Source organism: Oncorhynchus mykiss, chromosome 8 (genome assembly GCF_057628025.1).
Source record: "Oncorhynchus mykiss isolate SJ-2025 chromosome 8, ASM5762802v1, whole genome shotgun sequence".
NCBI classification, from domain to species: domain Eukaryota; kingdom Metazoa; phylum Chordata; class Actinopteri; order Salmoniformes; family Salmonidae; genus Oncorhynchus; species Oncorhynchus mykiss.
Window position 1 is genome coordinate 28,842,193 of NC_143029.1, and position 144,179 is coordinate 28,986,371.

General features: G+C 41.0%; 3 protein-coding genes and 1 long non-coding RNA gene across 12 annotated transcripts in view; 3 read left to right on the plus strand and 1 right to left on the minus strand.

Annotated features, from left to right (window-relative positions):
* Positions 1–1,248: 1,248 nt before the first annotated feature.
* On the plus strand, positions 1,249–33,547 carry LOC110529736 (ankyrin repeat and SOCS box protein 2). 9 transcript variants are annotated; one of them, XM_021612208.3, is made up of 10 exons: positions 1,498–1,843; positions 6,685–6,987; positions 16,816–16,985; positions 17,770–17,925; positions 18,372–18,617; positions 18,777–18,948; positions 23,617–23,664; positions 28,513–29,086; positions 29,333–29,486; positions 30,752–33,547. In XM_021612208.3, the coding sequence occupies exons 2-10, from the start codon at positions 6,692–6,694 to the stop codon at positions 30,907–30,909; spliced, it is 1,974 nt and encodes a 657-aa protein (XP_021467883.2). In that variant the 5' UTR covers positions 1,498–1,843; positions 6,685–6,691; the 3' UTR covers positions 30,910–33,547. The 9 variants fall into 9 exon arrangements, with proteins under 9 accessions (XP_090099223.1, XP_021467883.2, XP_090099226.1 ...); XM_021612207.3 differs by lacking the exon at positions 1,498–1,843 and adding an exon at positions 2,253–2,442; XM_090243097.1 differs by lacking the exon at positions 23,617–23,664 and having other exon boundaries at positions 1,249–1,843.
* Positions 33,548–47,297: 13,750 nt separating this feature from the next.
* On the plus strand, positions 47,298–48,105 carry LOC110529737 (uncharacterized). Its single transcript, XR_002474434.3, has 2 exons — positions 47,298–47,513; positions 47,793–48,105. It is a non-coding gene; the product is annotated as an uncharacterized LOC110529737 (long non-coding RNA).
* Positions 48,106–67,287: 19,182 nt separating this feature from the next.
* LOC110529738 (ankyrin repeat and SOCS box protein 2) lies at positions 67,288–79,706 on the plus strand. Its single transcript, XM_021612211.3, has 8 exons — positions 67,288–67,506; positions 69,249–69,415; positions 69,842–69,997; positions 70,256–70,501; positions 70,780–70,951; positions 76,033–76,588; positions 77,517–77,670; positions 78,016–79,706. Exons 1-8 carry the CDS (start codon positions 67,370–67,372, stop codon positions 78,144–78,146), a joined length of 1,719 nt encoding a protein of 572 aa, XP_021467886.2. The 5' UTR covers positions 67,288–67,369; the 3' UTR covers positions 78,147–79,706.
* A 12,309-nt stretch (positions 79,707–92,015) lies between these two features.
* The window catches only part of prima1 (proline rich membrane anchor 1), a 65,403-nt gene continuing 13,239 nt past the window's right edge, over positions 92,016–144,179 (minus strand). The window contains exons 3-4 of the mRNA XM_021612212.3: positions 128,455–128,581; positions 92,016–96,857 (exon numbers count right to left, since the gene is read on the minus strand). Coding sequence (XP_021467887.1) covers positions 96,758–96,857; positions 128,455–128,581 — 227 coding nt within the window. The 3' untranslated portion in view covers positions 92,016–96,757. The remainder of the gene's footprint in view (positions 96,858–128,454; positions 128,582–144,179) is intronic.

Consider the following 144,179-nt stretch of genomic DNA (forward strand, 5'->3'; position numbering starts at 1 on the left):
ATCTCCCTCACTAGCTTTAAGCACCAGCTGTCAGAGCAGCTCACAGATTACTGCACCTGTACATAGCTCATCTATAATTTAGCCCAAACAACTACCTCTTTACCTACTGTATTTATGTATTTAGCTCCTTTGCATCCCATTATTTCTATCTCTACTTTGCACATTCTTCCACTGCAAATCAACCATTCCAGTGTTTTACTTGCTATGTTGTATTTACTTCGCCACCATGGCCTTTTTTTTGCCTTTACCTCCCTTATCTCACCTCACTTGCTCACATTGTATATAGACTTATTTTTCTACTGTATTATTGACTGTATGTTCGTTTTACTCCATGTGTAACTCTGTATTGTTGTATGTGTCGAACTACTTTGCTTTATCTTGGCCAGGTCGCAGTTGTAAATGAGAACTTGTTCTCAACTTGCCTACCTGGTTAAATAGAGGTGAAATTAAATAAAAATAAAATCAATAAAAATCTTGCTCAGCTAGCGTTTCACGTGGATTTCTGTCATACCTTGTCCCAGAGACTCCTTACAGGATAAGGAAACCAATGTAATTTTCACACTTATATTTCCACTTTGATACTGTAGGCAAAACCGGGTAACAGGTAGCCTACTGGTTAAGGGTGTTGGGCTAGTAATTGAAAGGACACTGGTTCAAATCCCAGAGTTGACTAGATCTGTCAATGTGCCCTTGAGAAGGGCACCTAACTCTAATTGCTCCTATAAATCGCTCTGGATTAAAGCGTCTGCTAAATGTAAATAAATTGTGTTTTCTGTTAACGCCAGGCTTTCTGCAATGGTATTTAACTTCTTGTTCTGCACCACAACAAACAATTAAGCAAGTACTTTACAAACCCATAACCATAGTACTGAGGTTAGTGCTAAACTAACCCCCAAGCTCTACACTCAACAGGGTATTAAAAGACTTACTGATGATACAACTGTAACTCTAGTGGCTGGTATTCTGGAATCCAGCCTGTGGGGTATCTGTGACCTTTCCCTCATACGAGAATACATGTAAAGTGTACAAGGTTCAGAATTAAACTAACAGATGATGCAGATTGGCCTGCCAACACAATGGGAAGGTTACCTTGTCAATAAACGTGACCCTTTTTTGTTGTCGTCTAAAAATAAGGAACAGGCATCCGCAATGAATTTTAACACCTCTTTGCAGTGATTGTAACACAAGACAATACCCGACTACTCAACATAAGGAACAAGTCGCAACAACAAAACCTGACCCAGATTCAGCAGATGATTGACCTAGCACATGAGGACTACAATCCAAAACACTGTACTTGGGACTACTCACACCAGTTGGTTTACATTGAACACAGACAATATCACTCAATTGTAATATGTACGAATTTGGATGAGTCACATTACCTGATGAAGATACTCACCACATTATTATTAGACAAGATGGGATGGTGGCCGTTTTGCTAGCTCCTCCTCTACCTTCCTATTTTTTGTGTGTAAGGATTTCACTGTACCATTTACACTCACTGTGTCCTGTGCACGTGACAAGTAAACGTGTTTAATTTATTACGCCAAGACTTCCAGCTATTTGTTTTGTTGTTCAGTACTATCCGTCCCTCTTCAAAAAAACTGGGCCAGCTCCCCCTCAGGAGCATTCTGAGCTATGAAGGAGGTGGATGAAAATTTGACCCTCCCCCCCGCCCTATCATATGCCTCAAGAAATATCCCAGACTGCTCGATCAGAATCCCAATTTCAGAAACCTCCACTGACAGAGAAGTGGAGAAGTCTTCGTAGGGGAGACTAACCAAAGAAGAAAACTTGGACACTTTTTTTTTTAGGAAAACAGTAAAAGTTTGGGAGAAAGGTAAGACATAGTTTTATATTAAATTGTTATTTGACAACGTTGGTGCACTCTCATTTTTTTGTTAGCTATTGACATTTTTTCTACATGGACCCAATAGTAATGAGCATTTTTGAAATATTATTAGAAGTAGTACACTCCATTAGTTATTTCAGAAATCCTTTAATTATTAGAAGGGGAGCGTATCCTCATTTCATTGTCCAATCCTAACATAATTCCAGCATTAGCCAACCTAAATACAACTTCAATTTTGTTCTTCTTCAAATCTATCGATTTGAATGACATGCTTGTGTTCAAAGGGAGTTCGCCTTAATTGACAAGCCCACCTGTACATATGTTCCTTTACTTTGCTCTTGCAGTTTCTGCCTGTCAGCCAATGTTCAGCAGTGAGTACATTAATACATATGTACTTGAGAGCCTAAAAACAGTCCTGTGCAATGGACCCATGGGATTTTGGTTTGCAGGTCTATTTATAAACTGTATCTACATTGCATGCAGGGCGATATTTGCGAATGGGCTAATGGGATACTGTAGCTGTCTTATGACTTGCAAAACACATCTTATATGGAGCAAATGATACGCTGCCCTTCAACGGGGCACTTGTAAGTATGTAGGGCAACTTATTTGGCAATAAGATGTGTTGAAGACTATGCCTGATTGTTTGAATGAATTAATGAATGAACAGTATGTGACAAAACAATTTATAGAACAGAGTATTTATTTTCAATTTTTCAAAGTATTTTTCACTTCAAATGCTGAGTGTGCTTGTTCTAAGTCCTTACTTGAGAAATAGTGGTGTCTAAAATGACTGACATCCTTGATAAAGATGAGCAATAATGACTGTATAAATGCTTCAAATACTGAGCTACAGTATATTGTACGCTCCAAAACATTGGGAACTTATATTATTTTATTCACTTGCTCAGAGAAAGAGATTGTTAAACAAGTCATATTTCTTCCCTAAAATGTAGCGTTCCAAATTATTCACACCCCTAAAGAGTCTTGTGAATAAGGTAGTAAAAGTTTGGTATCTGGTCCCATATTCCTAGCACGCATCAAGACTCTCCATATCAAGCTTGTGACTCTACTAACTTCTTGGATGCATTTGCAGTTCGTTTTAGTTGTTTCAGATTATTTTGTGCCCAATAGATATGAATGATAAATATTGTATTATATTATTCTGGAGTCACTTTTATTATAAATAAGAATATAATATGTTTCTAAACACTTTTACATTAATCTGAATGCTACCATGATTACGGACAATCCCAACTGAATCGTGAATAATGATGAGTGAGAAAGTTAGAGGGTCAAAGAGGCGGCAGGGTAGCCTAGTGGTTAGAGCGTTGGACTAGTAACCGGAAGGTTGCAAGTTCAAGCTGACAAGGTACAAATCTGTTGTTCTGCCCCTGAACAGGCAGTTAACCCACTGTTCTTAGGCCATCATTGAAAATAAGAATTTGTTCTTAACTGACTTGCCTAGTGAAATAAAGGTAAAATAAAAAAAATCATATCCCCAAGACATGCTAACCTCCCCTGTTATTGGTAAGGATGAGAGTTTAGCATGTCCTTGACCCTTTGTAACTTTCTTACTCATTATTATTCACGATTCATTCAGGATTACAATAATGGAGAAGTGTTTATATACATATTATTTATAATGAAAGTGACTCCAGAATGATACAATAGATTATTTATCATTAATTTCTATTGGGCACAAAATAATCTGTAACAACTAAAACGAACTGGAAATGCATCCAACAAGTTAGTAGAGTCACAAGCTTAATGTACAGTAGTCATTGCGTGCTAGGAATATGGGACCAAATACTAAGCTTTTGAATCTTTAGAGGTGTCAATTTTTACCCCTACATTTTGAGAAACAATGTTTAACAAGTAATCTGAGCAATAGTAAAAGAGTTAAAACATATTTCCCATTTTATTGGGGAGCATACAATATTTGCAAAGGACTGTAAAGGTTTGAAAATGATGATTCTATAGTATATTCGGAAAGTACTCAGACCCTTTGCTATGAGACTCAAAATTGAGCCCAGGTGCATCTTGTTTCCATTGATCATCCTTGAGATGTTTCTACAACATGATTGGAGTCAACCTGTGATAAAATAAATTGATTGGACATGATTTGGAAAGGCATACACCTTTTCTTTATAAAGTCCCACAGTTAACAGTGCATGTCAGAGCAAAAACCAAGCCATGAGGTCGAAGGAATTGTCCGTAGAGCTCCGAGACACGATCATGTCGAGGCACAGATCTGGGGAAGGGTACCAAAAATGTTTTGCAGCATTGAAGGTCCCCAAGAACACAGTGGCCTCCATCATTCTTAAATGGGAGAAGTTTGGTACTACCAAGACTCTTCCTAAAGCTGGCCACCCGGTCAGTCTCAGCAATCGGGGGAGAAGGGCCTTGGTTAGGGAGGTGACCAAGATACCGATGGTCACTCTGACAGAGCTCTAGAGTTACTCTGTGGAGATGGGAGAACCTTCCAGAAGGACAACCATCTCTGTAGCACTCCACCAATCAGGTATTTATGGTAGAGTGGCCAGATGGAAGCAACTCCTCAGTAAAAGGCACATGACCGCCCGCTTGGAGTTTTCCAAAAGGCACCTAAAATACTCTCAGACCATAAGAAACAAGATTATCTGGTCTGACGAAACCAAGATTGAACTCTTTGGCCTGAATGCCAAGACAGTGCAGGAGTGGCTTCGGGAAAAGTCTCTGAACGCCTTTGAGTGACCCAGCCAGAGCCTTGAACCCGATCGAACATCTCTGGAGAGACCCTAAAATAGCTGTGCAGCGACACTCCCCAACCAACCGGACAGAGCTTGAGAGGATCTACAGAGAAGAATGGGAGAAACTCCCCAAATACAGGGCTGCCAAGCTTGTAGCGCCATACCCACAAAGAATTGAGGCTTTAATCACTGCCAAAGGTGCTTCAACAAAGTACTGAGGAATGGGTCTGAATACTTATGTACATGTGATATCAGTTGTTTTTTTTTTTATATACATTTGCTAAAATTTCTTAACGGTTTTTGCATTGTCATTATATGGTATTGTGCCTCTTTTGCATGTTATTTTGGCATTAATACTTGTCACATATCAGTTTGCAAACAATGTAAAAATAAAAAAATATATAATTGAGTTAATAAAGCCGCATACAAACAGACAGCTCCAAAATGCAGGTGTTTTAGCCTAGCTAGGTGCTTTCTGTGGTGGTGGGGCAGGCCAACAGAAAACAGGAGCATTGCACCGTGATTGGCTCAGCATTGCACCTTGATTGGCTCAGTGTTCTGTCACTCATGGGGACACCGTCACCTGCCTTTAGTAAGGGTAGACATCAATAATGTGAGCCCTTTGGGTGCTGCCATAGAGTTACATTAGTAGTGCCCTTCCAAGAAGGCTCAAGGTCATTGGCCACAGAAATGACGTCAATTCACGTTATATGCACAGTAGCTTTGATTGATCATGCCAACATCTTACTTTCACAATCTTAGCTAGCAGTCATCATCATGAATCAAGTCTACTGGCATATCCTTTTTAATCCTTGTCATATGAAGATAAATAATGAAGAGAAAATATAGTTAAAACGTATCAGTGCTCATCGGCCATTGGACATAAACATTACACAACAGTTTGGAGATTTCAAATTCAACAATGAGTGGTTTGTAAGAAATCAGTGACAGTGGCTAACTGCAAGCGTTGCAACTGGGAAGTAGGGAATAATACGCTTTGAACAGTCATTCAACTCGGAATTGTAAATCCGGCATCTTTCTCTTTGATGACAAAATTTACCCATGAAGGACAGCCGTGACACTTTCCTGTTCAAGCACATCACAACATGAGTCCAAAAATGTCTTATGTTGCTTCATAAATTATGTAGGATGCAAGTGAGATATGTATACTGTAGCTAAGAAAGTAATACTAAGTGTATGTTGTGTAGTAAGCTGTTAGTAGCCCATGTGCCTCACCCTAATAATTTGGTCCATTTTCACCAACACAGTATTGTAAACACATTGTTCGTGGCCGGTGTGTGCTTGTTTGCAAACGTTTTGTGTATAGCTTTGACAGTGCTAGTGATAGTAGTACACTGTAAGAACGGTCCATGTTCTGAATTCTGTCGCTGTACATTTCAAAAGTGCTGAACAAATAGTTATTGACTACGTCTCTTGTCGCTCGCTCATTAATGTCTTAATCGAAATTACGGATTGCCTCTTTTCTGCTTGTCGTCCCCATATGCAATAGTTTGTACATCTCAATTGTCAGTAGAAACCATATTTGTTCAAGCAAGTCAGCCATACCAGCTATGTTTCTTTAAAAGGCTGAGGCTGAATTAACTGTTTCGCTGCCAGACAAGACTCCTCTGAAGCCAGGTGTAGCAGTGGTAAGGTGTTGGGACTGCTTTTTGTAGGCCTTAACAGTTTATGGGCAATTTGTCACCGTTATAGTGCAATTAATGTATTGTTTAGTGTTTTTATTGTTTGCCCCACAAAGATTTACATGCTAAAATTGCCACTGAACCCAGGACAAAATTATATATTGATATCCCTACCCTGTAAGAGGTATGGACAGGTTAGACAGCAATCCATGCTTTAGTTTTATTTACCTGGCCAAGTTTTTTTGCAATATCCCTGATATTAGCATTTTCACACTTCATGTCCAAGTCATATTAAATTAACATAATTAAACTACGCAATCAAAACCAATATATAATTTTGTAATTTGGGTAAAATAATATTTTAGCTTGGTCTGCTTAGGAATGGGTCTCGCAAGATCCAACTTGGTGGACATAATGCATAATCCGTAACTGCATGCTCTCTTTTTCTCTCGAGATCCAACATGGCAGTTGCCAGCATGGCCATGCCTGGCTCCACAGCGGGCCCCACGCTGGGTTTTGATGACTACAGTCTCTACAGCAACCTGTCAGATGATGAGCTTATGCAGCTGGCTATCGAACGCAGCCTCAGTGAGACCCACGATGCCACTGCACCGGGTGAAGCCAGCAACACCACCACAGCTCTAGGAAGAAGAACAGGCCAGTATAGGGCAAATCCACCCCCAACCAGGCTGAACCCACCAAATCCACTAAGGCAGGAATCAAGCCATAGGCCGCCTACTGCCAAACCAACTGACGCGTATGTACTAGCTGAAAAGTTTTTCATTAACCACATTATCCACTGGGTCATTGGGACAGATTTTACATTAAGTTGTAGGCTACAGCTACATGCAATACAAATTTCTTGACACAATTACATGTTATTTGCAGATGTATGCACGACTGACTGTTTTCTTAAATGAATGACTTAGTTAACGTGGCTAAACTACCTACCTACTAATACTGCTAGCTGGCAAACCAAGAGGCCCCGAGTATGGGTTGTTGACATACGACACCTCGATAACATGCTGTCCTCATTGCTTCCCGTTGGGCCACGTGCGAAACACCTGTCCTATCATATCTCATGGCACTGTGTTTTTACTCAACGGGCATTTTAGGAATAGATCCAAGTAGCAGTCTGAAGTTCATATGCCACCATGGAGGGAAATAGCAACTAATGAAAACAAGTCTTGGTGTAGAGTTGGACGTACTGTTGCAGGCTCTAATAAGGTAGATATGTCACGTTACAGTATTGGCAGGACAATTTCTGGATGGTGTGTGTAAATTGGCGTTCTAGCATCTAGGGAAATTGTTAAAAAATGTATAATAATTGTGCCCTCCAACTGTACATGTTGGATATTAACATACTATGCATATGTTTAAAGTCTACCCCTTAGAAAAGCATTCAGAGAAACACTTGAAGGGAGATATGAACTAAAATTGTGATAGTGGACAGGTATTTTAGATGTAATAAGAGCAATGAGAATTGATTAAGGAATCAAACAATTCACTTTTCAAGAAAAACACATTATCTATTGAGTTTAGGATCCCTCCATATTAGTTTAGTTAATTTTAAAGTACACGTTTGCAGCAGTCAGCTGTATTACTGAGTATGCACCTCTCTTGGATTTTCTCACATTTTTGCACATTTTGTTACAAAGTAGGTTGAAATGGATTTAATTGTGCTTTCTTTGTGGGTCATTGATCTACCCAATACTCTAATATCAAATCATTTTTATATATACTGAACAAAAACATGAACACAACATGTATTAACATGAAATAAAAAATCCCAGAAATGTTTAATAAGCACAAAAAGCTTAATTATTTCAATTTTTTTGCACAAATTTGTTTAAATCCTTGTTATATCCCTGCTAGTGAGCATTTCTTATTTGCCAAAATAATCTATCCACCTAACAGGTGAGGCATATCAAGAAGTTGATTAAACAGCATGATCATTACACAGGTGTAGCTTGTGCTGGTGACAATAAAAGGCTACTCTAAAATGTGCAGTTTTGTCACACAACACAATGCCACAGATGTCTCAAGTTGGGGAAGCATGCAATTGGCATGCTGATTGCAGGAATGTCCACCAGGGCCTGGCTGGGTGGGCATGGCTGCCAAGTGGGTGGGCCTATGCCCTCCCCCATGGCTGCACCCCTGATCAGTTGTGATTAGGACCTAATAACATTTTCAATAGACTGATATACTTATATGAACTGTAGCTCAGGAAAATATTTTTTATTCAGTATAGTTGTATAAGTATTCACCGCTTTGTTATTGGCAAGCCTAAATTCATTTAGGAGTCAAATTTGATAAGTTAGAAATGTCCTTGTTTGTGAAAGAAAATTTAACATTTTGGTCCATTAAAATAACATAAATTGAGCAGAAATACAGAAATTACTATTGTAGCTGGAAACTGGTGATTTTTTAATGGAATATCCACATAGGCGTACAGAGGCTGATTGTCAGTAACCATCACTCCTGTGTTCCAATGGCACATTGTGTTAGCAAATCCAAGTTTATAATTTTAAAAAGCTAATTGATCATTAGAAAACCCTTTTGCAATTATGTTAGTATGTTCTCATCACCACAGAGGAACTCAAGAGATCTGTCAGACTGACTTGGTGGTTCCAATCTTCTTCCATTTAAGAATGATGGAGGCCACTGTGTTCTTGGGGACCTTCAATGCTGCAGAATTGCTTTGGTATCCTTCCCAAGATCTGTGCCTCAACACAATCCTGTCTCGGAGTCCTACGGACAATTCCTTCGACCTAATGGTTTGGTTTTTTGCTCTGACATGCACTGTCAACGGTAGGACCTTATGTAGACAGGTGTGTGCCTTTCCAATCATGTCCAATCAATTTAATTTACCGCAGGTGGACTCTAATCAAGTTGTAGAAACTTCTCAAGGATGATCAATGGAAACAGGATGCACCTGAGGTCAATTTTGAGTCTCATAGCAAAGGGTTAAAGTTAAATAGTTAAATAAAGGTTCAATAAAAAAGAAATAATAATAACTAAAGTTACCAGCACAGCACAACTGTTCCAAGGCTGTCATTGTAAATAAGAATTTACATGAGAATTAGCTAACTATCATTACTGAAATTAAGGTTCTCATTACCGAAATGGACCCAAAAAACCTGTAGGTAATAAGGGGTCTTTAGCTCAATCTGCAAGTAATAGGAGACAGCCATTATGAGTCAGCAAACAATTGACTAGATCACTAAAGCCCATTTGTGCCTCCATGGTGGTAAAGTTCTCAACGTTTTTACCAATTCAAGCCTTTTGTCCTTTAAGTAATGAGAAGGCCAAGTGTCGTAAAGGGGGTGTTTGAGAATAAAATCCTCATTCTGAGTTAGAGTTGCACATTTTGGGGAATATTCAGACGTGGAAACTTTCCGTGGGAATGTACTTATTAAAAAAAAAAATGATTTCACCTTTATTTAACCAGGAAGGCCAGTTGAGAACAAGTTCTCATTTACAACTGCGACCTAGCCAAACTAAAGCAAAGCAGTGCGACAAAAACAACACAGAATTACACATAAACAAATGTACAGTCAATAACACAATAAAAAAATATATGTACAGTGTGTGCAAATGTAGAAGAGTAGGGAGGTAAAGGCAATAAATAGGCAATAGAGGCAAAATAATTAGAATTTAGCATTAACACTGGAGTGATAGATGTGCAGATGATGATGTGCAAGTAGAGATACTGCGGTGCAAAAGAGTAAGAGGATAAGTAACAATATGGGGATGAGGTAGTTGGGTGTGCTATTGACAGATTGTGTAAGTGTTTTCGTCTTCCTCTGACGAGGAGGAGTAGGAGAGATCGGACCAATGTGCAGCGTGGTAAGTGTCCATTTTAGTTTTAATACAAAATAAGTATTAATACAAAATAACGAAGTGAATGATACAAATGAAAACCGAAACAGTCCTGAAATGTGAAACAAACATTACAACAGGAAACAATCACCTACATCTCAAAAGTGAAACCAGGCTACCTAAGTATGGTTCTCAATCAGGGACAACGATTGACAGCTGCCAGGCCAAACATAGAAATCCCAAAACATAGAAAAAGGAACATAGACAACCCACCCCCTGACCATACTAAAACAAAGACATAACAACAGAACTAAGGTCAGAACGTGACAGATTGGCCGTGTACAGGTACAGTGATCGGTAAGCTGCTCTGACAGCTGATGCTTAAAGTTACAGAGGGAGATATGACTCCAGCTTCAGTGATTTTTGCAATTCATTCCAGTCATTGGCAGAAGAGAACTGGAAGGAAAGGCGGAGAAGGATGGGTATGACCAGTGAAATATACCTGCTGGAGCGGATGCTATGGGTGGGTGTTGCTATGGTGACCACTGAGCTGAGACAAGGTCGGGCTTTACCTAGCAAAGACTTATAGATGACCTGGAGCCAATGGATTTGAAGACGAATATGTAGTGAGGGCCAGCCATTGAACGCATACAGGTCGCAGTGTTGGGTAGTATATGGGACTTTGGTGACAAAACGGATGGCGCTGTGATAGACTACATCCAGTTTGCTGTGTGTTGGAGGCTGGAGGCTATTTTGTAAATGACATCGCCGAAGTCAGGGATCGGTAGGATAGTCAGTTTTACAAGTGTATGTTTGGCAGAATGAGTGAAGGAGGCTTTGTTGTGAAATAGGAAGCCGATTCTAGATTTAATTTTGGATTGGAGTTGCTTAATGTGAGTCTGGAAGGAGAGTTTGCAGTCTAACCAGACACCTAGGTATTTGTAGTTGTCCACCTTTTCTAAGTCAGAACCGTCCAGAGTAGTGATGCTAGTCGGGCGGGAGGGTGCAGACAGCAATCGGTTGAAGAGCATGGACTTAGTTGTACTTGGAGTCCACGGAAGGAGTGTTGTATGGCATTGAAGCTCGTTTGGAGGTTTGTTAGCACAGTGTCCAAAGAAGGGCCAGATATATACAGAATGGTGTCGTCTGCGTAGAGGTGGATCAGAGAATCACCAGCAGCAAGAGCGACATCATTGATATATACAGAGAAAAGAGTCGGCCCGAGAATTGAACCCTGTGGCACCCCCCATAGAGACTACCAGAGGTCCGGACAACAGGCCCTCCGATTTGACACACTGAACTCTATCTGAGAAGTAGTTGGTGAACCAGGCGAGGCAGTCAATTGAGAAGCCAAGGCTATTGAGTCATAAGAATGCGGTAATTGACAGTCCAAAGCCTTGGCCAGGTCGATGAATACAGCTGCACAGTACTGTCTCTTATCGATGTCGGTTATGATATCGTTTAGGAACTTGAGCGTGGCTGAGGTGCACCCATGACCAGCTCGGAAACCAGATTGCATAGTGGAGAATGTATGGTGGGATACAAAATGGGAATGTATGGGAATTAATGGGAATATATGGGAATTAATATTAGCACCATTTAAATGTAGATGTTTTTTGCATTGGATATATTTACCATATCATATGGAGACAGAAACATAAACCTTTTACCTTGTCATAAGTAGACATAATTGCAAATGATTAAATCTTTCCAATAGAAATAAAAAAAACTATTTCGTTACGAATTTAACTTTAATTTAATGAGTTGACTCTTCACATGGGAGTATTTCACTGAACAAGAAAAGATACATAATATTATATCAGGCTCAAAAAGCCTAAAATTTCCCCGGGTGGCCACCAATTCTTTAACCCTTGTATTGGTCAGCCTGTTGTGTGCGTGTTCTCAAACAAGGACCAGTTGCGCTCTGACGAGACTGATGTTGGTGGGATTTGGAGAATGATGGAGGCAACAAGGGAAAGAGCCTCAGATCCACAAAGCCCCTTCCACCAGGTAGCTGATGAGATATGCTAGCATGACTGCCATATTGCATCTCCATCCGAAAGCTCTTGCTTGGAAGTGTACTTCGCCAGACTGCCAAGAACCTTGCCCTCATCCAGGCCAAGGTGGCGAGACATGGTAGGGATGAAACCATAGGCCTTGCTGATCTCTGCAAAAGACAGGATGCTCCTGCCAGCATACTTGGGGTCCAACATGTATGCTGCGGCATGTATGGGCCTCAGGCAGAAGTCTTCACGCTTTTTTATGTATTTCAGAACTGCAATTTCCTTGCTTGGAGCAACAGTTCAGCAGAGTCTGAACATCAGACAGGATAGCATTGTCTCCCTCAATCCGTGCAATGGCTACTGCTATAGGTTTCAGGAAATTCAGGCTGCTTACCAATCTCTCCCAAAAATACATGATCCAGGAGGATCCTCTTGATGGGGCTGTCCATATCGGCAGACTGTGATATGGCCATTTCTTGGAGAGACTCCTTCCCCTCCAGGAGAATGTCAAACATGATGAAAACACCACCCCAACGAGTGTTGCTGGGCAGCTTCAATGTGGTGCTCTTATTCTTCTCACTTTGCTTAGTGAGTAAGATTACTGCTATAACTTGATGACCCTTCAGATACCTAACCATTTCCTTGGCTCTCTTGTAGAGTGTATCCATTGTTTTCAGTGCCATGATGTCCTTGAGGAGCAGATTAAATTAATGAGCAGCACAGCCAATGGGTGCGAAGTGAGGGTAGGACGCCTAAACCGTAGACCAAGCAGCCTTCATGTTCACAGCATTATCTGTCACCAGTGCAAATACCTTCTGTGGTCCAAGGTCATTGATGATTGCCTTCAGCTCATCTGCAATATAGAGATTGGTGTGTCTGTTTTCCCTTGTGTCTGGGCTCTTGTAGAATACTGGTTGAGGGGTGGAGATGATGTAGTTAATTATTCCTTGCCCACGAACATTCGACCACCCATCAGAGATGATTGCAATACAGTCTGCTTTCTCTATGATTTGCTTGACCTTCACTTGAACTCTGTTGAACTCTGCATCCAGCAAATTAGTAGATAAAGGATGTCTGGTTTGAGGGGTGTATGCTGGGCGACGAACATTCACAAATCTCTTCCAATACACATTGCCTGTGAGCATCAGAGGTGAAACAGTTGCAAACACAGCTCAAGCAAGACATTTATCAGCATTTCTCTGACTACATTCCTCCATTGAGTCAAAAAACATATGATTCCAGGAGGACTATGAGCTGTTGCTATCGATAAGGTGTCTGATTCATCATTTTCACCTAGAATAGAAGTAGAGGGACATTTGTCAGAGGTTGCTTGTTGTGAGCGCTGAGGGAACTTTATGCACTTGGCCAGATGATTCTGCAACTTTGTTGCATTCTTCACATATGATTTGGCACAGTATTTGCAAATGTACACAGCTTTTCCTTCTACATTAGCTGCAGTGAAATGTCTCCACACATCAGATAGTGCCCGTGGCATTTTCCTGTAAAGATTAGAAAAGAATGAGTAAAAAAAGTTACCAGTTTAAATGATTTCTAACTTGGCTCCTCTAAAGGCAACAAATGTCCAACTTTAGGGGGTCTCTAAATATACCGAATTTGACAGAGACCCGTGCCGACAGCAAGATGCATCAATCTCACATCATACTCTTTTTGGCCAAATGGCATCAGATACATGGGCTGCATATACTGAGAGATGGGCGCTGTTTCACTCGCTCAGATGCTTTCAGCCACTTTGCAAATTGAAGGAAAATTATGAAACATTATATGATAGGTTTTTATTTATTTTTATTGTTCACCTTTTGGGGGAGCATGGCTTGCCTTGGCATCCATGAATACACGTCTCTGTAGTAGGCCATATGACAGTCGCTGAAGGTCATTACACTTATGGTGTTTGGAAAGAGACATCTGTTTACATTCATCAAATGGAGCATGCACAGTTGGATGCTGGGATTATTTTGATGTCGCAGGTATCCTACTTTTTTAAGTGATTTGTTTAACAATCAGATGAAAACATCATGACTGGTTGTGTTCATGCCACAAATGTAATACATTTTTACCCTTACATTATGTCTTTACGATAAGGCCCCTTATAGAGGCTCCCTCGGATTTCATGGTATCATTCACACTCTGGACGCATTTCTACATTCTGTAGTTAAAAGGCTAAGGCTGTGTTATCAAACCACCAGTTCCTCCCCTGGAGGCCTACTTTACGAACACATATTTTTTCCTTAGCTGCTGCTTACCCTCCCTCTCCCTTTAGTACTTCTCAATCGTGAATGATAATTCTTCACGCTCTTCACATGCCTGCTAACCATTTGATCTCAATCAGTTTCATGGGAATATGAATTAATATTTTCTTGAATTATGTAGTGTTGCATCGTGAGTGAATTTTAGAGCAGGCCTGGTGGCGTGCGCCGAGAGAGAAATGAGAACATTCCAACTATCATCCTAAATGTGATAAGACATTTGGTGGTGCGTTTGTGTAATGTAATGTTAGTAATGTTATACTATGCTATTATATTCGGTTAAGTTATGCAGAACACAAATGAATCATTATGTGATCATGACATTGATTTAGCTTTGATGTAACTTCATTAAAAGAGCACCCTGCAGGCTCTGATATGTTAGTGATGGGAAGGAAGACAAGGAAAGAAATACCCCAAAAAATGTAGTAAAAAAACATCTCCTTGCAAAAAATAAATGTATACTTTAAATATTTGGAATAATAAAGAATCAATATATATATATATATATATATATATATATATAGTTTAGTCCCCATATTTGGGAAGTGGGTTCAAAATAATAACGATGATGATGATAATAATAATTAATAACAAATGGCACTATTTTTTATCTTATTATTTAAACAACAACACTATTTTCACATATTTTATATAGACACTATGGTGCTGGAGATAATGAACATGAGGTTGAAAAGTAGTGGAATTCCCCTTTAAAATAATTTAATACATTGTACATTTATTGGTTGACATTTTGTGTAACTGGCCTACACACAATACCCCATTATGTCAATGTGGGATTATGATTTTAGAAATGTTTACTAATTAATAAAACATGAAAAGCTGAAATGTTTTGAATCAATAAGTATTCAACCATTTTGTTTTGGCAAGTAAAAATAAGTTATACAAAAAATTTGATTAACAAGACACATACTAAGTCGCATGGACTCGGTGCTTAACAAGTAATACATTGCATGGACTCACTCTGTGTGCAATAATAGTGTTTAACATTGTTTTGTTATGACAACCTCATCTCTGTACCCAACATATACAATTACAGTATCTGTAAGGTCCCTCAGTCGAGCACTGAATTTCAAACACAGATTCAACCACTAAGACCAATGGGGCTTTTCCAATGCCTCACAAAGGGAACCTATTGGTAGACGGGTTTTAAAAAAAAGACATTGAATATCTCTTTGAGCATGGTGAAGTTATTCATTACAATTTGCATGGTGTATCAATACACTCAGTTACTGCAAAGATACAAGCGTCCTTCCTAACTCAGTTGCCAGAAAGGATGTAAACTAGGGATTGGCGACTTTAAAACATTTACAGAGTTTAAATGGCTGTGATAGGAGAAAACTACAATGTTGTTGATCCATCCTCAGTTAATACACAATGCTAACCTAAATGATAGAGTGAAAAGAAGGAAGCTTCTACAGAATAACAAATATTCCAAAACATGCATCCTGTTTGCAATAAGGCCCTAAAGTTAAACTGCAAAAAATGTGGCAAAGAAAGGAATTTTATGCCCTGAATACAAACCGCTTTTTTTGGCAAATCCAAAACAACACATCACTGAGTACCACTCTTCAAATTTTAAAGCATTGTGGTGGCCGCATCATGTACCATGGGTATGCTTGTCATCAGCAAGGACTAGGGAGTTTTTTCAGATAAAAATAAACTTAATAGAGCTAAGCTCAGGCAAAATCCTAGAGGGAAAACCTGCTTGTGTCTGCTTTCCAACAGACACTGGGAGACAAATTCACCTTTCAGCAGGACAATAACCTAAACCACAAGGCCAAATATACACTGGAGTTGCTTACCCAGACAACATTGAATGTTCCTGAGTTGCCTAGTTACAGTTTCGACTTAAATTGGTTTGACAATCTATCGGAAGACTTGAAAATGGATGTCTAGCACAGGAGGTTGGTGGCACCTTAATTGGGAATGGGCTCGTGGTAATGACTGGAGCGGAATCAGTAGAATGATATCAAATACATCAAACACATGGTTTCCAAGTGTTTGATGCCATTGCATTTACTCCATTCCAAACATTATTATGAGCTGTTCTCCCCTCAGCATCCTCCACTGTTATCTAGCAATGATCAACAACCAACTTGACAGAGCTTGAGTTTTTAAAATAATAACGTGAAAATATTTTACAATCCAGGTGTGCAAAGCTCTTAGAGACTTACCAAGAAAAATGCACAGCTTTAATCGCTGCCAAAGGTGATTCTAGCATGTTTTGACTCAGGGGTGTGAATACTTATGTAAATTAGATTTCGGTATTTCATTTTTTATAAATAAAACATATTTTCACTTTGTCATTATGGGGGTATTGTGTAGATGGGTGAAAAAGTGAATCTATTTTGAATTCAGACTGTAACACAACAAAATGTGGCATAAGTCAAGGGGTATGAATACTTTCTGAAGGCACTGTATGTGGACTAGGTGAAAAAGGGTAAGTGGATGATGGTGGGTATGTTTGCCTATTAGAGAAGAGGACACTATTGTGAAAGCCATCCTGAATGGTGATGTGACTACGTTACGAGCTATGGCTAAAGACACCGGGAATAACATACTGCGGCCTGACAAGTATGGATGGATCCCGCTGCACGAGGCTGCATATTATGGCCAAGACCAGTGTGTCAGGGTTCTTCTTGGGGGTAAGTGCAATTCAAAACTCCATAGATGTACATAGTGATGCAAAGTCATTAATTTGATTATTGTTGTCCTTTATGGTTTAACAATGGATATTTTCTGGGCTCATGCCAATTTTTTATTTATTTTTTACATTTGAATGCAATAGTAGTCCATACCAAATAGAACACCCATTTTAACCCTAAAAACGCCAACATATTTTTTTGCTCAAAAGCACTAATGTGGTCCATTTTATTTGACCCCAAATTGGTATTCATTGCAAAAAAACACTGTCTGTCAAGCATTAACACTTTTCATTCATTTCAGGGTACATACATTTACAACTGTGCCAAATGTTGTGCATTTACCACAAAGTTCACTATTGAGCCCATATTTTCAGCTTAGCCATGCACCATTAATAATACTGAACTAGCAACCTTTCTGTTATTGGCCCAATGCTCTAACCACTATGCAACGTGCCACCCCTCACAAGTATACAAAATAAATATCATTTTTCATTCCTCCATATTAACACAGAACTCATGATACGTATATTATATTTTTTTGTCTGTAAGTAGTTGGTTGACAAAGTAAAAAAAAACATTCAGAAGCATTAAAAAAAGCGTTTCGAAATGTTATTCTAAATTTACCCCTGTGGGCGCTTTTATGGTTAACATTTAATTACAAAGTATTTCACAGTTTTCCATGTAAATGCCAGCTAAATAGCTGACTTTAAAAAAAACTGTATAAAATAAAGAAAAAAACCTAGTCTCATGTTTGTCTCCTGTGTTCTTCTTTCCACTTTTCAAGCTCAACCTGGAATGATTAACAAATGCGACCTGAAAGGCCAGACTGCTCTTATCTTGGCGGTGGGCAGGGAAAGGGTGGCCTGTGTAGAGGCGCTTCTGGAGAAAGGGGCAGACCCAGAACTCGCCACCAAGGAGAGAGAGACCCCCCTCTACAAAGGTAACACATTTGCCTTAGAGACCTACTAAGACCTATATCTTCCAACCTCTTTGTCATTATCTTTTTGTTCAAAGCGTAGTAAGTCATAGACTACTTGACTGATAGTAAAATAACCTGGGCTGCAGATTTGAAAGAAAATCACTGGTATAAGAAACATGGTGGTGGAAAATCCCTCCAGACCATGCCTACACCGATTGAATGCTTTTACATTTGTGGGGAGTACTAGTGAACACGTGCACACTTCCGGAGAAAGGAGAGGTGATTGGAAGACCAATACAACTACACCCAAAATCTGCCATTACAGATTCGCTCTCCCAGTACCTGCAAGCTGTACCCTGGGAATAACCTCAAACCCTTGTTTAGGAAACACTGCCTACCATGACTAACAAAGGCTGGGAAATCTTCCATTTCTCCCCTGTCTGTCAATCTTTGACCGTATTCCACAGCTTGTGAAAGGGAGAATGCTGAGATTGTGGCCATGCTTCTGAATCACGGTGCTGTGGTGAACAAACACTGCATCCAGGGCTGGACGGCTCTCCAGGAGGCTGTGAGCCGCAACAGTGTGGAGATATGTGAGATGTTGCTCAAGGCCGGGGCTAAGCTCAGCCCAACCAACATGTACGGTATCACGCCCCTGTTTACTGCAGCCCAGAGTGGATGCGTGGAAACACTTCGATTTCTCATTAAACACGGTACGATTTTCTCCTCGAAAAGCGGGTGAATTCTGTAGGCCAAATGACATTACACCGAATTGAGACAGTCCACACACCACATAGAGCTGTTATGAAGCTCTAACCATGGATCTTTGGTTGACGTTTCTTACTGTATGTTACACTGAATATATGTTGTAGGTGCTGATATCAACAGCGAGGCCAGTGATGGGGCCACAGCTCTGTATGAGGCGGCTAAGAATGGCCATGAAGACATTGTGAAGCTTCTTCTTTCTCAGAATGCTGATGCCAACAAAGCAGGCAAGAAAGGACTTCTGCCACTACATATCGCTGCCCAACGAGGAACTGATGGGTAGGCGCAATTAGCTTCAATAACCTTGAAATATGGGAAGACATCCCCGCACAGTACACTTAAAGGGATAGTTTGCCCGAATTACAAAATTACATATTGGTTTACCCTTTACCCTGTGAGCAGTCTGTGGACAAGGTATGACAGTAATCCATGTTTTGTTTACCTGGCCACTGTTTCCAAGTGCTGTAGCACATATCCAAGGCAATGCTACCGATATTGAGCATTTTTCGCACTTCAAGTCCAAATCAGCTGAATGAAGTTACTTACAGATGATTTTTGATGCTGTACGTCTCATTATATGAGAGGCACAGTGCCTTCAGAAAGTATTCATACCCTTTGTCTTATTCCACATTTTGTGTGTTAAAGCCTGAATTCAAAACGGATGAAATAGTTTTTTTCTCTCTCACCCATCTACACGCAAAACCCCATGACAACAAAGTGAAACCATTTTTTAAGAATTTGTCAAATTTCTTGAAAATTAAACACAGAAATATCTCATTTACATAACTATTCACACCTCTGAGTCAATACTATGTAGAAAAACCTTTGGCAGAGATTACAGCTTTGAGTCATCTTGGGTACGTGTGTATCAATTTTGTACATCTGGATTTGGGGATTTCCCCCCTTGCAGATTTTCTCAAACTCTGTTAAATTACATGGGGAGAGGAGGTGAACAGTGTAATGTAGTGAACATTATGCCATAATCCAGTCTGTGTATTCGTACTGTGGAATTCCAGTTCTATGTTTTACAGTAGCCAGACAGTGGGCGTGACATGCCATGTGAGCCATGTGTTGTCAGCATACTTGTGAGCAAAGTTAAACTAAAGTATACAATGCCCAGACCTCAGTTCTTACAAACATAAGCAATCTAAACAGCGGGACGTTACCATTGGCGACGAGTGAAATGCGCAAGAGAAGAATGCAATATACAAGACAAACTACATACCTATGTGAGTAAACACAGACAGCAACAACAGCCTAGCTAGCATCATATTCAGCTAACATCGTACATTACGGTACAATACCACAATAGCTGGAGCACAACTCAATCGGCTCGAGGTGGAAAAAATGGATCAACAGATTCAATAATTTTCTAGTTGCATTAGACATTGCGGATAACACACAGAAAATTGCATTACTGTTACACTATGCAGGGTCGGATGTGTACGGTATACTTGACAGACTGCAAGATACCGGAGCAGATGATGACTATGTTACAGCTGTAGCCAAGCTGAATGCAAATTTCACAGAAAATGGAGCAAGACAAAATTAAAACAAAATCTTGGATGCTTACCACACATGATTGAAGCAATTAGCATCCACCGGATGGGGCTAAACGATGGTTCAATGGCTCTCCAACAACTACTTGATACAGGCAGCACACAAGAGATGTCAGATAAACAAGCTGCAGGCATGGAGAATGCTCATTCAAAATCACAAAAATAACTTTCAGTGTGCACTGTACAAAGTAAAAAATATAACAAAAGCCAGGGCTACAAAAATGAAAGCGCCAAAAGTCAAAACAGAATACGCAATAACTGTGGAGAAAAATTCCCACAACGAAGGAGGACAAACAAATTGCCCTGCAAGTGGGAAAAAAAGGAAATGATGTGGAAAGTTGAATCATTTAAAAAAATGCTGTAGATCACAAACCACCAAGTCCACTCCTCCAGTTGCTGAAAAACGAACCCAACAGCGTCCGAAACACAAAGTGCATAAAGTGCAGTCACAAGACGACACAAAAACAAGACACCTCACCAAGCTCTGATGATGATTATGTGTATGCTGTGTGTACACTACAGAAACCATCCCAACCACACATCCAAGTTACCATTTTGAACACAACTGTGGATGTTATTTTTGATTCAGGTGCAAGCGTTAACATTGATGTCACATGTGACAAGTTAAAGCCCAGCTGTGAATTAAAACAGGCTAAAACAAAACATCTTTGCTTATGGCTCCGAACCACTTCCACTGAGAGGAAAATTCACAGTACCAGTCTGCTCCAAGACTAAGATGGTGGATACCACTTTCTATGCAGTCAAAGGTGACTCTGGCTCACTACTTTGCTGTCAGACAGCAACAGACCTTGGACTTCTGAAAATAATAAACTCTCGGTCCACTCCAAGTGAACCAGCTGATGGTTCATTCATAAGCCAGTTTACAAATGAATACCAGGACCTCTTCCAAGGCATTGGAAAACTGAAAGACTTTCAAGTGAAGCTGCACATTGATGATACAGTTCAAACAGCAGTACAACCACACAGGAGGATTCCTTTACACATGAAAGAAAAAGTTCAACAGGAGCTTGACACACTACAAAGCCAAGACACCATTGAAGAAAATCAGCGGGCCAACGCCATGGGTATCCCAGACCAAAACCCAAGACCCCTGGTAAAGCCTGATCCTCAAAATGTCCCGGAAGTATCATACAAAGTAGACTGCAAACAATACTGCTCACGGTTCATCCCAGACTTCACAACAACCACACAGCCTCTTTGTGAGCTCACAAGAAAAGATCACACCTGGTGCAGCACACGACGACATCCTACTTTGACCCAGCCAAGAGGTCGACACTGTTAGTTGACGCCGGCCAAGATGATTTAGGTGCCATACTAAGTCAGCACAACCCTACAAGTGACAAAGATGTCCAGATCATCGCATATGCCAGCGGAGCGCTTTCAGAGATTGAATAGCGCTACTCACAAACCGAGAGAGAAGCTCTGGCGATCATCTGGGCATGTGAACACTTTCACTTGTATCTCTACGGAGCTCACTTCACGGTCATCACAGACCATAAACGAGTAGAGCTTATCTTCAACAACCCAAAAGCCACACCCCCAGCATGACTTGAGCGATGGAGACTGAGACTACAACCCTACAGCTACACTGTGAAGTACAAAGCCAGTAAAAATAACCACGCCGAATACATGTCAAGACATCCCATCGCAGGGGAAACACCACAAAGAACCTCTTGCATGGCAGACAAATATGTGAACTTTATCATTGACAACACAGTTCCCAAAGCTGATTCTAAAAGAGGTGCAATAAGAAACAAAGACTCAGCTCTACAGAAGGTGATGTGCCTATTGTCCACAGGAACTTGGCAAGATTCACTACATGACACACAAGATGTTGATTTCCAAACATTAAAAGCACTTTTTCGCATGAGACATGAACTAACAATCAATGCACAAGAAAACATCCTTTCTGAGAGGAACACGGCTCGTTCTTCCAGCCTTTCTCCATAACAAAGCAATCAACCTAGCTCCCACAGGACATCTAGGTATTGTGAAAACAAAAGAGCTACTGAGAGAGAATGTTTGGTTTCCAGGCATGGATGACATGGTAGAAAAAGCAATTCAGCACTGCATTCCATGTCAAGCTGCCACTGCAGGAAATCATATGGAACCACTGTCTATGTCGAAACATTGACAAAGTTTACTCCTCCTTTGGAGTACCTGAGATTGTAAAAATGGACAATGGACCTACCTTCAATGGACAGTCCTTCACAGATTTCAGCCACTACCTTGGATTTAAACACATAAAGATAACACCTTACTGACTGAGAGCTAATGCTGAAGCAGAACGCCTGATGAGAACACTCAAGAAGTCTGTCACAGTCACAAACTCTGAAGGAAAGCCTTGGAAACAAAATCACAACAGTTTTCTGAGAAACTACAGCGCAACCTCTCACAGAACTAATCAACAAGAAAGAAAACTTTGCACTACACTTCCCACAATGCCTCACTTCGCACCAAACATCAAGCTACGTGACATGCAAAGCAACGTATGAAAGAGACTGCTGACTACAAGAACCGAGCACAAACCTCGACACTCAAACCAGGAGACACGGTACTCTGCTGTCAGCATGTCAAAGGAAAACTCACGACTCCCTACAATCCTAAAACCTACAACGTCATGAGAATCAAAGGATCGATGATAACGGTGGCACGCTCTGGATGTCTGGAAACCAGAAACTCATCCTGCTTCAAAAAGCTCCCACCGTCTCAATGATGAAGACCACTGTGCTCTTGGAAACTTTCAACACTAGAAATTGTTTTATAATCTTCCCCAGATATATGCCTCATCACAATAAAATCTCGGAGATCTACGGACAGTTCCTTGGACTGTCAACTGTGGGATCTTATATAGACGTGTGTTTCTTTCTAAATCATATACAAACAATTGAATTGACCACAGGTGGACTCCTATCAAGTTGTGAAATCTCAAGCATGATCAAAGGAAATTGGATGACCCTGAGCTCAATTTGGAGTGTCATAGCAACGTGTGTGAATATTTAAGTAAATTAGATATTTCTGTACTTTATTTTCAATACATTTGCAACATTTCTAAAAACATGTTTTCACTTTGTCATTATGGGGTATTGTGTGTAGCTGGGTGAGAGAAAAAAAACGATTTAATCCATTTTGAATTCAGGATGTAACGGAATAAGTCAAGAATAAGTCAATAAGTCAATACTTTCTGAAGGCACTGTATGTTTATTCTCAATTTCCATTTTACAAATAGCCTACCCCAGGGATAGCCTAATTATTATAATTATGTTGCGTACCTCTGGCCTACATGTTATTATTATTATTATTATTATTATTATTATTATTATTATTATTATTATTATCATACATTGTTGTATTGTATTGTTTCCAGAAAAACCCTTCTGACCTATGACTTCTACAATTATGACAAGTCAGTTAAGTAAGTGCCTATGTCTGACTGGAGTTGCCAATGAAGTTGTGGTAGATAAGCGCTCCTTTAACATGTGACTTTAACGCAAGCTTTGCTCAGTAGAATATTTATTTATGAGTTATTAAAATGTTTTTTGGTCCTCTGTAATATTGGTGTATATTAATATTTTCATGTTTTCTGTAACCAAAGTAAACCTTTGTTTATGGAGGTTTACTTTGTGTTAGCTTTTTAATGTGTTTTTTTTGTTGTCATTAATGTCAGTAAATGTAATCATTCACACTCAATCCATTGAGTGGCATGATATCCATGATGTTCATCCCCATGTGGTCAATGTGTGTGGTATGACAACAGAATTATCTAAGCTTTTAGCGTTATAGCAAGCTGTCCGTTTACAGTATCAGAGGAGACCTGCTCACACAAAGTGAGTTGGATGTTGGAAAACAGCTCCAAAGCTGATAAATCGATTCACCATCTGGTCCCAAAAATGTTTTGGGCCATGAATGGCTACCTCAACATGCAATCTTTCATAGGGGTCAAAGGTCATGTATGCATTTTGGGGTATATCGAGCCAAATTGGACAGCATTGGGATGTGCTCTATTATCACAGGGTAACCCGATGATAACTACACCGAACAAGATCAGTCCCAGCAGCCTATTTTCAAGATGGCCACCACCATAACTGAATAAATAATTGGTGTAATAAGATCATAATGAGTGCACCAAACTTTACATGAAGCTAGGAAAAGCCTAAAAATTGATGGCTTGCTATTGTACACATTTTCCAATATGGCCACCAAACGGCTCCATTGATTTTAATTGGATTGGTCTAACATTGACACAACTCTTTCAATAATACTGTAGGTAGAATGTGCCCAATAATAATTATTCCTTTATTAATTATTCCTTTAACATTCCTTTATCAGCCTGTGAACATTCTATTGCATAGACTCACTACAACAAGATATATAAAGGTTTTGGAAAACATAGAAAGCACATTTCTTGGAGAGGATATCAGATATAAATTTGATCAGGGGCTTGTAGGGAACAATTTACCATCAAACATTTGCCTCACTAAAGTGGACAAATTGTTCCACTGACACATGGATTATAACTTCCAAACCAGCAAGATGGAAAGACGTTACATTCCATATATTTAGCAAAAGATAATGTTTTAAAAGTGCAAACAACTTCAGTTTGTTGCTATGCAAGATGCCATCTTGTCTATAGAAATATAATGAATCATTCTACATTATGTGAGCTTGCCACAGATAACCATTCTGATTGGTTAATGATGACGCAATTCAAGTTCGGGAGGATACGTTCAGGTAACCTCGGTCCAATGCTGTGATTTCAAAAATGCAAAAATGCATGAAAATGCAAAATGTTTGTTGAATGCATTAAATTAATATTAATATATAAATGAACAAAAATATAAACTCAACATACAACAATTTCAAAGATTTTACTGAGTTACAGTTCATATGAGGAAATCAGGCAATTGAAATAAATAAATTAGGCCCTAATCTGTAGATTTTACATAACTGGAAATACAGATGTGCATATGTTGGTCACAGATACCTTAAAGAATGGGCCTCACAATCTCGTCACGGTATTTCTGTGTATTCAAATTGTCATTAATAAAATGCAATCATGTTCGTTATCCGTAGCTTATGCTTGCCCATACCATAAGGCCGGTTGGACGCACTGCAAAATTCTCTAAAATGAGATTGGAGGCTGGTTATGGAAGAGAAATTAACATTAAATGATCTGGCAACAGCTCTGGTGGACAGTCCCGCAGTCAGCATGCTAGCTGTACACTGCCTCAAAACTTGAGACATCTGTGGCATTGTGTTGTGTGACAAAACTGCACATTTTAGAGTGGCCTTTTATTGTCCTTTTATTGTATACAAATGTCATCTGTATAATGATCATGATGTTTAATCAGCTTCTTGATATGCCACACCTGTCAGTTGGATGGATTATCTTGGCAAAGGAGAAATGCTCACTAACAGGGATGGAAACAAATTTGTGCACAACATTTTATAGAAATAAGCTTTTGTGCGTATGGAACATTTATGGGATCTTTTATTTCAGCTCGTGAAACATATGACCAACACTTTACATGTTGCGTTTATATTTTTGTTCAGTGTAATTAGGTGTGCTTGCTGAAGGCAAAGCACAACTCTAGATTTCTCTGTCGTCTTCTTCTTATTGTATTTCTTCCACCCGCTCTAGAGTTTCAACAATGTAAGCTATTAAATAGTCCAGACTGCCCCAACTTAGATTGCTTGAGAAAATATTTTTGACAGCATTTATACTTTTTGAACTACAACCATAAGCTCCCAATGCATTTCGATGTCAAAGGTCGCTAAACTCTTTCACCATTTATCAACTCCAACTCAACGTTAAAGGGATACTTCGGGAATTTCGCAATGAGGCCCTTTATCTACTTCCCTAGAGTCAGAAGAACTCGTGGACACCATTTTAATGTCTCTGATTGCAGTTTGAAGGAAGTTGCTAACTAGCGCTAGCGTAATTGCAAACTAGAGTTGGCACAAAGACTATGGGTATCTGTGTTAGAGTCTATGTGATGTGGGTAAGTCGGAGTCAGGCGCAGGACACAGAGATGAGTAATAATAGTGACTTTACTCAAATATAATCTTCCAACAAGGAGAACAAAAATCCAGAAACATATAATGGGAACCAGGTGTGTACAATACGGACAAAACAAATGGAAAAATAAATGTAGATTGGCGGAGGCTAGAAAGCTGGTGACGTCGAATGCCGCCCGAACAAAGAGAGGCACCAGCTTCGGCGGAAGTCGTGACAATCTGCTAGCATGCTAGAACTATAACCATTTTAAATGTACTTAACTATTTCAGTATGTTTTCAGCCTGTTTTGGTAGGATGGAGTTTTGGCATGCCTGGTGACATCTCCAGGTGCTAAATTAGTTAATAAAATAGTTTCAAATCTCTATGCCAATTACAGCTACTTTTCAGTTTCCCCATCCCCACACAGACCACTCCCAAGACAGAACAATCGAAATTCTTGATTGAGAAATTGCTATTTGCAAAGAAGCTATTTTTGTTTCTTTTTTTACCATTTTAAGGTACTTAAAGTGATAGCTCACCCAAATCATCTATAAGTGACTTTGTTAAGCATTGTAATACATTTTTTTATACTTTCAGATGATTTGTACATGATGCACTAAAATATTGTAATATTGGTCCCATGATTTCAATTTGGGTTTTTGCCACAAATGTGAATACATTTCATACCTTGTCCATGGACTGCTTACAAGATAAGGAAACTAATATGTAATTTTGTAAACTTGAACTATCCCTTTAAAGAAGCAATGTGTAACTTTTTGGGCGACCTGACAAAATCCACATAGAAATGTGAGTTATAGATCTGTCATTCTCATTGAAAGCAAGTCTATGAAGCAGTAGATCTGTTCTGTGTGTGCTATTGCTATGCCTCCCCTTATTAAGTACATTTTTTGTACACCAGTTTCACAGCTGAAAATACAATATTTTTGGTTACGGAAAGATTAACTATACTTGCTTTTTTGTCACATGAACTGAAATTACGCAACTTATTCAAATTTTAGCAAAAAGGAAATGTGTGCGTGATTTCTGCCAAGTGCATCATTAATTGTTGCCTATATAACGCTAGTGCTTAAATAATCATTAAAAATCTTCTTGTGGACTAAAAGTCAGATTCACTCCAAATGTGGTCTTTGGACTCATCACAATAGTCCCTAAAGAGTTTCAGAACATAAAATTGATATGCTACAATACGCTAAAAACACTCTTATTGTCATGAACACTAGGACCAAATGAACCATTTAGAATGTATGCCCATGGTACATTTATTAACTTAGTTTGAGAAAATCTAAGGGATTGGTAAAAAGATGACTGAGTTATTGACAAATCAAAAATCAGATTTTAGGTGTACCTTTAAAACCCTGTAAAATGGCTCCACAGTGGCTTTTCAACTTGAAACGTGTCATCGCTATCATGGACATCCCTAAGAGTTTTTGATGTCTCAAAAAACAAAAAATTATTAACAACTCATTTGCATATGTAACACTAATGCTGAAAATCATCTGCAATCATCTTTCCTCATGAGCCATACTTCAGATTCACTCCAGATTTTGTATTTAGACTCATTACATCAGTCTTTAATGGTTTTGAGAAAAAATAGTTGCTCCATTCTAATATGGGAGTATTGTACCTATAGATTCAGTGAAGTAGCCTCTAATGAATTTGAGAAATATAACCAACCTACAGCACTAGACTAAACTTAACTTGCGTCATCCTTGTGGCATTGCGAGATAAACATGGTAATGCTTTCACTGATTCCACATAAAGGAAGATAGTTTCTACATGATAGAGTGCTTGCTTTGTTATTCAACTGATCTTTTGACCTTTCTGTGATCCAGTGAACCCTGTTCATTGCTGCTTGCAACCACATGTTATATATTTTTTAAATAATGATTGTGCTCTCCCCCTTGCCTCTATCCTTTACACTACCCTACCCCATAGTTTATGTTTCCGACTCTACCGACTTGCCTCTCACTTGCACATTCCTCCAGGAGTCCGCACATCAACTGGAAGAAACAGAAGTTAGAAAGGGATTCTCAACTAATGATAATGCTACAGTAATCATTCAGTTCATAGAGCACACAATTCCGGTTGGAGGATACCCACAATCAGGAGGGTAAAAACAAGGGATGGAATTCTCCAACTGGGATTTCTGAAAAACGTGGACGTTTTGGGGGAATTTTGCAACCCTACCCTTGATCCTCAACTCTGGGCACCCTCTAATTTTCCCTGTGTGGTTTTCTATTTCAGTATCGTGGCATTGCTGATCAAAGCCACCAGCAAGTCCAGAGTGAATCGCAGTGGCATCAGTCCCCTCCATCTTGCTGCAGAGTGCAACAGGGATGAAGTCCTGGAGGTCCTAATCGAGGCCGGCTACGATGTCAATGCCATGCTGTCAGAGGACCGCTCCAAGATGTACGAGGATCATCGCAGCACAATTCTATACTTTGCCGTCGCCAACGGCAATGTGGAAGCGACCACCATGCTTCTAGAAGCCGGTGCCAACCCCAACCTAGACACCTTCAACACGCTTCTGGTGGCCGTTAGGCAGGGTAGTATCGAATTGGTCACTTTGCTGGTGGAGCATGGGGCCAACGTTAACGCCTACGTCCTGACTCACCCCACCTCATTCCCGGCCACTGTCATGTTCAGTATGAAGTACCTGTCCATGCTGAAGTATTTGATGGACAATGGCTGTGATGCCCACTCCTGTTTTAGCTGCACTTACGGCAGTGGTCCACATCCACCCATTCAAGAGACATCTGAGAGGGATGACTTGCGCTACAATAACCATACACGCAGGAATACTGAGAAAGCTGTTCAGGTAAACAAAATGTACATGGGAGTTAAATAGGTTGGTATAGTTATTATACTACATAGTATTACTAATTATACCACAGCCAGGTATAACAGCTATAAGTACTATGTAACAATGTTTACCTACACTGTAATCTCCTATGTAACTGTCATGCTGTCATGTTAGCACAGGTATTTGGGAACACTTTCTTGTGGGGACTTAAAAATACAATATACCATAGCCTACCATCGCTTTTTGTCTTTCCATCACTAGTTCTGTGAGATAATCTCAACTCAGGCAATAAACCGCTGGGCAGGACCCATCATAGACGTACTCCTGGATTATGTTGGCCATGTGAAACTCTGCTCCAGACTTACTGAACACCTAGATAGCTTTGGGGACTGGGAAGCCATCAAGGAGAAAGCAAGTGAGTGTCCCCAGACTTGCAAACAAGCACAGACACACATACCCATACTGTACACAAACACACACACACACACACACACACACACACACACACACACATACAGACACAGACACTCTTAGAAAAGTGCTGTCTAGAACCTTTAAGGATTCTTCGGCTGTAGGAGAACCCTTAGAATAACAATTTTTGGTTCCAGGTAGAATCCTTTTGGGTTCCATGTAGAACCCTTTCTTTAGCGGGTTTTACATGGAATTTAAAAGGGTTATACAGTTGAAGTCGGAAGATTACATACACTTAGGTTGGAGTCATTAAAACTAATTTTTCAATCACTCCACAAATTTCTTGTTAACAAATTATAGTTTTGGCAAGTCTACTTTGTGCATGACACAAGTAATTTTTCCAACAATTGTTTACAGACAGATTATTTCACTTATTCACTGTATCACAATTCCAGTAGGTCAGAAGTTTACATGTGCTAATTTGACTGTGCCTTTAAACAGCTTGGAAAATTACAGAAAATTATGTCATGGCTTTAGAAGCTACCGATAGGCTAATTGACATCATTTGAGTGAATTGGGGGTGTACAATCTTAAAGGCAAGGCTACCAAATACTAATTGAGTGAATGTAAACTTCTGACCCACTGGGAATGTGATGAAAGAAATAAAAGCTGAAATAAATAATAATAAATAAAACTTTCTACTATTATTCTGACATTTCACATTCTGAAAATAAGTGGTGATCCTAACTGACCTAAGACAGGGAATTTTTACTAGGATTAAATGTCAGGAATTGTGAGAAACTGAGTTTAAATGTGTTTGGCTAAGGTGTATGTAAACTTCCAACTTCAAATGTATCTGGAACCAAAAATGTTTCTACATGGAAGCAAAAAGGGTTATTCTAAGGGTTCTCCTACAGCCAAAGAACCCTTAAGGGTTCCCCTACAGCCAAATAACCCTTTTTTCTTAGAGTCTATTACACAACAGAAGGTAGAATTTTGGTGTAGCGGTATGCGTGGTTGATAACCAGGGTTCAATACCAGCCTGTTACAGTGGTGCCGTGACCTGGATCCCAGAGCTCATGTCTAGCAGCTGCTGGGGGTTACTTCTCTGATGAGGGGGGATGTCATGCACGCGTGCACACCCAGCCACACACACCAATGCCCAAACAGGCACTTATTTTGAGTGACTTGTGCACATCTTATATGTATACTGTTTATATAAATGTACAAGCGTTACATATTACCTTATCTGTTGCCTTTGTCTTACAGCGCCCCCGCGTCCACTGATGCAGCTGTGTAGGCTGAAGATCCGGCAGCAGGTTGGACTCCACAGACTGAGGTGCATCAACAAACTGCCCCTCCCACCACGAGTAATCAAGTACCTTAACCACGAAGAGCGCAACCAAGAAGAGTTTTGTTCATTCTAGAGAGTGACATCATAGTCAAAACAAGAGATGACACAGGGAATGCCGCACAAAATTGATTGACATAATCAGTGTTTATGGTGTGAATATTTTTACTGATATTTGAGCAGTAATATAGAGTACAGTTACATTTCACAATTCAACTTTAAGATCAGACTTATATAGTAATTTAATAAGCTCACCCGACAGGTAGACTTACCAAAGTTGGTAGCATTTTATTTGACTGTCGTAGACATTTCTAGGTACTTTCTAGTAATTACTTTCTAGTAGTTAATTTATTTAAATTACTAGGTATTCACAGGTACATGATAAAATGGTAATTATAGTAATAACATATTAATTACTTGTTTGTTTCAGTGAGACCAACTTAAGCAACATTTTTAAACAAAAATTGAAATGGGTTTGTGTCAAGTTTAGAAAATGTACATGTTTAAGTGTACAGTAATTTTGGGGCGTTATAGGACCCTGTAAGGCAAGCTTTTATGAATTTGTGATATTTATTTGCATAAGTTCAACCTTAGTTGAGACTTCATAATATTGTTATTGAGAATAGTCTATTCAATCTCTCAATGAAAGATTAATATGAAATAAATACACAAATTGATTTTTGTCTAGGTTTGGAAAGCTGCCTATTTGATTGCACAGTATTTTGAGGGAAACATGTTACTCTTTTAGGCTACCTTATATGTACAGTTGAAGTCAGAAGTATACATACACCTTAGCCAAATACATTTAAACTCAGTTTTTCACAATTACTGAAATGTAATCCTAATTAACATTCCCAGTCTCAGGTCAGTTAGGATCACCACTTTATTTTAAGAATGTGAAATGTCAGAATAATAGTAGAGAGAATGATTTATTTCTGCTTTTATTTCTTTCATCACATTCCCAGTGGGTCAGAAGTTTACATACACTCAAGTAGTATATGGTAATGTTGCCTTTAAATTGTTTAACTTGGGTCAAACCTTTCGGGTAGCCTTCCACAAGCTTCCCACAATAAGTTGGGTGAATTTTGGCCCATTCCTCCAGACAGAGCTGGTGTAACTGGGTCAGGTTTGTAGGCCTCCTTGCTCGCACACGCTTTTTCAGTTCTGCCCACACATTTTCTATGGGATTGAGGTCAGGGCTTTGTGATTGCCACTCCAATACCTTGACTTTGTTGTCCTTAAGCCATTTTGCCACAACTTTGGAAGTATGCTTGGGGTCAATGTCTTTTTGGAAGACATATTTGTGACCAAGCTTTAACTTCCTGACTGATGTCTTGAGATGTTGCTTCAATATACCCACATCATTTTCTCTCCTCGTGATTAAATCTATATTGTGAAGTGCACCAGTCCCTCCTGCAGCAAAGCACCCCCACAACATGATCCTGCCACCCCCGTGCTTCATGGTTGGGATGGTGTTTTTTGGCTCGCAAACCTCCCCCTTTTTCCTCCAAACATAACGATGGTCATTATGGCCATGTCCAAACAGTTCTATTTTGTTTCATCAGACCAGAGGACATTTCTCCAAAAAGTACGATCTTTGTCCCCACGTGCAGTTGCAAACCGTAGTCTGGCTTTTTTATGGAGGTTTTTGAGCAATGGCTTCTTCCTTGCTGAGCGGCCTTTCAGGTTATGTCTATATAGGACTCGTTTTACTGTGGATAGAGATACTTTTGTACCCGTTTCCTCCAGCATCTTCACAAGGTCCTTTGCTGTTGTTCTGGGATTGATTTGCACTTTTCGCACCAAAGTCTATCTCTAGGAGACAGAACTCGTCTCCTATCTGAGCGGTATGACGGCTGCATGGTCCCATGGTGTTTATACTTGCGTACTATTGTTTGTACAGATGAACGTGGTACCTTCAGGCGTTTGGAAATTGCTCCCAAGGATGAACCAGACTTGTGGAGGTCTACAATTTTTTTTCTGAGATCTTGGCTGATTTATTTAGATTTTCCCATGATGTCAAGTAAAAAGGCACTGAGTTTGAAGGAAGGCCTTGAAGTACATCCACAGGTACACCTCCAATTGACTCAAATGATGTCAATTAGCCAATCAGAAGCTTCTAAAGCCATGACATCCTTTTATGGAATTTTCCAAGCTGTTTTAAGACACAGTCAACTTAGTGTATGTAAACTTCTGACCAAACTGGAATTGTGATACAGTGAATTATAAGTGAATTACTTGTGTCATGCACAAAATATATGTTATAACTGACTTGCTAAACTAAAGTTTGTTAACAAGAAATATGTGGAGTGGTTGAAAAACAAGACTTTATGACTCCAACCTAAGTGTATGTAAAATTCCGACTTCAACGATTTCAGTATATACGTTGTGTTTTTGTAAATATTACATTTTTACAGTTTAACTTATGCCAAATATAGGAGTTGAACATTAAGGTTTACAGCATTTTCTGAGAGTAAATTTCACAGGAGAGATTGAGAATATGAGAACAAAGCACTATATTTAATTTGATATGTGTAAATAGATTCCAATTTGTGTATTTGCAGTATTCTGTATGACATCTGAGGTACGGGTCACCTTTTTCTAATATTTGGGTATATTTCTCTAGAAGGTGACCTCCATGTACTTGTATTTCCGATCATGTAAACAATTCAATCTTGTGTCTGTGGAAAAAATAAACATAATTTGAATATCAATTTTCAATGGGTTGATCATTAGTCATCAAATAATCCATTAGTCCAGTAATTAGCCATTTAAAAAAAACATGTTTGCGTTTCCAGTTTTAATGTCTATCATTCCTGAATAAATAATAATTGTTGATTAGAATGTGTGTGCATGCTTGCACTTCACTTCAGACAAACTCCTCATGACGGAGCCAAATTACTTCACAGCCGATTGCTCTATGGATAAAGTTGTGTTTATACCTTGATCCCTCTTGCCCTCTAGCGTTGGACAGAACTACTTCTGTAGATCACAGGAGGTTGGTGGCACCTTAATTAGGGAGGACGGGCTCGTGGTAATGGCTGGAGAGGAAATGGTGGAATGGTATCAAATACACTACAAGAACAAAAGTATATGGACACCTGGTCGTTGAATATCTCATTCCAAAATCATGGGCAATAAAATGGAGGTGGTCCCCCCTTTGCTGCTATAACAACCTCCACTCTTCTGGGAGGCTTTCCACCAGATGTTAGGACATTGTTGCAGGGACAGCTACAAGCATTAGTGAGGTCAGGCACTGATGATGTGTAATTAGGCCTGACTCGCAGTCAGCGTTCCAATTCATCCCAAAGGTGTTCAATAGGGTTGAGGTCAGGGCTCTGCAGCCAGTCAAGTTCTTCCACACTGATCTCGACAAGCCATTTCTGTATGGACCTCGCTTTGTGCATGGGGTAATTTTCATGCTGAAACCGAAAGGGCCTTCCCCAAACTTTTGCCACAAAGTTGCAAGCACAGAATGGTCTAGAATGTTATTGTATGCTGTGGCGTTAAGATTCCCCTTCAATGAAACTAAGAGGCCTAGCCTTAACCATGAAAAACAGCCCCAGACCATTAATCCTCCTCCACCAAACTTTACAGTTAGCACTATGCATTGGGGGAGGTAGCGTTCTCCTGACATCCGCCAAACCCAGAATCATCCGTCAGACTGCCAGATGGAGAATCATGATTCATCACTTTAGAGAACACGTTTCTTCTGCTCCAGAGTCCAATGGCGACGAGCTTTACACCACTCCAGCTGACGCTTGGCATTGCACATGGTGATCTTAGGTTTGTGTGCGGCTGCTTGGTCATGGAAACCCACTTCATTATGCTCCCAAATAACAGTTATTGTGCTGACCTTGCTCCCAGAGTCAGTTTGGAACTCGGTAGCGAGTGTTGCAACCAAGGACAGACGATTTTTACGCGCTTCAGTACTCGGTGGTCATGTTCTGTCAGCTTGTGTGGCCTACCACTTGCGGCTGAGCCGTTATTGCTCCTAGACGTTTCCACTTCACAATAACAGTTGTGAATAAGAGTTCAAAGTTCATACCAAGTTGCCATACTTCAAGCTCATGCTATACTCTGGCTGGTATGGTCGAAATTCATCCTTTTGGCGTGTCGATCGTCATCTTCACGTTGAAATTCTATGCTAATTTCGTTAGGTTCTTATCTTAGCCCTTTCAACATAGGGACCGTCGTCCTCTCGTCCTTGGAACACAAAGTTGGATTTTTGTCAACGGGCTTATATCGTGGTAAATAGAAGGGCGTGTTTCATAGTTTACAACCAATGTCTGTTCACTCAGAGGCCCCCTCTGAGTGAGCAGAGTTTACTTTATGACAAACCATTCTCTCATGAAGAAGCTTAAATTACATTTAATCTTTTCACAAATAGTTTCCTATTTAAACATTTTAATTTTTTTATTTCACCTTTATTTAACCAGGTAGGCTAGTTGAGAACAAGTTCTCATTTGCAACTGCGACCTGGCCAAGATAAAGCATAGCAGTGTGAACAGACAACACAGAGTTACACATGGAGTTAACAATTAACAAGTCAATAACACAGTAGAAAAAAAGGAGAGTCTATATACATTGTGTGCAAAAGGCATGAGGAGGTAGGCGAATAATTAAAATTTTGCAGATTAACACTGGAGTGATAAATGATCAGATGGTCATGTACAGGTAGAGATATTGGTGTGCAAAAGAGCAGAAAAGTAAATAAATAAAAACAGTATGGGGATGAGGTAGGTAAAAATGGGTGGGCTATTTACCGATAGACTATGTACAGCTGCAGCGATCGGTTAGCTGCTCAGATAGCTGATGTTTGAAGTTGGTGAGGGAGATAAGTCTCCAACTTCATCGATTTTTGCAATTCGTTCCAGTCACAGGCAGCAGAGAACTGGAACGAAAGGCAGTCAAATGAGGTGTTGGCTTTAGGGATGATCAGTGAGATACACCTGCTGGAGCGCGTGCTACGGGTGGGTGTTGCCATCGTGACCAGTGAACTGAGATAAGGCGGAGCTTTACCTAGCATGGACTTGTAGATGACCTGGAGCCAATGGGTCTGGCGACGAATATGTAGCGAGGGCCAGCCGACTAGAGCATACAGGTCGCAGTGGTGGGTGGTATAAGGTGCTTTAGTGACAGTACTGTGATAAACTGCATCCAGTTTGCTGAGTAGAGTGTTGGAAGCAATTTTGTAGATGACATCGCCGAAGTCGAGGATCGGTAGGATAGTCAGTTTTACTAGGGTAAGTTTGGCGGCGTGAGTGAAGGAGGCTTTGTTGCGGAATAGAAAGCCGACTCTAGATTTGATTTTCGATTGGAGATGTTTGATATGAGTCTGGAAGGAGAGTTTACAGTCTAGCTAGACACCTAGGTACTTATAGATGTCCACATATTCAAGGTCGGAACCATCCAGGATGGTGATGCTAGTCAGCCGTGCGGGTGCAGTCAGCGAACGGTTGAAAAGCATGCATTTGGTTTTACTAGCGTTTAAGAGCAGTTGGAGGCCACGGAAGGAGTGTTGTATGGCATTGAAGCTCGTTTGGAGGTTAGATAGCACAGTGTCCAAGGACGGGCCGGAAGTATATAGAATGGTGTCGTTGGCGTAGAGGTGGATCAGGGAATCGCCCGCAGCAAGAGCAACATCATTGATATATACGGAGAAAAGAGTCGGCCCGAGAATTGAACCCTGTGGCACCCCCATAGAGACTGCCAGAGGACCGGACAGCATGCCCTCCGATTTGACACACTGAACTCACTGTCTGCAAAGTAGTTGGTGAACCAGGCAAGGCAGTCATCAGAAAAACCGAGGCTACTGAGTCTGCCGATAAGAATATGATGATTGACAGAGTCGAGAGCCTTGGCAAGGTCGATGAAGGCGGCTGCACAGTACTGTCTTTTATCGATGGCGGTTATGATATCGTTTAGTACCTTGAGCGTGGCTGAGGTGCACCCGTGACCGGCTCAGAAACCAGATTGCACAGCGGAGAAGGTACGGTGGGATTCGAGATGGTCAGTGACCTGTTTGTTGACTTGGCTTTCGAAGACCTTAGATAGGCAGGGCAGGATGGATATAGGTCTGTAACAGTTTGGGTCCAGGGTGTCTCCCCTTTGAAAAGGGGGATGACTGCGGCAGCTTTCCAATCCTTGGGGATCTCAGACGATATGAAAGAGAGGTTGAACAGGCTGGTAATAGGGGTTGCGACAATGGCGGTGGATAGTTTCAGAAATAGAGGGTCCAGATTGTCAAGCCCAGCTGATTTGTACGGGTCCAGGTTTTGCAGCTCTTTCAGAACATCTGCTATCTGGATTTGGGTAAAGGAGAACCTGGAGAGACTTGGGCGAGTAGCTGTGGGGGGGGGGGGGGGGGGGCAGAGCTGTTGGCCGAGGTTGGAGTAGCCAGGCGGAAGGCATGGCCAGCCGTTGAGAAATGCTTGTTGAAGTTTTCGATAATCATGGATTTATCGGTGGTGACTGTGTTACCTAGCCTCAGTGCAGTGGGCAGCTGGGAGAAGGTGATCTTGTTCTCCATGGACTTCACAGTGTCCCAGAACTTTTTGGAGTTGGAGCTACAGGATGCAAATTTCTGCCTGAAGAAGCTGGCCTTAGCTTTCCTGACTGACTGCGTGTATTGGTTCCTGACTTCCCTGAACAGTTGCATATCGCGGGGACTATTTGATGCTATTGCAGTCCGCCACAGGATGTTTTTGTGCTGGTCGAGGGCAGTCAGGTCTGGAGTGAACCAAGGGCTATATCTGTTCTTAGTTCTGCATTTTTTGAACGGAGCATGCTTATCTAAAATGCATATCCCAGTTTAGGTCACCCAACAGAACAAACTCTGAAGCTAGATGGGGGGCGATCAATTCACAAATGGTGTCCAGGGCACAGCTGGGAGCTGAGGGGGGTCGGTAGCAGGCGGCAACAGTGAGAGACTTATTTCTGGAGAGAGTAATTTTTAAAATTAGTAGTTCGAACTGTTTGGGTATGGACCTGGAAAGTATGACATTACTTTGCAGGCTATCTCTGCAGTAGACTGCAACTCCTCCCCCTTTGGTAGTTCTATCTTGACGGAAAATGTTATAGTTGGGTATGGAAATCTCAGAATTTTTGGTGGCCTCCCTGAGCCCGGATTCAGGGCCTGGGTTTACCTCCACATCACCCGCGGAACAGAGGAGGAGTAGTATGAGGGTGCGGCTAAAGGCTATCAAAACTGGTCGCCTAGAGCGTTGGGGACAGAGAATAAAAGGAGCAGATTTCTGGGCATGGTAGAATATATTCAGGGCATAATGCGCAGACAGGGGTATGGTGGGGTGTGGGTACAGCGGAGGTAAGCCCAGGCACTGGGTGATGATGAGAGAGGTTGTATCTCTGGACATGCTGGTTGTAATGGGTGAGGTCACCGCATGTGTGGGAGGTGGGACAAAGGAGGTATCAGGGGTATGAAGAGTGGAACTAGGGGCTCCATTGTAAACTAAAACAATGATAACTAACCTGAACAACAGTATACAAGGCATATTGACTTTTGAGAGAGACATACAGCGAGGCATACAGTAATCACAGGTGTTGAATTGGGAGAGCTAGCTAAACAGTAGGTGAGACAACAACAGCAGGTAAAATGGCGTTGACTAGGCAGGGAGGGTCGGATTAACTACACACAGAGCCTGAGTGCGGCTGGGGCCGACAGATAAAACATAAACAAGCAGAATGGAGTACCGTGATTAATGGACAGTCCAGCATGCATCAGCTATGTAGCCAAGTGATCAGGGGGCAGCGTGTGCAACTGGGTCCTGGACTTCCTGATGGGTCGCCATACTACAACAGAAGTAGGCCTGATTACCAACAATGACGAGACAGTCTACAGGGAGGAGGTGAGGACCCTGAAAGTGTGGTGCCAGGAAAATAACCTCTCACTCAACATCAACAAAAAAAGGAGCTGATCGTGGACTTCAGGAAACAGCAGAGGGATCACCCCCCTATCCACATCGACAGGACTGCAGAGGAGAAGGTGGAAATCTTCAAGTTCATTCGGTGTACACATCACTGACAAACTGAAATGGTACACCCACACAGACAGGGTGGTGAAGAAGGCGCCTCATCTTCAGGATGTTGAGAAAATGTGGCTTGGCACCTAAAAGCCACAAACTTTTCCAGATGCACAATTGAGTGCATCCTGTTGGGCTGTGTCACCACCTGGTATGACGATGGCACCGCCCACAACCGCAGGGCTCTCCAGAGGGTGGTGCGGTCTGCCCTACGCATCACCAGGGGCAAACTACCTGCCCTCCAGGACACCTACAGCACCCGATGTCACAGGATGGCCAAAAAGATAATCAAGGACAACAACCACCTGAGCCACTGCCTGTTCATCCCGCTATCATCCAGAAGACGAGGTCAGTACAGCTGCATAAAAACTGGGACGGAGAGATTGAAAAACAGATTCTGCATAGGGCTGCTGCCCTATACAGTGGCTTGCGAAAGTATTCACCCCCCTTGGCATTTTCCCTATTTTGTTGCCTTACAATCTGGAATTAAAATGTCGTTTTGGGGGGTTTGTATCATTTGATTAACACAACATGCCTACCACTTTGAAGATGCTAAATATTTTTTTATTGTGAAACAAGCAAGAAATACAACAAAAAAACTGAAAACTTGAGCATGCATAACTATTCACCCCCTAAGGTCAATACTTTGTAGAGCCAGCTTTTGCAGCAATTACAGCTGCAAGTCTCTTGGGGTATGTCTCTATAAGCTTGGCACATCTAGCCACTGGAATTTTTGCCCATTCTTCAAGGCAAAACTGCTCCAGCTCCTTCAAGTTGGATGGGTTCCGCTGGTGTACAGCAATCTTACCACAGATTCTCAGTTGGATTTAGTTCTAGGCTGTGATTAGGCAATTCCAAGACATTTAAATGTTTCCCCTTAAACCACTCAAGTGTTACTTTAGCAGTATGCTTAGAGTCATTGTCCTGCTGGAAGGTGAACATCTGGAAGACTGAAACAGGTTTCCCTCCAGAATTTCTCTGTATTTAGCATCAAATCAAATGTATTTATATAGCCCTTCTTACATCAGCTGATATCTCAAAGTGCTGTACAGAAACCCAGCCTAAAACCCCAAACAGCAAGCAATGCAGGTGTAGAAGCTAAAACTACCTAGAAAGGCCAAAACCTAGGAAGAAACCTAGAGAGGAACTAGGCTATGAGGGGTGGCCAGTCCTCTTCTGGTTGTGCTGGATGGAGATAACAGAACATGGCCAAGATGTTCAAATGTTCATAAATGACCAGCATGATCAAATAATAATAATCACAGTAGTTGTCAAGGGTGCAGCAAGTCAGCACCTCAGGAGTAAATGTCAGTTTGCTTTTCATAGCCGATCATTAAGAGTATCTCTACCGCTCCTGCTGTCTCTAGAGAGTTAAAAACAGCAGGTCTGGGACAGGTAGCATGTCCGGTGAACAGGTCAGGGTTCTATAGCCGCAGGCAGAACAGTTGAAACTGGAGCAGCAGCACGGCCAGGTGGGCTGGGGACAGCAAGGAGTCATCATGCCAGGTAGTCCTGAGGCATGGTCCTAGGGCTCAGGTCCTCCGAGAGAGAGAAAGAAAGAGAGAAAGAGAGAATTAGAGAGAGCATACTGAAATTCACACAGGACACTGCATAAGACAGGAGAAGTACTCCAGATATAACAAACTGACCCTAGCCCCCCGACACGTAAACTACTGCAGCATAAATACTGGAGGCTGAGACAGGAGGGGTCAAGAGACACTGTGGCCCCATCCGATGATACCCCCGGACAGGGCAAAACAGGAAGGATATAACCCAACCCACTTTGCCAAAGCACAGCCCCCACACCACTAGAGGGATATCTTCAACCACCAACTTACCATCCTGAGACAAGGCCGAGTATAGCCCACAAAGATCTCCGCCACGGCACAACCCAAGGGGGGGCGCCAACCCAGACAGGAAGACCACGTCAGTGACTCAACCCACTCAAGTGACGCACCATCCATCATTCCTTCAATTCTGACCAGTTTCCCAGTCCCTGACGATGAAAAACATCCCCACAGCATGATGCTGTCTCAACCATGCTTCACTGTGGGGATGGTATTCTCGGGGTGATGAGAGTGTTGGGTTTTTTCCAGACATAGTGTTTTCCTTGATGGCCAAAAAGCTAAATGTTTGTTTCATCTGACCAGAGTATCTTCTTCCATGTGCTTGGGGAGACTCCCACATGCCTATTGGTGAACACCAAATATTTTTGCTTATTTTTTTCTTTAATTAAATTCTTATGGCTGTAGGGGCAGTATTGAGTAGCTTGGATGAAAGATGCCCAGAGTAAATGGCCCGGCTCCTCAGTCCCAGTTGCTAATATATGCATATTATTAGTAGTATTGGATAGAAAACACTGAAGTTTCTAAAACTGTTTGAATGATGTCTGTGAGTATAACAGAACTCATATGATGGGCAAAACATGAGAAGAAACACAAACAGGAAGTGGGAAATCTGAGGTTGGTCGATTTTCAACCCAGCCCCTATTGAATACACAGTGGGATATTGGTTATGTTGCACTTCCTAAGGCTTCCACTAGATGTCAACCGTCTTTAGAAACTTGTTTGAGGATTCTACTGTAAAGTGGGACCGAATGAGAGAGGAATGAGTCAGAGGTCTGCCAGCAGTCACGTGTTGGTCACGCGCATTTCACTTTTCTGAAGACAAAGGAATTCTCCGCTTGGAATATTATTTAAGTTTATGTTAAAAACATCCTAAAGATTGATTCCATACACCGTTTGACATGTTTCAACGGACAGAAATTGAACTTTTTGACATTTCATCTGCAACTTGGGAACGCGCTTCATGACTTTGGATTTGTTTACCAAACGTGCTAACAAAAGCAGCTCTTTGGACAAAAATGATGGACATTATCGAACAAATCAAACATTTAATGTGGAACTGGGATTCCTGGGAGTGCATTCTGATGAAGATCATCAAAGGTAAGTGAATATTTATAACGCTATTTATGACTAATGTTGATACCCAATATGGCGGATATCTTTTTGGCTGCTTTGTTGTCTGAAAGCTGTACTCAGATTATTGCATGTTTTGCTTTTTCCGTAAAGCTTTTTAAAAATCTGACACAGCGGTTGCATTAAGGAGAAGTGTATCTATATTTCCATGTCCAACAATTGTATTTTCATCGACATTTATAATGAGTATTTCTGGAAAATGATGTGGCTCTCTGCAATATCACCGGATGTTTTTGGAACTAGTGAACATAACGCGCCAATGTATACTGAGATTTTTTGATATAAATATGCACTTTATCGAACAAAACATACATGTATTGTGTAACATGAAGTCCTATGAGTGACATCTGATGAAGATCATCAAAGGTGAGTGATTAATTTGATCTCTATTTGTGTTTTTTGTGACTCTCTTTGGCTGTAAAAATGGCTTTATTTTTCTGTGGCTTGGCTCTGACCAAACATAATCGTTTGTGGTGCTTTCGCTGTAAAGCCTATTTGAAATCAGACACTTTGGTGGGATTAACAACATGATTACCTTTAAAATGGTATAAGATACATGTATGTTTGAGGAATTTTAATTATGAGATTTCTGTTGTTTGAATTTGACGCTCTGCACTTTCACTGGCTGTTGTCATATCAATCCCGTTAACGGGATTGCAGCCCTAAGAAGTTTTTAAGCAATCGCTTTTTTCTGGCCACTCTTCCGTAAAGCCTTGCTCTGTGGAGTGTATGGCTTTAAAGTGGTCCTATTGACAAATACTCCAAGCTCCACTGTGGAGCTTTGCAGCTCCATCAGGGTTATATTTGGTCTCTTTGTTGCCTCTCTGATTAATGCCCTCCTTGCCTGGACTGACTGGGAGTTTTGGTGGGCGGCCCTCACTTGGTAGTTTTTTTGTGGTGCCATATTCTTTCCATTTTTTAATAATGGATTTAATGGTGCTCCATGGGATGTTCAAAGTTTTGGATATTTTTTTATAACCCAACCTTGATCTGTACTTCTCCACAACTTTATCCCTGACCTGTTTGAAGAGCTCCTTGGTCTTCATGGTGCCTCTTGCTTGGTGGTGCCCCTTGCTTAGTGGTGTTGCAGACTCTGGGGTCTTTCAGAACAGGTGTATATACACTGAGATCATGTGACAGATCATGTGACACTTAGATTGCACACAGGTGGACTTTATTTAACTCATTATTTGACTTCTGAAGGTAAATGGTTGCACCAGATCTTATTTAGAGGCTTCATAGCAAAGGGGGTGAATATTTATGCACGCACCACTATTCCATTTTTTATTTTTTAGAATTTATTGAAACAAGTAATTTTTTAAATTTCACTTCACAAATTTGGACTATTTTGTGTATGTCCATTACATGAAAAATCCATTCAAATTACAGGTTGTTATGCAAGAAAATGGGGGATGAAAACTTTTGCAATACATAGACTTGAAATCACTGATCACTTTATTAATGGAACACTAGTCACTTTAATAATGTTTACATATTTTGCATTACTCATCTCATATGTATATACTGTATTCTATTCTACTCTACTCTCTATTCTACTCTCTATTCTACTCTCTACTCTCTACTCTATTCTACTCTACTGTATTTTAGTCAATGCAGCTCCGACATTGCTCGTCCAATATTTATATATTCTTAATTCCATTCCTTTACTTTAGATTTGTGTGTATTGTTTTGTTGTGAAATTGTTAGATATTACTTATTAGATATTACTGCACTACAGTTGAAGTCGTAAGTTTACATACACCTTAGCCAAATACATTTAAACTCAGGTTTTTCACAATTCCTGACATTTCATCCTAGTAAACATTCCCTGTCTTAGGTCAGTTAGGATCACCACTTTATTTTAAGAATGTGAAATGTCAGAATAATAGTTGCGAGAATTAATTATTTCAGCTTTTATTACTTTCATCACATTCCCTGTGGGTCAGAAGTTAAAATGCTTATTTTGGAGTGTCCATAAGGCTAGGGAAAGCTAAACATTCCCTAAAGTAAATTGAATTAAATAGCCAAAATGATATAGCCTAATTAACCTAATTAGCCTATACAGAAATAGATCAAATCATTCAAAATAGGTACTACACCAGAAAGAGTGATTTGGCCACAGGGGATCATTAGCTTCTTTAAAAAAAATGTGTGTGAGCATTTGGGTGTCCCGTACCCGTAAGAAATCAAATCTACTTTCACCCCTGCCTTCACCTATCTGGCACATCGATCTGCAGGTTGAACATGGTGAGATTGTAGACTCCTAAATTGATTTTACTGTTAACTAGCTACTTCACATGCTGATAATGACTTTGGTATTATTGTGTGTAGCTATGCTTGCTAGCTAGCTAGAAAGGGTCAGTTTCCTCAAGAAAAATTGTGTGACTTGTTTCAGCTGGTCAAAAGTATTTTTTATTGTGGTCGAAGAAGAAATTCTGAGACCGTCTTTCTAAATAGTACTTTAGCAAATGTTGGTTACAGACAGAACAATGTTGAAATAACGTTTATGTAAGATTGATTTTGTTACTTCACATGAAGTTAACTTTTAATCCAAGATCTACTTGGAGAAGTGGTAAACAGCAATGGACAAGTTGTTTCCTATTTTGAAGTTACGAACAGGCATACACATTTTCACACTTATATTTCCACTTTTTGGAAATACAACTATACATTGTGTTTTCTGTCAACGGCAGGCTTTCTGCAAAAGCCTTTCATTTCTTGTTCTGTACCAAAACAAACAATTAAACAAGTACTTTACTTACCCCTGACCTTAGTACTGAGGTTATTACTGAGTTAACCCTTAAGCTCTACAAAAGACTCATTGATGACGCGACTGTAACTATATTGGCTGATATTCTGTAATCCAGCCTATTGGGGTATCTGTATCCTTGCCCTCATACGAAAATAAATGTAAAGTATGCTGGGTTCAGAATTAAACTAACACAAGATGCAGTGTGGCCTGCCAACACAACAGGGAGAAGGTTACCTTGTCAATAAACTTGACCCCTTTCCCATGCATTTGTTTGTCTAAAAATACGGAACAGGCATCCGCAATAAACACTTTTTTGCATTGCTGTGATTGAAACCCAACACAATACCAGACCACTCAACATAAGGAACAAGACAAGTCAACTCGCCACAACAAACCCTGATCCAGACACAGAAAGAGTCTGACCAAGCACAGGAGAACTACACGCCTGAACACTGTACTTGGGATGACTCACAGTTTCCATTGAACAGTCAGTAAATAAAGTAACATGTACAAATGGACCCATTTTGGCCCATTTCCTGATTAATAAGATACTGTACTCCAGTGGAGGCTGGTGACTTGAAGAATTGAGGAGGATGGAAGAACCACTGTATAGATGCGGAATGCACGAGAGACCACAAAGTGTGTTTCAAAAATCATCAAAGACTAATTATTTTAACCTAAAGCATTTTAATAAAGACATGTATAGTACAATATTATGGGGAAGGGGAATGAGAGGGCTACTTACACAGTGTTGGAAAAGGATCACAGCAGTGATTGAATGAGGTTACGTGGCATGAGTTGAGGTGTTCAGAGGCTTGACCAGTGCAGGACAACATTTTACTGGGAAGACAAAAAACAATAACACAAGACACTACACACTACTACAAAAGTAAAATCTTTGATGTGTAATAATGTGATTGAGTCTACATACAGTAATGAGAGAAAATTGATAGGGGTACTCACAGTGCTTGGAAGGGAAACATTCAATGTGCAGTGGATGAGCGGGCACATGAAACGTTGTGGCTTCAGTTCATGTCAGGAGAAAGTTGACAATGGTAGTGGAGTGGAGTAGTCATCACCTCTTAATCATGGAACATCAGGGGACTTAGCAGTAAATACAAATAGCAGATACATTCCATTACAGCTGCACCATCGTAGGTCTCTATAATGTTAAACTCAGACATCTCAAAATTCATCAAGTCAAACACAGACTGCACATCTCGCCCACTTGACACATCAAAGTGGCCCAAGAAACATTCCTGAATAAAGCCCTGATCATCCACGTACCTGACGAGAACTGACAACTGCAAGCGACTGGTGGCACCATAGGCCCCAGAGCGGTGGGGCAATTTTTACCCCCTGTGGCCTGGAGTTTTTCCTTATATGTTAACCTAACTAGGAAAACTCTGGACCCTATAAGGTATGACAGTGATTAATCAGTTCTAAAAAGGTGTTATATGGGCTATGATGGGACCAGTTTTTCCTAATCATATTTTTAAAAACTCTTGAAAAAAACTCCTGGCCTTGGGGGGGATGAAAACCCTGTCAAACTGCAGCTACCTTATATTTGTTCATATAAATGATATTTAGACTAGATTAGGAGGGGGATTTCCTCTACCCAGATACATAGACAACAACTGATAGACAATAGAACTCACAGGGTTGAGCTTGCTTTATGCATGTTTGCATCATGCAAGCATATGCAACTGTAGGTCTTATTAAAAAAAATACTCATTATGTCGAATGATTAATTCCAGATAATGAAACTGATCTCAGGCAGAGGTCAACCCTCGCTTTTAATTTGCACCGTGTACCCCAGAGAATGAAAGGGGTTCTTCAACAAAAACTCCACCACATTTTCGGCAGCTTTGGGCATTCTACCATTCTGGAGGAGAAAACTGCACACTGGTGCTGGTAGCTAGCTAGCTATTGAAGTTAGCAAGCCACATTTTAATAAATTGCACTAACTGAACACAAAAATAAAGTTCTAAACCCATAAAACTATTTATAATATACATCTCCTGTAATTTGAAAAAACTAATTTGAATTGAATAATGTCCCAAAATCCTCAACTATCACTCTTCACTCTTAATCTCTATCCAACAATGTCACCAACCTTCTCAACATAGAACCCCCATAATGCTCTGTGGCACAATCCCAATACAGCACACTAGGATGATCCTACATCTATGATTGGATGGACAACATGTCAGTTCATACTGCAAAAGCTTTGATTGGTTGGAGGATGTCCTCCGGAAGTGGTCAGAATTACCATGTCAATGGAAGGGGGTGAGGCCTGCTAGCCTCCTAGGTTTTGTATTGAAGTCAATGTAGCCAGAGGAGGACGGAAGCTAGCTGTCCTCCGGCTACACCTTGGTGCTAGCCCAGACAGTGCTGTTGAAGTTACAGTAGACCTTCATTGTAAAACAGTGTATTTTAACCAATTATTTGGTGACATATGAATATATTTAGTATAGTTTTAAAAAGGATAACTTTTTTAAATGTTCACTATAAAAACAAATATGAAATTTCACTGAGGACGATAGTCCTCCCCTTCCTCCTCTGAGGAGCCTCCACTGCTGTACTCACACGTTTTGGGATACCTCGCTATTACTCCCAAGAGCTCCAGCTATTTATTTTGTTGTTCAGTGCCCTCTGTCCCTCTTAAAAAAACTAGGCCAGCTCCCCCTCAGGAGCAATCTGAGCCACGAGGGGGGAAGAGAAAAAGTTGGCCCACCACCCTGGGAATATCATGTGAAGCATCCAGAAATATCCTAGATGGCTAGAGCAGAATCCCAGGCTCAGAAACCTCCACTGACAGAGGAGGGGAGAAGACTTAGTGGAGGAGAGCGCGACTAACCAGAGAGGAAAACTTTTGCCTTTGGATAACTAAGAATTACGGGGAAAGGTAAGACATATTTTCATTTACATTGTTATTTGGAAATAGCATGAGGAAAAATGAGGGAATGTGTCCTTTTAAAGTAATCAAAAAAAGGACTTTTTGTAATTAGGGTGAAATACCGCTTTAATCATGGTCTCTAGACAAAAGATAATGTGTCCCCCACCAGGACCAGGCTTAGCCACCCCTGGTGTACTGTAGGTGCTTAGGAATGGTCCAACATGGTGGACATAATGCATAAAACATACTGCGTAACTGATACACTGTATGCTCTCTTTTTCTCTCCAGATCCAATATGGCAGTTGCCAGCATGTCCATGCCTGGCTCCACAACCAACCTAGACTCAGATGTTACATAGTAAATGTAAATCTGTCTCTCTCCATTTAGTCATTACAACGTAGCTATAGCCAATATGACATATGGGCAACAATTGCCAGTCACGGTATGTTCAAGAAAATATTATTATAGGGCTTGAGGAAGAACATGTGCCACTATACAGACATCTCCATCAATTTAAATATACAGTTGCGTTCAAAATGATTGGCACCCTCGATAAAGATGAGCAGAAAAGACTGTATAAAATAAATAATAAGAATACTGAGCTATATTGTATGCTACATTTTTTGGAGGAAATTATCTTATTTTTTACTCATATAATTGCTTAGAGATAGAGATTTTGTTTAACAAGTAATACTTTTTTCAGAAAATTATTGGCACCCCTGTTTTCAGTACATTACGTTGTGACAATAACAGCAGTGTCTTTTTCGAAAATGTTGTATAAGATTGGAGAACACATTGGGAAGGATCTTAGACCTTTCCTCCATACAGAATCTTTCCAGGTCCTTCATATCATTTGTCTGCGCTTATGGACTGCCCTCTTCATTTCAAACCGCAGGTTTTCAGTGGGGTTAAAGTCCACTGATCCTGGGTCGAGGGCATCTTGAACTTTACCCTGTACCAGGACATTGTAGCCCAAAACCTGGTTGCCTCTGTGAAGAGGCTGAAACTTGGGCGCAAGTGGATATTCCAGAAAGACAATAACCCAAAGCACGTATAAAAATCCAAATAAATTGTTAATTGACCACAAACTCTACATTTTCCACTGTCCAGCTCAGTCTCTGGACTTGAACCCCATTGAAAACCTGTGGTTTGAATTATTACCTATTACCTTTATTCTGCATTGTTGGGAAAGAGCTCACAAGTTAAGCATTTCATTGTACTGTTTTAAACCTGATGTATCCAGTGCACATAACAATACTACTTTGAAACGTGAATGACTCATGTCTCATGTGCAAACTAATGACTTTACTTGTGCAGAGTTTACACCTGCTTAGCTAACGTGACTAATCAATGTACTCACTAATACTGCTAGCTGGCAAACCAAGACGCCCAGATTATTGGTTTTGATATACAACACTTGGTTAACAGGCTGGCCACGTGCGAAACACCTGTCCCATAGCATCTCACAGCACTGGCCTCTTACCCAACGGGCATTTTGGGAATAGATCCAAGTAACACGGTCTGAAGTTCACATGTCACCAAGGGGGAAAACAACACCACTGACGAAAACAAATCTCCGTGCTGAGTTGGTTGTACGGTTGGAGGCTCAAAAAAGTTAGCTAGGTCAGGTTGCAGTATTGGCAGAACAATTGCTACAAGTGTACAACACGGCGCTCTAGCATCTCCTAGCGATAGTTTGTGTCATGGTCCCCTGGAGGTTTTTTGTCTTGTTCCCGGTTTGTTAGGGGGACGTCTCCAAGGGCATTTAAAGGACGTTCTTTCAGCGTTCTGTGCTGGTCTCCTCTGAGTTTTTGTCTAATTCCCGGCATTGAGGACAGGGACAGGAGATTATTAGGCAGGACATTCAGTGTATAAGTCGTCAGGACGTCGTCTTGTGGTCAAAGAGAAACGATCTCCTCCACCCCCAAAATATTTGACCCGCCTACCCGGGCATGCTCACCTATTTTAAATATATAATTGCATTGTGTATGTTAATTTACAGTAATTATTATTCAACGTGTTCTCACCTGGAATTTAAACTCACAACCTCGTAGTTCACAGATTTCCAATCTTCCTGTTACGCCACCGTGTCTGTGTCAACGCCAGCTTTCACCTGTATTGTTACACTTTGCACTTCAAAGTAAATCTCAAATATTTTTAAAATACACGGAAGAAAAACAAGTTTATTTTTTACAGTGATTCAGGAGAAACATTAAAAAATATTAGATAGCTAACTATACAGTACATTGCAAAGCCTCAAATGGCTGAAATAAGTCAATCAAATCACTGATGAGAGATTAGTCTGATTAAAACTTCTCCGGGATCAGTGTCCCTTCCACGGGACGGTTGAGCTAGCGTGGGCTAATGCAATTAGCATGAGTTTGTAAGTAACAAGAACATTTCCCAGGACATAGACATATCTGATATTGGCAGAAAGCTTACATTCTTGTTCATCTAACTGCACTGTCCAATTTACAATAGCTATTACAGTTAAATAATAGTATGCTATTGTTTGAGGAGAGTGCACAATTTTGTACATGAAAAGTTATTAATAAACAAATTAGGCACATTTGGGCAGTCTTGATACAACATTTTGAACAGAAATGCAATGGTCATTGGATCAGTCGAAAATGTTGCACATACATTGCTGCCATCTAGTGGCTAAAATCGAAATTGCACCTGGGCTGGAATAATACATTATGTCCTTTCTCTTGCAAAACAAAGATGATAATACAAAAAAAATACAAAAGAGCAGTTTGTTTTATCTTTCACCAGAACTGTTGTGTTATGCTCTCCTACATTCCTTTCACATTTCCACAAATTTCAAAGTGTTTCCTTTCAAATGGTACCAAGAATATGTGTATCCTTGCTTCAGTGCCCGAGCTACAGGCAGTTAGATATGTGAATTTAGGTGAATATTTAAAAAAGGGGGTGTATCCTTAAGAGATTTTGACTGATAACTGAAATAGCAGTGCACTCTTTTGCTAAGTGCAGAGATGTGTTATAGTTAATTAATGTGTAGGGGACTTATGAAGAATGCTATACACTTACAATGTAGAAAGATCAGTATACTCCAAATCCAGAGGTTGTGAATTCAAAGTCTAGCTGGAGTCATATCAAAGTCTGTACTATAAAAGTGAATATGTCAAATGTAATCATATTGTCATTGATTAAAGTTTTGCACTATTTTAGCTGAGCAGCATCCTACTTACCTTGAAATCACCCATCCCATTTGATGACTTTACTTATAAAACAAATGTCCTGAGAACGTCTTGAAGATGTCCTCACATGGTCCTCAACGACGCCCTAGTAACTTTCAGGGAACTAGACAAAGTTTCCCTGTCCTCAGTGACGTCCTGGTAACTTACTGGGACCTACAAAAAGGTCCCCCAGAGTACATTCCCTTGGGACCATCACGCAACGTCCTAATGACTAGTAAAATAAAAAAGTCCTGAACATCCTAAAAAAAGTATTGACATGGTCCTCAGTGATATCTTGGTAACTTACAGGGAACTACAAGAAGGTCCCTCTTGGGACGTTTCCTTGGGACCGTCATGAAACGTCCCCTTGTGGTCATTGAATGTCACATGGATAACTTCCTATCAGAACCAATTAGGAACATATTCCTAATGTTCCCTAATGGACATCAAAATACCTTATTATAACATTATACTGCAACTTAACCGGGACCTGTACTGAACGTCCAAGAGGTCAACTTGTGAATGGCAAGCCCAGATTCAACCACAAGGATCAGAGAGGTTTTCCAATGCTTCGCAATGAGGGACACCGATTGGTAGATGTGTGTATAAAAAAAAAAAGAAGACATTGAATATCCCTTTGTGAATGGTGACGTTATTAGGCTTTGGATGGTCCCAGTCACTACAAAAAGGCACCCTTCCTTACTGTTGGAAGGAAAACACTCAGGGATATCACCATGAGGCTAAAGGTGACGTAATTTAATGGCTGTGATGGGAGAAAACTGAGGATGGATCAACAGCAATACTAACTTCAGTGAACCTAACTGAAAAGAAGGAACTCTGTACAGAATAAAAATATTCCAAAACATGCATCCAGTTTGCAATAAAGTAATACTGAATTTTTTGGGGCAGCAAATTATATTTTTATCATGAACACAAAGTTAAACGTTTGGGGCAAATCCAATATTGAGTACCACTCTTCGTATTTTCAGGCATGGTGGCTGCATCAGTTTTGACTTAAATCGGCTTGAAAATCTATGGCAAGACTAGAAACAATGGCTGTCTAACTATGATCAACGACCAACTTGAAAGAGCTTGAAGAATAATGCGCAAATATTGTACAATGCAGGTGTGCAAAGCATTTAGAGGCTCACAGCAAAAGACTAACAGCTGTAATCCCTGCCAAAGGGGTCTCTAACATGTATTGACTCAGGGAGGTGAATACTAATCCAATCAAGATATATTAGTGTTTATTTTTCCTACGTTTTTAACAAATGTTAGAATTTGTCTTCAACTTTGATATTAGAGTATTTTGTGTAGTTCGTTGACAAAATGACAAATCCGTTTTAATCCCACATTGAAACACAAAGAATGTGAAGAAAGTAAAGGGGTGTAAATACTTTCTGAAGGCACTGTATGTACAAAAGAGCATGACTGTAGCTCAAACGGGGCAGGAGAAAAACTTCTTCAAAGTTTGGTTGGGGACAAAGTCCAATTTTCAGAAAGTATAATGGGCAGAGCTTATAGGTCCTTATGGGAAACTTGTTTCTCATTAGGAGATGTGTTTATAAAATGTTTTAATTAACTGCAGCTAAAAAAAGGAAAAGGAGATACACTTGTTCAAAGTGTGGAATTTCAGATTATTACTATAACGCCCTCCTTGGGCCAATCATTGTAATATTGTAAATGCCGGATCTCTATGGCAAGACGCATCATTCAGCCAAGTTTTGTCAAAATTGGGCCAGTGGTAACGTTTGTACTCACGTACAGCGCATTCGGAAAGTATTCTGACCCCTTGACTTTGTTGATGCACCTTTGGCAGTGATTACAGCCTCGAGTCTTCTTGGGTATGACGCTACAAGCTTGGCACACCTGTATTTGTGAAGTTTCTCCCATTCTTCTCTGCAGATCCTCTCAAGCTCTGTCAGGTTGGGTGGGGTGTGGCTGGGCCACTCAGGGACATTCAGAGACTTGTACCGAAGTCACACCTGCGTTGTCTTGGCTGTATGCTTAGGGTCGTTGTCCTTTTGGAAGGTGAACCTTCTCCCCAGTCTAAGGTCCTGAGCGCTCTGGAGCAGGTTTTCATCAAGGATCTCTCTGTACTTTGCTCCGTTCATCTTTCCCTCGATCCTGACTTGTCTCCCAGTCCCTGCCTCCGAAAAACATCCCCACAGTATGATGCTGCCACAATCATGCTTCACAGTAGGGATGGTGCCAGGTTTCCTCCAGACATGACCCTTGGCATTCAGGCTAAATATTTCAATCTTGTTTTCATCAGACCAGAGAATCTTGTTTGTCATGGTCTGAGAGTCTTTAGGTGCCTTTTGGCAAACACCAAGCGTGCTGTCATGTGCTTTTTACTTACAATGCCTTGCGAAAGTATTCGGCCCCCTTGAACTTTGCGACCTTTTGCCACATTTCAGGCTTCAAACAAAGATATAAAACTGTATTTTTTTGTGAAGAATCAACAACAAGTGGGACACAATCATGAAGTGGAACGACATTTATTGGATATTTCAAACTTTTTTAACAAATCAAAAACTGAAAAATTGGGCGTGCAAAATTATTCAGCCCCTTTACTTTCAGTGCAGCAAACTCTCTCCAGAAGTTCAGTGAGGATCTCTGAATGATCCAATGTTGACCTAAATGACTAATGATGATAAATACAATCCACCTGTGTGTAATCAAGTCTCCGTATAAATGCACCTGCACTGTGATAGTCTCAGAGGTCCGTCAAAAGAGCAGAGAGCATCATGAAGAACAAGGAACACACCAGGCAGGTCCGAGATACTGTCGTGAAGAAGTTTAAAGCCGGATTTGGATACAAAAAGATTTCCCAAGCTTTAAACATCCCAAGGAGCACTGTGCAAGCGATAATATTGAAATGGAAGGAGTATCAGACCACTGCAAATCTACCAAGACCTGGCCGTCCCTCTAAACTTTCAGCTCATACAAGGAGAAGACTGATCAGAGATGCAGCCAAGAGGCCCATGATCACTCTGGATGAACTGCAGAGATCTACAGCTGAGGTGGGAGACTCTGTCCATAGGACAACAATCAGTCGTATATTGCACAAATCTGGCCTTTTTCCAAGAGTGGCAAGAAGAAAGCCATTTCTTAAAGATATCCATAAAAAGTGTTGTTTAAAGTTTGCCACAAGCCACCTGGGAGACACACCAAACATGTGGAAGAAGGTGCTCTGGTCAGATGAAACCAAAATGGAACTTTTTGGCAACAATGCAAAACGTTATGTTTGGCGTAAAAGCAACACAGCTCATCACCCTGAACACATTATCCCCACTGTCAAACATGGTGGTGGCAGCATCATGGTTTGGGCCTGCTTTTCTTCAGCAGGGACAGGGAAGATGGTTCAAATTGATGGGAAGATGGATGGAGCCAAATACAGGACCATTCTGGAAGAAGAACCTGATGGAGTCTGCAAAAGACCTGAGACTGGGACGGAGATTTGTCTTCCAACAAGACAATGATCCAAAACATAAAGCAAAATCTACAATGGAATGGTTCAAAAATAAACATATCCAGGTGTTAGAATGGCCAAGTCAAAGTCCAGACCTGAATCCAATCGAGAATCTGTGGAAAGAACTGAAAACTGCTGTTCACAAATGCTCTCCATCCAACCTCACTGAGCTCGAGCTGTTTTGCAAGGAGGAATGGGAAAAAATGTCAGTCTCTCGATGTGCAAAACTGATAGAGACATACCCCAAGCGACTTACAGCTGTAATCGCAGCAAAAGGTGGCGCTACAAAGTATTAACTTAAGGGGGCTGAATAATTTTGCACGCCCAATATTTCAGTTTTTGATTTGTTAAAAAAGTTTGAAATATCCAATAAATGTTGTTCCACTTCATGATTGTGTCCCACTTGTTGTTGATTCTTCACAAAAAAAATACAGTTTTATATCTTTATGTTTGAAGCCTGAAATGTGGCAAAAGGTCGCAAAGTTCAAGGGGGCCGAATACTTTCGCAAGGCACTGTAGAAGTGGCTTCCGTCTGACCGCTCTACCATAAAGGCCTGTTTGGTGGAGTGCTGCAAAGATGGTTGTCCGTCTGAAAGGTGCTCACAGAGGAACTCTGGAGATCTGTCAGAGTGACCACCAGGTTCTTGTTCACCTCCCTGACCAAGGCCCTTCTCCCCTGATTGCTCAGTTTGGCCGTGCGGCCAGCTCTAGGAAGAGTCTTGGTGATTCCAAACTTCTTCCATTCAAGAATGATATGAAATATGTGACTCGTTTCAGGAAACTAGGCATATGCCGAGCATCACTACTTCACAGGAGAGCCATTTGAACATAAACTTTTTTTTAAATCAAAATGCGTTTTCTGGCAGAAATGCCTTCTGGAACATGTGAACTTTCATGTGCCTTAATAACAAATTTGCATGACATCTATAAATACGAATAAAATTGTTAAGTTACGAGCCTAGTTGGTTTAGCCACAGAAAAAATAAGCAACCTTCCCGCTAGCCATGATTGGCTGAGATAATGAGTGGGCTAGACATGCTGAGAGATGAGTTCGGATTGGTTGGCCATGTAGGATTCTTCTGTCAATGACATGAGCTGGTCAGTATTTGTAGGTAATCCTTTCTAACGGGTCTTTTTTTGAAAGATATCACGTAGTTGTTCTCCACTTTCTGGAGGACCGAGTTTTGAAATCAGTGGCATTATGGCAGAATTATGTGGGATACAGCGATGGGGTAGTTATTCAATCTAGCTAGTTACATTTTTAGATATTACACGTTTCTAATTTTGTCAGAAAGTCGTTTTCATTTCCAGTTACTGTACTGTTAGCTAGCTGGCTAACGTTAGCTGGCTGGCTTGCTAGCTAACGTTACGTGCATGATCTGTGTAGTTATTTTATTCGTATCTCAGAACCATTTGCATTGCTAGTTATAGCCTGGTTTTGTTAGCTACCTGCAGATTCATGCAGGGTAGAAACGTTATGAGTTGGGATTATGGTTCATTGTTTAGCTAGCTAGCTACATGTCTATACAAAAGACTCCCTTATGCAAGTAACCATTTCAATAGAATGTTCATTATGTTACTGCGACAACTGTCGATAGACAGCCAGAGCGAATTTACCAGCTACTGTACATCTGCTCCAATTTCAGAGCACTCTAACTGATGAATTTACGAATGCTCAAAACCCATTGAACATGGCCGGTATCAGTAAACATTGACAAAAAATTGTAATTACACTGTTGCCAGCAGCACAGTTGCAGTCACCAACACTCTGGGTAACATAAAAACAGCCTAACCAGCTCTGTTAGGGCAAGTAAAAAGGTCAGATTAAGCTGTTCTCTGTAAGCTAGCAAATGTTAGCCAGTTAGCTTGGGTGCTTGACTGCTGTTGTTAGGTCAGAACTCTCGGATCAACCCTACTCCTCGGCCAGAGAGTCCAGTGTGCGCTCTGAACACTCCGAGAGCAAAACACTCTGAATTTATGAACAGACAATCTGAAAATGCTCTTAGTTTATGGATGTCCAGAGTGCACTCTGAGCACACTGGCACTCCAGATTAAATTTGCGTACCCTCCCGTAGCATAAACCAGCCTTTAGTCTTGAAATCTTTGGTTGTTTAGTACATGACCTCACACGTGAATCCTTAAAGAGATGAGTGGGGCTAAGGCTTTAGAGGGTGTGAACGATGCTGAAAGGGTGTAGACAAAGAAGAGCTCTCCATTAGGTGTACCAGAACATTCTAGGGACATTTTCTCAGAAGTGAGTTTGTCAACTTTCAAAGCAGAATTACTTTCCCATATACTATTTTCTATCTCTGAGTCTCTACTTTACTCCAACGTAAAAAAAAAAAAGGACAACGTAAGACTACTACGGTCTTGCTACATAAAACCGAATCGAGCCGGTCAGTGACATATGGTACTCAGTGATGTGTTGTGTTGGATTTGCACCAAACACAATGCTTTATATTCAGGACAAAAAGTTAATTTCTTTGCCACATTTTTTTGCAGTATTACTAAGTACCTGGTTGCAAACAAGATGCATGTTTTAGAATATTTGTATTCTGTATAGCCTTCCTTCTTTTAACTCTGTCTTTTAGGTTAGTATTCTGGAGTAACTACAATATTGTTAATCCATCGTCAGTTCTCATGTAACCACCATTAAACTTTGTAACTATTTTAAAATCACCATGGGCCTCATGGTGAAATTCCTGAGCAGTTTCCTTCCTCTCTGGCAACTGAATTAGGAAGGACGCCTTTGTCCTTGTAGTGGCTGGGTGTATTGATAATTAATCATTAGTAACTTCAACATGCTCAAAAAGATATTTAGCGACTGTTCTTTTTGTTTTTACACATCGGTGCCATTCTTTGCGAGGCATTGAAAAACTTCCCTGGTATTTGTGGTTGAATCCATGCTTGAAACTCACTACTCAATGGAGGGAATTTACAGATAAAATTATCTGTGGGATACAGCGATGGGGTAGTTATTCAAAAATCATGTTAACCACTATTATTGAACATGGAATACGAACATGCAACTTATTATGTGATTTGTTAATTAAGCAAAAAAAAAAACGTTTTACTGCTGAACTTACATGTTTAATTAATTTAAAACCTCTCTGGGATATGTGGGACGCGTCCCACCTGGCCAAAAGCCAGTGAAAATGCAGAGCACCAAATTCAAATAAATTACTATAAAAATAAAACTTTCATGAAATCACACACGCAATATAGCAAATTAAAGCTACACGTGTTGTGAATCCAGCCAACATGTCAGATTTCAAAAAGGCTTTTCGGCAAAAGAAAACAATGCTATTATCTGAGAGTAGCACCTCTGTAAACAAAGAGAGAAATTGGGAGAGGGTGTGGTGATTGCCATCTAAGAGCTAACATCATTTTTGCGGCATTGCTGATTGATTGAGAGATTCAAGGAGTAACATCATTAAAACTTGTTAGGGATAGGGGGCAGTATTTTCACTTTGGATGAATTGCGTGCCCATAGTGAACTGCATCCTACTCTGTCCTAGATTGCTAATATATGCATATTATTATTACTATTGGATAGAAAACACTCTGACATTTCTAAAACTGTTTGAATTATGTCTGTGAGTATAACAGAACTCATAGGGCAGGCAATCTTCCAAACAGGAAGTGAAATTCTGAATACATGTCTATTTTCAAGTCATCGCCTATCCACTTCCAAATAAGATATGGATCTGGTAGCACTTCCTACGCCTTCCACTAGATGTCCTCATTCAGTAGAACGTGGAATGGAGCTTCTGGTGTGAACTTTTGTCTGTGGGTGTCACCATTGTTCCATTTGGCTGCAGATGAAAACGTATGCTCCGGTTGGAACGTTATTGGATATATATGAAAATAACATCCTGAAGATTGATTCTCTACTTAGTTTGACCAGTTTATTCGACCTGGAATATATATTTTTGAAGTTTTCGTCCGAGTTCTCCTGGACCAGCGTCAGCTTTTGGGCACGTGAGCTGAAAGTGCTAGCAAATGCAGCTAATTGGACACTAGTATTGGACATTATGGAACAAAACAACGATTTATTGTGGAACTAGGACTCCTTGCACTGCATTCTGATGAAAGAGCATCAAAGGTAAGGGAATATTTATGATGTAATTTCGTATTTCTGTTGACTCCAACATGGCGGAGAAATATATTTACGTCTGAGCGCTGTCTCAGATTATTGCATGATAGGCTTTTTTCATAACGTTTAAAAAAGATCTGACACAGCGGTTGCATTAAGAACCAGTGTATATTTAATTATATGTAGAACATGTATCTTTAGTCAAAGTTTATGATGAGTATTTCTGTTATCTGGCGTAGCTTTCTATAATTCCTCTGGATATTTTGGAGGCATTTCTGAACATGGCGTCAATGTAAACCGAGATTTGTGGATATAAATATGCATCTTATTGAACAAAACATAAATGTATTGTGTAACTTGTCATATGAGTGTCATCTGATGAAGATTTTCAAAAGGTCTTTGGCTGGGAATTTTTTCTTTTTTTTTTTCCTTTTGGTGGTGGTCTAACATAAATATATGTTGTGTTTTCGCTGTAAAACATTTTAAAAATCGGACATGATGGGTAGATGAACAAGATGTTTACCTTTCATTTTCTGTATTGGACTTGTTAATGTGTGAAAGTTAAATATTTCTAAAGAATATTTTTGAATTCCCTGCGCCACCTTTTCAGCTGAATGGGAGGGGGGGGGGGGGGGGGGGGGAGTTCCCCTAGGGGATCACCTTGCTATAACAGGTTTTAAGTAACATAATAGATGCAAAGCATTGCATATTTACATTCATGTACTTCGAAATTACTTTTTTGCTTTGCCCCTGAAGCATTTAAATGCATGGCACTCCCACATCATATGAATGAATGTGCCTAGCCTACCTGATTTAGGGCACACAGTGAACAGTTGAGAGTTGCGATCAATTTAATTGGAAAACATTTTCTTGGTGTTAAATACAGTCTGTGAACAAACTTAAAATGTATACATTTATGGTTCGGATTATGGGATGCCAAGGTCTTATTTTAGAAATAGAAATTGTGTGAGCAATAATAGGACCAAAGAGTAGTTTACATTATTTAAGGGGTATATGACTGTGTCACGGACCCCTCTGGAACATTCATCACGCACACCTGTCCCCTATTCTCAATGATTAGTATATATGTTACCTTTGTTTTCCATGGTCTTGTCGGTTATTGTTACAATGTCCGTTTGTGCGTGTGAATGCCTGTGCTGTGTGTTTTGGGCTTTCGTGCCCTTGTGGATTGCGCAGATGATTACGGATCTCGTCCCGTGCGTTAATCATTGTGCGCATGTCTATTTATTCGAGGAACTCCTCGCTCTTTAGTTTGCGTTTCAACCCTGTGTTTTGTGTACGTGTTTGTTTAGTCTTTGTCCCCGTGTCTTTACACGGTACGCCGTAATTTGGGCTGAATAAAAACCCTATTTCGCATTCCTTTGTCTGTCTCCCAAATCTCTGCATGCCAACATGACAGACTGAAGACCACCTCTAGGAGGTACCATTCTCTCTTTACTCAGCCAGGGGCAGAAGAATCATGTCTAAACCAATTTTGGATGGGGAGAAATGCTAGTGAAATGCTGGAAATGTCTGGAAATACAATTCAAAGTTTGGTGCAGATAGTCCTTCTACGTCTTTCTCTATGTGAGTTTGTACATTTTATCAGGAAACGTTTACTTTGCCCTATACATTTTAAAACCACACTATGAATTTTAGCCCAATAGCCAGATTTGGGAGCCATGGAAAGCATTGAGCTACAAAAATTCAGCTGTGGCAATATATTAGTATTGACAATAGATATTCTGCTGGTTAAAGCAACTGGTATATTATTTCATCTATCTTTCATCTACCAGGTGGCGTAGCGGGCAGCGGTTGTGAGTTGATGGGAGTAAATAGGTGGATCCAATGGGGTAGCGGAATCCTCCGACGACCAGGCGGGAATGGGGTAAATGATCCGGGTGAGTAACTGAAGACAGAACAAACGGAGGTAAGTTTAAGGCAAGCAATACGTAAAAAACAACAAAACAAATTCTATCCAACTTGAGGCTGATACTATGGCACAACATACTGTTCATGGCTAACGATCCGGCAGGGAATGGATGTCAGGTCAGAGCTTTTGAAGGGGAGAGGTGATGATCAGGACAGGTGTGCAGATTACTGATGGGATACAGGTGCGGGTGAACATCGATCTCCCAACAAGCTAATTCGCCCGGCAACCAGACAGGGTGCGTTCCAGGACACCGGAGACACACTCCAGGACAGAAACACAGGCAAACACAGACTCAGGAAGCGGGATTCGTGACAGGTACGACAGTTGAACTAAGCTCATGTGTCGTTTATAAGTTTATAAGTTATATTCATTAATGGGCGCATATCATTAATGTATAAGTCCAAAAATATATTTAGCAACACATTTAAATAGACCACACAGGCTGATATAGGAAATATGGCAACTAGACACAAACTGGCACCCAAGTCCTATTTTCCAGTCCACAAAAAAATCAAAAAATCATTACAAATATTCTCAAATTCAAATAGGTTCAAACTCCACAGAAAACAGTATATATCAGCCTTTGGTATAGAGTTTACAGTAAAACTCGGAAATGCTTAACATTAAATTATCATGCAATAAATAGAAGCTCTTCAATTGTCATGCAGTCAATAAAAGCTTCAATAATTATGCAATAAATAATCAAGTTATATGTGCTCTATGGAGTGGGCAAAGAAACAGTAACAGCGAGAAACCGGACTGTACTGTATGCCCTGGGCCAGTTTTCTACGAGCAGCACCACTCGCTAGTCTACAAGCAACACCAAAGAAGAAAACAAAAACAAAGTAAAGCTAAAGCATTTACAAAATAGCTTTGATGCATATATCCTAGTGTCCTCCTGCAGGCTGGACCGAAGTTTCCAATATTCCACGGCCTTAGCAGTCCATTGTTCTCAGATGCGCATGACCCCGTCTCTCTCCTGAGAGAGGACGAAGTGAGGGAGAGACCACACTGCTGCAACTAGACCCTAGGAGAAGCGGAAAAGACCACAGGATGAGTGCCATTGTCTGGATGAATACTAGTAACTCACTCACTCCAAAATTGTAGGTAATCTGAAGATCGTCCCTTAATAGTACGGCTATAGAGGGTTGTCTGGAAGGCTGTAGTCACGGGTAGTATTGGCATCGAAGATTCGAGGTGAAGATGCTCTACTTGGAGCTTCCGGTGTCTGGGCTGGGAGAAGCGGTCAGGTTTCTCCTCCCCGGAGTTGCTTGGCTCTGTTTTGAATCGCTACTTTTTTATGCAGGTAACCAGCCAATGTAGAAACGCCAGGTGGAGGTCAGCTAACAATACTTCTGTGTCGAAACCTGCAGAGGGGAAAAGTTCTCCAAACAATAGCACAAGCACTATACCTCAATCATTCATAGGAGTCTATGCTCAGTTCATAGTAGGTGATTGTTTGTTAATCAGTTCATGTCAGATCAATCAGGCCTGGGTACGGTTAGAGTGTTGGGCCAGTAACTGAAAGGTCGCTCGTTCAAATCCCCGAGCCGACATGATATAACAATCTGTCAATCTGCTCTTGGGCAAGGCACTTAAGTCTAATTGCTCCAGGGTCACTGTTGATAATGGTTGACATTGGCTGTGACCCCACTCTCCAAGGGTGTATAAGGGGGAGTTGGGATATGCAATAAACACACACCAAATGATTATCAGTTCCATTCATTCTCAGTCTATGCATTACCCACTGAGCAAAAACTGTTTGAATCAACATTGTTTCCACATCATTTCAACACAAAAATGTAATGCGATAACGTAGGGGGATTTCGTCTTTTTTTTACCCAACCTTTAAACCTACATTAATGACATGGTAAAATGTTTTGTTGATTTCACGTTGAATTCACGTTGGTTGACAACTCAACCAAATGTAAATTAAAACTAAACGTTGAACTGAAGTCTGTGCCAATGTAACAGGGTTGGTTATGTTTCCACTTGCCTCTAAAGAAATGTTTATTTAATGTTCAAGCATTCAACTCTGATGACAATAAGGTGTGTTGTGATTGGCCCCGCTTGCAGATAGGGGGAGATCGTGAACGTCAGGTCTTCCCAGTATGAAAATGTGATGCAAGGGGTAGGTCACGTTCTGAATACTGTTTTCTATTTTCTATTTTACAATGTGTACAAGTTTGCTGTACGTTACTGATTTATACATGTGTGGGCATATGGTACCTGTTAGGGATTGAGGGGCTTTCTGGGATGTGCTTTGGCATATGATTGCTGTAAATAAGTGTGTTAGCTAGCGTACACTGATGTAATGGTCACATAAGCCACTGCTAACACAGTTGTCTTCATGCTACAGATTTGGCCATCGACAGCCATCAATACCGTTAAGCCCTGCACAACTAATGTGCTGTTTCCCATTTAACAACAGGTATTTACACACGTTATATTTTGTATTGTATTTTTGTATTTTGTTCGCCCAGTATGAAAATGTGATGCAAGGGATTTTGCCATCGACAGCCATCAATACCGTTAAGCCCTGCACAACTAACGTGCTGTTTCCCATTTAACAACAGCAGAAATAAATTATGCTCAACTGGGACCACTGGTCGAAGTGATTTATTTTGAGAAAACACAACGCATGGAGAGTACATATACATCTGTTACACCCAGTGGGTAGTTGATCACATTAGTTGATCTTTCATGTCTAAAGCGTAACGGCGCATACCAAAGTAGCACCAGAGCTTGGACCTCCTGATCCTCTTCAAACTCTGGGGTGTGACTCAACTCAGACCCTGACCCTTCTGACACAGACCCCACCTGTGGAACTCAACCTCCCAGGCCTATGTGGCTTAGCTACGGGATGTGTGCAGGCTGGCTCAGGAGAGGCAGAGGTTACAGAGGGCCCTACTGGAGGCACTATAAAGGAACCTCCAGGGGGCGCTATAGTCAGTGCTACAGGTGAGATTGCTACAGATGGCCCTACACAGGGTGCTAAAGGGGGCCTTACAGGGGGCTCTACAGTTGATGGTACAGGTGGCCCTACACAGGGTGCTAAAGGGGGCCTTACAGGGGGCTCTACAGTTGATGGTACAGGTGGCCCTACAGGGGATGCAAGAGCAGGAAGTGTGGCAAGTGGCAGCTCCCTAACAGCAGGTCCTGGTGGAGGCAGTACTAGGAAAGGAAGTGCAGTGGTACAGGTAACTGGCAAAATAATGGGAACAATCGAGTAACTGAGATATCCAAAGTATATTGAAAGCAGGTTTTTCCACATAGGTGTGGTTCCTGAGTGAATTAAGCAATTAACATCCCATCATGCTTATGTATAGAAATGCTGGGCAAGCCATTATTTTGGCTACGCCCCATAGGAAGGCAATGCCCCTATCCACAAAGCACGAGTGGTCACTGAATGGTTTGATGAGCAGGAAAATGATGTAAACTATATGCCATGGCCATCTGAGTCACCGGAGGTCAACCAAATTGAACATTTATGGGATATTCTTGAGCGGCGCCTGAGACATTGCATTTTCCATCACCATCAACAAAACACCAAATTATGGAATTTCTCGTGGAAGAAAGGTGTCCATCCCTCCAATAGAGCTCCAGACACTTGTAGATATGCCAAGGTGCATTGAAGCTGTTCTGGATTGTGGTGGCTCAACGCCTTATTAGGACACTTTATGCTGGCGTTTCCTTTATTTTGGCAGTTACCTGTACCTGTTCCTGAAGGACAGTGATGCTGTCTCATTGCAACCTGATGGGGCTCCACTGGTTCAGCTGGCAGATGTTCTACTTCAGCATAACATGGGCGGAGATTGTTGCGATGGATGGTACCGGTCCGACCCTCCCTCCCTTCAGGGCGAAGTGTATAGCAAGCACTATACCTCAATCATTCATAATAGAGTCTTTGCTCAGTTCATAGTAGGTGATTGTTCGTTAATCAGTTTGTCAAGTTAATCAGTTCTATTCATTCTCAGCCTATGCAAATTAGTTAATCTTTCATATCAGACGGTGAGAGCAAAACAGTAGATGTCATTTGATAAGTATTGTTGATTTACCAAAATAGATTTCAATTGCAATATTTATAGTATTTTTTTATGACCACTGTGGAATTTCTTCTGATAATTGGGTATATTCCGCTGGAAGGTGACTTCCATGTATTTCTGATCACGGAAACAATCAAGTATTTTTTGGTGAGGTGGGGAGATACACTTTTTCTATGGGTTTTCCTTAAATATGGGTATGAGTGATCATCAATCATGCAATAGTCCATTTGTCCAGTAATTTAATGGTCCAAAAATTACTAATCGATTGTATTCATTAGGTTGTGTAATAATTACATAGTTTCCATGTTTATGTGTTTCCACTTTTATGTGTCCAGCATTCCTGGATTAGTAATAATTGTTGATTAGAATGTGTGTGTGTGCGCGTGCTTGCACTTCACTTCAGACAAACTCCTCATGAGGGCGCCAAATAACTACAGAGCGCCAAACTACCATGGCTGACCCTGTAAAACAACACATTTCATACCACCTCATACTACCAGACTGTAGCATGGCTATACCACACAACCCAAACAAGTGCATTACTCATGCAATGTACTGTCCATGTTATGATGGCCCACATTTCTTCAAAAACAATCATCTACATTGTGTACATCTACATTTTATCTTGGAATGTTTGTCAAATTCGATTGTGATCCATCATTAGATTAGATTCAAAATGTATACGGTAGAGGCAGACGTTCTAGTCTTGAAACACATCTGAGAAGCAATCCATTCTGTATCCATGATTGAGAACTACTTTGTTCGGCATTATAAACTTAGTACGGTATGTAAATAAAAAACATGTCAAGGTAAAGGAAACTAATAATCAACTGTTGATTGACAGATGAACAGCCCACCTTTTCTGCATAATCCATCACATGTGATCCATCCAGTACATATACTGTAAGATATGGGAGTCTGGTTCCACTTCCAGCACAGTGGTCTACTCTGTCTGAACTGAGGAACGCCACATAATATAGTATTTATTAGGATCCTCTGACTCTGTCTTTACTAGCTCACAGCTCATTTCAACTAAGTAAGAGCAAATCATAACGGTAAGTTAGGAAGCAGACATTTTATATACATGCATTTTGATATATTGTTTTTAAATGCTTCTCTCGGATTCTCCAGTGAATTTTACAGATGATAACACACAATAGATGGGGATTTATGTGACATTGCTGTTGTTTGCTTTTACTTGAGTTGAGTGCAACACATATCTATGTCATTTCACATTCTGGATTGTTTGGTGCAATCTTTATTATGCTGCGCTAAATGTGAATGTAGAGATAACAATTTCATTGCAAATGTGGTCGAACTATCAAAAATTCCTAGAATTGCATTCATATAACTGAACATATAAATCCTATAATTGCATGTGTGGTTGAACTATCATATAATACGTATATGATGATGCCTCAATTAGAGTGTTATGTATTTTCTTCCTACCTCGTATGATTCTTGTTATTTGTTGCACTGCACCTTTTCCCCCCATTCTCCTTAAAGTGATCAGGTAAAAACAGTTTGAGAAACCATGAAAGGTCAAACTATTTAGAAAGCATTAGCTGAAGGAGATGATATGGTAAATCACACTATTGTTTTTTTACCACACAGTAGAATTGTATGGGTTGATAATACAACCATGCTCCTTCGTTGAGCAAGGGTTTTATTTCACTCACAGTGTCAGTCGTGTCAAGCGTTAGCATATAGTTGTCTAGTACAATTTTGAAATGAGGAATTATTACGCACACCCAGATGGGTGACACACCCTGTGTGTTACTATCTTCACAATACATACCTGTGTGTTACTATCTTTACAATACATGCCTGTGTGTTACTATCTTTACTATACATACCTGTGTGTTACTATCTTTACAATACATACCTGTGTGTTACTATCTTTACAATACATACCTGTGTGTTACTATCTTTACAATACATACCTGTGTGTTACTATCTTTACTATACATACTGTACCTGGGTGATACTATCTTTACAATACATACCTGTGTGTTACTATCTTTACAATACATACCTGTGTGTTACTATCTTTACTATACATACTGTACCTGGGTGATACTATCTTTACAATACATACCTGTGTGTTACTATCTTTACAATACATACCTGTGTGTTACTATCTTCACAATACATACCTGTGTGTTACTATCTTCACAATACATACCTGTGTGTTACTATCTTTACAATACATACCTGTGTGTTACTATCTTTACTATAGATACCTGTGTGTTACTATCTTTACTATACATACTGTACCTGGGTGATACTATCTTTACAATACATGCCTGTGTGATACTATCTTTACTATACATGCCTCTTGTGGCTTGATTATACCACCGAGTCGATGATGAGGCTGCTTTAAGATACTTGAGGAGGTTGTTGTTGACCTTCTGTCTTGTCGCGGTGTTCTTGTTCTTTTGTTTTCCTGTTGCCTGGGCCCTAATTCTATCACCAGAAGGTTGGAGAGTCAAGCATCTACTGTGTCTTCACTGAAGGTTGTGATGCGTGTGTGTGTGTGTGTGTGTGTAAGAGAGGGAGAGAGGAAGTGTGTGTGTGCACGCACACATATATGTGTGTTAGAGACCATCTACCAGGTGCATAGGATTAGGCTCTTGGCAGCCATTCAAAAATGATTAAATCAGCGTTTTGCTTAATTGCTAATTAACTCAACTAGGCTTACTTTGTGCAGGGCACTTGAGTCCAAGCCGGGTCTTTGTGGGGTTATTAGAGGTTGTGTTGTAAGTCATTGGGATCATGCTAACTAAGGTGGCAGTCCAATTGACTGGCAAGTACATGTCCTTCAAGGTGTAATATTTCAAAGGTATCAATCTACTAACCATGTTGAATAGGTCATGTTTATCTTCTGAGGTGGTTAGCATACAAGATTTGCTATTGTCCTAGGTTTGAATTAGACATTGACTGTCGGACGTACTAATGGACTGAACCAATGCTAACCCACTCACGGGGTGCCGGCGCTAATACTCTGATATTTGTTGGGTTTCTGTCATTGGTCATTCACTTTGTGAATGCCTATCCCCCCTGAAATAAGTTTTAATACTGATGTTTTAATTTGGTTTCATTACGATAGGAAAGAATGAAAGTCGACTATCTACAGAACGTGCCTTCATCAGATGCAACCAGAAGCTACACCTTCACCAGCAATGAGGGGAAGCGCTGTGTGGCATGGAGACGCTATGATGGGTCTATGTATTTCACTGCTGAGCCTGAAGAGTGAGTATGCCTCAACCTTACTATAGTATGTTCCCATATTACAGTATTTTAAGTACACCATAAAGGAGCAATCACCTAACCATGGATCTGTTAAAACTACCTCGACAACATCCGCTGAAAAGGCAGAGCGCCAAATTCAAAAATATTTTTGGGAAATATTTAACTTTCATACATTCACAAGTGCAATACACCAAATTAAAGCTTAACTTCTTGTTAATCTACCCATCGTGTCCGATTTCAAAAAGGCTTTACAGCAAAAGCACACCATATGATTATGTTAGGTCAGAGCCAAGTCACAAAAACACTTACAGCCATTTTCCAGCCAAAGAGAGGGGGGGGAAAAAGCAGAAATAGAGATAAAATTAATCACTAACCTTTGATGATCTTCATCAGATGACATCATAGAACTTCATGTTACACAATACATGTATGTTTTGTTTGATGAAGTTCATATTTATATCCAAAAATCTCAGTTTACATTGGCGCGTTATTTCCAGTAATGTTGTGCCTCGAAAACATCCGGCGAATTTGCAGAGAGCAACATCAATTTACAGGGGGCGGCAGGGTAGCCTAGTGGTTGGACGCGTAACCGAAAGGTTGCAAGTTCATATCCCCGAGCTGACAAGGTACAAATCTGTCGTTCTGCCTCTGAACAGGCAGTTAACCCACTGTTCCTAGGCCGTCATTGAAAATAAGAATTTGTTCTTAACTGACTTGCCTAGTTAAATAAAGGTTAAATAAAAAAAATAAAAAAATACTCATCATACACTTTGATAAAATATACAAGTGTTATGCACAGAATTATAGATATACTTCTCCTTAATGCAACCGCTGTATCAGATTTCAAAAAAGCTTTACGGAAAAAGCAAACCATGCTATAATCTGAGTACGGCACTCAGACACAAAAACAAGCCATACAGATACCCGCCATGTTGTGGAGTCAGTAAAAGTCAGAAATAGCATTATAAATATTAACTTACCTTTGATGATCTTCATCAGAATGCACTCCCAGGAATCCCAGTTCCACAACAAATGTTTATTTTACAGTTCTATTACAGTTCGTATGTCCAACGATGTATAGAATCAATCTTTAGAATGTTTTTAACATAAATCTTCAATTATGTTCCAACCGGAGAATTCCTTTGTCTTTAGAAATGCAACGGAACACAGGTCGCTCTCACGGGCGCACGGTCAGCTCATGGTCTTCTGCCAGACCTCTACAATCCTCAGATTTCCCACTTCCTGGTTGGATATTTCTCAGGTTTTCATCTGCCATATGAGTTCTGTTATACTCACAGACATCATTCAAACAGTTTTAGAAACTTCAGAGTGTTTTCTATCCAAATCTACTAACTACTAATATGCATATATTAGCTTCTGGGCCTGAGTAGCAGGCAGTTTACTCTGGGCGCGCTTTTTATCCGAACGTGAACGTGCTGCCCCCTGTCCCAAACAGGTTTTAACTGAAAGTTTCATAGCTACCATAGCACTTAACTCCTCTTGAATACCCAGCCCCACATCAGCAAGGGAGTAACAATTGTCAAATCAATGTTGACGGTCAATCGTCTGTGAACTGAAAAAACTGAACTGAACAAAATTAGCCAGATTAGGTACTTGGCTCTTCTATGAGTGTGAAAGTGTTTGTCTGTGTGCAAATGTCTATGTTCTATTCTTCGCATCACTTGTTATTGAATACAACTCAAGTAGAGAACCTGCACTTAATTTTCTCGATTCTCTTTGAGGCTGGTCGACCCGGTCGTCAAAGCCATTAAGGTTGGTGCTGTGGGTGCTCTGACGGAGATGGTGAAGACTGGGAGAAACCTGACGGAGAGGAATAAATTGGGGTGGCTGCCTCTGCACGAGGCCGCAACCCATGGGAAGAAGGAATGCCTTGATATCTTACTGGAAGGTGAGCCACAAAGTGTTGGGATTGTGCCAATCCCCATACCATCACACCCGATTAAATATCAAAACTGTTTTTGGAATTCCTGTTGCATCTGTTATTAGCCCCCTTCAACCAGGCATTGAATGTAAATAAATTAGCACTAGTGTCGAAAGAGACCTTTCACAATACTTACTGCATTAATTTCAAAACGACTTCTTGCTGAATACCCATGAGGGATAAGCTAGCGATAATGTATGAAGGTTTACTGTGCTAATAAAGTGCCATGCCAGGTTTTTGACTTGACACGGTCTGATTTCACAGTATCTTCTCAATTCTGCAACGTCTAAATGTCTAAATGCCATGTGATTCTTAAACACCCAACATTTTAAACTGTCATTATGATCACACTTGTTCATACAACTACTAATCCTGTCCTGTCATTGAATCCAGCCCACCCTGAGGTGATTAACAGGTGCACAATGAAGGGCCAGACTCCTCTCTTCCTAGCTGTGGTGGCTGAACATGTGTCCTGTGTCCAGTGCCTGCTGGAGAAAGGAGCTAACCCCGTCATCGCTGACAAGGACAGGGAAACCCCTCTATATAAAGGTACATACTGTACCTATGCATAAAGGACACCCGCATGCCATTCTTTGAGACAATGATTGCAAGTTTGGGTAATGTGAAGTTATTTTGTCACATAACCAAATCTTACAGTGTCCATATTAAGACAGCATCAATCTAGCTCATTTAGTTTTTTAACATTCAGATTTATAGCCATAGGATGATCGGGCTGTATTCAACAAAACATGTGTTCACTGTTTCTCTCCCTCTCTCTAACAATCCATCCATATGTCCCGTTCAAAGCTTGCGAGGGAGAGAATGTTGAGATCGTGGCAATGCTTTTGGGCTTCGGGGCCGGGGTGAACAAGCATTGTATTCAGGGCTGGACCGCCCTCCACGAGGCTGTGATCCGCAACAACATGGAGATATGTGTGCTGCTGATGAAGGCGGGGGCCAAGCTCAGTCCAGTCAACATGTATGGTATCACTCCCCTGTTCGCTGCAGCCCAGACTGGACATGCTGAAGTACTGAACTTCCTCATCACCAATGGTAACCAGTATGCTGGCTTGGGCGTTGATTTGTGTGTTGATTGGCTTAAGTGCAGATAAAAGCTTTTGTCATCAGCTTTATTAGATATGTGATTCCTATCACATTCCAGGTTGAATTTATTATATTTTTCAAAGTATTTTTTCTCCCGCAAGACAATGTGATTGTGTTAATTAAACCGAACGGCATGCCACTGAAGTCGTACATCCTAAATGCTAAAGAAAGTTCCTAGTGACATTTGTCTCGTGTAAAAAGTCTGTGTGGGCCCTTTGATGATACAGGTGCAGACGTTAACAGCCAGGCGAACGATGGGGCAACACCGCTCTATGAAGCCTGTAAGAATGGACATGGGGAGATCGTGGAGCTCCTGCTGTCTCAGAAAGCAGATGCCAACAAACCCACCAAAGCTGGACTTCTGCCCATTCATATCGCTGCCCAACGTGGATATGATGAGTAGGTGGAAATATCATACATTCTCATACAATAACTACATTGTTACGACAATATGAATGGATTTGATGACAATGAAATCTTCATTCAAAGATTTTGTGGGAGTAAAGGTATCTATTCTGGTCTCCATTTTCACTTTATGGTGTTATGTGTAACGTCACTAACGTTTGTGAGGAAAGACCACACCTTGAAACATTTACATCTCCTCCCCTCTCGACAATCAATGGCTGTATATATATATACCACAGTTTACCCATTATATAACCAGATACTCTAGTGGCCGCTCTAACAATGAAAATAAATGTCTTCAAAAATGGAAGGCAGACGGGAGGCAAGGTCAAGTGGGAACAACAGGCACTATGGTTTTCACTAGTTACCACAGCAACAAAGTCAAAATGGACTATATCCTAAAAATGTATGAAAACAAAAATGTGCTTTTTGGTTTTAATTTAAGGTTAGGGTTAGGCATAAGGTTTGCAGTGTAGTTAGGGTTAGGTTTAGAAATCACAGAAATTGTAGAATCAGGTCAGGTTTATGACTTTATGACCAGGCACAATTCTGATATAAAGTGTTATTTCTCAAAGTTGCCACGATGTCACGTTTCCTACTGATATCAGTATACTCGTACTTGTAAGCTAATGCACTTCTTAACATAGTAACAACCAAAACATCACAAAACTTATATTCGATCAAATCAAATCAAACTTGATTTGTCACATGCGCCGAATACAACAAGGTGTAGACCTTACCGTAAAATGCTTACTTACAAGCCGATAACCAACAGTGCAGTTCAAGAAGAGCTAAGAAAATATTTAATAAACTAAAGTAAAAAAATAATAAAAAGTAACACAATAACATAACAATAACGAGGCAATATACAGGGGGTACCGTGAGGTAATTTTTACATGTAGGTAGGGGTGAAGTGACTATGCATAAATAATAAACAGCGAGTAGCAGCAGTGTACAAAACAAATGTAATAGTACAGTGGCCATTTGATTCATTGTTCAGCAGTCTTATGGCTGGGGGGTAAGCCAAACGTAGCAAATCAGCCATTACATTTTATGTTAACTAAATTCGACACCCTCATGAACATCCATACAAAAACTTGTTTAAATGGAAAGAAAACGTATCGTACTGGAGAAGACATATTTTGGGTTGAGATATCTTGGGATTCATGCTTTACAGTTTTATTTTGGTTCGTTTGCTACCTTCAGGCTCTTTAACCTCTCATTTCACGATTTACTCTTCGGCTCAGGGAGTATGCAGCCCACTCTCAAGACCACGCTTTCCACGAGCACGTCTACCTACCGACACCTCCATAGCCCTGCTTCAACAAACACAAAAGATTATCTCCCGGCATCGTGCAAGCCTCACTCCTTGGTGGACACATGAAACTTTTCTGAAAACAGCATACAAGTCCCGGCAATTCATTTATAATTCATTTTTATATATTTATTTTTATTTCACCTTTATTTAACCAGGTTGAGAACAAGTTCTCATTTACAACTAGGACCTGGCCAAGATAAAGCAAAGCAGTGCGAAAAAAAAAAAAAAAAAAACAACAACACAGACTTACACATTAACAAACGTACAGTCGGGCCTCCCGGGTGGCGCAGTGGTTAAGGGCGCTGTACTGCAGCGCCAGCTGTGCCATCAGAGTCCCTGGGTTCGCGCCCAGGCTCTGTCGTAACCGGCCGCGACCGGGAGGTCCGTGGGGTGACGCACAATTGGCCTAGCGTAGTCCGAGATAGGGAGGGATTGGTCGGTAGGGATCTCCTTGTCTCATCGCGCACCAGCGACTCCTGTGGCGGGCCGGGCGCAGTGCGCGCTAGCCAAGGTTGCCAGGTGCACGGTGTAGCCTCCGACACATTGGTGCAGCTGGCTTCCGGGTTGGATGCGCTCTGTGTTAAGAAGCAGTACGGCTGGTTGGGGTGTGTATCGGAGGACGCATGACATTCAACCTTCGTCTCTCCCGTGTAAATGAGACAAGATAGTAGCTACTACAACAATTGGATACCATGAAATTGGGGAGAAAAAGGGGTAAAATAAAAAAAATAAAAAAAAAAATAATAATAATAATAATAATAAAACGTACAGTCAAGTGACACAATAGAAAAATATATGTACAGCGTGTGCAAATGTAGGAGAGTAGGGAGGAAAGGCAATAAATAGGCCACAAAGGCAAAATAATTACACTGGACACTGGAGTGATAGATGTGCAGATGTGCAGATGATGATGTGCAAGTAGAGATACTGGGATGCAAAAGAGTAAGAGGATAAGTAACAATATGGGGATGAGATAGTTTGGTGTGCTATTTACAGATTGGCTGTGTACAGGTACAGTGATCGGTAAGCTGCTCTGACAGCTGATGCTTAAAGTTAGAGAGGGAGATGTGGCTTCAGTGATTTTTGCAATTCGTTCCAGTCACCATTGCCGCTTGTTATTGACAGCAGAAAACTGGAAGGAAAGGTGGCCATCCGTTTTGTTTGAAAAAGCTAGCCTTAGCCTAACTGTCTGAGTATATTGGTTCCTGACTTCCCTGAAAAGTTGCATATCGTGGGGGCTATTCGATGATAATGCAGAACGCCACAGGATGTTTTTGTGCCTGTCAAGGGCAGTCACGTCTGGGGGGAACCAAGTTTTTAATTTTTTTTGAATGGGGCATGCTTATTTAAGATGGTGAAGAAAGCACTTTTGATGAGCAACCAGGCATCCCCTACTGACTGGATGAGGTCAATATCCTTCCAAGATACCCGGACCAGTTTGATTAGAAAGACCTGCTCGATGAAGTGATTTAGGGAGCTTTTGACAGTGATTAGGGGTAGTTGTTTGACCCGCGGACCCATTACGCATGCAGGCAATGAGGCAGTGATCGCTGAGATCCTGGTTGAAGACAGCAGAAGTGTATTTGAAGGGCAAGTTGGTCAGGATGATATCTAAGAGGGTGCCCATGGTTACAGATTTAGGGTTGTATCTGGCAGGTTCCTTGATCATTCGTGTGAGATTGAGGGCATCTATCTTAGATTGTAGGACGGCCGAGGTGTTAAGCATGTCCCAGTTTAGGTCACCTAACAGTACGAAATCTGAAGATAAATTGAGGGCTATCAATTCACATATGGTGTCCAGGGCACAGCTGGGGGCTGAAGGGGGTCTATAACAAGCGGCAATGGTGAGAGACTTGTTTCTGGAAAGGTGGATTTTTAAAAGTAGACACTCAAATGGTTTTGGCACAGACCTGGATAGTATGACAGAACTCTGCAGTAGATTGCAACTCCGCCCCCTTTGGCAGTTCTATCTTGTCGGAAAAAGTTATAGTTAGGAATGGAAATGTCAGGATATTTGGTGGCCTTCCTAAGCCAGGATTCAGACACAGCTAAAGCAGTGAATAAAACAAACTTAGGGAGGAGGCTTATAATGTTAACATGCATGACACCAAGGGTTTTACAGTTACAGAAGTAAAAAAAATGAGAGCGCCTAGGGAATGGGAGTGATGCTGGGGGCTTCAGGGCCTGGGTTAACCTCTACATCACCAGAGGAACAGAGGAGGAGTAGGATAAGGGTACGGCTAAAGGCTATAAGAACTGGCCGTCTAGTGTGTTCGGAACAGAGAGTAAAAGGAGCAGATTTCTGGTCGCGGAAGAATAGATTAAAGGCATAATGTACAGACAAGGGTATGGTAGGATGTGAGTACAGTTAAGACAGACCTAGGCATTGAGTGACGATGAGAAAGTTTTTTTCATCTCGGGAAAGTGTGCAGTAATTAGTCTCAAAGCAGTCCCTGTTCCACATTCTCCTCTGTGTTAACTCCATAGTTATTTTATATATTATGGGCTGACATCAAAAACCATACAGCTGCTAGGCTACACTCTCAGGAAAAAGGGTTCCAAAAAGGTTATTCAACTGTCACTGTGGGAGAATTCTTTGAAAAAAAACATTTGGATTTCCACGTAGAAAAAGGATTCTACCTGGAACCAAAAAGGGTTCTCCCACAGGGACTGCAGAAGAACCATTTTATGTCCTGGATGTCACATTGTGCCGTTTAAGGCAAGAATCTCATCGTTCTAAGCATTCTCCCTTCAATCCCGTTTTACCTTCATTCATGTTGTGTCATTGTGGACAGTGGTGTAAAGTAGTAAAAAGTAACAATAATTAAAATGACTACTTAAGTAGTTTTTGGGGGTACCTGTACTTTACTTTGTTATTAATACTTTTGACAGCTTTACTTTACTTTTACTGCACTTGTCACGCCCTGACCTTAGAGAGCCTTTTTATTTCTCTATTTGGCCGGGTATGGTTCCAATCAGAGCATCAAGCCCTCTGACATGTTCACGTTCTCGGACATCTCGGGAGTCCTGACCCTTCCTCTTTGGGGATTAACTCTGGGCCGAGAAGCAGAGACCACCAGGACTCTGTCTTCATCTCTCCCTCCCGATCCTTTAATGACCAAGTAAGCAACAACCTGAACCATAAAGCTCCTTCAACCATCCTTAACCATCAAGCTCCATCGACCAACCTGAACCATCAAGATCCTTCAAAAATCCTGAAACTTCAAGTTCCTTCCACCATCCCGATCTATCAAGATCCTTCAACCACCCTGAATCATCAAGCTCCATCAACCATCCTGAACCATCAAGCTCCTTCAACAATCCTGAACGTTCAAGATCCTTCCACCATCCGGTCTATCAAGATCCTTCAACCATGCTGAACCATCAAGCTTCGTCAACCATCCAAAACTGTCATGCTCGTTCAGTCATCCAGAGTCGTCCTCCAATCATGCGACAGCACCTCTTATGACACCTACCAAGAAGCTTTCATTCTACAACCACCTAAAAATCATCTAACCTCATTTCGAAGCCTGCATGACGTCATTCCACATTCATACCTTGTAACCTTTTCCTGCATTAAAATATCTCAAACATATTTATGTTGAAGATGTGGTCTGTACCTAAAGTAGTGAACTAAAAGTTATTGTTAGACAAAGCAGAATGTGCTGTAGATCGTCACCTAACCACACTAGGATTCTTTGAACCTCTTCGCTAATCTCCTATCCCGTCAACTATTCCCTATGCTTTTCCTATTCAGGATCGTGTCCAGACTGATCCAAGTCACCAGCAAGTCCAGAGTGCGACGCAGTGGCATCAGTCCCCTCCATCTTGCCGCCGAACACAACAAAGACAACACCCTGGAGGTTCTGATCGAGGCAGACTTCGACGTCAATGCCAAGCTGTCCAGCGACCGCTCTTCCATATACCAGGATCGACGAACCACTGCACTCTATTTTGCAGTCACCAACAGCAACGTTGATGCTGCTGCCATGCTTCTTGAGGCCGGCGCAAACCCCAACCTGGACATCTTCAACCCGCTACTGGTGGCTGTGAAGCAGGGTTGTGTCCAAATGGTGTGCTTACTGGTGGAGCACAGGGCAGACGTCAATGTTAAAATCCCAACTCACCCCACCTCGTTCCCGGCAAGTGTCATGTTCTGTATGAAGTATCTATCTCTGCTCAAGTACCTCTTGGACAATGGCTGTGACGCCCTATCCTGTTTCAAGTGTGAGCATGGCACCAAACCACACCCACCGATGAGGAATGTATACAAGGATGACCTGGGTCTCTGCCATGAGGAGCCAGGTGTGCAGGTAGGTGGGATTAGCAGAAAGATGGTTATTTTGTGGTTTGAGAGAAAATATGTTTGGGCAAGAGTTAGAAGGAAATTACGTGCTAGGTGGTTGGTTGGGGGTGGTCGACATGGGAATGTCAATAGTTTGAATCCAGGCATATTTCGTTTTTTACTGTTTTGTTTTCTAACCCTTACCTTAACCACTTGTTTGCATGCCAAAGTAGAACCTTACCCTAACCACTCACCAGCATGCCTCAACATAACCTGTTCACCTTGCATGTACATTTCTGTCATTTTGAGATTCAGAGAATGAGCGATTCTCAGGCTCTTAGAATTCTGTGTTTGTTGTGAGATCAAGTTGGCCACTCGTTTATTTAAATTTGATGGTAACGGTAACCACTGCACTGGCCCCCCAAAACCAGAGACTAGGGAGCAGTTTTACCACAGAATTTAAATAACTTAGTTGCAGTTACGTTTGCGGCATCTTGTGGCATGATGCTTCTAAATGCATTATGTATAGCATTACTTGATTCTGTCAAGGCTCAGGAGAAGACCCAGATGCAGACAGTTTCGAAGTAACAAAAGTTTAATACAAACACAGGGGGGCAGGCAAACGACAGGTCAAGAGCTGGCAGAGGTCAGTAGTCTAGAGCAGAGTCCAAAAGGTACAAAACAGCAGGCAGGCTCAGGGTCAGGGTCAGGGCAGGCAGAATGGTAAAAAAATGGGAAAGCTAGAAAACAGGACCTAGAGACACAAAGAGGAGCATTGGGAAAAAAACGCTGGTTGGGTTGATGAAACAAAACGAACTGGCAACAGACAAACACAGGTATAAATACACTGGGGATAATGAGGAAGATGGGCGACACCTGGAGGGGGTGGAGACAAGCACAAAGACAGGTGAAACAGATCAGGGTGTGACAGATTCCTTTTTCTACTCTACTGTCAGTTCTGTGACATTATCTCCAGTCCCTCAATACGTCATTGGGCAGGACCCATCATAGATGCACTTCTAGACTACGTCGGTAATGTGCAGCTGTGCTCCAGACTCATTGAACATCTGGACAGCTACGAGGCCTGGGCCTGTATCAAGGAGAAATCGAGTGAGTACCTTCTTCCTCAGGGTCCAACTGTCTAAACAGGTTAGATATAGTTACACAAGTTTGCAACAACCTTCAAATGTGTCAAAAAGGACATTTAAGGGTGACATTTTCCTAAAGTTCCCCCTCACAGAAATTGTTAGAACAAAGTCATAACATACATTGCGTTGCAGACTATAATTTCACATAGTTTACAGCGCAGGTGGCTTTGCGACAAGACAATGTTGCCCTAAGACATTTCCTAGTGAGTACAGGATTTTCCTTCTTCCATATGCTTTTATAACACTGTAACTAAAGATTATTTTATGGAGAACCTATACTTGTGCATGCCAATCCTTTATTCAACAGTACCCCCACGGAGCCTTTTGCAGTTGTGCAGGCTGAAGATCCGACATCGGGTGGGAGTCCACAGACTGAGGCAGATCAGCACCTTACCCCTACCGGGAAGACTTGTCAACTTTCTGAACCATGAGGAGTGATCCATAGCACAATAAGGACACTGGCATGGAATTCAATACTGTAGAGTTGCTAACATTCTGTTTATGCATGTGATTGTGTCTGGTTAAAGGTCAATTCTATATGCATACAGCTAATTGTAATATAAGGATTGACAAAGCTCATATGAGTTTACCACATTCTGAATCAATGCAGATTTAATCATTATTCTTTTACATTTTGGTTTACACACAAACATTTAGGAAACAATGTGGTAAGCCACCGAACGTTCCAAACAAACCCCTTCATTCAAAGAAAATTGAAGGAGCATGACAGGCCTGGCATTCTATTTCAATGCAGAGCGTGCAATCCGGACTTGTTTGAACAGGAAATCTTGCATTTTGTTACAATGGTGCTCTTACTTGATTTCACCCTTTATGAAAAAATGTTTTTTAATCTTGTTGCTTTTATTTCTTCAAGTAGAAGTGAAAAATGTACGTATCAGTATTTTGTTTTTATGTATGGAGTGAAACTTATATTCAATACTTATTGTGTGAATGCACATGCCTAATAAGCTCCCACCTTTATTTGTCTATCCATGTTACATGTACACAGTGTCACGTTATACATTTGATTTTTGTTGTGTTGTTCATAAGTTACTGTTGAATGGCTTGCAGCTTTAAGACTTTTGGTGTAATCAACCTTGGGAAGTTACATATTCATAGGAAATAAATTAACTAACACACACATACATCCCCCTTAAGCTCTACAGCCCCCTCTCCATTCCATTTTCGCAACAGAGCCCAGTGTTTTGAACACAACACTCCCTGCGCCCTTTGACCACCAGCACTTTCATGTCCCCTGCACCTGCCTCCCCTAGCCAGTGTCTCTCAGACGGTCAAAGGGACTATGAGGCTCACAGTAGATGGCAGCAGCGGCGGATATGCTGGCTTTGCATATCATTGTGTTCCCCCATGAGGACGGCTAAAAATACATGGGCCACTATAACCACCACCTGCTAGAAGAGGCCGGACCGCTGGATCAGGGTCAGATATTATCTTTAATCCTCCTGATGGTTAAAGTTAGGATTTGTGGTTTGATCATCTGATCCTGGATCTGTGGTTAAAGGAGACTTCTACCTCGAGCGAGTGAGTTTTTGGTACTGATGGGGAGCACAGAAGGGATAGTTCGGAGCTCTCTCTAGAACTGAAGCAGTAAGAGAATCTGTACGAACAGAGTTTGTCAATGACAGTCCTGGGTTCCCAATGAGTATGCATGGAGTATGCCTTTTATGGAAGGGGATTGCTAGTTCAAATCCCAGGTCTGATGGGGAAAATCAGGCAGAATGTAATCAGCTTCCCTCAAACTAAAACACTTTCTTAGGGCTAAAAACCAAAACTTTGTGATTTGTGGACATGGACCACTTCATCATAACGGCTTGAATGGTTGGATCATAGTGCTTATACAACTAGCGTGAGGGTTATGGGTCTGAAGATAATTGTGGTTAGACTTGTACTGCTTTTTAAATTGTTATGTATGGATTATGAATGTGTAAAGAAGTCCTTATGTTGGTACCATTCATTAAACTGTTACCCAACATGGAACATGGTATGTGTTAACTTTAAATCACTGTGAATTAAAGTTTCTGCTAAATGTACCAAGTAACACCACTGATTCCCTACACTTGGGCTGCCCAAACCTCTTCCTGGTGATCTACCATCCTACAGCTTTTCAGTACAGCTGATTCTACATATTAGCAGCTCACCAAGACCTTAGCTAGCTGAATCAGATATGTTAGGTTAGGGTTGGACTGAACACCTACAGGATGCTAGATCTCCAGGAAGAGGAATGGACAGCTCTGTGCTACACCAAGGGAAAACAACCACATGTAGACCTTACTGAATATCTACACGCCACTAGGTGGTAATATAGCTCCACTGCATTTCACAGAGACCAGCAGGAGCATTCAAATTGCTAACTAACAGAACAATATTCAGTCTTATATCTGCAAGTTGTGTCGAAATTTAAATTGTTCCTTTTTCCTGATGCTATCTTGATCTATGTTTTAGAAATGAACACTTGGGATGACGAAGTACATAGGCCTAGACCATTCTGGAAATATTGCATTCTTGGATGGCATATAAGCCTTTGCACCTCGTCAAATTAACTATAAATTAAGCCTTTGCCAATTTCATTTGACATATTTTTATGACATAAGGGCACTGGAAGAAATAAAACCAAATCAAATGCAACTTTATTTAGGGCTCTAATCAATCCGCATTGCTTCAGCATGCTTCAGCAATACAGGTTGAATAGATCTCATAAGGAGCATATCAACACACTTTACATACATTTACACTTTAAATAAAACCAAATCAAATGCAACTTTATTTAGGGCTCTAATCAATCCGCATTGCTTCAGCATGCTTCAGCAATACAGGTTGAATAGATCTCATAAGGAGCATATCAACACACTTTACATTCAAATTAACAAAGTAACACATATATTTTTAAATAAGACAAACTGTTTAGTTGTAAAAAAGACAGAAAAATTATATAATAAACAACGAAAGAAGACAGTTTGTTTTGGTTCAATTAGCCAGATGTGGAAACTCCTTTTGGCACTCGGTTCAACTGGCCAATCATCTCACAATTCAAAACTGTAGGCTGCAGTCCCTGTGTGTCCCAAATGACACCCTATTCTCTCTATAGTGCTCTATAGTCCCAACTCCCAGTTGCCATTTGGGACACAGTCCCAACTCCCAGTTAGTCACTTATGAAGTTGGGCCTGTGTCAGAGAGGTCAAGAAAGAACATGAATTATCTCCAAACCAGTGGTTAGGACGAGGCTGGGTTTATTACCCTTTGTTTTGGGAAAAAGTCTGGAGTGGACAAATAATGCTGACCAAAGGCAGTCTACTGGTTCCACTTTCAATGAGCCACTTTTTTTTGTAATGCATTAAAGATTATACATACTTAAGGATTTATATGGAATGCGCCCGAAATGCATCAATTTCCCTTCATAGTGCACTACTTTTGACATGGGCCCACAGTCCCCACCTCGAGGACAAAATATTTTAGTGGCCCCTCTTGGTGGAGGAGAGAAATTGTGCTGCAATTTTACACATTTTGCCATGTGGCGTAGAGAAAATGTTGCAGTTTTTAAGACAATTGTCTGCAATTCTACACATTTTTCCATGGGGCAGAGAGAACATTATTTCAGGTGATTCTACTCATTTTGCCATGGGATGGAGAAAATGTGCGTAATCTGTGTATAATGTAGGTAGAGGAGCCTCTGATCTTATCTGTAGGGAGCCTCTTTGAACTCACGGCCCCAACTGTTCGCCACCTCTGTCACACAATTCCCCCGTCAGCCACACATGACGGAAAAAACACCCTTGCTAGGGAACATTCAGCACCCTGTCTCTTTCTTGCTTTTTCACACCCGTCCTTGTAACAGAACGACGGATGACAAGTGAATTGACAACATGGGGTCTTTCTCTTCTTACACTCAGGAAAAGCCCTCCTTTCTTTCACCCGTCAGCCACACATGACGGACAAAACACCCTCGCTCGGGAATATTCTGCACCTCTGTATCTTTCTCACTTTCTCACACCCGTCCTTTTAAAAGACCGACGGATGACATGTGAATTGACAAAATGCGGGCTTTCTCTTCTTATAATCAGGAAAACCCCTCCTTTCTGCATGTGTTTTTGGTTGTTTTTGCTGTCTTTTGTTTAAATATGGATGCCGACTTCTGTTGGTTTGGGGTGTGTGGTGTATTGGGGGCCGCAAAGGGACCCCCTGTCAGTTGTGACTACTCTGTGGTAGAGTGAGGTAGTGTGGACTGTCAGACTTTGAAAAGTGGCCCGACACCCATTTGACTTATTCACTGACCCGGGCACACGGCCCACTGCTTCCATGCTGTCAATCACAGGAAGGTGAAATAAGGCTGTATTTTGAGCTACCAAGGCTCTCTCACAAACACGTACTGTATGTATTAGGTATCAGCATACATGTTGATGTGAACATTGAAATTCAATACTATAGAGTTAAAATTTGAATACAAACCCTGCGTGGGAATGTGTCACGTGACATCAAAATGATGTCATTTCCTGGTTGTAAACTATTTTGGGGGTTTCTTTTGCAAACAGCTAAAGATGTATTTTCATGATGCAATTAAAGTTCCAGTTCTCTGCCCCTTCCACTTGGAATAAGTTACAAAAGAACATACAATGACAGGAGCTTTGGTTTACAATGGAGTAATGAAGCAACACAAACATAGGCACAGACACATGCATACACACACATGATAACATATGCGCTATACACACACGTACACATGGATGTTGTGTTGTAGTTATGTGGTAGTGGAGTAGGGGCCTGAAATCTGTTATAAATGTATTGTAATGTTTTAAAAATGGTATAACTGACTTAATTTTGCCAGACCACAGGAAGATAAAACCTGATAAAATTCAAAAGTTAAATAAAAAATTCTAGTTGTTATCTGGTCTGACAACCATATAAGAAAATACAGTGCATTTAGAAATTATTCAGAAACATTTTGTTACGTTACAGCCTTATTCTAATCAATCTACACACAATACCCCATAACGACAAAGCAAAAACAAGTTTATAGAAATGTTTCCAAATGGATATAAAAAAAAAGGAAATATCAAATTCACATAAGTATTCAGACCCTTCACTCAGAACTTTGTTGAAGCAACTTTGGAAGCGATTACAGCATTGAGTCTTCTTGAGTATGACGCTACAAGCTTGGCACACCTGTATTTGGGGAGATTTTCCCATTCTTCTCTGCAGAACCTCTCAAGCTCAGTCAGGTTGGATGGGGAGCGTCGCTGCACAGCTGCGTTCGATCGGGTTCAAGTCTGGGCTCTGGCTGGGACACTCAAGAACATTCAGATACTTGTCCCGAAGCCACCCCTGCGTTGTCTTACCTGTGTGCTTAGGGTCGTTGTCCTGTTGGAAGGCGAACCTCTGCCCCAGTCTGAGGTCCTGAGCGCTCTGGAGCAGGTTTTCATCAAGGATCTCTCTGTACTTTGCTCCCGTCATCTTTCCCTCGATCCTGACTAGTCTCCCAGTTCCTGCCGCTGAAAAACATCCCCACAGCATGATGCTGCCACCACCATGCTTCACCATAGGGATGGTGCCAGGTTTCCTCCAGACGTGACACTTGGCATTCAGGCCAAAGAGTTCAATCTTGGTTTCATCAGACCAGAGAATCTTGCCTTTGGCAAACTCCAAGTGGGCTGTCATGTGCTTTTTACTGAGGAGTGGCTTCCGTCTGGCCATTCTACCATAAAGTCCTGATTGGTAGAGTGCTGCAGAGATGGTTGTCCTTCTAGAAGGTTCTCCCATCTCCACAGAGGAACTCTGGAGCACTGTCAGTGTGACTATTGGTTTCTTGGTCACCTCCCTGACCAAGGCCCTTCTCCCCCTGATTGCTCAGTTTGGCAGGGCAGCCAGTTCTAGGAGTCTTGGTGGTTCCAAACTTCTTCCATGTAAGAATTATGGAGTCCACTGTGTTCTTGGGGACCTTCAAGGCTGCAGAAATGTTTTACCCTTCCCCAGATCTGTGCCTCGACACAATCCTGTCTCAGAGCTCTACAGACAATTCTATCGACCTCATGGCTTAGTTTTTGCTCTGACATGCCCTCTCAACTGTGGGACCTTATATAGACAGGTGTCTAATCATGTCCAATCATTTGAATTTACCACAGGTGGACTCCAGTCAAGTTGTAGAAACTTCTCAAGGATGATCAATGTAAACAGGATGCACCTGAGCTCAATTTCGAGTCGGATAGCAAAAGGTTTGAATAACTGAATGTGGAAAAGGGGAAGGGGTCTGAATACTTTCCGAATGCACTGTATGTAATTTTCTTGTTGCAAAAAATATGTTTACAAAACGTCCTGTTACAACTTTGACATCATTGCAGCCATTTTTACCAACTGCGGCTGGGAACAGAAAAAATGAAATTGAAAAAGTAGTGATTTCATCCTGCACTGAAGACTGGAAGACTAAACATGTAAAAACTCCACATATTGATGTGAAATACCAAACAAACTCTTCAGCCATAACACCCCACATGAAAGAAATACTATGGTATATTTATATACTATAATATTCACTATAGTGTTTTTGCAGACAATACTGTAGTATTCTATAGTATATGCAGTTTACTACGGTATAAATACTGTAGTATTTCTGTAGTTTTTGCAGACTTGAGAAATCTTATTTGACATAGAAGTGGGGTCTTTCTCCTTGAGGAAACCTACTGGACAAACACGTTTGATACCGGAGCTCCGAGGCATGCATCGAAGCAGCTAACTTCGAAGTAGTGTGCCGGTGCGTGTATCACTTTAATGGAAGTTCTGTTCTGTGAAGGGAGCAATACACAGCGTTGTACGAGATCTTCCGTTTCTAGGAAATTTCTCGCAAGGAATAGCCTTCCTTTCTCAGAACAAGAATAGACTGACGAGTTCCAGAAGAAAGTGATTTGTTTCTGGACATTTTGAGCCTGTAATCAAACCCACAAATGCTGATGCTCCAACTAGTCTAAAGAAGGCCAGTTTTATTGCTTCTTTAATCAGCACTACAGTTTTCAGCTGTGCTAACATAATTGCAAAGGGGTTTTCTAATGATCAATTAGCCTTTTAAAACAATAAACTTGGATTAGCTAACACAACGTGCCATTGGAACACAGGAGTTTTGGTTGTTGATAATACACCTATGTAGATATTCCATTAAAAAAATGCCATTTCCAGCTACAATAGTCATTTACAACACTAACACTGTCTACACTGTATTTCTTATCAATTTCATGTTATTTTCAAGGACAAAAAATGTGCTTTTCTCTCTAATACAGGGACATTTTTAAGTGACCCCAAACTTTTGAACAGTAGTGTATGTCATCAAAGCTTTGTTTGATTACATCCTTTTTCAAACCGTGTGTTGCAAAATCCCACTGATTTTTCTGTGGTCCAGGTGCTTTCACCGTAGGTATAATTAGGATTTTATATTAAAAGCTTCTCCTGGTAGCTTAGTAAGTACAGTAGGGAACTACGGAACATTCATGGATGTGAGGGTATGAGGTAGAATCCCGTTGAAGACCCGAAGTTTTGGAAAAGATTGATGTGAAACCACACTTTCTGCACTGTTGTTCAAATGATTTGCTTTATTTAGTATAGTATAAGCTTTCATATCCCCTCCTCTCCCCTGTAACTATTCCCCAGGTCATTGCTGTAAATGAGAATGCGTTCTCAGTCAACTTACCTGGTAAAATAAGGGTACAATTAAACATTTACAAATTCTGTCTTAAGCATCCTAAATAATGCCATAGATTCAGTTTTTGAAAAATATTAAACTGAAGGCAAAAAATGGAAGCATGATGTAAGATGCGAACCTACTCTAGCCTTCCAACTGAATATAGGCTACTAAAGCCAACGACTTACTGCTGCACTACATAGTTTTTCTGAAAACAGTGTATCTGAAAATCACACACCGCTATTTATTGCTGACAAGCAGATGTCACTAATTAAGCTCAAATTAGCCCCAACGCCTTGGTAATCCTATCACTAACAAATACTCAAAGAACACATTTCCCATAACCTGTAGGTAAGTCTGGCATCTGAACAGAGAGTTCAGTACTTCTGCTTTTTTCTATAACCTGTAGGGAACACACTATATGGTCTATATTTGGGATGTAGGTTTCTCACTAATGGGTGGGACAAATTGGGATGATGGGGATGGGTGGGAATATGCAAAATGTAATACTGTACTGTTAGTATAGTTTTAAAAAACAATTTTGCGGGACACTGTGGTGTATTTTCAGACTTTAGTTTAGTATTTACAACAGTATTTCTTTCCGGATAAAACTCTAGTATTTACTATAGTATTCTACAGTATTCTACAAAATTCAATGGTAACTACTACACAAGATCGAAGGATACCACAGTGTGTGGTATAGTGTTCTACAGTATCCTAAAGTTAACTACCAAATTCTATAGCAAGTACTATAGTATTCGATAGTACACTGTAGTATTGTTTCATGTGGAACAGTGTGGGGATGGCTTAAAGTGCTATTTGCTGAAGTTGTTAAAGTTGTTGTTGTTGATGACTCACCCTGACCAATAAGTTGACCACAACAAACATTTGTGCATTTCTTTTGGTCGGGAACTAGGGGACTGAGATCACACAGATATCCTGCAGATTATTTTGAAAGGGAATTACCTGATGACCATGCTTCAAAGGGGGAAAAATGTCTATAACATCATCATTTGTAAGTGGAGGTTCCTCCAGGTAGGAAATCGAGGGTGGTTCTCCTTAGCCCCCACTCAAGTGCGTACATTATGCTGTACACTCACAGACCATCATGCATGTACACACACAGACACACACACACACACAGTTGTATTTGCCTGCATCAGGACATCGTTCCCCTCCTTTTTGGAGCTTCTTTAGATACCTCCCATCGTAGGCTGGAGCTATTTCAGTTGGGTCATCCAGACGACTAGACAAGGGTCTCCCTCTCCCTGCTTCCCTCGGCCGATTTAAAGGCTGTCACTTCCCCTTTGGTTCCCGCGCCCATTCAGCCTCCTTGGCAGTGCGACCGATGCATGAGTGTTCAAAATGGCCCAGACCGTCTAATCGCATTATCTTCAAATTGCACATCTGAGTCGAAGAGGTTGGAGCATGGTTCAGAGCATTGCTCATTTGCATTCTTTGGTCGCTCTTGTTCTCTACTGTAACCCCCCCATCCATCCCTTCATCCCTCTCTCCCTCCCTTCCTGACTCTATCACCACTTGCACATATTTTGTACACTGACTGTGTCACTTGTGTGGTGATAACTTATGCAGTACATCACGTGTGCTTGGTCTGCTTCACCTGATATCAGATATGTGTGGATCATACATTTCTGAAATGTATGACAAAGGTCAGTAAATAAAATTACTTCCTGGGTATGATACATTTGTTCCTATTTCCTTCTCTGGTATTGGCTGACTTAGTATAAGTCCATACAATACATGGGTGGGACATACATTTGAAATCCTATTCAAAATCAGTCCTAGGCTAAAAGTTAGCTTTCATTTTAGAGGGATCCTGGTACACACAGACTTTTGATTGGCACGTAGACTCGCAGCTGTCAGTTTAATTGACCTGCGGCGGCCCGTAACAACAAACCATCTTCTTGCCGAAGGCAGCCACATGATTGACAGCGAAGCTCTCCTTCCACTGAGGAAGGAGCTGCGGGTATGACCGAGCAATCCATCAGCACTCCACGACTTTTGGGGGAAAGCCACAACGACTAATGAGGACGTGAATATTAAGTCTGGGGTCGGTTCACGTTGTTGACACTTTGCTGATAGGATGCTTGATTTGTTGTGCGAGGCGCAAAGCAGAAACACTGGCTTGGTGTAATTCAAAACTGCATTGCTGTCTCTATTGCTTTGACACAGCTAAATAAAAAAAATCCTTTACATCTAGGGAGTCCTGAATAAAAAAAAATGATTTGCCAGTTTTGACCAAAGGCGCGTTGGAGGAAGGAGTGTGTTTTGGTTGAGACCAATGGAAGTGAGAACATGGAATGTGCCATTTCCCACAGCATTAAACTATTCTTTCAAATCTAAAAGTATACAGTCATGTCCCCTGTTTACCCTGCTGAAACATACAGCATAGACCAGTATAGGCTGGTGAGCAGCCTTCATTGTGTTTTTACTGGTGACCAGCCTTCATTGTGTTTTCACTGGTGACCAGCCTTCATTGTGTTTTAGCTGGTAACCAGCCTTCGTTGTGTTTTTGCTGGTAACCAGTCTTCGTTGTGTTTTCGCTGGTAACCATCCTTCGTTGTGTTTTCGCTAGTGACAAGCCTTTGCTGTGCTTTTGCTGGAGACCAGCCTTCACTGTGTTCTGGACACTAGGGACCAGTACAAGCTGGTCACCAGCGTACCAGCATATACTGGTCACCCGCAAAACCAGCATCAAGCTGGCTTACAAAGTGATGTCTAATTCCTATTGGAATCCAGCCTGAGTGGGGTAGTGACGTGCAGCTTATGAACGATTTGTTCTTTTTGAACTACTCTTTTTACTGACTCGAGAGCCATGATTCGTTTTTTCTGAGTGACACATTTTTGTCATTTTTTTGACCTGCTGGCTGCAATCCTCCACACCGGAGATGTATTCCGACCAATACCTGTCATATATGCTCTCAAGCAAAATAGATAATGCTGCAGGGAGTATAGAGGAGAAAAATACATGTTCAGAACTGATAATAGATCTCATTCACTAATGTAATTCATGTATTATTGAGTGTTATGATGGAAACATCTTTGTAGAACCAACTAGTCCAGTTGCGGCCACAACTGTTTTTTTTTTTTTTTTACCGTTATTTTACCAGGTAAGTTGACTGAGAACACGTTCTCATTTACAGCAACGACCTGGGGAATAGTTACAGGGGAGAGGAGGGGGGATGAATGAGCCAATTGTAAGTAATCGTTAAGGACTGGAGAGTTTTTCAGGAGAAAAAAAAAACTGAATGGAGCTAAGCACATGCAAAATTCTAGCTTTCCACCAGACACTTGGAGATTAATTCACCATTCAGCAGGACAGTAACCTAAAATACAAGGTCAAATCGACACTGGAATTGCTTACCAAGAAATGGCTGAGTTACAGTTTTGACTAAAGTCTACTTGAAAATCTATAGCAAGACCTGAAAATGGTCATCTAGCAATGATGAACTACCAATTTGACAGAGCTTAAAGTATTTGTAAAAGTCTAATGGGCAAATGTTTGGCCGCCTTTTCTTCCAGTTCTCTGCTGCCAATAACTGGAACGAACTGTAAAAATCACTAAAGCTGGAGACTCATATCTCCCTCACTAACTTTAAGCACCAGCTGTCAGAGCAGCTCACAGATCACTGCACCTGTAAATAGCCTATCTGTAAAATAGCCCATCCAACTACCTCATCCTCATACTGTTATTATTTATTTATTTTTTGCTCCTTTGCACCCCAGTATCTCTACTTGCACGCTCATCTTCTGCACATTTATCACTCCAGTGTTTAATAGCTATATTGTAACTATTTCGCCATTATGGCCTATATATTGCCTTACCTCCCTTATCCTTCCTCTTTTGCACACACTGTATATAGACTTTTTCTATTTTATTATTGACTGTATGTTTGTTAATTCCATGTGTAACTCTTTGTTGTTGTTTGTGTTGCACTGCTTTACTTTCTCTTGGCCAGGTCGCAGATTGAAATGAGAACTTGTTCTCAACTCTGGACGGCTCTGATTTTTACCCGCACCCTCCCGCCCGCCTAGCATCACTTCTCTGGACGGTTCTGACTTAGAATATGTGGACAACTACAAATACCTAGGTGTCTGGTTAGACTGTAAACGCTCCTTCCAGACTCACATCTCCAATCCAAAGTTAAATCTAGAATTGGCCTCCTATTTCGCAAACAAAGCATCCTTCACTCATGCTGCCAAATATACCCTTGTAAAACTGACCATCCTACCAATCCTCGACTTCGGCGATGTCATTTACAAACAAATTGGATGCAGTCTATCACAGTGCCATCCGTTTTGTCACCAAAGCCCCATATACTACCCACCACTGTGACCTGTACGCTCTCGTTGGCTGGCCCTCGCTTCATACTTCGCCACCATGGCCTTTTTTTGCCTTTACCTCCCTTATCTCACCTCACTTGCTCACATTGTATATAGACTTGTTTTTCTACTGTATTATTGACTGTATGTTTGTTTTACTCCATGTGTAACTCTGTGTTGTTGTATGTGTCGAACTGCTTTGCTTTATCTTGGCCAGGTCGCAATTGTAAATGAGAACTTGTTCTCAACTTGCCTAAAAAAAAACTAGCCTACCTGATTTAATAAAGGTGAAATAAAATAAGAGAAAAGAAATGTTGCACATTCCAATGACTTACCTAGAAAGACTCACAGCTGTAATTACTGCCAAAGGTACTTCTACAAAATATTGACTCAGGGGTGTGAATACTTATGTAAATGATATATTTCTGTATATAATTTTCAATACATTTGCAAAAATTATATATAATTTGTTTCACTTTGTTATTCGCGGATATTTTGTATAGATGGGTGATAGAAAAAAATATATTTTATCCATTTTGAATTCAGGCTGTAACACTACCAAATGTGGAATAAGTCAAGGGGTATGAATACTTTCTAAAGGCACACACACTCAAAATTTGGGAATGGTTAGGGTACTTTGTTTTAGACCATGCCGCCAAATATGCTAATGTGAAAAATACAGTATTTTTACTGCAACTCAGTAGCTGGTAACTTACTGTCAAATTACAGGTAATTGTTTACCGTGTCTGCCATACGCACATATACTATATACTATAAGTATAACTGTAGAACCTGTCTACCTGGAACCAGGGGTTCTCCGTGACAGGGTTGGAACTCAAAAGGCTTCCCCTACATGGACAAATCAAAGGGTTCTACATGGATCCCCAAAAGGTTCCTCCATTCGGGACAAATTACATAACTCTGTAACCAGAGAGTTCTTCATGACAGGGTTCTATGTAGAACCCAAAAGGGTTCCCCTACAGGGACAAAATGAAGAACCCACGAGGGTTCCTTGGGAGAGAGTTCTAAAAAAAAATCAAAGGGTTCTACGTGACACCCAAAAGGGTTCCCAAATAGGGACAAATGAGGGAATATCTGTAGGTTCTAATCTTTAATAATCTTTATTATACTCTCCAGTGGTGTATCAGGAAATTCAGTTTACTGGCAACAGAGGTTGTGAGGTTGGCTCCCAAATAGTCCGAAATTTGCTGGTCTGCAAAGCCACGGCCATCATTATGTGAACAGGAGCTGAGAAACATGATTTATTCCTTTCATAATCTTAAGAGAATGCGATTGAGCGTTTAGGGACCTGTTGTGTAGCCTAAACATGCAATTTCTTTCAGCAACATAAAAGCTGACAGTATATCATTTTCAACCACATAAAATACACCTTCCTAATATTGAGTTACACCCTCTTTGCCCTCAGAACCGCCGGGGGCCCTAATCGGCCGCTTATGTTGCTTATGCCTGGAGCCAGCCCAGATTATACTATATTTAGAAAGCATACAGTAGAAGTCATTCCAAGCCTTATTCATACAGTTTTGTTGAATAGGAAATACATCAAATGAAATATTTTTTCATCATATACAACTTTCACCATATACAACTGTGTACTTGAACTTGTGTCCTCTAAAGTGACGACACCTCAGCAATTTATATTTTAAAAAATGGCCAGAAAGTTTTAAACCTTTCTTAGAGTATGCAGCATTACTAGTTATTGTTTACTGCCTCTCATGATAAATAATTACTTTTGGGGATGACGTACATTACATTTTAGATTACATTTAGTTACATTTAACTGGTTAACTCCTGCGACCTGTACAGGTTTCTTTGAAGTGTGTTAATGCAATCAGTCGTAAAGCAATACAAAGCCTATATTGTACTATGCAAAGGAATAAAGCACACATAGAAAGCCTGATGCAATAAATCCCTGTATATAGAGGTCCTTGAGGACTAAAAGTAAGTACCCACTGGGCACACACTGGCTGAATAAATGTTGTTTCCATGTCATTTGAATGAAGTTATATTGAACAAACGGGGAATAGACGTTGAATTGACTGTCTTGCCCTTCCAATGTTGTGTTCATCAAGTTTTTCAGGGCCAAATCCCAATTTGAGATTTTTGGGGGGTTTATTAAATCATGCATTGACATCAGTGAGAAATGTGCACAATGTGTTTTCAAAGGGTTGATCCCTGATTGATTGGCAACAGTACAATCCCTCCAACAACGATCCACACAGTCTTGGATTCATTGAGGAAGCAATATGGAACAAACTGACAATAGATCATATTCAATAGTACAATTTTATTGAAAACTAAAAAAAAGTCAGCAGGTTGCAATTTAAATTAGTTCAATGCACAATATATATATGTATATATTTATTGTTTTGGTATGTGATGCATACATTGTGCAACAACCTTTAATTACTCAAATATACATGAATGGCTTGTTCCAGACACACAACAACATTGACTCAACTCAGACTGGTAGCATTTCAACATCTTGTTTCTTAATATTTAATCCTATAAACGTACAGTATGTTATTTACTCTGTACACACGAGAAACAGTCAAGAAGACAAGTCTTAAATACTGATATTTACATTCATGCTATTTTTGTTATACTTATTTTGTACATTATAATACACCACTATGTTCATGTAGTGGAGTTAACTGTAGGTATAGACTGTATGGGCTGTAGGTATAGACTATGCAAAGATTGTGTCCAGTATGATTTCTTTTGTAGCATGAAATGAAGAAGGACGGACAGCTTGGACATACAGACAGTTACCTTTGTGTGCAAGATGATGATCTATGAGCTCTGTTATCATTGTATTTTACTCTTCTTCTGATGTGAATAAATGTTTGATTTTAATGTATGTTGAATTTCAGCATGTTAACCCATTATGACCCACTTCCCTACAGCCCACTAAAGCTGTGTATCCTTAGAGAGAGGGGGATTGGAAGAATCACTCTTCAGAAGAAATATCACTTTTTGATCTAACCACAGGCAGATCATTCGGCAAAAAAAAAAAAAAGGATACACGTCAAAATGTTCCCAATGTTTACGTAGATTAAAGGGATAGTACAACCAAATTACAAAATGACATGTTTGTTTCCTAACCTTCCTAACCGTAATCAGTTTGCTTATGCATCTACTGACCACTATCGGCTTACAGCATTTTCCAATCAAATGCAATATTAGCAATGGCTTCTAACCAGGTCAATGACTTCTCACCAAGTCACATTTCTACACAATCCCTTTTGGAGACTTTGGGATGATTTGAGCATGACATTTAATTCATGATGATATCGGGTACATTGACTTGGAGAATCAACCATGTTAGCTACAATGCTTTTAGGAAACACACCTTGAAAACAATGCAGTACCAGACATATTGTAGGTGGAGTAATTTACTGCGGTAGCTATTAGGGACTGTTCGAAAATTACTGCATGGGAGGGGGGGTTCCAACTCGAGACGTCATTAAAAAAACGTTTAAAATGCACCCCCCTCCCCAACGTAAAACATATTTTCACATGACCCTCCCCTTGTAATTGAAAATAATTAAATACCCTCCCCCTTCATTGACTTAACTCAAAATAATGATTACAACCACAGTAATAGTGATAAAGTAGGCCTACCTCCTAAATACCATCAGGGGGTGCATATTTGCAGGTCAGATAAAAAAAGTACCTTTTATAAACACATACCATGCAATTCTAGTCAATGTACATGACTGAAGATATTAGCTAAAAAAAAAAAAAATTATATTGTTTTTTCTGAGCTAATAGTCGTCGGGCCAGAACATAATATAATAGCAGCCCGATTCATAGGCCTACACTATTTTGAACACCATTTTGAACACAAAATGTTTAGTACATCACTAATTCAATGACAATAACATACTTGTTGTAGATAAACGGCTCTACTCAATCTACAACGTGGAAGTTGAGCTTTACATCGTGATTGAAATGTAAAGGCAATGTTCACGGTAAACTCTGCATTCGTCAGCTCAATCGGAAAATACCTTGACATTTCTATCTCAGGATCTGTCTCAGGATCTATCTCAGGATCTGTCTCAGGATCTATCTCAGGATCTGTCTCAGGATCTGTCTCAGGATCTATCTCAGGATCTGTCTCAGGATCTGTCATGCTTCAGCGTTACAGATGTAATAGAGACCAAAATGTCTCTAGGTGAATTCGTTTTGTAGCTTATGTCTATTTATCTGTGCGCTGATTGGGGAAAAACAGGCAGCCTACCCTACTTTTTATTACCTCAAAACAATCCGCTTGGTTGCAAGAGAAACTGTCGCTCCCAAAATGTCCCAAAAGAAAGGCCGATTTAGAAAATAGAAGTTTCAGCGAAGAATGAACAGAGAGATATGTATTAATTTTACCACATTTCTCCGATGCTAAACCAGTGTGTCTTGTTTGCAACCAAACTGTCGCTGTTTGCAAATAATTAAATCTAAGATGTTATATGATTCTAAGCATTGTAGCCTACTTGCCACCCCAGACAGAAGCCCGACGCAGAAAAATGTAAGCTTTAACTGCTGGCTGCTCTTCCATGGCTTAACCCAACAAGAGACGGTCACAAGCGCATTCCTAAAAACTGCCTGGGTTTAAAAATCTTCCCTTTTAGAGAAAGTGAATAGCTCAATTGGTAGCGACAGAGTTACACATTGTAGGCCTATTAGATTACTTCCCAAGCAATGTTTTTTTTTATATTCTCGGCTATAAAACTTCATAGCTTAACCTCTGAATGACAGAGACAAACCAAAGATATTCCCCATATGCATCTGAGTTGCGTCTCTGGGCATTTTGCAGCTTGTTTCTAGCATAAAGCATCGGGGAGAAAAACATTGTTATAAAGTCACTTTATATATGCAGAATCCGTTTTAATTTCTTCAAAATCTTAACCTAACAAGGGGTATGATTTTGCCAGTTTCTTTAACAAGAAAGTAGGCTATGGCATACCCTCACATAGGCCTACTCCTTCAATTCGAGCACTGGTTTTAACTTAACAGACCAAGCCATTCACGGACACAGAGGTATTTAAGGAGTGGTGACACTATTGGACGAATTGGCCAACAAATCTATGGATAGCCTTTCATTTCTTAAATAGGAATAAATCGGCTTCAACACATAGATCTGTTGTTGTTAGTCAATTAGCATAATTTCATCCTCATGTGCTGTCCACCTCCTGATTGATTACACCGTGGCTTTCGCTTCACGTTTCTGCACCACAAAGCTTTCATGGAAGCACTTGAAATCTGGCTTATTCTGAAAAACATGTTGTTTTGTGGCCTTTGGAGTGGCAAATATCAAAGGTACGAGTGTGACAAATATGAGCCCAGAGCCGTCGGCGGCAACCAATGTGGGTACTGTGGCATAGGCTAGTGTATAAGGTAGGCCCATGCAAGCAGATGGGTAAAGTTGGCTAGGATGGAATAAATGATATAGGAAAACCTGCAAAACAGCAAATATAAACCAGGGGAAAAATGCAATACCCTCCCCTTTGCCCAATAAAAATCGACACAATCCTCCCCAAAGCACACCCCTCCCTTATTTTGGAGCGCCCCTCCTGCGCAGTAATTTTACAACTGTCTTTTAGATATGTATCCAGTAGACTATTAGGGTAGAAACTGCAGGTTAGCCATTAATGAAATGCTGAACCCTGGCTTTGTTAAGGGTGGAAAGCCCATAGGCAATGCTAACATCCAAAGTTTTCAGTGCATTTAAGGTGTAGGTCATTAACCCAAATCCAGAAGACTGAATCCTGGAGCCAAACTTTACAATAGAGACTTTGACAAAAGAGTACAGAATGCAATTTTGGAATGCATTTTTTGGGGAAACATATACTTACAAATAAAAATAAAAAGGTTAATTATACCTTTCTTAAAGGTAGACTCAGCAATATTGCATCATCATACACAGCGGGGCAATAACAAATGAACAAACTTGAAAGACTGCCGCAATTGGCTCTTCCCAATTTGAGCCCCCTCTTGAGGCATGCCCACATTTCTGTAAGCAGGAAGTCGCTCCGCTGTGCATCATGATGTCATTTTGCTAAATCCACACTGAATATAGCCCCTGTAAAAACTATTTGAGTCACATATGTGTATTTCTATGGGCTGAGTTCTCTCATTGATTAATATAGTCTAGACATTCTGTAGTACACATACTACAGAAATTCAAATGCAGATCTGCGTCGGAAAGCACTAAACAGGATTCATAACTGGTCGGCATTGGATACTCTCATGCCCTATTTTCATAATAAGGAAACAACCCTTGGGAACATATCTCATATCCTTTCAAATTGCATAGTCAGAGACCAAAAGCAATACATTGAACTCTTCACGATGACAGTTCTTCTTTTGTCATATTTTGGTGTACAGACCACTGCAATCCTTGTCCATCAACATGATTTTGTGTTTCAAGTAGAATGTCAATTAACAAAAGGCGTCATCAAGGAACCTTCAGAGGCAGGAGAGGAAGGGGAAGGGGGGGGACAAGACAATGAAACGTGGAGGGTTGCGGGAAGTGCAGAAAGAGAAAGACAGAAATCATTGCATTCAACAGAAAGTGCATGCGATTTTTTATCCTCTGTATTTCGTGTCGCTTCTGTCCACTTAGGGGTCTCCAAGGTGATGTATGGACTTACAGATTTGGCCAATGTGCTGGCAGCTGTTATCGAGTGCCCGCTAGACATCGAGTCCACACTAGACGAGCCATCCCGTTAAGGCTTCCAGTGCTAAGCCCTCAAGCCCTGCGTGTGAAGGAGTCAGCTACTGAGTTCCAAACCCGGATTAATATATTTATCAATGCTATTCTCTTTCACAGACCTACGGCCAAGCTCTCTTTCATATGGTCCCACAATGGTCTGAAGCATGATTTGCTGTTGGGTTGCAAGTTCATACTCTCCCTCCTACCAGCCCCCCTGCCTTCTCAAAGTCAAGGAGGGCTTCTTGTCATTTCTAGTGGTTTGGGGTTGTGGTTGCCGTGATCCTTCTATCTGGGCACTTCCTACACCCCTGTGTTGTTGGTGTCCACCGTCTTCTTGCTGCGCGAGCTCATGGCGTACTCCCCTCGGCTTGTTCCATTCTCCTCCTTCCGTAGGGGTTTCCTATGACACAGGTGACAAAAATAATCAGATGTCAACATGTGAACAGTACTGCTCCTGTGACTACATCTGATGCTTACAGTTGTTCTATGTCTTGCGCCTGTGTCCTTTAACTCCCTAGTTAGTTCATTTGAAATCAATTCACTCTGAAGAGTATATCCACATTCATGGTAGAGAAGACAAGCATTGGCCAATCTGTCGCAAGTCAAAAGTGAAATGTGCATGCACCCTCCACAAGATAAAAAGCATTTATGCTTACGACACAAGTGGGGAGAATATTATTTTGACTGCAGATGGATACAATGAAGCTAGCAATCTAGCTAGATAGATAGGTTCAAATTGTTTACAATTACTTATAGCTATTAGCTTACTATTACTTCAGCTACAGCAGCTAGCTAGCCTGCCAACTTAGAGACATTACTGTGCAGCCGTCTTCATCGACCTGGCTAAGGCTTTCGACTCTGTTAATCACAACATTCTTATTGGCAGACTCAACAGCCTTGGTTTCTCAAATGATTGCCTCGCCTGGTTCACCAACTACTTCTCTGATAGAGTTCAGTATGTCAAATCGGAGGGCCTGTTGTCCGGACCTCTGGCAGTCTCTATGGGTGTGCCACAAGGTTCAATTCTCGGGCCGACTCTCTTCTCTGTATACATCAATGATGTCGCTCTTGCTGCTGGTGATACTTTGATCCACCTCTACGCAGACGACACCATTCTGTATACCTCTGGCCCTTCTTTCACTGTGTTAACTAACCTCCAGATGAGCTTCAATGCCATACAACTCTCCTTCTGTGGCCTCCAACTGCTCTTAAAACTTCTTAGGGCTGAGATCCCGCTAACGGGATTGATATGACAACAGCCAGTGAAAGTGCAGTCAAATTCAAAACAACAGAAATCCCATAATTAAAATTCCTCAAACATAGAAGTATTTCACACCATTTTAAAGATACGCTTCTTGTTAATCCCACCATAGTGTTCGATTTCAAATAGGCTTTACAGCAAAAGCACCACAAACGATTATGTTAGGTCAGAGCCAAGTCACAGAAAAACACAGCCATTTATCCAGCCAAAGAGAGGAGTCACAAAAAGCAGAAATAGAGATAAAATTAATCACTAACCTTTGATGATCTTCATCAGATGACACTCATAGGACTTCATGTTACACAATACATATATGTTTTGTTAAAAAAAATCTCAATATACATTGGCGCGTTATGTTCAGTAGTTCCAAAAACATCCGGTGATTTTGCAGAGAGCCACATCAATTTACAGAAATACTCATTATAAATGTTGATGAAAATACAAGTGTTATGCATGGAACTTTAGATACACTTCTCCTTAATGCAACCGCTGTGTCAGATTTCAAAAAAGCTTTACGGAAAAAGCAAACCATGCTATAATCTGAGTACAGTGCTCAGACACAAAAACAAGCCGTACAGATACCCGCCATATTGTGCAGTCAACATTAGTCAAAAATAGCTTTATAAATATTCACTTTGATGATCTTCATCAGAATGCACGCCCAGGAATCCCAGTTCCACAATAAATGTTTGTTTTGTTCAATAATGTCCATAATTTATGTCCAAATAGCTACTTTTGTTAGCGCGTTTTGTAAACAAATCCAAAGTCATGAAGCGCGTTCACTAGGAGCAGACAAAATGTCAAAAAGTTCTGTTACAGTCCGTAGAAACATGTCAAACGATGTATAGAATCAATCTTTAGGATGTTTTTAACATAAATCTTCAATAATATTCCAACCGGAGAACTCCTTTGTCTGTAGAAAAGCAATGGAACAGAGATCGTGCTCACGTGAACGAGCATCACGAGCTCAAAGCATTCTGCCAGACCTCTGACTCATTCCCCTCTCATTCGCCCCCACTTCACAGTAGAAGCATCAAACTAGGTTCTTAAGACTGTTGACATCTAGTGGAAGCCTTTGGAAGTGCAACATGACCAATATCCCACTATCTTCAATAGGGAATGAGTTGAAAAACGACCAACCTCAGATTTCCCACTTCCTGGTTGGATTTTTTTCTCATGTTTTTGCCTGCCATATGAGTTCTGTTATACCCACAGACATCATTCAAACAGTTTTAGAAACTTCTGAGTGTTTTCTATCCAAATATACTAATAATATGCATTAATTAACAACTGGGACTGAGTAGCAGACAGTTTACTCTGGGTACCTCTGGGCACTGCAAAAATCATTAAAGCTGGAGACTCTTACCTCCCTCACTAGCTTTAAGCACCAGATGTCAGAGAAGCTCACAGATCACTGCACCTGTACATAGCTCATCTGTATATAGCCAATCCAATCTACCTCATCCCCATACTGTATTTATTTATTTATCTTGCTCCTTTGCAATGTAGTATCTCAACTTGCACATTCATCTTCTGCACATTCCAGTGTTGAATTGCTATAGAGTAATTACTTCACCACCATGGCCTATTTATTGCCTTACCTCTCTTATCCTACCTCCTTTGCACATGCTGTATATATATTATATATATATATATATTCTACTGTATTATTGATTGTATGTTTGTTAATTCCATGTGTAATTCTGTGTTGCTGTATGTGTCAAACTGCTTTGCTTTATCTTGGCCAGGTCGCAGTTGCAAATGAGAACTTGTTCTTAACTAGCCTACCTGGTAAAATAAAGGTGAAATAAAAACTAGACAAGGCTAGCTAGTTGGCTAGCCATGCACAGAATACTACATATTGCCTATCAAGCCATTAGCATTCTAACAAATGCTAGCAAGGAAAGTAGCCAAACTGGATGGAAGTGAGCAAACCTCAGTCAACCAATCATACCATCTGATACTCATTTCATGAGGAGGTGTGTAACATCTTCCATTGCCCTCCACGGAAGCCAATGCGTACATCACTTGTCTTTTCTGCCAAAAATCTGTCTTAAGCATAGGTCAAAGATCTGAAGATCTTGAGATCAATAGTTAATAGACTCCAAGCTACTGTATACCTACTATTATGTTGAAAAGCACTGTGATTAAAAGAAAAAGCACACAGGAGTTGGTTACGAAAGCCATTTGATATTATGATTGTAGAGGAAGGCCTATCTAAACCATAAACATACTATTGGGGAAGTTACTGGCTACACACAAGGATTTAGTCAGAGTTTAATGCATGTGACACATTAAACTCATCTAATAAAAAAATAAGAAGAATGGAATCTAAATGGAAAATGTGACACTTCTCCGAAGAGGTATACTTCCCTACAAATAGATAAGACGTAAATCCACACAACAGCTTTAATTTGTAATTGTGAATAAAAAATGGCCACCAGCGTTTAAGAGCTTAGACCGGGAGAGAGCTGGGCCTGGTATAATGCAGCCAGTGAGCAGTGTATTGCAGTGGCTGATTCACAGCTGCTGAGGGTCATCAAAGTGAGTTATCCTGTTCTCCAAATGACTTTCTGCTGCCTTTAATGGCCCCGTGAGCGAACACAGTGGCCTCCTTCCCTAACTCAACCTACCCATCCTGTCGCTCCCCTAATTAAGAGATCCAAGATATGTGACCCTTTCAGGCAAGGACCCAAATAACTCAATTATGGGTCCCTGCAGGGATGGCAAGACTGGGCTTGATCAATGTGTCCAGGAGGTCCTGGGAGGGCTCTGTGTTCGTTCTCCCCATAATGTCACTTTTAGATGATGTGGACCGTCGTGCTGTGTCCATAATGGTAACAGACAAATAAGATGGACATACAGATCTCACTATAAGATCTCTTGGATTTTTCAACCAGAATAAAGTCTGGATATGCTGTCTGCTTTTTCAGGGAAAGACACTGAAAATGGCTATATGCTCCTCATACGTAGCTGTAGTGTGAGACAATCCCCTTTGTTGGCATTATCCTTTTTCGCCCCATACTTAATCAGCATATCAGCATATGAGGTATCTCAACTTTGCATGGTGACGGTTTTGGGATACAAGGCCTCTGTCTGTCTGAAACTCTTAAAAACAAACAAATGGGAAACTTTCTCAGTTCTGAAGCCACTCAGCCCATACACATTAATCCAGTCACTTTCCCCAGAGCCACCTCTCTCAAAGTTTCAGCAATGGTCGGGAATGCTTTTGCTCATTTGTCGTGATACTGTAAAAACAATCTGGGTCCCTCAAAGATGGGTGGATGAGACACGTCCTGTAGCCAGGCCATCTGTCCTCCAAACATGATTTTGATTGAATATGGCCCATCCTCAAGGACTTGAGGATGTGCACTCATGAGGGGCATAGTACCATTTTCTGTTTATCATCGAACATCACATTCGAGTAATATGCTCACATCCCGACATCAACAAGCTCTGTAGCAGGATAGCTAATGCTGGGACCTTGACAAACTTAACAGTGAGCGAGTGATGACCATGAAAACATGCAAAACTGATGGCTATAGCTATGTTCAACAATTATATTATTCTTCTATTACTCTATTTGTGATATTTCACTTTGCCTCGCTGGATTTCCAGGTAATCAATCCTCTGATGACATCTGTAATGTTGTAGACGATAAGCATGTGATTACGTGTTTGTTAACTTGCCCGAGCTGCATTTGAAATTTGCATGTGATCGTATCCACTGCTAGGTACACAAAGAGGTTTCGGAGGTGCGCATGGAACTTTTCATGATACGGACAGGAGATGGGTCTGTACGAAAGAGCAGACCCATTTTGTTCAAATGCAGTAAGCTCAGTCAGCCATTTAAAAGGTCAAATCTTTTGTGAGGAGACAATCTTTGCAGACCGCAACAGCCTCCTACCCTTCGCGCCCTTCTTCACACACCGATTGAAGGCATGGTACAGTACCAGAGACTGACGTTCACAGCACACGAATTGAGGGCCCCAGATGCTTTCAAACATAGTCTGCTGCTACAGGCTACCATGCCATGCAAGGGTCATTACCATAATACATACAGTACACCAGGGTCTATCAGAGAAGACAACATGGATCATTGCTGAATATGAGTCAGGGCACCAAACTCCCAGTCTTTCATTGTCAAGGCTAACGCTAATTCCTTATGCTGACCATATAGTCATTCAGTGGCAGAGGAGTCAGTGACACAACCACAGAATAAATATTCTCAAGTAGAAGCCAAGGGTCTGTGATTAATTTACTATAATCACACCATCACTCCTGTCCCTCTGCTAGTAAGCCCTCTGTCTTTTTCAAGGAGTCATCCTGAGCAAGTGAGTGACTGAGAACTATCAAGCCCCAAAATGGCTGCTGCGGGGGCCAAAAGCCACTCCTCTATTGGTTGTCCCCTCTTCAGTTACAAAGTAGTGAGTCAAATGTTGTAGGGCCTATATCATAAGTTGAAAGTCACTGTGCCTCTGTTAGAAGTAGACTAAACTGCCTGATCTGTTTCAAAAGAAGCCATGTATGATCCAAGTTCCTTCTCAAGATGAGTAGGCTATAGGCAGCAGTAGAAGTTATGTAGTTATTTTGATGGCTGTAGTAGTCCTTGTTGTTTTGGCCACTGGTCAAGCCGTACTCATTGTAACTGGCAGCTCTGTGGTAGCTCTCTGCTCAGGGCCTTGGGGCCTTACATAACGTGCCAGGGGGAGAGTGAAGAAATTAGCTTTCAGCAGAGTCGCTGTGTCACTCCATTCATTTGGGCTGACTCAGCTGACAAACACACACAAACACGCGCACACACACACACACACTCAAACCTTCCTCTCCTCCTTCTCCTGACGGACAGCAAAACCTTGAGACTGAGGTCCTAGCAGCGACCAGACCCTTTCCCATGGTCCTTAAGAGGACTTGGCGACTGCCTGGGTTGACTGTGTGTGTGTGTGTGTGTGTGTGTGTGTGTGTGTGTGTGTGTGTGTGTGTGTGTTTGTTTGTGTGTGTGTGTCTTCACAGGGAAGTGGTAAGGCAAACATGTCTTCCAGTCACAGCAGTGACTTCCATCACCATTACCATCAAATGGAGATCAAGTAAACATTTACAAGTACAGCACTTCTTATCTCTATGTACACAATGATACACTATGCAGTAAATACTACTGTGACCCAAAACAGAGACTAATGTTTCCTGGAGCTTGAATGTATAAACATTTTCATTAATTAAACAGATGCAACTTTGAGCGTTACTCAAATATATATTTTATTTACAGCAGCATAAAAAAAAGAAGCATAAAAAAACCTGACAGCATGACACATTCAGGATAATAATTGAAATGTAATCTTGGTTAACCCAGAACTAAAGTCTTGTGTAATTGGTCAGATGCTCAATTAAATTCTGGGTCCATATGTGTTAAGAGAAGAGGAACCGTAACGAAGAGCACCACCCTCTCTCTTTGCGATTCACGGGCAAGTCTATGGGCCAAATGTCCCCTCCCCTTCCCGAAACTCAAAAGATGCTAACACCTGTGAAATCGTGATTTGTCCAAAGCACCGGAACTAATGCTGCTCGTTATCACACGCATCCCGTTGTATCATGACAGATCTACGGTACCATTTATGTACTGTAGGACGTCCACCAGAGATGAGCTGAAATTCAAATTGGGATATTGATATGGGTGAACTGTAAAACACCTCTCAAAGTATGAGTTCAGAAAACGTTCAGGAGTTCAGCAGCATGTTTTTTGCAATGTAATGGTAAGTTCCCATGGTTCTGGTAAATTCCGGAACTTCCAGATGAACTTTTATGACGTGGGTGTCCACATTTAAATACATTATTGAGCAGACAAATCTGTGAAAATGCTGTTCGTCCAAATTTTGCACAAACTGTTTAAGATGGTTTTCTTGTTGAGAAGACACAATATAATCATATTACAACCAACTTTACCAACCAACCAGGGAAATATGTCATATTATGGTTGTCTATTTTGATCAACCAAAAATTACATCAATAAGACGTGTCAGATTTGCCTATTGGGCTAGATCCCTACCTGTCTTGACCTGGGCTCAAACCAGGTGGCTCGAAACAACAACACTTCATACGCAGTACAGTCCTACCACTGACCTAGAAAACCCAGTGAACTTCTAGGTCTCAGGGCGGGTGACGTCGTCACCACACAATGTCTGCTACTAACGCACACACCGCTAACTACAGATAACTGCCAAAATAAAGGAAACACTTGATTAAATGAGGGATAAAAAGAATACAGTACCAGTCAAAAGTTTGGACACAGCTGCTCATTCAAGGGTTTTCCATTATTTGTACTATTGTAGAATAATAGTGAAGACATCAAAACTATTAAATAACACACATGGAATCCTGTAGTAACAAAAAAAGTGTTAAACAAATCAAAATATATTTCCTATTTGATATTCTTCAAAGTAACCACCCTTTGCCTTAATGACAGCTTTGCACACTCTTGGCATTCTCTCAACTAGCTTCACGTCCAACTCATCCCAAACCATCTCAGTTAGGTTGAGATCAGGTGATTGTAGAGACTAGGTTATCTGATGCAGCACTCCATCACTCTCCTTCTTGGTCAAATAGCCCTTACTCGGCCTGGATGTGTGTTGGGTCATTTTCCTGTTGAAAAACAAATGATAGTTCCACTAAGCGCAAACCAGATGGGATGGCGTAATTCTGCAGAATGTTGTGGTAGCCATGCTGGTTAAGTGTGCCTTGAATTCTAAAAAAAATCACAGACAGTGTCACCAGCAAAGCACCCCCACACCATCACACCCCCTCCTCCATGCTTCACGGTGGGAACCACACATGTGGAGATCATCCGTTCACCTACACTGCGTCTCACAATGACACGGCAGCTGGAACCAAAAATCTCTCATTTGGACTCATCAGATCAAAGGACAGATTTCCACTGGTCTAATGTCCATTGCTCATGTTTCTTGAACCAAGCAAGTCTCTTCTTCTTATTGGTGTCCTTTAGTAGTGGTTTCTTTGCAGCAATTCGACCATGAAGACCTGAGTCTCTTCTAAACAGTTGATATTGAGATGTGTCTGTTACTTGAACTCTGTGAAGCATTTATTTGGGCTGCAATCTTAGGTGCAGGTAACTCTAATGAATTATCCTCTGCAGCAGAGGTAACTCTGGGTCTTTATTTCCTGTGGTGGTCCTCATGAGAGCCAGTTTCGTCATAGCGCTTGATGGTTTTTGCGACTGCACATGAAGAAACTTTCAACGTTCTTGAAATTTTCCACATTGACTGACCTTCATGTCTTAAAGCAATGATGGACTGTTGTTTCTCTTCGCTTATTTGAGCTGTTCTTGCCATAATATGGACATCGCATTTGACCAAATAGGGCTATCTTTTGTGTACCAACCCTACCTTGTCACAACACAAGCTCAAACGAATTAAGAAGGAAAGAAATTCCACAAATTAACAAGGCACACCTGTTAATTGGGGCAGCAGGTAGCCTAGCGTTGGGCCAGTAATCGAAAGGTTGCTAGATCGAATCCCTGAGCTGACAAGGTAAAAATCTGTTCTGCCCCTGAACAAGGCAGTTAACCCAGGCCATCATTGTAATTAAGAATTTATTTTTAACTGACTTGCCTAGTGAAATAAAAAATGTAAATGCATTCCATCATGAAGCTGGTTGAGAGAATGCCAAGATGTGCAAAGCTGTTATCAAGGTGGCTACTTTGAAGAACCTCAAATATGTTCGCACACTTTACTATATGATACCATAAGTGTTATTTCATAGTTTTAATGTATTCACTATTATTCTACAATGTAGAAAATACTAAAAATAAAGAAAAACCCTTGAATGAGTAGGTGTGTCCAAAGCTTTGACTGGTACTGTATATTGTAGAAAGCAGGTGCTTCCACACAGGTGTGGTTCCTGAGTTAATTAAGCAATTAACATCCCATCATGTAGTGTATAAAAATGCCCAGTTTCCCAATAGAGATCCAGGCACTTGAAGAATCTATCCAAAGGCGCATTGAAGCGGTTCTGAAGGCTAGTGGTGGCCCAACGCCCTATTAAGAGACTTTATGTGGGTGTTTATTTTATTCACCTGTAGCTAGCAATTATAGTTAGTGAGTTTCTTCCTGCCCTTTAAGTCTGTAATTTACTGTGTGGGTGTACACTCACATTTCACATTACCTACAGAGTATCCCTGGACAGGGAACTCCTAACCAATAAGGCCACTCTAGTATTTATATTTACATGTCCCCCATCCTAGCCTGGCCCAGTTTGGAATGTGCTGTGCTAGCTCTTCCCCTTCTCTTTAGAAATGTATTCGCTAGCACCTGCAATCCCCATCCATCCACATAAGACTTGGAGTGTGTGTGTGTGTGTGTGTGTTGTATGGTAGAGCGTTGTGCGCGCATGGTGGCACCATGGGATGTTTCATTGCGGAGCTGAGTTCCGGGAGAAAAATAACCCAGCTGCCACCAGCTGCCATTTGTTTTTTTACATTTGCAAAAGTACTGTCTTTGGCGGTTGCTCCGGTAACAAGCAAGCACACATTAAATAAGTACTACAGTTTACTATAGAATACTATAGTACTTACTATATAATTATATAGTACTCTGCAGTAAACTGTAGTATACTGTAGAAAACTATACTACACACTGCAGTATCCCTGGATTGCGTAGTGCTTATCAATGTTTTTGTAGTATACTGTAGAATACTATACTCACACTGTAGTATCCCTCTATCGTGTAGTACTTACTATATAATTTTGTAGTATACTGTAGAATACACTACACACTGTAGTACCTTTCAGTCAATACCGTTTTTCTCAATCGCGTACAAGCAATCTGTGGATCTTTGTTGAAGCGTATCTATAGCAGAACAGCACTGTTCAAATGCTCAAATACATTTACAGAACTTCTGATACTTTTCTTGCATTAGTGAATACAAAAATCACTGTTAATTAAGTGTTCTGTTCAACGAATATAACACATCGCTTTCATCAAAAGAGAAAGATGTGCCATTGTGATCAATGCTACAGAAAATCAGTAAAATATTACTGCACAACATTCTAAATCATTACTGCACAACATTCTAAATCATTACTGCACAACATTCTAAATCATTACTGCACAACATTCTAAATCCTTATATCAGTGTCATACCATGTACAATATATGGAAAGAGGGGATTGTCACTGTTATGATTTTATACAATATTGCGGAAATGCTGAGATGCAGAGAATGCAGTTGGTCACTTCTAAGTAACTTTGGATTACTCCTAAGTCATCATCTTCAACATTGTGGGTACTGTTGCTGTGCACCAATGGAAAGTCTAAAGAACAATGAGCAAACCAGCCCTTGTATTGAATATATGGAATAGGATTGTGATGATACCGATGAATGAATCCTGCAGACAATGTGCTTTTAATTTTTTTAAATGATCAGGAACACAACTTCATTTGATGTGTATGAAATTGTTTGTTTGACTCTGCATAAAAGGAGAGTAATTGCCCATAATTCTGTACCTTTGGACAGTTATTCTTCCAATTATGATCATCATGATTTAGTGACTGCAAAGAAAATGTATTCAACTACTGGAAAGTTTGTCTGCTTGAACTCAAGAGATAAGCCTGATTGCATTCATCTTTTCGCAGGCAGTCATGTTATTTTGTTAAATCTATTTGTACGTTTGATGGTATAATGTCGTTTTGATGAATGTATTTATGTTTCGAGAAGGCAAAAACATTTTTGAAAACGCATTTACTGTTTTGCAAAAGGCCACAGAATTCTGTGTCTTGTGGACTCTGTTTTGAAAATTGACAACATTGTTCCAAAAATAATGCTTGTACCCAATTGTGAAAAACTGTAATACCACTAACTTAATATAGCATTTTGTACTACACTGCAATAGACTGTCTTATAAGACATTTTACCATAGCGTACTATAGCACATACTTTAGTTTACCGTAGTATACCATGGTGCGTACAAGGTAGGTCTACTAATAAATGTCTGACATTATTGACACCCTTGATAAAGATGAGCAATAATGACTGTATAAAATACATAATTCAATACTGAGCTATATTGTATGCTGAAAAATATTAGGAAATTATATTATTTTATAGTAATACAAGTGCTAACATGATTACGGATAATCCTGAATAAATCCTGAATAATGATACAGCGGGTCAAAATCATACCCCCAAGACATTCTATCCTCCCCTGTTATTGGTAATGGTGAGAGGTTAGCATGTCTTGGGAGTATGATCGTTGTCCCTGATTGTTGTCCCTCTGTAACTTTCTCACTCATCATTATTCACAATTTATTCAGGATTATCCGTCATCATGGTTACATCCACATTCATGTAGAAGTGTTTGAAACATATTATATACAGTACTTATTTACAATGAAAGTGACTCCAAAATGATTTATTTTTCCCTCTACCTTTTTGAGAGAAAAAATATTACTTGTTAAACAACATCTCTTTCTCTGAGCTGTTGTATTAGTGCACTCTATCAATACTCTTACACAAATGCTTGTGCAGCTTTGGTTGAAAAGCATATTTTGAAAATCTGAGATGACAGTGTTGTTAACAAAAGGCTAAGCTTGTGTTTGAATATATTTATTTCATTTCATTTGCGATTTTCATGAATAGGAAACGTTGCGTTATGGTAATGAGCTTGAGGCTATGATTATGCTCCCGGGTATGGGATTGCTCGACGCTAGAGGTTAAACATCTCCAATCCAAAATTAAATCTAGAATCGGCTTCCTATTTCGCAACAAAGCATCCTTCACCCATGCTGCCAAACATACCCTCGTAAAACTGACCATCCTACCAATCCTCAACTTTGGCGATGTCATTTACAAAATAGCCTCCAACACTCTACTCAACAAATTGGAATCAGTCTATCACAGTGTCATCCGTTTTGTCACTAAAGCTCCATACACTACCCACCACTGCGACCTGTACGCTCTCGTTGGCTGGCCCTCGCTACATACTCGTCGCCAAACCCACTGGCTCCAGGTAATCTACAAGTCTTTGCTAGGTAATGCCACGCCTTATCTCAGCTCACTGGTCACCATAAAAGCACCCACCCGTAGCACGTGCTCCAGCAGGTATATCTCACTGGTCACCCCCAAAGCAAATGCCTCCTTTGGCCGCCTTCCAGTTCTCTGCTGCCAATGACTGGAATGAACTGCAAAAATCACTGAAGCTGGAGACTCATATTTCCCTCACTAGCTTTAAGCACCAGCTGTCAGAGCAGCTCACAGATCAGGGAACCTGTACATAGCTCATCTGTAAATAGCCCATCCAACTACCTCATCCCCATACTGTATTTATTTACTTATCTTGCTCCTTTGCACCCCAGTATCTCTACTTGCACATTCATCCTCTGCACATTCTACCATTCCAGTGTTTAATTGCTATATTGTAACTACTTCGTCACCATGGCCTATTTATTGCCTTACCTCCCCTATCCTACCTCATTTGCACATGCTGTATATAGACTTTTCTACTGTATTATTGATTGTATGTTTGTTTATTCCAAGTATAACTCTGTGTTATTGTATGTGTCGAACTGCTTTGCTTTATCTTGGCCAGGTCGCAGTTGCAAATCAGAACTTGTTCTCAACTAGCCTACCTGGTTAAATAAAGGTGAAATAAAAAATGAATAAAAGAGCCACCTGCCAGGTGAGAAATACTGTAGAGTATTTAATATGTCAACTAAGCCTGGAAGTAGTATCCAGCAGAAGTCAAAGCTTTGTACGTCATTTATCATGTAGTAACTGCTTGTCAACTTTGGGTTTAAAATAAACGGTTTCGAATCACTTTTACATATTACCAAAACACTTTGGATCAATAATGTGATAACTAGGGACTGTACGTTATTTACAGTGCCTTCAGAAAGTAATCAGACCCCTTGACTTTTTCCACATTTTTGTTACGTTACAGCCTTATTTAAAATTTATTGAAGATTTGTTTCCCTCATCAATCTACACACAATACCACATACTGACAAAGCAAAAATAGATTTGTAGAAATGTTTGTTCATAAAATGAAATATCACATTTACATAAGTATTCAGACCCTTGGCACACCTGTTTTGGGGAGTTTCTCCCATTATTCTCTGCAGATCCTCTCAAGCTCTGTCAGGTTGGATGGAGAGCGTTGCTGCAGAGCTATTTTCAGGTCTCTCCAGAGATGTTCCATCAGGTTCAAGTCCGGGCTCTGGCTGGGCCACTCAAGAACATTCAGAGACTTGTCCCGAAGCCACTCCTTCTTGGCTGTGTGCTTAGGGTCGTTGTCCTGTTGGAAGGTGAACCCTCACCCCAGTCTGAGGTCCTGATCACTCTGGAGCAGGTTTTCATCAAGGATCTCGCTGTACTTTGCTCCGTTCATCTTTGTCACCTCCCTGACCAAGGCCCTTCTCCCCCAATTTGCTCAGTTTGGCCGGGAGGCCAGCTCTAGGAAGTTTTGGTGGTTCCAAACTTCTTCCATTTAAGAATGATGTAGGCCACTGTGTTCTTGGGGACCTTCAATGCTGCAGAAATGTTTTGATACCCTTCCCCAGATCTGTGCCTCGACACAATCCTGTCTCTGAGCTCTACGGACAATTCCTTCAACATCATAGCTTGGTTTTTGCTCTGACATGCACTGTCAACTGTGGGACCTTATACAGACAGGTGTGTGCCTTTCCAAATCATGTCCAATCAGTTGAATTTACCACAGGTGGACTCCAATCAAGTTGTAGAAACATCTCAAGGATGATCAATGGATACAGGATGCACCTGAGCTAAATTAATAGTCTCATAGCAAAGGGTCTGAATACTTATGTAAGTAAGGTATCATTTTAAAATGTTCAATACATTTGCAAAAAATTCTAAAAACCTGTTTTTTTTATTTAATCCATTTTAGAATAAGGCTGTAACTTAACAACATTTGGAAAAAGTGAAGGGCTCTGAATACTTTCCGAAGGCACTGTGTAATGTGTGATACCTGGAGAAAATCAGACCTCTCTGAAATAAAAATGGATAGCCCTCCCTTCAGTAAAATATATTTTTTACCTGATACTCCCTGAACGCTTGAAATAAACAAGTCACCCTCCCCTATACCCAAAATAAGAATTAAAACAAAGTGGATAACAGAGAACATGCTTAACGTTTACCCTCACTCCTAGGACAGACCAGATCCTTAGATATGCAGTTTTAGAAACTGTTCTTCGTTTTGTAAGCACCACAGACAACGATAGTGGAGAAAATATATAAAGGCTCTGCATGAATCTATAATCTAATTTGCGCTCCGAGAAAATATAATTTAATCTGTCAAATAGGTAGGCCTACCTCTTATTTCTTGAATAGGAAGAAATAGCCTCCAACACAAAAATAAACATATCCAGGTGTTAGAATGGCCAAGTCAAAGTCCAGACCTGAATCCAATCGAGAATCTGTGGAAAGAACTGAAAACTGCTGTTCACAAATGCTCTCCATCCAACCTCACTGAGCTCGAGCTGTTTTGCAAGGAGGAATGGGAAAAAATGTCAGTCTCTCGATGTGCAAAACTGATAGAGACATACCCCAAGCGACTTACAGCTGTAATCGCAGCAAAAGGTGGCGCTACAAAGTATTAACTTAAGGGGGCTGAATAATTTTGCACGCCCAATTTTTCAGTTTTTGATTTGTTAAAAAAGTTTGAAATATCCAATAAATGTCGTTCCACTTCATGATTGTGTCCCACTTGTTGTTGATTCTTCACAAAAAAAGACAGTTTTATATCTTTATGTTTGAAGCCTGAAATGTGGCAAAAGGTCGCAAAGTTCAAGGGGGCCGAATACTTTCGCAAGGCACTGTACAAGGGGCGGAGATGCCTTGTTAGAATTTGAGATCTATCTTACCAACGGGACATGAAAAACTGTAATATCTTTTGTTTCACTGAGTCGGGGCTGAACAACGACACAGATAATATACATTTGGCTGGGCGTGGCTACTTTGATGAATCTCAAATATAAAATATATTTTGATTGTTTGACACTTTTTTGGTTACTACATGATTCCATATGTGTTATTTCATAGTTTTGATGTCTTCACTATTATTCTACAATGTAGAAAATAGTCCAAATAAAGTAAAACCCTTGAATGAGTAGGTGTGTCCAAACTTTTGACTGGTACTGTATTTACTAGGCGGTGTCAGAGGAAGAATTGTCAAAGACTCCACTCACATGTCATAGACTGTTCTCTCTGCTACCGCACAGCAAGCGGTACCGGAGCGCCAAGTCTACGTCCAAAAGGCTCCTTAACAGCTTCTACCCCCAAGCCATAAGACTACTGAGCATTTTACAATTTACATTGACACCTCCCTTTTTGTTTTTACACTGCTGCTACTTGCTATATTTATCTATGCATAGTCACTTTAGCCCAACCTACATGTACAAATTATCTTGACTAACCTGTACCCCCGCACATTGACTCGGTACTGGTAGCCCCTGTATACAGCCTCGTTATTTTATTGTGTTACTTTTTCTTTTCTTTTTTACTTTAGTTTATTTTTTAAAATATTTTCTTAACTCTATTTCTTGAACTGTGCTAGCATGCTCTTTCATATATCCTAGGCCTACAGACTATAGTATAGGCTACGGATCATTTCATTGAGACCACACTAGGCACACTTGATGTTACATGACCCTCCTCCATTTTCCTCCAGGTAACAATTATGTACATTTTGACCGCTCCATTAACAATAACAACTACTAGAGCTGTTTCATTTACAATCACTGTTGGAGAAAGAAAAAACATCTAAATACGATCTCTCAGGAGTCGATACTAGAGTGCTGCGGATTTCCGGACAGATTACTCCTCCTTGTGACAAAAAGCTTCCAGCAGAGGCCGGCGCTCTGTTACAAGTTCGACACCTGTCAGATGGTGATGTGAATTGTTACTTTGATGCAAGCATTGATACGTTGTGTCAAATCAGTAGTGCTTTGAAAACTGCATCAGCGTGTCGGAGCTCTGGTATCAATCATCCCATCACTAGTGAATACTATAGTTAATAAATATATTAATACTACAGTATTTATACCATAGACAGTAATTATACAATAGTATTATTTTTTGTGCGAGAGTATCTCCAAATACCTTGATCAACATAGATGCTTAGATCATGGGTTCAATTACCTCTAGGGCCATCCATATGAAACCTGTATGCATGACTGTAAGGAGCTTTGGATAAAAGCAACTGCTAAATTACAAATATTTGAAAAAAACATGTGAAAGGTTTGACTGGTTTAACCATGTATTAACGAAACCATAACCCTATCCAAATCAGGCATGGGCAATCCCTGCGAGATCAGGGATCGAATGTACTTGTCCTCTTGCTCAGTTGTGCACCGGAGCCTCCCACTCCTCTTTCTATTCTAGTTAGAGCCAGTTTGCGCAGTTCGGTGAAAGGAGTAGTACACAACGTTGTACGAGATCTTCACTTTCTTCACAATTTCTCGCATGGAATAGTCTTCCTTTCTCAGAACAAGAATAGACTGACGAGTTTCAGAAGAAAATTCTTTGTTTCTGGCCATTTTGAGGTGGTAATCGAACCCACAAATGCTGATGCTCCAGATACTCAACTAGTCTAAAGAAGGCCAGTTTTATTTCTTCTTTAAATCAGCAGAACATTTTTCAGCTGTGCAAACATAATTGCAAAAGGGTTTTCTAATGATCAATTAGCCTTTAAAAATGATAAAATTGGATTAGCTAACAACGTGCCATTGGAACACAGGAATGATGGTTGCTGATAATGTGCCTCTTTTGTTAAAAAAGTTTGAAATATCCAATAAATGTCGTTCCACTTCATGATTGTGTCCCACTTGTTGTTGATTCTTCACAAAAAAAGACAGTTTTATATCTTTATGTTTGAAGCCTGAAATGTGGCAAAAGGTCGCAAAGTTCAAGGGGGCCGAATACTTTCGCAAGGCACTGTACAAGGGGCGGAGATGCCTTGTTAGAATTTGAGATCTATCTTACCAACGGGACATGAAAAACTGTAATATCTTTTGTTTCACTGAGTCGGGGCTGAACAACGACACAGATAATATACATTTGGCTGGGCGTGGCTACTTTGATGAATCTCAAATATAAAATATATTTTGATTGTTTGACACTTTTTTGGTTACTACATGATTCCATATGTGTTATTTCATAGTTTTGATGTCTTCACTATTATTCTACAATGTAGAAAATAGTCCAAATAAAGTAAAACCCTTGAATGAGTAGGTGTGTCCAAACTTTTGACTGGTACTGTATTTACTAGGCGGTGTCAGAGGAAGAATTGTCAAAGACTCCACTCACATGTCATAGACTGTTCTCTCTGCTACCGCACAGCAAGCGGTACCGGAGCGCCAAGTCTACGTCCAAAAGGCTCCTTAACAGCTTCTACCCCCAAGCCATAAGACTACTGAGCATTTTACAATTTACATTGACACCTCCCTTTTTGTTTTTACACTGCTGCTACTTGCTATATTTATCTATGCATAGTCACTTTAGCCCAACCTACATGTACAAATTATCTTGACTAACCTGTACCCCCGCACATTGACTCGGTACTGGTAGCCCCTGTATACAGCCTCGTTATTTTATTGTGTTACTTTTTCTTTTCTTTTTTACTTTAGTTTATTTTTTAAAATATTTTCTTAACTCTATTTCTTGAACTGTGCTAGCATGCTCTTTCATATATCCTAGGCCTACAGACTATAGTATAGGCTACGGATCATTTCATTGAGACCACACTAGGCACACTTGATGTTACATGACCCTCCTCCATTTTCCTCCAGGTAACAATTATGTACATTTTGACCGCTCCATTAACAATAACAACTACTAGAGCTGTTTCATTTACAATCACTGTTGGAGAAAGAAAAAACATCTAAATACGATCTCTCAGGAGTCGATACTAGAGTGCTGCGGATTTCCGGACAGATTACTCCTCCTTGTGACAAAAAGCTTCCAGCAGAGGCCGGCGCTCTGTTACAAGTTCGACACCTGTCAGATGGTGATGTGAATTGTTACTTTGATGCAAGCATTGATACGTTGTGTCAAATCAGTAGTGCTTTGAAAACTGCATCAGCGTGTCGGAGCTCTGGTATCAATCATCCCATCACTAGTGAATACTATAGTTAATAAATATATTAATACTACAGTATTTATACCATAGACAGTAATTATACAATAGTATTATTTTTTGTGCGAGAGTATCTCCAAATACCTTGATCAACATAGATGCTTAGATCATGGGTTCAATTACCTCTAGGGCCATCCATATGAAACCTGTATGCATGACTGTAAGGAGCTTTGGATAAAAGCAACTGCTAAATTACAAATATTTGAAAAAAACATGTGAAAGGTTTGACTGGTTTAACCATGTATTAACGAAACCATAACCCTATCCAAATCAGGCATGGGCAATCCCTGCGAGATCAGGGATCGAATGTACTTGTCCTCTTGCTCAGTTGTGCACCGGAGCCTCCCACTCCTCTTTCTATTCTAGTTAGAGCCAGTTTGCGCAGTTCGGTGAAAGGAGTAGTACACAACGTTGTACGAGATCTTCACTTTCTTCACAATTTCTCGCATGGAATAGTCTTCCTTTCTCAGAACAAGAATAGACTGACGAGTTTCAGAAGAAAATTCTTTGTTTCTGGCCATTTTGAGGTGGTAATCGAACCCACAAATGCTGATGCTCCAGATACTCAACTAGTCTAAAGAAGGCCAGTTTTATTTCTTCTTTAAATCAGCAGAACATTTTTCAGCTGTGCAAACATAATTGCAAAAGGGTTTTCTAATGATCAATTAGCCTTTAAAAATGATAAAATTGGATTAGCTAACAACGTGCCATTGGAACACAGGAATGATGGTTGCTGATAATGTGCCTCTTTTGTTAAAAAAGTTTGAAATATCCAATAAATGTCGTTCCACTTCATGATTGTGTCCCACTTGTTGTTGATTCTTCACAAAAAAAGACAGTTTTATATCTTTATGTTTGAAGCCTGAAATGTGGCAAAAGGTCGCAAAGTTCAAGGGGGCCGAATACTTTCGCAAGGCACTGTACAAGGGGCGGAGATGCCTTGTTAGAATTTGAGATCTATCTTACCAACGGGACATGAAAAACTGTAATATCTTTTGTTTCACTGAGTCGGGGCTGAACAACGACACAGATAATATACATTTGGCTGGGCGTGGCTACTTTGATGAATCTCAAATATAAAATATATTTTGATTGTTTGACACTTTTTTGGTTACTACATGATTCCATATGTGTTATTTCATAGTTTTGATGTCTTCACTATTATTCTACAATGTAGAAAATAGTCCAAATAAAGTAAAACCCTTGAATGAGTAGGTGTGTCCAAACTTTTGACTGGTACTGTATTTACTAGGCGGTGTCAGAGGAAGAATTGTCAAAGACTCCACTCACATGTCATAGACTGTTCTCTCTGCTACCGCACAGCAAGCGGTACCGGAGCGCCAAGTCTACGTCCAAAAGGCTCCTTAACAGCTTCTACCCCCAAGCCATAAGACTACTGAGCATTTTACAATTTACATTGACACCTCCCTTTTTGTTTTTACACTGCTGCTACTTGCTATATTTATCTATGCATAGTCACTTTAGCCCAACCTACATGTACAAATTATCTTGACTAACCTGTACCCCCGCACATTGACTCGGTACTGGTAGCCCCTGTATACAGCCTCGTTATTTTATTGTGTTACTTTTTCTTTTCTTTTTTACTTTAGTTTATTTTTTAAAATATTTTCTTAACTCTATTTCTTGAACTGTGCTAGCATGCTCTTTCATATATCCTAGGCCTACAGACTATAGTATAGGCTACGGATCATTTCATTGAGACCACACTAGGCACACTTGATGTTACATGACCCTCCTCCATTTTCCTCCAGGTAACAATTATGTACATTTTGACCGCTCCATTAACAATAACAACTACTAGAGCTGTTTCATTTACAATCACTGTTGGAGAAAGAAAAAACATCTAAATACGATCTCTCAGGAGTCGATACTAGAGTGCTGCGGATTTCCGGACAGATTACTCCTCCTTGTGACAAAAAGCTTCCAGCAGAGGCCGGCGCTCTGTTACAAGTTCGACACCTGTCAGATGGTGATGTGAATTGTTACTTTGATGCAAGCATTGATACGTTGTGTCAAATCAGTAGTGCTTTGAAAACTGCATCAGCGTGTCGGAGCTCTGGTATCAATCATCCCATCACTAGTGAATACTATAGTTAATAAATATATTAATACTACAGTATTTATACCATAGACAGTAATTATACAATAGTATTATTTTTTGTGCGAGAGTATCTCCAAATACCTTGATCAACATAGATGCTTAGATCATGGGTTCAATTACCTCTAGGGCCATCCATATGAAACCTGTATGCATGACTGTAAGGAGCTTTGGATAAAAGCAACTGCTAAATTACAAATATTTGAAAAAAACATGTGAAAGGTTTGACTGGTTTAACCATGTATTAACGAAACCATAACCCTATCCAAATCAGGCATGGGCAATCCCTGCGAGATCAGGGATCGAATGTACTTGTCCTCTTGCTCAGTTGTGCACCGGAGCCTCCCACTCCTCTTTCTATTCTAGTTAGAGCCAGTTTGCGCAGTTCGGTGAAAGGAGTAGTACACAACGTTGTACGAGATCTTCACTTTCTTCACAATTTCTCGCATGGAATAGTCTTCCTTTCTCAGAACAAGAATAGACTGACGAGTTTCAGAAGAAAATTCTTTGTTTCTGGCCATTTTGAGGTGGTAATCGAACCCACAAATGCTGATGCTCCAGATACTCAACTAGTCTAAAGAAGGCCAGTTTTATTTCTTCTTTAAATCAGCAGAACATTTTTCAGCTGTGCAAACATAATTGCAAAAGGGTTTTCTAATGATCAATTAGCCTTTAAAAATGATAAAATTGGATTAGCTAACAACGTGCCATTGGAACACAGGAATGATGGTTGCTGATAATGTGCCTCTGTACGCCCATGTAGATATTCCATTAAAAATCTGCCGTTTCCAGCGACAGTCATTTACAACATTAACAATGTCTACACTGTATTTCTGATCAATTTGACGTTATTTTAATGGACAAAAAATTGCTTTTCTTTCCAAATCAAGGTCATTTCTAAGTGACCCCAAACTTTTGAAAGGTAGTGTATATTTCTTTCCTTGTACTTCCATCTCCAGTCAGCAACAACTATCCATCATGTTGTTCATCTGCAATTTCACTGAATTCTGCAAAGCAAAGGTGACCAGCGCAGGGACAGAAGGACAGAGCAGCATTGACTCATTCTTAACCACCATAGGAGTCCATGTGCACAGCCAGGGCCCCCCCAGGCAGAAGGCCATAACAGAGGCTATACTGCAAGACCTATTAATTACCTGCAACCTGCCTATGTCCTTAGTGGACAACCCTCACTTTAGGCATTTCATGTCAGTGGTAGACGACAAATATAGACCAGCAAGTAGGGCCACATTGACCAGGCGCCTGCATGACTTAACACCGAACACAAAGGCGACAATAAAAGTGCCCTAGAGAAAACAGAATCAGTGTCTGTCACTGTAGATACAGTGGCAAGAAAAAGCATGTACAAATATTTTTGCATCTTCAAATAATATTTTAGCAGGAATCTCCTTGCGAATGATTTTGCAGAAGATTGTATCTGAAAAGTATCTTCAAATAATATTTTAGCAGGAATCTAAAATCTCAAGGTCACAACAATAGACAAACACAGTCTGCAATCAATTATACGTTTTGATGTCTTTATTGAACACACCGTATAAATATTCACAGTGCAGGGTGGGAAAAGTATGTGAACCCTTGGATTTAATAAATGGTTGACCCTCCTTTGGCAGCAATAACCTCCCAATGTTTTCTGTAGTTGCGGATCAGACAGTTTTGGTGTGAACTGCTCTCTTGAGGTCATGCCACAGCATCTAAATCGGGTTGAGGTCAGGACTCTGACTGGGCCACTCCAGAAGGCGTATTTTCTTCTGTTTAAGCCATTCTGTTGTTGATATACTTCTCTGTTTTGGGTCATTGTCCTGTTGCATCACCCAACTTCTGCTGAACTTCAATTGGTGGACAGACAGCCTAACATTCTCCTGCAAAATGTCTTGATAAACTTGGGAATTCATTTTTCCGTCGATGATAGAAAGCTATCTAGACCCTGAGGCAGCAAAGCAGCACCAAACCATGATGCTCACTCCACCTTACTTTACAGTTGGGATGAGGTTTTGATGTTGGTGTCCTGTGCCTTTTTTTCTCCACACAGTGTTGTGTGTTCCTTCCAAACAACTCAACTGTAGTTTCATCTGTCCATAGAATATTTTGCCAGTAGCGCTGTGGAACATCCAGGTGCACTTTTGCAGACTTCAGACGTGTAGCAATGTTTTTTTTGGACATCAGCGGCTTCTTCCGTGGTGTCCTCCCATGAACACCATTCATGTTTAGTGTTTTACTTATCGTAGACTAGTCAACAGAGATGTTAGCATGCTCCAGAGAGTTCTGTAAGTCTTTAGCTGACACTCTAGGATTCTTCTTAACCTCATTGAGCATTCTGCGCTGTGCTCTTGCAGTCATCTTTGCAGGGCCGCCACTCCTAGGGAGAGTAGCAACAGTGCTGAACTTTCTCCATTTCTATAATTTTTTTTCTTACTGTGGACTGATGCACATCAAGGCTTTTAGAGATACTTTTGTAATCCTTTCCAGCTTTATTCAAGTCAACAGTTCTTAATCTTAGGTCTTCTGAGATTTCTGTTGTTCGAGGCATGGTTCACATCAGGCAATGTTTCTTGTGAATAGCACATTTTTTATAGGGCAAGGCAGCTATAACCAACATCTCCAATCTCGTCTCATTGATTGGACTCCAGGTAGCTGACTCCTGACTCCAATTAGCTTTTGGAGAAGTCATTAGCCTAGGGCAGGGCTGCGCAACCCTCTTCCTGGAGATCTACTGTCCTGTAGGTTTTCAGTCCAACTTAATTTAGGGTATCTGATTCAGATAGTTAAGGTCTTGTTGAGCAGCTAATTAGTAGAATCAGGTGTGTTAAATTAGGGTTGGACTGAAAATGCCAGGCCCGTAGATCTCCAGGAAAAGGGTTGGGCAGCCCTGGCCTAGGGGTTCACATACTTTTCCCAACTTAAATTATTTATTCAATATATTCAAGAAAAATACAATAATTTGTGTGTTATTAGTTTAAGCACACTATGTTTGTCTATTGTTGTGACTGATGAATATCAGATCAAAATTGATGTCCAATTTATGCAGAAATCCAGGTAATTCCAAAGGGTTCACATACTTTTTCTTGCCACTGTAAATGGACTGACAGGGCCATGAGGGGCTTCATGGGAGTAACGGCTCATTACATGGTCCATGGAAGAGAAAAAACTTCCAGACTGGAGTCAGTTCTGTTGAGCTGTTATACTGGGGAAAGAATCAGTGATGCATGTGAAGTAATCTGTGATAATGTTGGCATAATACATACATTTGATTATATCATATGTGATAACGTTGCAAATTTGAAAAAGGCCTTCACAGTTTGTTTCCCCAAAGCAAGCAATGACCATGATGATGATGTGGATTAACCCAGCCTATGGGAAGAAATAGGTGAAGACTACAATGCTGGTGTAGAAGCTATCCAAACCAACTGCAGGAAACAGTGCTTACAGTGCTTTGCCCATTCATTACAACTGTGATTTAGAGATGGACTAAAGGAAACAAAAATCAAACTGTGTGATGGCTAAGGTAACTAAACTTTGCAGCTTACTACATACTACCTGTGGTCTGAAAGAAGCATGTGAAGCTGAGTTCGGAGCCAATCGTAGTATCCCTGCTGTTGTGTCTACCAGATGGAATTCCATCATCCAGCTTGTTAAAGCAGTCACCAATCTGAATCAACAAAGCCTCAATACTCTACTTGAGGCCCAAGGACACAAGGAGCTCTGCTTATCACCAAGGGTATGGAGACAGCTATTGGATCTAGTGGACATTTTGGACCCTTTTTGTCCAGGCCACCGACTTTACTCGGGGGGAGAAAGTGGTGACTCAGTGCTGCCCTTCCTTGTGTACTGTCACTCAACTATCATCTGCAAAGTATACTGAGCACAAGTCGTCACCTAGTCAGTCTAGTAAAAGCACTGCAGTAGTCACTCAAACGCCGATTCCAGGGGGTGTTTGTGAATGTCAGAATGGTACACTTGGATGAACAGGCATCAAAACTTCCATTTGGTGACAAATGTACACTACCGTTCAAAAGTTAGAAATTACCTTGTTTTTGAAAGAAAAGCACATTTTTTTGTCCATTAAAATAACATAAAATTTATCAGAAATACAATGTGGACATTGTTAATGTTGTAGCTGGAAACGGCTGATTTTTAATGGAATATCTACATAGGTGTACAGAGGCCCATTATCAGCAACCATCACCATCACTTTGAGAAACAGACGCCTCACAAGTCCTCAACTGGCAGCTTCATTAAATAGTACCTAGTGCCTAGAAGACCAGCATCCCGGAGTCGCCCCTTCACTGTTGACGTTGAGACTGGTGTTTTGCGGGTACTCTTTAATGAAGTTGCCATTTGAGGACTTATGAGGCGTCTGTTTCTCAAACTAGACACTGTAATGTACTTGTCCTCTTGCTCAGTTGTGCACCGGGGCCTCTCACTCCTCTTTCTATTCTGGTTAGAGCCAGTTTGCTCTGTTCTGTGAAGGGAGGAGTACTCAGCATTGTATGAGATTGCAAATGGGTTTTCTAATGATCAATTAGCCTTTTAAAATTATAAACTTGGTTTAGCTAACATAACATGCCTTTGGAACACAGGAGTGATGGTTACTGATAATGGGCCTCTGTACACCTATGTAGATATTCCATAAAAAATAGTCATTTACAACATTAACAATGTCTACACTGTATTTCTGATCAATTTGATGTTATTTTAATGTACAAAACATTTGCTGTTCTTTCAAAAACAAGGACATTTCTAAGTGACCCCAAACTTTTGAACGGTAGTGTATACATAATGGCTGCACTGTTGGACTCATCTTTTGCCTGTTCTGGCTTAATCATGATGTCTGCATACCACATGAAGATAAAGCTGAATTGAAGGAGAGTCTGATTGGTAGGTACAATGCATTGCAAAATGCAACGTTTTCTATGTCACTTGCATTCAAATAATAATGTTTTTTTCATGTATAATGTGTACTGTTATATTCTTGATCATATACATATATTTTTTTACATTTTCAGTCCTTGTTTTGGCTGAGGCACGGAAAGTCACCGTTACGGAGAGCAGCAGTGGAGAAGAAGAACAACAACCTGCCAAAACCTCCAGAATATTCTCTGGCTACCGCAACAAGATCAGCAAGAAGAAAGGAGACATAAAGTCATCTGTCAGAGCAGAGATTTTTAGTTACACTGAAGTATCTTCTGATGAAAATGAAGTTGAGCGCTTGGATTTTTGGAGAATACATGCAAAAGACTGTTCAAGCCTCAACCAGGTAGCAATGACCGTGTTGGCTGTACCTGCCACCAATGCCCCAGTGGAGAGAGTGTTCAGTCATGGAGGCCTCATCATGCACCCTCATCGTGCCAGGCTCAGTGCAAGAATGCTGACAAACTTGATATTTCTGAAATGTAACCTGTCGGCAACAGAAATGTTCTCTGTCTTAGGGCACAGCATGTAATTTGCTACTTGTTACAGGAAATTGTATTTCTGTTAAGTGTCCAGGTCAGTAAGTATATTTTAGGGATATAGGTCATTACTTTTGATATGTAGGACATTTTAGTAGTGTAGTTATTGAACAGTTGTCAGTCATTTTGGTTTACATTCATGCTTGTCATTTAACTTCCCTCACCTACAGATGACGTGAAATATACACGTCTGCTACAAAATACCATGCACTTTAAAATGTTATGTCTGCTTTTTTTTCATATCCGGTACAATTACTTTTATTAATGTAAACTGTCTACATTTTAAAATGACATTTATTTTGATTTAAATAGTGCCTGATGTGCTTTATTTCATTCAAGTGTGAACCAATGAACAAGGGAGACTCTTCAAATAATTTACAAGGTTTATAGACCTAACCCACAGCAGGAAGAAAGCCATTGCCAAAAGACTTGACTTAGACTTGGTCCTAAAAGACTTGAGACTTGAGTTGTGAACATCTCTGGCCTCTAGGCACACCCCTGTTCAAAAGTTTTAAAAAATGTCTTGGCACTCCTGTGTCCCTTTTCTATCTCTCTCCTATCCCTCAACCTCTTTCAATGAAACATAAGTCAACGACAGCACAACAACAACTGCTTTTCAGAAGGGGGGTGGGGGCGGCAGCGATTGTTTATGCCCAAGACCACTGCCTGCCAACAAGAGGGATGCCCTAATGTTCGGCACCCTTTGGACATATTTTATTTGTGCTGATATCAGTCTTCCAGGAGCAAGCGTCTCTACCCTCCACCCCCCTCCCATCTACCTATCATCACCCCATCCCCATTCCATCTATCCCCCCCTCCCACACACCCCCAACCCAACCTCTTTGTCTCTCTAGCAAATGATGTAGAGGTATACTTTCTAATAAAAACCTATCCCTTCTCCTTCCCTTCTTCCTCCTCTGTGTCATCTTTGCCCTCCATCAGGACAGGAGTCTCTCCCTCAGGCACCCTGACAAGGCGATAGCCAAGTACACTTTTAAAGCCCATGGTTGACACTTCTGCAGAGTTATATAACTCCGTTATTTCTCCCATGGCCAAACCTTTCACATATTGTTATTGATTGAGCCAATCCATATGACTGGCCCAATACAATTACAGAGGGTAGGACACAAACTATACATTCAATGCCACACGCACATGCACGCACACACACACACACACCCACACTGTTTTTGATAGCCAAATGCCCTGGTGCTAGCCTCCCAATAAGGAAGTGTCTCACCAAAACAAACAATGGACCACTGACCAGCACTTCCAGATTCATGATTCAATCATTCTCATGTCACAACAACACAGTGCAAGCCTTCCCCCCAAGGCTGCCTCTGCTCTCTCTCACCAGTCAGCATTTCCTTTAATGGCATGTCGTTACCGTAGCGGTTCTCCTAAGCTTTTAGAGTATGGCGGCCGTAAAACGGTGATAAGGTAAATGGTCGGTGTGTTTTTTGAGATGGTGTGCTCTTTGTGGGAGAGACTGAGCCCCGTGGTACTGTTTTTATTCCACTGTTCACTGAGCGTCACTGAATAATGGGTCTAAATGCCCACAAAGAAAGACATAAAAAAAATAAAAAAACTGACTCTGCTAACTTAGCATGCTCATTAGGGAGAAAATTGCTGCCAGCTGGGGTTCCCATCCTGAGTTTATTTGCCCCCACTCAAATTCTCAGGCACAGAGAAAGAGAGAGAACAAGAGGGGGAGGGGAGGAGGGGCAGACTGCACATGGGAAATGAGTACACCCTGGCACATTTCCAGGAATGCCACTACAGGCGTGACAACAAAATATACAGTTTATTTACAGTAGCCATACAAATTGGATATATTGTATATTGCATACTGGGGCAGCAGGGTAGCCTAGAGGTTAGAGCGGTGGACTAGTAACCGGAAGGTTGCAAGTTCAAACCTCTGAGCTGACAAGGTACAAATCTGTTGTTCTGCCCCTGAACAGGCAGTTAACCCACTGGGCCATCATTGAAAATAAGAATTTGTTCTTAACTGACTTGCCTAGTTAAATAAAGGTAAAATACAATTCTGGATATCAAGTGCCATAATTCAGGAGTAATACTTCTAATAAACCTGTTTCAGTGCTGGTCAGATAACATGTATTGTGAAAATTTATTCAAATTGACCATTTATGACAAAAAGTTAGATTTTTGGTTCCAACCGCTGTGTCTTTGAGAGACGCAGAGTAGGTGAACGGATGATCCCCGCATGTGTAATTCCCACTGTGAAGCATGGAGGAGGAGGTGTGATGGTTTGGGGGTGCTTTTCTGGTAACACTGTCAGTGATTTATTTAGAGTTCAAGGCACACTTAACCAGCATGGCTACCACAACATCCTGCAGCGATACGCCATCCCATCTGGTTCGCGCTTAGTGGAACTATCATTTGTTTTTCCATATGACAATAACCCAACACACCTCCAGGCTGTGTAAGGGCTATTTGACCAAGAAGTAGAGTGATGGAGTGCGGCATCAGGTAACTTGGCCTCCACAATCACCCAACCTCAACCCAATTGAGATTGCTTGGGATGAGTTGGACTGCAGAGTGAAGGAAAAGCAGCCAACAAGTGGTCATTATATGTACGAACTCCTTCAAGACTATTGGAAAAGCATCCCAGGAGAAGCTGGTTGAGAGAATGAGTGTGCAAAGCTGTCATCAAGGCAAAGGGTGGCTACTTTGAACAATCTCAAATATAAAATATATTTTGATTTGTTTGACACTTTTTTGGTTACTACATGATTCCATATGTGTTATTTCATAGTTTTGATGTCTTCATTATTATTCTACAATGTAGAAAATAGTAAAAATGAAGAAAAACTCTTGAATGAGTAGGTGTGTCCAAACCTTTGATTGGTCTGTATATCCCAAATATATAGCTTGTATGCATTTTCTCAATTTCAGGTGCTTCCACTATGTTGTTGTGAGAAAAGTGCAGCAAGTTTGCAATCCAAAAACTGTGGCCTACTACAGTACATCAAACAGGATGCTAAAAATATCAACATAAATCTACTTTGAGTCTGCCGAGACCTAGAGAAAGGAGATATATTTAGAATCCTCCTGACCCTTTATGGGAGGAACAAGCCTATGACTAACCATTACAAGCCACAGTAGTAGGTACCCTGTCACTGGATGACTCAATCATTGGAAAGTAAAATGAGCCCAAAACACATTATACACAAAGGTTTACTTAGAGGATGTTTCTCGAGGAAATATTATCAAGAGAAAAGTTTGGCAGAGGACAAAGATAGTTAGAAAAGCGTGAGTGGTGTGATATCTTCTTTTTTTTGGGGGGGGGGGTTCTTAAAACTGCATTGTTGGTTAAGGGATTGTAAGTACGCATTTCACTGTAAGGTCTACTACACCTGTCGTATTCGGTGCATGTGACAAATAAAATTGGATTTTGTCTTTTATTTCTCTTCATTTCCTTTCTATGTGTGCCTCCCTCTATTTATTCCCCCTGTTCCCTCCAGTCTGTCACAACCTCATTGTTTGCCTCTGAGGGAACACAACAAATCAGATACCCTTCTCACAAATAAGATACCCTTCTCACTCCATTTCCCTGAACTATGGCATTGCCTCAGAAAGAGAGAGAGTGGGAAAGATAGAGAGAGAGAGGGGAGGAGGGGGGTGGAGAGAAGGGGTGTGGAGAGAGAGGTGGGGGAAAGACAGGTGAGACAGGTAAAAGAGAGAGAGAAAGAAAGATGGCGGGATGGAGAAAAGGAGGGGGGGTGACCGAGGGAGAAAGGGATAGAGGGATTTGATAAGAAAAATATATTTGCCAGGCCTGAATATTTGGGATAATAAAATCAAGTGATGTGGTGATATGGGGACAGCAGCCAATTCCAAAAAGCTCCAGTGGATTCCTGGGGAAAGCCTTAAAACTGGCACATACCTTTCTGGTTCTGTGCGAATGAATGAATCCGTCTGTCCTCCGATCAGCCAACTTCTATGCCTGAGCAGATCAGGCATACATAATAACGCACTCAATCCAAATCCCAGGAGTCTCCTTCGATTTTGACTGCTCTGATGCATCTGTTTGGGGCCATTTCCCTTGAAGCTCTTTTTTTGGAAAGTCTTTTATCTACTTCCCTAACGGTAACAGTATGTCAATGTTAGCTAGACTCAAGTGCAGCTCAGGACACATAGGCACTGACACACACACACTACTCTTCTGGCTCCTAGCTCACCTCAAAGAGTAGCTGGATCAGGCTGACATACTGTAGCTGGATCAGGCTGACATACTGTAGCTGGATAAGGATAACATACAGTAGCTGAATCAGGCTAACATACAGTAGCTGAATCAGGCTGACATACTGTAGCTGGATCAGGCTGACATACTGTAGCTGGATCAGGCTGACATACTGTAGCTGGATCAGGCTAACATACTGAAGCTAAATCAGGCTGGCATACTGGAGCTGGATCAGGCTGACATACAGTAGCTGAATCAGACTGACATACTGTAGCTGAATAAGCCTAACATACTGTAACTGAATCAGGCTAACATACTGAAGCTAAATCAGGCTGGCATACTATAGCTGGATCAGGCTGACATACTGTAGCTGGATCAGGCTGACATACTGTAGCTGGATCAGGCTGACATACTGTAGCTGGATAAGGCTAACATACTGTAGTTGGAACAGGCTGACATACTGTAGCTGGATCAGGCTGACATACTGTAGCTGGATCAGGCTGACATACTGTAGCTAAATCAGGCTGACATACTGTAGCTGGATCAGGCTGACATACTGTAACTGAATCAGGCTGACATACTGTAGCTTGATCAGGCTGACATACTGTAGCTGGATCAGGCTGACATACTGTTGCTGGATCAAGCTGACATACTGTAACTGAATCAGGCTGACATACTGTAGCTGGATCAGGCTGACATACTGTTGCTGGATCAGGCTGACATACTGTAGCTGGATCAGGCTGACATACTGTAGTTGGATCAGGCTGACATACTGTAGCTGGATCAGGCTGACATACTGTAGCTGGATCAGGCTGACATACTGTAGCTGGATCAGGCTAACATACTGAAGCTGGATCAGACTGACATACTGGAGCTGGATCAGGCTGACATACTGTAGCTGGATCAGGCTGACATTCTTCCCCAGCTGTCAGCTGTGATCTTTTCACCCATTTTGAGGATTGAAGGGGAAAATATTCTACTGGAGAGCTGCATTCACTGAGTTGATTGACATCCACTGAGGTTCGCTGACATTGAACTCATCTCCAACAGTTTGAGGTGTCAGCATGCTCACTTTGAAACTATCACTCTGATAACCATGTTAGGGCTAGCAACATGATAGGAATGGCTCTGAGTATGTCTTTGTAGTGTTGTATGTTGATATTAATTATTTTTTAAAGCCAAATATCAGGTTCAATACTGATCAAATCACAGGAGAATAAGTATTGGCAGGGGAAGAATGGACAAAGCTAACTATGGACCAATCACCCTCATGAAGGCTGATTATAAGATCTTTACAAAGGGTTTACAAATACTATATATAAGGGATTACCCACATGATCTGTGGAATCATGTTGTATTACACTAAGGCCCCTTCTATTGAAGTAGAAGACAATGTTACCTGGGTCAGACTGAACATAGATTATCCTAAATGTATCCCAACATGTTTGGCATGACAAGGAGTGGTAAGAAAAGGAATGTTAGCACTAACAGACTGGATTTCTCCAGACTATCAGGTTATAGATTGTGTCCTAAATGTTTACACAGTGTCTTTGTTCACAATCTCCTGCCAGTGCACACACACTTCTTCTGAAAACTTGAAGCATCAACCTGTGAGGTGGGTTTACCTGGTAGGATTATATATATATATATATATTAAGTATCATACTGTATCACTCATGTTTAACCATTCTGTAATTTTCTGTGATCATGGGAGGAAAGAGCTAATGCGTAAATAGCCCAATGGAAATTCAATGCAAGGGTATGTGTACGAGTCAGAAAGAGTGAGGCCTACCTCTTTATGGCCTTATAGCAGATGATGACCATCAACAGGAGGAAGGCAACCGAGGCACAGCCCACTGTCCCCAACACCACGATCTCCTTCCACCACGGCTTCATGGGAGGCACTGTGGAGGGAGCCACTGCAGAAAAAGGCAGAAGGGAGGAAGAAAAAGAGATGACCTTATTCAAGTTTAAGTTCATTTTCGTTCAAGTTCCATTTCACATCAAACACATGGAGGAGATAGTAGGACCCAGTGAGTCACATAACCAGTTTACAACCAACTGATCTCTGTTACAACCAGGTAAAGCTGGCATTTTTATGAGGAGATAAAGACATCATGGGGAAAGCCGTCCTATTTCGGTTGTTATCTGGTCAGTTAACAAGATCACAAACACATAAAGTTGCATTATATGATGAAAACAAAGATAGATGAGATAAAACAGTAGACAAAAATATGAAACAGCCAGATAGTCTAACAATAATAATAATAATAAAATCACCTGATGGCTTGCATGGCTCAATAGTAAAGACATGGCGCCCCACTCCAGATCATCCATCATGAATTACCCCGAGAGAGAAATTCTATAGGATCATTACACCACTAACTCAGCCAGCAACCTCTTAGCGCTATTGCGGGTCCTGGACATTGCCTGTGCCACTTCAAAGTTTGGATTAGTTTCTACTTTTTCAGTGTGGGGACATTATGAGCAGCAGTGTTTTATCGAGCATGGGTTTGAATGGAACCATAAAAGGCAGGATCATCCAGAAGGGGATGGCTCATTCACGGCTTAATCGCCCGGAAGCATCAGATGGGGGAGCAGCCTGTTCTGTGGGCCCACCAAGGGCCTTTCTGAATGGATGTATGGCGTGGTGTGCTAGCTGTGTTATTTTGTCTGTTCTCTGTGTGGCTTTGGGTCTCAAACTCAAGGTCTGGGGGCAACATCTGGCTTAAAACCAGGTGTCTTATGGCCCCGTACTGATATCTGAATCAATCTATCTACATACATACATACATACACACACACAAACACCTCCTGTTGTGCAGGAGCATACACACACACACACACACACACACACACACACACACACACACACACACACACACACACACACACACACACACACACACACACACACACACACACACACACACACACACACACACACACACATAAATTCACACAAACAAACCATGTCTCAATTGTCTCAAGGCTTAAAAATCCTTCTTTGACCTGTCTCCTCCACTTCATCTAGACTGATTGAAATGGATTTAACAAGTGACATCAATAAGGGATCATAGCATTCAACTGGATTCACCTGTTCAGTCTGTGTCATGGAAAGAGCAGGTGTTGTTAACGTTCTGTATACAGTCTACAGTACAATCTATAGTATATGTTTCTTTCTTTTTTTAAATAATGTTTCCTTGCACTGTCCAACAATGAGTAAGGTGATACAAACGACAAGGCCAAAAATAACTTGAGTTGTCCTTGGGCCGTATTATAAATGTAGAATTTATTTGGGAGGGGGAATCTGAGATGGATAGCCAGATGATCCCCTACCCCCCTCCCCATTTGTGGTTAATTGTTTCCGGGAACACTCAAGCCTGGTTCTCCGGCTGATAAGCACTTCTCCGGATGGATAAGTAATGCATCTCTGTCTCCTCTGTGACAGCCGATAAGATTCCTCGGATAAACCGTCAAAAGGGAAATGGAGGGAACACCTTAATCGAGTCTGTGACGAGGCCTACCTGTTGTTCACTTGCGTCACACCACTCCAACTCCTGGCAGAGGCTTTTCAAAACTCTGTGGCTGATTTACTGTGGGATGTGTGTGTGTCTGCTCGCTCCATGTTGATTCCAGATCATTGCAACATTACATCATCTCCTGAGCATAAGACCCTGCACATCCCTGCAGGTCATCTTCAACAGAAGGTTTGAATGTTCCCATATTAGGAATGGTTTAAATAGCCAAAAATAAACAAAACTTTGCAACGGTAATAATTTTCAGACTAATATTATTATTGGGGGAGAGGGCAGTGCTTTTCAGTGTTTTCCCAAACTGCTACAACAGTGTAGCTCCATCAAGGGCATCAAATCTGTGATGCATTGAATGACGGGCTGATCTTCAAATAATAATGAGTAGTTATTTATCACGCAAGGTGATGTGTAAATCAGTCAGTGGACAGTCGCCGACTGCAATGCAGTCGATGTTAAACAAGCCCATAGACAGACCAAGGATGGATGCACAATGCTTCCATAACTTTCATTGAACCACCTATTGCACAATACTCAGGACGACACGATCTCTCTTAAGGCACCTGCATGATTCCCATCTGAAACAGTTCGGAACAGTTTGTGCATATAATATATATTATGACGACATTTTGTTCGTTTTTGCAAAGGTTTTTTCGGCAGTTTGTGCACACCAATTTTTCTTGAGGCAAGCCAAAGTTCGGAAGCCGAATTTTACGCCCCTTCGTCGGTTATTGGTCAGATTTTTCGATTAAGTGTTTGTTGTCATTCAATGATAGTTTTTATGCAAATTTTTTCACTTGCGAAATACTGCACCAAACATCTTAGTTAGATGTAAAACTGTGCAACTAAAATCTCCTCGGCAAAAACATCAACATTAATGACAGATTTCTTGAGTTATCTTAGATTAATTCGGAATATTTTGAGGAAGTGTATACTGGCTATGGCGTCTCAAGATGGACAAACAGTGCTACTGCCGCTTTTAAGGGAGTATGTGAGCACACTCATTCGGTTCGCCTAGCTGAGTTCGGCCTTTAGTGTAACAACGCATCCCCCCATTCCATCTGTATGAAGGAAATCACCAGATGGCTCTGATCCCAGGTGACTAAAACACACACGTACCCAAACACAAGTACCACAAACACTCAAAAACACACACACAGGCCCACGTACACGCACACACCACACATACACTTACATGAGCATGCAAACACATACACACAATCATAGGCAACTGCACTCATAAGGTGCAGACACACTTATTAGGTAAGAAACCCCAAATTTGCACGACCCAAAGATAGGGAATGAATGGCCGGTATTTATTTCCAGCATTAGGCAGAGAGAGAGAGAAAGAGAGAGAGAGGGGGAGAGAGAGACAGACAGATACATAGAGAGGGGCAGTGGGGATGCCAAAAGGGAGAGTGCATGGGCTCGCTGAGCTCCCTGCCACCACATCCCCAGTCCCTTAGACAAGCAGGGATGTCACTGTCCATCTCATCCCTAGTGCTGACCAATAAAAACAACACCAATCCTCAATCACACACAAGCGTGCACAAACAGACTAACACGATCACACACACGGCACATGCACATTAAAACAAGCACACACATGCACACACGACCACACAATCACACACACACACAAGGACCCATAAAAAAATACTGTTTGATCCTTCCACAGCAACATTCTTCTGATGTTTGATTCTTACACTTATTTGGAGAGACTTGTGCATATTTTATGGCTGGGGTGAGGACGGACCCAGAGCGAGGACTGACGTGAATAATCTCTGGTTAACAAGGGTGTGAGGCCGAGGGCCCCTAAGGCTCCTGCTGCAGCCTCAGTCTGCTACAAACGACACGCAGCCTGTCCTCGGAAGACTCCTCAACCTCAACTGCCCCAACCAACGCAGTTTAGCTGCCGCCAAAGCAATATGTCTGCCTCCACAGTGCCCTGCACTGGACTGTCATACGTTTCCTGGGAGGGAAGTAACAAAAGGAGAGATACCAAGGGAGGAAGGGAAGAAAGTAGGGAAGAGAGGCACCCACTGTCACGGCTTCTTCAACGTCATTGTAATACATTGGTTAAACAGCTAGGATTACTGTCCCTGCTGTGCATTCAAACTATTTCATGTGTGTCAACATGAGTGTCTACGTACGAGTTGTACAGGGGGAAAAAAACACATGCAAACGCCATGCTCTACCAACTGAGCTACAGAGAACCACCCGAGTACCACCTTTGGACGAAACCAAAGACCATCAGCTTACTGGGTAACGACTGGTGAATCATTGGCATTTCAAAATGTTGCACTTACAATTACATCACTCACTATCTGACGCCGTTTCCTTTCCCTTCCCTATAGTGACTAACATAAAATGAGAGAGAAACGTTTCATTTCATAGCTAGAGATGAGAAAACAATAAATAGTACATTATTTCTTTGTTGAGCACAAAAAAAAAACTTGCTCTCTTGATTGCACTGTCATTTGCTTTTGTTTGGATAAGTCACTCAGTCCCTCTGTATAGGGACCAAGCTGGGGTCTGGCATGGCAATGCGATTCATCTATAGTTTTGCAAGGAATACAAAGGCCTCAGTCAGCGAGTAATAGGGATAAAGCTGTAATAGTCAAGGACCAGGATGTAGGACCTGTACTGTTGCAATATGATCTGTCTCATTTAACTATAACGTCACATGGGGTCAGAAGTGGGAACTGAACTATAGCCTCCACTTGACTCACATCGCTCTGCCTAAATCCATACAACTGTAACGTAACAAATAGCTGTGTAATAGGCTGTAAAAGGCTAGTTATGCAGTACTTATACATTTGTTGATGCTTTACTTGGAAAACAACATTAGCAGTGGTAAGAAGGGTTGCAAAGGGTCGGAAACCTTCCGGTAAATTTCCGGAATTGTTACAGACATTTTCGATGGGAAGTTAAGCCCGGGAATTTAGGGATTTTTGCTTAAATTCATCAAAAAAGTTAGCTTATAACAGTGAACCTTTTTTGTGGGATACACATAATGCAATTCTAGGTCTTGTGACATATTTTGGTTAAACTATCCCCAATTCAATGGAATTGCAACCCTCTGCATACACAGTGCACTCTTTCCATAACATGTACAGTTGATCCTCAAGATCTTGCACCCTAATGAGATCCTATTGAGCCCACACTACTACACTGTCTGAGCCAAGGACTACATGCTTGAATATATTTTATATGACATACATGATTTTTTTGTTAACTAGTTAATAGTAGCCTACAGTAAAGTGTGTTTAAATAATGTCTAAATTGTTAACAATTTCTGCTAGTTAGTTTTTGCTACCATGTGCGTTTTAGCTTGCTTGAATCTGCTACCTGAGGAGTGTTAATTCACCTGTCTCCATACAGGGTTCAGCTTTTATTTTCTTAGTCAACCTTGTGTTATTTTCCTTTGTTCTTGAGTTCAGTTCTATCTGTTTGTATAGTTGTGAGGTATTGTTTGTTTTTGTCTACCTGCCTGTGACCACGATTCCTGCCTTCTGCGAAGGTTTAATAAACATCTGCCACGCTCTGTGCGTGAATCTACACCTTTTTGTCCCTGGGTATTCATTACACTTTCATTTTAAAACATGTATCTTACAAAGGAGTTTTTTAATCTAACTACTTATCTGTACATGGAATTGTATTTGTGGTTTTGTACACATTTTCTTCTAATCTTTACAGGAAAATGCCTCGGCCCTATCTGATGTGTGGAGACATTTCAATGCAGCTAATGTGAAGAATGCAACAAAGATGCAGAATCATCTGGCCAAGTGCATAAAGTTCCCTCAGCGCTCACAACAAGCAACCTCTGACAAAAGTCCCTCTACTTCTATTCGAGGTGAAAATCATGAATCAGACACCTTATCGATAGCAACAGCTCATGGTCCTCCTGGAATCAGAGTTTTTTTTTACTCAATGGAGGAACGTAGTCAGAGAAATGCTGATGAATGTCTTGCTCAAGTTGCGTATGCAACTGGTTCACCTCTGGTGCTCACAGGCAATGTGTATTGGAAGAGATTTCTGAATGTTCTTCGCCCAGCAAACATCCCTCCAACAAGACATGCTTTATCTAGTAATTTGCTGGATGCAGAGTTCAACAGAGTTCAAGTGAAGGTCAAGCAAATCATAGAGAAAGCAGACTGTATTGCAATCATCTCTGATGGGTGGTCGAATGTTCGTGGGAAAGGAATAATTAACTACATCATCTCCACCCCTCAACCAGTATTCCACAAGAGCACAGACACAGACACACCGGGCTCTACATTGCAGATGAGCTGAAGGCATTCATCAATGACCTTGGACCACAGATGGTATTTGCACTGGGTGACAGACAATGCTGTGAACATGAAGGCTGCTTGGTCTAAAGTGGAGGAGTCCTACCCTCACATCACACCCATTGGCTGTGTTGCTCATGCATTGAATCTGCTCCTCAAGGACATCATTGGCGCTGAAAACAATGGATACACTCTACAAGAGAGCCAAGGAAATGGTTATGTATGTGAAGGGTCATCAAGTTATAGCAACAATCTACCTCACCAAGCAAAGTGAGAAGAATAAGAACACCACATTGAAGCTGCCCAGCAACACCCGTTGGGGTGGGTTGTCATCATGTTTGACAGTCTCCTGGAGGGGAAGGAGTCTCTCCAAGAAATGGCCATATCACAGTCTGCCGATATGGACAACCCCATCAAGAGGATCCTCATGGATGATGTATTTTGGGAGAGTGGTATGCAGCCTAAAACTCCTGAAACCTATAGCAGTAGCCATTGCATGGACTGAGGGAGACAATGCCATCCTGTCTGATGTTCAGAAGAAATCTGTACTGCCCTGCCCACTTCACTGTTGCTCCAAGCAGAGGAAACTGCAGTTCTGAAATGCACCAAAAAGCGTGAAGACTTCTACCTGAAGCCCATACATGCAGTAGTGTACATGTTGGACCCAAAGTATGCTGGCAAGAGCATCCTGTCTGGTGCAGAGATCAACCAGGCCTATGGTGTCATCACTACCGTGTCTCTCCACCTTGGCCTGGATGAGGGCAAGGTTCTTGGCAGTCTGGCGAAGTACACTTCCAAGCAAGGGCTTTGGGATGGAGCTGTAATATGGCAGTCGTGCCAACATATCTCATCAGCCACCTGGTGGAAGGGACTTTGTGGATCTGAGGCTCTTTCCCCTGTTGCCTCCATCATCCTCCAAATCTCACCAACATCAGCCTCCTCAGAGCACAACCGGTCCTTGTTTGGGAACACACACACCAAAGCACGCAACAGGCTGACCAATACAAAGGTTCAAAAATTGGTGGCCAGTCGGGCAAATTTTTGGCTTTTTGAGACTGACAACTAGTCATCCTCAACAAGGTTGGAAAGTGACAGTGAAGATGAGGCCTCAGAGTCTGATGTTCAAGAGGTGGACATTGAAGAGGTCTAGGGAGACGACATGGAATCCCTAGAGCAAGACAACCAAAGCTTTAGTTTCTAGACTATCATTTTAAGAACGTATGTTGAAAATGTTTTGGGAGATGCGATGGATCATTGGGGATCATTCAATATTCCCTTTCTTTTGTTGTTCAGTGAAATCATCCCATGTGAATAGTCAACTCATTTAACTAAAGTTCAATTCGTAACTAAATTGTTTTTAAAATTACTATTGGACGGATTTAATCATCTGCAATTATGTCTCCATATGATATGGTAAATATATTCAATGCAAAAAACATCTACATTTATATGGTATTAATAGGAATTTGCATATATTTCTGTTAATGCCCAGATATTCCCGTTAATTCCCACGGAATGTTTCCACCTCTGAATATTCCCCAAAACGTGCAACCCTAATGTTAAGTAGCACAACAGCATTCATACAGTAACTCCCTTCTTAAGTGTATTCCCTTATAGACTATAGTCTTCTTCTACTGCTGGCTGACAAGACAACCACAATTTCCCTCTCTGGTGATCAATAAAGTTTACTCAAAATTCGAATGTAATGCGTTGCCAGCAGTTCCTCTCATGAAAAGCTCTGAGGACATTACCAATCCCCGTGGGTCCATTCCAAGAAACCATGGTGTAAACACAGCTGAGAATTTCCTGTTAACGCTAGCTATCATCATGAGCCCTTTTACCCCGGAGCAAGACCCCAGAGACATTGACTGGTGAAAACAACATCCCAGAATACATAACCCATGGGACTTGACTTCACACTCCTGTGGGTTTGTTCAATGTTTGTAAAAGTGTGTTAGAGAGTGAGTGTGTGTGTACGAATGTGTGTTCCATGCATGAACCTGTGTGTGTGAGTATGTCTCTGGTAGCATCCATATCCATGAAGTATACTGTGTGTGTCTGTAGTGTGTGTGTGTGTGTGTGTGTGTGTGTGTGTGTGTGTGTGTGTGTGTGTGTGTGTGTGTGTGTGTGTGTGATTGTGTGTGTGTGTGATTTTGTGTGTGTGTATGCTTCTGCACAGCGAATACAGATTACATTCTTCACCGGGGATGACTGTGATAGATTACCGTATGTATACTTGTGTTGTTCCTGTGTGTGTGTGTGTGTGTATGCTCCTGCACAGCGAATACACATTACATACTTCACCGGGGATGACTGTGATAGATTCCCCCTCTTCTCTCTAAGACAGGAACAACACAAGTATACATACGGTAAGGAGCCAGGGCAGCACCATGACTTCAGCAAGGGAGCAGGGCTATTAGATTAGGCTATTTTTATACCTGCCCTGGACCTTAATGGAGTTATGAGGCTCTGCATTGCCAGGCCAAACTGATTGCAGAACTGAGGGAACTGATAGCATGCAGGATACAAAAACAAACAACAGTCCTCGGCCAACAAGGCTTTTTAAATTTTCAACATGGAATGCAAGGCCCTACTATTTCTTAATGTTGCTGTACCCCAGGAAGAGTATCTGCTGCCTTGGCAGCCACTAATGGGGATCCTTAATAAATAAAATACAAATGCACATTTCAAACTTGTCGTGTTTGGCCCGTTGTTCTAGTCCAACTCTGTCTGGCGAAGTTCTCTTTAAGACCGAAATATATTTGGATATTGACCAACAAAAAATGTATGAGCTGAAAAAAAAAGATCCCAGAAACATTTCCATATGCACAAAAACCTTATTTCTTTAAAATGATTTGCACAAATTTCTTTACATCCCTGTTAGTGAGCATTTCCCCTTTGCCAAGATACTCCATCCACCTTACAGGTGTGACATATCAAGAAGATGATTAAACAGCATGATCATGGGGCGGCAGGGTAACCTAGTGGTTAGAGCGTTGGACTAGTAACCGAAAGGTTGCAAGTTCAAACCCCTCGTTCTGCCCCTGAACAGGCAGTGTTCCTAGGCCGTCATTGAAAATAAGAATTTGTTCTTAACTGACTTGCCTGGTTAAATAAAGGTACAATTAAAAATAAAAAAATTACACAGGTGCACCTTTTGCTGGGGACAATAAAATGACACGCTAAACTGTGCAGTTTTGTCTAACACAATGCCACAGATGTTTTGAGGGAGTGTGCAATTGGCATACTGACTGCAGGAATTTCAACCAGAGCTGTTGTCAGAGAATTGAATGTTAATTTCTCTACCATAAGCTGCCTCCAAAGTAATTTTAAAGAATTTGCAGTATGCCAAACCGGCCTCAGAACCGCAGACCACGTGTAACCACGCCAGCACAGGACCTCCACATCCGGCTTCTTCCCCTGCGGGATTGTCTGAGACCAGCACCAGGACAGCTGATGAAACTGTGGGTTTGCACAACCGAATAATTTCTGTCAGAAACCATCTCAGAGAAGCTCATCTGCATGCTCTTCATCCTCACCAGGGTCTTGGCCTGACTGCAGTTCAGCATTGTAACCGACTTCAGTGGGCGAATTCTCACCTTCGATGGCCACTAGCATCGGAAGTGTGCTCTTCACGGATGAATCCCAGTTTCAACTGTATCAGGCAGTTGACAGACGGCCTGCATGGAGTCTTGTGGGCAAGCGATTTGCTGATGTCAACGTTGTGAACAGAGTGGCCCATGGTGGTGGTGGGGTTATGGTATGGGCAGGCATAAGCTATAGACAACGAACACAATTGTATTTTATTGATGGCAATTTGAATGCACAGAGATACCGTGACGAGATCCTGAGGCCCATTATCGTGCCATTCATCCGCTGCCATCACCTCATGTTTCAGCATGATAATGCATGGCCCCATTGTCACTAGGATCTGTACACAATTCCTGGAAGATGAAAATGTCCCAGTTCTTCCATGGCCTGCATACTCACCAGACATGTCACCCATTGAGCACGTTTGGGATCAACTCTATGCGAAGGAGATGTGTCGTGCTGCATGAGGCAAATGGTAGTCACACCAGATACTGACTGGTTTTCTGATCCACCCCCTTACCTTTTTTAAGGTATCTGTGACCAACAGCATATTTGTATTCCCAGTCATGTGAAATCATAGATTAGGGCCTAATGAATTTATTTCAATTGACTGATTTCCTTACACGAATTCTAACTCAGTAAAATCTTTGAAAGCATCACACAGTAGCTAAGTAGCTCAGTTTGTGGAGGTAGTGGCAACAATATCAAACATAATATATAATAATATATGCCATTTAGCAAATGCTTTTATCCAGAGCTATTTAAAGTCTTGCGTGTATACATTCTAGGTGGTCCCAGGAATGAAACCCACATCGCCATGCTTTACCATCGCCATGCTCTACCAACTGAGCTACAGAGGACCACCCGAGTACCACCTTTGGAGCAAACCAAAGACCATTAGCTTACTGGGTAACGATTGGTGAATCATTGGCATGAAGTAGCACCTCCCAGGCACTAGGAGCGCTGGTGAGCCGGTGGCAACCATTCATATTGGTGACAATTGAATATCAACAACTGAATATCAACGTTGCCCATCTGAGCGCCTAATCACAGAAGGCATGAGGGTGATTGGTTTCAATGCCAGTGCCATGTTGTTTGAAATAGGGGCTGTGACCGTTGAGATCCTATATGTAATTATATGGCTGCGACTGTCTGTCTGCCCTGGGGCTTTGGGGTGGACAGTGGAAGAGCTGGACTGGGCAGAATACGCACCCCAGTGGTCCCACTTGGCCATCCCAGAATCCCTTGCTGGGCTCTGGCTCCCTGGCTGAGACGGTTGCTCATCAAGCTGACAGGCCTCCAGCCCAGAGACTGAGTCACTGCCACAGGGGTGTGTGTGTGTGTGTGTGTGTGTGTGTGTGTGTGTGTGTGTGTCATCGGCCCAGTAAACAGAGGATGTTTGCTTAATATCAGGTATTATTCTCTTCAGTGGTTTATTTATTCCATTAATTTTCAATTCAGCCAATTCAGGAACTGAATTGAAATTGTAATACATTGCAATTCTAAAAGAATGAAACTTTCCTCATTGAAAATATAAATAGCTATTTTCAATGTGGAATTTCAATAAAAATGGAGTTTACCCGAACACAGTTACAAAGGTTATAGCGTAACATTAACAATGTTAACTAAAAAACATTCTGAGAACATTGTCAAACAGTTATGGTACCAGTACCAAGTCAATGTGCAGGGGTATGAGGAAATTGAAGTAGATATGTACATATAGATAGGGGTAAAGTGACTAGGCAACAAGATAGATAATAAACAGTAGCAGCAGCTGGTGTGGAAGCGTGTGTGGCGAATGTGTGCCTGTGTGTATTTGTGAGCGAGTGTATGTGTGAGTGTGTGGGTAGAGTCCAGTGTGTGTGCATAGTCAAAAAGTGTTAGTGCAAAAAGGGTCAATGCAGAAGGTCCGGCTAGCTATTTGGTTAACTATTCAGTAGTCTTATGGCTTGGGGGTAGAAGTTGTTCAGGAGCCTTTTGGTCCCAGACTTAGTGCTCCGGTATCGCCTGCTGTGTGGTAGAAGAGAGAACAGTCTATGACTTGGGTGGCTGGAGTCTTTAACAATTTTTAGGGCCTCCGCCTGGTATAGAGGTTCAGCCCCAGAGATGTACTGGGCTATACGCACTACCCTCTGTAGTGCCTTGCGGTCGGATGCCGAGCAGTTGCCATACCAAGCGGCGATGCAGCCAGTCAAGATGCTCTCAATGGCGCAGCTGTATAACTTTTTTAGGATCTGAAGGCCCATGGCAAATATCTTCTGCCTCCTGGGGGGTTGTGTTTGGACCATGATAGCTCCTTAGCAATGTGAGCCTATCCACTACAGCACCATCGATCCTTTTACTGTAGTCGACGATAAGCTCCGTTGTCTTGCCCACGTTGAGGGAGAGGTTGTTGTCCTGGCACCACACTGTCAAGTCTCTGACCTCCTCCCGATAGGCTGTCTCATCGTCATTGGTGATCTGGCTCACCGTCGTTGTGTCATCTGCAAACTTGATGATTGTGTTAGAGTCGTGCGCAGCCATGCAGTCGTGTGTGAACAGGGAGTACAGGAGGGGACTAAGCACGCACCCCTGAGGGGCCCCTGTGTTGAGGGTCAGTGTGGCGGATGTGTTGTTGGCTACCCTCAGAAAAGATAACTCGTTGTGTGACTGTGGTTCCCACATAACGGGGGGTTGGTATTGTCTCGTAGGTGGCTCATCCACATGCTCGCCTGCCAGCGTGCAGCAGCTTCAAAGGTCATCTCAGCACTCGCTGCTCCACAGCCAGCTAGCCTCCCCCAGTCCACACTCTCTTACTCATCACAGAGAGAATGAGAACAACTGGTTCGCGACTATCACCATCTCCACAATCCACCAACAGCAGCATAACATGAGCTGAGGCCATTTTCAACTCACATCAAAGACAGTGGTCCCCTCGGGACTAGGTTGGAGTTTTTCCTGGACCATCGATACAGTGTCAGATGTTTTGTCCTCCTGATAATGGTTAGAGTTAGGAATGGGAGTAGGGTAATCTGATCCGAGATCTGTGATTAGAGGTGACTTCAACCTGGAGCATCCTGGAACATCCTGTAGCATAAATCGAATTTGTCGAATCACGGCCAGCTTTTCTCATTAATGTTAAAGAAAGTTAAAATGAGCAAAATGGCAAAGAACTGAGGCAAAGAACAGAGAGCTGCCTATACATGGTGGAGGGAGGGGTGTATGTGTGTCTGTACTGGATGAGCAAAGACACAGAAGAGGTCTATATTGAGAGAAATATTAGCGTCTAGGCGCCTACCAATGTAACCAATGAAAGCTTCCTGGGGTGCCGTGGTTGGCTGGGGCAGCAGGAGAGAGATCTACAGTCGATGGCTCAGTCAAATCCCTGGCCCACCTCTTAAATCCTCCTTTAATTAAAGTGGAAGTGCTGGAGCAGGTCCAGAGAGGGAGCCTGCATACCAGAAGGATACTCGCACTGGTATCCTTTTAACCACAGATCTAGGATCAGGTTCCCCCACCACCGATACTAACCGTAATCATTAGGGGGATTAAAATATTTATGACCCTGGATCAGTGGTTAGGTTAGGAGAAATTCTGACCTGCTTTCATGGAGTTTCAGGAATGAGGTGAACACCTACAGTACACTACCCTCATTACGCCAGACAGTTAGAACACCAGGATTTCCCCCATTCCATCCCTTATCTCCCATCCTATGAGGTAGGTAGCTGAGGCAGGTCACAGTGCCATCAGGGCTGTGACAGTCATGGAATTTTGGATGACGGTTATTTGTCAGCAAAATGTTCGCTGTCACCATTATAGTCGTTTGAATAGCAAATATATATATTTTTAAACATAAACAATAACTGTATGTGCTGCTGTTGCTGCAGAGAGGGGGGGGGGCAGTTTTTCCACAACACCTTGCTGATACAAGGAGCAACAGCGTTTCATCATGTTGTACAGAGTCCTTGTTACAGCGGAAACGCGGACGTGCCATCTTTTTGAAAGCCCGACCATCACAAATCAAATCAAATGTTTATTTGTCACATGATTCATAAACAACAGGTGTAGACTAACAGTGAAATGCTTACTTCTGGGTCGCCCTTCACAATGACGCATAGAGAACAATAGAAAAATAATAACACAAGGAATGAGTAACGATAACTTGGCTATATCCAGTACACGTGGTACCAGTACCATCTTCAGTCAGCTGTTCTACAACACAAAATTCTAGAACTGGCTAGTTTGGCATCCTCTCATCTCTTCTTATGTCGTCTGTTAGATGTAAACCAGGCTTATTTACACTTTGCTGCTTTTGGGTAAAGTTTTTACGATTTGAATATGAAGTAGATTTTTTTAATGACAGTCTTCATCCATATTCGTAGGCTACATGAATATGAAATTACTGTGCCACCTAAGTGGCACACTTGTCCGTCCACACACACACACACACAGTAGGATTAATCAACAGATTGTAAACAAGTGGTTGACAAAGCCCTCACACTCATTCACATTATCAAGCTAATTAGCCTTAAATTAGCCAGCAAGTATGGGTACATAAAGAAATAATTTCACATTTCCAGACCCCTCACATTCGCTTAACCTGTCCTCCATTCACTCACTTACCGACTGACTTATTTACTTTCTTACTTATTGACTGACTGATAAAATGTACCTTTGCCAATAACTGCCAATCTTCTAATGCCCCACATTACTAACGGGTGCTGAATAACCTGGACCTGAGCTCAAGATCAATCTGGTGGTCCCATCAACAAGATTGGCTGCTGGATAAATCTGAACTCGAGGAAGTGTGCGTGTTTGTGTGTGTCTGTGTGTGGTGTGTGCATATGCCGTGGGGGTGGTTAGGCACTTCTATATTCCTCTGGCTATAATGTATTAGTTATACGCATTATGACAGTTTGTATTATCAAGATGTGTTCTCAATGACTTGTTCAAAGATGAAATACAGTGCCTTGCGAAAGTATTCGGCCCCCTTGAACTTTGCGACCTTTTGCCACATTTCAGGTTTCAAACATAAAGATATAAACCTGTATTTTTTTGTGAAGAATCAACAACAAGTGGGACACAATCATGAAGTGGAACGACATTTATTGGATATTTCAAACTTTTTTAACAAATCAAAAACTGAAAAATTGGGCGTGCAAAATTATTCAGCCCCTTTACTTTCAGTGCAGCAAACTCTCTCCAGAAGTTCAGTGAGGATCTCTGAATGATCCAATGTTGACCTAAATGACTAATGATGATAAATACAATCCACCTGTGTGTAATCAAGTCTCCGTATAAATGCACTTGCACTGTGATAGTCTCAGAGGTCCGTTAAAAGCGCAGAGAGCATCATGAAGAACAAGGAACACACCAGGCAGGTCCGAGATACTGTTGTGAAGAAGTTTAAAGCCGGATTTGGATACAAAAAGATTTCCCAAGCTTTAAACATCCCAAGGAGCACTGTGCAAGCGATAATATTGAAATAGAAGGAGTATCAAGTCTACCAAGACCTGGCCGTCCCTCTAAACTTTCAGCTCATACAAGGAGAAGACTGATCAGAGATGCAGCCAAGAGGCCCATGATCACTCTGGATGAACTGCAGAGATCTACAGCTGAGGTGGGAGACTCTGTCCATAGGACAACAATCAGTCGTATATTGCACAAATCTGGCCTTTATGGAAGAGTGGCAAGAAGAAAGACATTTCTTAAAGATATCCATAAAAAGTGTTGTTTAAAGTTTGCCACAAGTCACCTGGGAGACACACCAAACATGTGGAAGAAGGTGCTCTGGTCAGATGAAACCAAAATTGAACTTTTTGGCAACAATGCAAAATGTTATGTTTGGCGTAAAAGCAACACAGCTGAACACACCATCCCCACTGTCAAACATGGTGGTGTCAGCATCATGGTTTGGGCCTGCTTTTCTTCAGCAGGGACAGGGAAGATGGTTAAAATAGATGGGAAGATGGATGGAGCCAAATACAGGACCATTCTGGAAGAAAACCTGATGGAGTCTGCAAAAGACCTGAGACTGGGATGGAGATTTGTCTTCCAACAAGACAATGATCCAAAACATAAAGCAAAATCTACAATGGAATGGTTCAAAAATAAACATATCC

Bases quoted from the DNA above. Each gene is read 5' to 3' on its own strand.
- LOC110529736 (XM_021612207.3), top strand. From the start codon at position 2,405: ATGGAGCAAATGATACGCTGCCCTTCAACGGGGCACTT. The intron at 6,988-16,815 runs GTATGTACTAGC...TTTGCCTATTAG, and splicing joins ACTGCCAAACCAACTGACGC to AGAAGAGGACACTATTGTGA. The intron at 18,949-23,616 runs GTAGGCGCAATT...TATTGTTTCCAG, and splicing joins GCCCAACGAGGAACTGATGG to AAAAACCCTTCTGACCTATG.
- LOC110529738 (XM_021612211.3), top strand. From the start codon at position 67,370: ATGAAAGTCGACTATCTACAGAACGTGCCTTCATCAGATGCAACCAGA. The intron at 69,416-69,841 runs GTGAGCCACAAA...CATTGAATCCAG, and splicing joins CCTTGATATCTTACTGGAAG to CCCACCCTGAGGTGATTAAC. The intron at 70,952-76,032 runs GTAGGTGGAAAT...TTTCCTATTCAG, and splicing joins GCCCAACGTGGATATGATGA to GATCGTGTCCAGACTGATCC.